Source organism: Fopius arisanus, unplaced genomic scaffold (genome assembly GCF_000806365.1).
Source record: "Fopius arisanus strain USDA-PBARC FA_bdor unplaced genomic scaffold, ASM80636v1 scaffold00001, whole genome shotgun sequence".
NCBI lineage: Eukaryota > Metazoa > Arthropoda > Insecta > Hymenoptera > Braconidae > Fopius > Fopius arisanus.
The window spans coordinates 554,088-676,181 of NW_011887740.1; the positions used below are offsets into that span (position 1 = coordinate 554,088).

A 122,094-nucleotide genomic window follows, 5' to 3' on the forward strand; every position below is an offset into this window, starting at 1 on the left:
TTATTAAAACATGTATGTGTGTGATTACGGCATGCGTGCGTGCGGCGCAATTATCCCATGCTCTCGACGATTGAGTCATTATTTCACTTGTCAAGTGGTGCAACGATTCAAGCGAAAATATTTCTTCAAAAATCCTGAGCTCTAGAGACTATTTATTCCCAACTATTTCCACAAGAAACATTTCCGAATTGAAAATTCCCACCGCGAAATTTTTCCGAACAAAATTTTTCCAGTTTTACCCCAAAATAATCTGTAGGATATGTTTTACAGAAAATATATGGAAATGAGTACCAGACGCATGCCTAGTATTGGCAATTGACAACTGATCGCTGGAAGAGACGCACTTCAGGAAAATATTTGCGCAGAAAATTTGTTCCGGAAAATTTTTTGGCTGGGAATTTTCGTTTATGATTTCCTTTTGGCCTGAATGAAGAGTACATTTGAAACAAATCGTTCTACCACTTAATAATGAATTTTTCTCCCTAAATACCATTAACTGGAAAATAACTGAGAGAAATATTTGATGAAACTCGAATAAGACTGATAGCATCGAGGGCCAATGGCCCTCGCCATTGGATTCAATTGCAGATTAATTTTTTTACCAATGAGAAGAGTAAATAAAACAATAATTGAATAACTAATTAGGTTTTCATCCCCCGGAAAGGACGAAGCACAAAAGAGTCTTTATTTTCTCATAATAATGTTCCAGAGGGATGAATAAATACTTAATGGCAAAATTTTTTATACGAAAAAATAACGAAGGGATGTAGACCGATCGATTTATCGTTGTCTTCTACCCATTTTATCATCTTGATCAATTCACTGTTTATTTATTTTCTAGTCAAGCTTTAGCTGTGGCACGCGCGCTGCTGAGAATTAGAAACAGAAACCCCATTGATAACTGTTGGATCTGCAAAAAAAAGACATTTTTTAACCGTTGGATATTTCCTGGTGCGACAATCACACCATTCCATTTGCTCGCGTACCGTTTTTTCTTTTCGAATTCAATTCCCACAAGTTCCTCACTCAAGCCACGATTAACATTTTTTTAATGAAAGTAGTGGTCAAATCACTCCATCAAGCGGGAAAATTACTCATGACTGAGAAGATTTACTCGATGCAGAGAGATCCCCACTTTTTAAAAAATCTAAAATCCAAAAATTTGAGAGATCATTTGATTTTTACGTTCAGAGGAAAAGATTCTCTGGTTTTATTTTTCTCTGAACAATTTTATTAGTGTTAATTTAAATTATAAATTGCAGGTATAAAGCGAATTGTATGAATTAAAGGGCATTATTTCCGGGCTTAAGGATTTATTGCCGATATCTTCTCATTTTTTATGATTTCTGTGAATTTCTACGAAGCCGAATCGATCAGATTGACGTAAAAAAATTAATCGTTTTCAGTTTTTATCATTATTCAATTCCCCATAAATTTTCATAGTCCTGCATCTATTTTCTTTTTTTATTTTCAATAAAGTTCTGGGAATTTTCGCAAAAATTTACTGAGAACAGAAAAGCTGAATAGTGATAAAACTTGGTGAGGCATCGAAGAATAATGAAATATAAAACTTAAAACGGTATATTTCTCGTCAATTTTATCAGGTTTTGCTAAAACATTTGTTTAAGGCCCGGATGGACTGTCTGGAAAAGATAATTTACTCCAAAATTGGGACTTCTAATTACTCCGTCAATTAATCGTTTTTTCCGATAATTATTAGCTAGTGGCCTAGTTGTTGACAACCGCCAGAACGCTAGCTAACAATTATTGAAAAAACCGATTAATTGCCAAAGTAATTAGGAATTCAAATTTCGGAGTAAATTATCTTTTCTAGATAATCCACCCGAGCCTTAAAAAAATTAGAAAATGGGAAGATATCGGCAATAAATCCTTAAGAACACCTGAAAATCCTCGCATTTCGACTTTTATCACTCCGTGTGAAACCGAAATTGTTTATTAGAAAGTTTTTTAAATTGATAGGCGACCATTTTCCTGCGTCAAGTAAATTGTCTCTGTCGAAAACAGTTTTTCCTCTCAATGTAAAGTGAGAAATCGAATAAATAAATTTTTTTAAATATAGACTTATTTCAAGAACTATCGATTCAAAACAGAAACTCAGAGAAGCTATCAAGTAGTTATTCTCGATATCTTCTCATTTCCAATGTTTTTTGTCAATTTCTCGGAAATCATCGGTCAGATCATAAAAAAATGTACCATTCTTTGGTTTTATCATCATTCAATGATTCGCAAATTTTCAAAGTCTTATTTCCCCAAATTTTTGAAGTTTTGTGAACTTCTACAAAAGTTTACTGGAAATTCAAAAAATTATTCCAGAGTAAAGAAACTTTATGAGACATTAAATTACAATAAAACTTAAAAACGGTAATATTTTCAGTTAAATTTTATCAATCATTTCTAAGAAATTGTTTTTTAACTTGAAAAATGAGAAGATATCCACAATAATTCGAAAGGGCTGATATTTCTTGTTGAAATCGGTAGTTTTTAGATCAATTGATATTTAACAAAACTGTACCATATACTCATCATCTCACTTTGCTAATTTGCTACTAAAATGCTTTTCCATTCCATTGTCGTTGCCTGGCATTCCTTATTCCCTCTTTCATTACATTTTTCATTAATGTAGATCTACGTAAAGAGCTGTCACTCGTCAAGTGAATAAAATTATGTCTAAGCCGTATTTATTGGCGATTGCAAGTGCTGATTAATTCGTTGATTCATTGTAAACGCGAACAATTGGAGTGTTCTAGGTTTATTTTATTATCACCCCTTTTTTTTCCGAAATAACACCCCCTCAATTCACGTAGTCGCTTAAATTTTAACGATTTGCTATAAAAAATTCAGTAGCGAAATTATAAACTAAAATATTTCGAATCAAATGTTTTTTTTAATTATCGATTTATATCTCGAAAACGATGGAATTAAGGGGGAAGCATCAAAGACTCTTATTTGTTTATTTAATTCCCAACAAAAAAAGATCTTTCGATATTTCCTCCTGATTATTAACCATTCAACAAAATTATAAAACTCAAAATGTTTCACCACCACTTCACTACTGACTTATGAGTGGAAATTTTCTTTATTTATTTATTCTCTGGGTGCTATGAACTACCCCAGATCTAACCAGTTATTTACATTGAAATTACTGAGATAGAATTAATTAAATAATTCAGTAAAAGTAAAGAGTTCAGTCTTTTGGATTTAACAGGAAAATGAATAAAGGGAAATTTTCCACTCTGTCTTCGATCTAATTGGTCACTTGTAAATGAAAAAAAAAAGATGAACGCTTCTCTCTGGTTCTAATTACCGTAGCGTAAGTGAAAGTATGATGAATGAAGGATACAATAAGGCTCTAAACGAATGTACAATAATCAGTATTTAAGCTTCATATAATTTGTTAACCTTCGCAACAGACAGGTGAAGAACACTGAAGGCCATTAATCGAGATTCAATCGTTTATTTTTCATTTTTAGCAGTATTAAGGATTAATTAAAAGAAAAAAAAACACTAACGAATCAGTAATTCGAATGTTCTTCATTTGTATGTACGTTTCCAGTGATCAAATAATTCCAGTTCCTGTCGACTTTTTTGTTCGACATTTTGTTTTCACAGCAGAAACATAGAAACATGGTAAATTAAAAAACAAAATAAAAATGAGATGGAGAACTCTACCTCAACGCGTAGCTATCAGTAAAATAAGACAGTCTTGGAGACTCTCAGGATTCTGTATTTCTTCGTCTTTGAAAGAAGATATATTTGAGGACTTTTGACGATCGCACAAAGTATAGTTTTGACGTACTTACCAAATGAAGAAATCCAGTAGTTGGCGAAATGTGCGGAGATGACTGATAAGCACCGTTGAATATTTTTGTCAGTTGTCTAGGTAAATGGGAAGACAGATGGATGCTACTGGGAGAGAAATTGATGAGTCCAGGATAACGGTTTTACTAGAGGTGTGCGAATTCTCTGTTGTTCAATTCAATTCGCTATTTCAGACGAATAATTCAGGTCCAGTGGTACAGCGAGATAAACATTTTTATTCGTAATTCATTTATAACAGGAACACTTTCTCTGACTAATTAAGGAGCTAGTGAGGATATTTTTTCGTTATTCGGCTTTTTTATTACAAATTTCTGGAAGACAGTTCATAATATTTATGTAAAAAAAAAACGTTTTGAAGGTTTATTATTGTTCAATGTCGCGGAAAGTTTCATCCGACTCCCGAAGACCTTTCCTTGTTTATCCGTAAACTTTTGAAGGAATTTACTAAATTTTAAAGGAATAAACATGGGTATTAAAATTTGTGAGTCATTGAATAATTATAAAACCTCAAAAAGATTTATCTCAAGTCAATAGATTAATGGGAAGCCATGTCCCAGGAACTGAGAAGAAATATTACAAATGAGAAGATATCGGCAATACCTCCTTACTTTTTTTTAACAAATACACTCTTGCAATTAGAATTCATTTTTTTCGGTTTTTGGTAAACATATGATGGGATTGAAATCATTATTTAATATTTTTTCTAAACTTTTATAAATAATCACAAAACTAGAAAAAAAACGCAAGACCGTTATATTATTTTTTTACGTCAATCGCATTGATAATTAGCAAAAAAAAAATTTAATGAATTCCGCAAAAAATGATATTGAAGAACTTTAATATTTCCGTCTATAATCAGGACTTCAGAATCTAGATCGTTCGATATTCAACGACTCGTAATATTTCTCGGGCTGATATTTTCGCCAAGTAATATATTTACATTATACTATTTTGATTTGTAATATTTTTTTGGGATAGTCTGAGGGGTGATGTTATTGAATAAAATTTCGAACGATCACGATCTGAACACACGCCTCTAGTTTGAACAATCCTCGATCGCCAGTTCCTTTCCCATTGGTGATGGACAAATCAACAACGATTACATTTATAATCCCCTGAAATCCTGAGTTCGATGTCTGTCGCGTGAACGAGTCTGAACCCTTCAAATATGAATGAAATAAATTAAAAAGCAAAAAAATTTTCAGAGATAACGAAGAAACAATTATAATTTCCCATTGTTGTGCATGAATGCTGGAGAGTTTTGTAAAGTAAACGTTTTTTTTTTTCTTTTCAAAATGAAATGAATATTAAACTACAAATAAATAAACGAAATAAATAAATTCGCAGAGATAAATGTTGAAGAGTCTCACTGAATTGTTTTATTTCAACTAGTTGTTGGGACGTATCTTGCATCGTTTTCTCGCGGATGCACCTTGTGGTCTAGTTTTAATTCCTATGATTGCTTCTGGGTAGTGTTTCTTAGGTCTTACTGGTGTTGTCTTGTTGTATGCCTCGATGGCATCGCTCACTGTTTTGGTGAGATCCAGCAATTCATCGTGAACAAAACGTGACTTGAAGTCAGGGAAGAGACGTGGCATAATCAGTACACCAAGCATGAATACCAGTGCCATACCCACGAAACCACTTATTGCCATGAAAAGCGGATTCATCACCATTTGCTTCTGGGACTCGTGGAATGGATTTGTTGATTCCATCTGGAGGTCCTGCAAACTTTTCTAGATTAAACTCCATTGGACAGGTGAAGCTAATCAACGGCTTAAGGGCCGGATGGAGTATCTCGGAAAGATAATTTACTCCAAAATTGGGATTACTAATTACTCCGCCAATTAATTGTTTTTTCTGATAATTGTTAGCTAGCGTTCTAGTCGTTGACAACCGCTAGAACGCTAGCTAACAATTATTGAAAAAAACGATTAATTCCCAGAGTAATTAGGAACCCCAATTTTGGAGTAAATTATCTTTTCCAGATAATCCAACCGGTCCTTAACATCGTCGTGTCAAATATTTACTCCACTGTTTTTGTTTATATTAATTAATTATTTTTACGTGTATACCCATTCGGTTTTTTGCATGTTTTGCCATTTCTGTTCGATGGCAGCAGAAAAAAATAATACAATAACTTTTGGCGATATCTTTTATGGGGATTATTTTTTCCTGCCAATTTATAATATTTTATTTATTTTTTGATTATTATTTTTCGATTATCTTCGTCTGATGGCGCACTTCTATCGGTTAAATGTTTAACGAAAAGAATATTTCCCCGAAGACGACTCGACCTCCGGAATTAATCAGTTATTCCCCAGATATTATTATATGTGAATATTTTCAAAAAATAGCGGTAAAATTATTATTTTCTTTTTGAGATCGTCACGGATTAGATTTTTTTTTTCAACGACTAGATAGTTTTTGAAATAAAAATGGTTTGGGGTAAAAGCCACATTATTGAATGCAGCTAGAAACAAATTAAATCGATTGCGCGGAATGTTTTAGAGTAATAATAATTGCAGAAAGTTCATAAATTTACATAATTAAGAATAAAATAAAGGAGTTATTATCGATAATTTCCCATTTTTCGGATTTTTTTTGGGAGCCCTAGATCTGACATGAAAGAATATGCAGTTTTTTTTAATCATTATCCAATGGCTGACGAATTTTCATAGTCCTATAATTAAACTTAAAGGCAATACATTTTTTTACTCAAATTTTAACACCCATTCCCCAGAAATTTATAAAGAACTTGAAAAATGAAAAGATGTCGACAATTTCGAAATCAATAATCAATTTTTTCAGGAGAAAACATTGAAACAAAAATATTTTAATGAGTGATTAAATTCCATCTCCTACTGCATTTTTAATACAAATATATAATTATTTAATATAATTTAAAAAATACATAATTTTTCATTTGAAGTTCACATTATTTGATGCTTTTAATATTATTTTTAAATCGATAATTATAGTTCGACTCTCTGCAAATCTGTATTGGCTAGTTCATGATAATGTTTAATCAATTAATGATAACGTTTAAACAATTAATGATACCGTTTGTGGCAATGATTACTAATCGCAGAAATTAAAATTTTCTTCAAAGCTACTTCTCATTGCCGCAAATTTCTCATTCCTCAATTCCCCCGCATTCCATTCCTAATTACTGAAATAACGGATTTATTCGTCTTGAATTGATATTATGAATCAATTGTTACTTAATTGGAGAAATTTACGGATCACTGGAAAAAAGTAGCCGCTAAAACCGTTTTCTCTTCGTACGTTTATTCTCTGTAGCAATTATGCAATTATCTCTCGAGCGAGTGGTTCAAGATTTTTTCAGAAATGGAAGAGTTTTCCAAGGGAAACTAATCTTCTGATTCGTTTTAAAGTTACAGTCGAGGTAATTGGATAATTAGCCAGGTGGGATGTGGTTTCGTTCCTCAATACTTGAATTAGGATTTTTAATTATGGGTTGTGACACTCCGGATAATTTTCCAGTTGACAAGTTTTACCGTAAAAATTTGCATATAACATTCAAATTGGGATATAATATGAGGGAAGTTGGAGATGAATGGTGTAGGCTGACTGTTAGTATCTCTTTTCTCATAAATTCAGATGAATTATGGGACAAACATTCTACCTCTACCCCAGTTACTTCGAAAAAACTTTTAAAAGAATCATTCTTCCCGGTTCATCCGAACTATCAAAATAAATTCACTGACCGAAATATTCCGTAAATTAAAAGAAAAATTGTTTTCAAATTAACAAATGAAATCAATAAATAATCGCAAACATGAATGTCATTGAAAGTGGTAAATATTGAATTGAATAAATTTGTTTAAATAACTAATTAAAATTTTGGAGGTCAATCGTAACTTTACTCGTTGGCAATAATTCAAATTTGAAATTAGTATTCATTAAAATAAAGAAAAACCTGAGAATCCATTCAATTTAGAAACATATTTAATAATCTCAAGTAATTATTTTCTTTTGTATATTAAGATGAAAATATTTTTTAACTTCTCAATAGTTACACAAAATTAATATAATTGAATTAAATAATTCATTCATCTGTTTCGACTACATCTTCTCGCGATTAAAAAATGATGTTCCATAAATAAATTGATGAAAATCCTTGCGCTAGGAATTCCGGATTCTGGATTTATGTGTCTGGATGTGAGAAAATAATTTAAAAAATGATTAAATCTTTGCAAAAGATTTTCTCCCAGTTCTCGTTTCTGAACAGATCTCTATCCCTACTTTATGTTTAATAAAGTGAGGATGGGGAAAATGGAACTAGGAAAAATTGATTAAACGAAAAACCCCGTTTCATTCTGCCCCGCTTTCCCCTGTACCTCGGATGAGACTAACTGTTGATGGATAAATTAAACTTTCGCTGATGATGATTTGCATCAGTCAAACGGTTTCTCCCTCGAAAAATAAATAAAAATGGATTTCTGGAATGGATTGTTCTAAAAAAAACAAACATCGAGACTATCGAAAAAACTGTTAATACAAGAGATCGAAATGTTTTTTCAATTCCGAGATACTGGTTAAAAAATTACCTAAAAAAATTAGCACTAATGCTAGTTTACTAATTGGCTACATCAGTAGTAAATTTCATTATTTGCTGTTTGTATAATTAGCGAAATTTTCCAGTGGATAAAAATCAAGAGAATCTTACCCCTGCACCATTGTGGTTCCTAACGTCATTCATGAAGGATTTCATCGGATAGAAGTAGTACGCATACGTCGGCTTAACATTTTCCTCTAGATTATTGGCATTTCTCAGCGGTAGCTGTCCACCAGCTAAAACATTCTTGAGGCTTTCCATGCTTATGGAGTTCCCTTGTGCTGCCTGCTTGTAAATTGAATGAAGTTGACCCTTGGTGAGCAGCGATGAGGCATCCTGTCCCCTCGACGGTACCTTAAACAATCCCAACGGAAAATTTCCACTTTGAACTTGGGTTGTCCTCGTGTAAGAGCGTGCGATAATTTTTCTGTGTATTTTCTAAAGTTTTCTGTATTTTTGAGTCAGAAATTTTGAGTTAGAAAAAAAATAGAAAAATTATTGCATTGTGACATTTTGGAGTCAATAAATAATTATAAAAGTGTATATTTGTTCGGCTTTTAGCTTTTTGGCTTTTGAAACTTTCATTTTTATCCCTCAAATTCACCTTGTCTTTCTGTCCATTCATAATTCTCTGAATATCGATGTTCCATTAATTATTTAAAAATTTGCATTCAGATGCAAGTGGTTGGAAAAGAAATAATTCAGTGACGACTGCCGATGATCGAAGGTTTCAGTAGCAAAGTGCTAAAAGAAGATAAGCTCACTGATCTCTCCGTTGAGTTCTTCAACAATATTTTTCAATATAACGAAGCGAACGGAATTTTGGTAATAAAATTTACTGTAGCACTCAACAGGTTCCACAAAATCGTTAAGGCCCGGATGGACTGTCTGGAAAAGATAATTTACTCCGAAATTCGGATTCCTAATTACTTTGGCAATTAATCGTTTTATTCAATAATTGTTAGCTAGCGTTCTAGCGGTTGTCAACAACTAGTCCGCTAGCTAACAATTATCGGAAAATACGATTAATTGACGGAGTAATTAGAAGTCCCAATTTTAGAGTGAATTATCTTTTCCAGACAGTCCATCCGGGCCTTAAAAATTCCTATCTTCTTTAGATTCTGAGATATTCATTGAGAACTCGTCACTATTAAAAATGATCTTCGTTTACCATTTGGCTACTGAATCCAATACAATTCAATTCAATTGTAATTCAATTAAAACCAAGAAAAAACGTAAAGAAAAATTACCTATCCGTTTGGTAACCGTTTTGTTTTAACCGTTCGAAGAAATTAACCATATCGCCATAAATTAGTGGATTCCCCAGTAAAAAATATGCAACCGTTTATTAATATATTGATTTATGAATCCCTCGATGGCGGTGATTAAGTACCTGATAATATTGCAGATTACCACCCCCAGGGTCTTGGATACTTTGTAATCCCTGGTGCTGCTGTATCCTCAAAGAATTAGAATTGGTATTGAGTAAACGTTTGCCTGCTAACAAATGAGCTCCATTACCCCCCAAATAAATGGGCACTTTGCCGATAGCATCTCTCATCAACTGGAGCTCTATCATCGCCTTCCTGAGGTACTCCTCACTGGACTCGGTGCTCACCGCACTGTGAGGATTCACTTGGCTCGCTATCAGGGCCACTTGCACCAAAACATTCCACAAGACGCACATTATCAATCTCCACTCTCCAATTAAATTCATTTTCAACTCCAAATTAATGCCACCTAAATATCAGTGGAATTATCAATATAATTTCATTAAAAATTATCATCTAATAGTTAAACACTTTAATTTCGGCAATAAATCACTAGTTTACATCTTCATTTGATTATTGTATTACTGAAAAACACGAGAACTGTTGTGAGTGATTTTTAACATTTATCTTTTTTACAGCTTATTGGTTGTAATTTAAACCGGATTCTGCGATCGTCTGGAAATGTTAGATTGTAAAAATTCCTCCATTTCTCGATTTCTTATCGTCGAAGTGAATTATTGCGGATGTACCGGCATCTCCCAGGACTGCGTATGTGTGAACGGTGGTGAAGTCCTCGATAAACTGGTTACTTCAAAGAGAGGCAATTGAACGTGTTCCCCACCACTGGAGACGCATTGCCGATCTCGTTTGCTGCATGTGCCTCACATAATTAAAATCTGCTTCGTCCTGCGGTAAATAAAAAATACCTTGCCAAGTTATTAAGTCGGATTAAGGATTGAAATAAGGATTGAAATAAGGATTGAAGGATCTTCTGCAACCTTTTAGTAATCAACATTACAGATTTTTTAGGATTCTGATAAATTGTTCAACGGACTAACGCAAAAAACTAAACGGTTGTCGCATTTTTTTTATTATACGGAAAGAATAATCTAGGAAAAAGTGATAAACCTATTTTTTTTAATAAAAATGGTTTTATGTATTAAATTAGATTTTTAGTAATAATAAATTGTTTTAGAAACTATTTAGTTCATTGAATATTTTGATAGATTCGCGTTAATTTATTATTCATTAACAAATATATAATGAAAATAAATAAGTATTCTATTAATTACACAGTTATAGAAAATCGAAGCAGAAAAGTGAATTGTTTAATTCTGTTAAATGAATTTTCTGTGGCTGTGGAGAACTTGGAAAATATTTTTCTAATGTTAATACACAAGACTATAATTAGTTGAGAGGTGAAATATGTTTCTAAATCGAATGCATCCTCAGGCATATTTTAATGAATATTCATTTCAATTTTTAATTATTGCTAACAAGTATAGTTACAATTGACTACCAAAGTTTCAATTAATTATTTTTATAATATATTAGAGTAGAAAAGTACAAATTACGAGCTGAAGGCTTTTCAGAATGCGATTTAGGTCCGATGTATGTATTATATATTTGGGATAATTTTATATAATTATATTTTCTAAACACTGTCTTGCGACAATCAATTCAATATTCCACCTTCAAGTAATATTTATTTAATGTTATATATTTATGAAATTTAAGATTTCACTGAATATTTAGTAAAATTGAAGAATCTTAAGGGACATGAAGATGAGAATTTTTTAAATTTATTTAATAAAATTTTAAATTTATTTTACAATTCAATATGAAAAAATTTTCCTAGCGAAACGACGAGACTTGAATTGAAATTAAAAAAATAATGGCACGCATATAGTTTACGGATTTTTTTTTGAGTGACAGATGGCGGTTTTTTTTAAAACGTCTTTTTAATTATTAAAAAATCAAAAAGATTTCTTTAAAAAAAAGCCATCCGGTGATTCTATTGGGGATTATTTCCAATGGGGGACCTTTTGAGGTATGAGTAATTAGACGCAGAGGGGAGTAACGGTGAAGGAGCACCCGAAAACGGGACTGGAATCCAGGACGATCGAGGACGATCGAGGACGATGTAAAGGGAATAAATCATTCTGTGATCCAGTGAACTCGTTTCGTAGGGAGGCCGTTGGGTTTGTGCTGGGATATCGTCGAACGATTTTTCAGTCAAGAATTGAAATTGTGAGTTTAGTATATTCTACAGTGTCTACACCCTTTCTGCTAGAATACAAGTTTTTATTTTCATTTTCTCTGCCAAACTTACGATGGGGTTGTATATATATAATATAATATATATATTTATACATAATATAATATATATATTCATACATAATATAATATATATTTTTCGCATTTTATCATTATTTGATAACTCGTAAAGTTTCACGAGCGTGCGATAATTTTTCTGTGTATTTTTTTAATTTTTATGGATTTTTGAGTTGGAAATTTTGAGTTAGAAAGAAAGTAGAAAAATTATTGCACGATCGTGACATTTTCGAGTCAATAAATAATTATAAGATGGTATATTTTTTTCGGCTTTCGGCCTTTTGGTTTTTCTAATTATCATTTGATAGGAAAAATGTGTAGTCATGATTTTAAAATCAGAATTTGATGATTTTACAACTAAACAGGGCGAGGCGTTATTCATTATCAAATATCATGACACAATTATTTCTGATTTCAAAAGATTTCGTGGAATACTTGATTTCAATTTACTGGAAATGATTTCAAAGGTTTTTCCCCATATTTCAAAAGTTCAAATGATTTCAAATAATTTCACATCTGATGTAATATGATTTCTCGGATTACTTGAGTTCAAATGACATCAGATAATTTCTAACGCTTCTCCCCCTGACTTCATGAGTTTAAATGACTTTAGGGCTTCCAAGTGATTACAGTCCAGAATGATACAGTGATTTTACCAATAAATAACCCCTCGGGGCTTCAACCGTCTCGGGAATTTAATTGGTCTCGATTTATCGAAGGATCAAGGAATAGAAGTGAAAGAGGCGAATCTTAATGGGGATTCTCAGAGTTTCAATGGGCACTCGAGCTTCTAGTTTCGGTTTGCGAAGCAAAAAGAGGAGATGGGTTGAATTTATGATTCCAGGAAGTTTGTACGCAGAAAAAAGTTGATTATAAAATTTATCCTGACTCTGCAGTAAAAATTCTAATTCCTTCGTCAGAATTCACAAGAGAATAAATTTTACAGTAGATTATTATATTGGTTATAAATCCACCAATTTGTGATTTGATAATTGATTTATTAATTAATTAAATTGAAGGCTGGTGCTGATGTGAAAGAAAGAAAACGTCTGTCACATTAAAGAAAAATAAATTGAACTGAATTGAATTCATTAATGAATCAGTTTCAAAATTCGAATAATTAATTAATTAATTAAATATTCATTTTTAGCGATGGATTAAGCGCCCTAATATCCATATTTAAGGGAAAAAATTATTCAACTCCATCGATTCCCTAGCAAACACTAAACTAGGATAAGTGTATTTTTTTCGAAACCAGTTTTTATCCTATACCTCGGAATTCAAGGACCATAGCGCATTTTTCATATAAACATCTTTTATAGAAAAAACTGAGACCTACGAAAAAGGTATCTATGAAAAAATCGTAATCTCCTTTCTATTTGGAGATATTCGCTAAAAATGCGCATCCAAAAAAAATGCACTTATCCTAATTCACAATTTGGTGATCCAGAATTGCGCTATAATAAGATTATCCATTAAAATATTTTTTTCTGCCTATTGTGTCCTGATTTCCCTGCAATTTTCCTGAACTTTTCCAAAATCCATAAAACTGTAGAGAAAATTCAGAAAAATTATTGCGCGCTAATGAAATTTCATGAGTCATGGATAATGATAAAATGTAAAAACGGTATATTTTTTCGGGTCAAGCCGATCAACAATTTGTTAGATAACTGAAAAAAAAAACAATAATTTCGGTTGAAAGGGGACAGTACATGGTTAATGGTGCGTTTGCGATTCCGCTCCTGAGGATTTGACATATCCTCTTCTCCTCATTTCCTCATCGGCAATTGTTAACGGTCTCGAAAGCCAATGAGGCCTCCAGTGCCACCGGAACTGTCCGCACGCGTTCCGTTGGTAAAATATAATTTACTTATTAATAATAACGAGCGTCGACAACGGGGAATTGCGGTGCGTCTACTAGTGCATATTCACAGTAAGTCAGTGTTATGACCCGTTACAACGCATGATAAGGAACAGTCAACGATTATTTACGCACTAATGACATTATGCACATTTTTTTCTATCCAATATCTAATTTTTACGAGTTCGTCATTTCCTTGTGCAGCACAAGATCAAGAACTACTCCGTCGTATATCTGAATGTTAAACACTGATGAATGTTGGATGCAGGAATTACGGGGATTCCCATTAATTTCCCCACTGATTGAAAATTTAATTTTAAATTCTAATGAAGAATTGTCCACAAAAATGTGAATAATCTCCGAGTAATTTTTTTTGTTGAATGTGTCTGGATAGGAATTGAATTTTGATTATTGATTATAGATTTACTTCTGTCAGATACTTTGAATTATTTCATTTCTTATCGGAAAATCCCATTGATTTATTTTTGCCCAGTCTAGAACCTCACGATTGGGAATTAAATCCACAAAAATCGTTAGAATAAAAAAATCGCTATCTTCTTTAGATTCTGAGATATTCATCGAAATTTTTAGGAATCACTTGTTAGTAGTCGAAATTTCCTTATTAGTGTTTACCACTTATTATATAAGATGGATGCGATATGTTAATAAAATGAAGACAATATAAAAGAACTTTTTTCTATCAAGTCCTTTTTTTAGTATACTATTCGAATATCATCGAATATCATCGAATAGATTTCTACTTGATCTATATTATTTTTTAATTACTTTGGGATTTAATTGATTGAATTATTTTTATTTATTATATTCATTCTATTACTTCCCATTAGAATTTAATGTTTTATTATCAATTTAATTTCAAAACACCAACGAAATCTTTACTTCTACAATTTATGAAAAATTCCTTAGCATTTAAACCCAAAAATTTGCATTTGCATTTGCTTTTCTGCGAAGCAGAATTTAAGCTCGGAAAAACCACCAAAAACCGGCACTATATACTAAAAGTATATATTATATACTTGGAACATATTTCATAAAATTTCCAGGTGTTACCAAATATCTCTTCCTTGAAGAATATTTATTATTCTCCTCTAGTTAATTACTGACTAACAATTCAATATTCAATTTTATTAGAATATTCGTACAAAAACCTCGATAACTGCTCTGTATTTTCCCTGAATTTCCCTGAATTTCCTCATTTCCGCATTACGGTAGATTGACAGATATTTCGTCACATTTCCCGGAATTGTCGAAGAACTATTCATTGAGGAAACAAGAGTATCTAATCAATTTATCTATAATCAATTACTACGTCATTTTAAATCAGAAGATACTAGATTATTTATTGTATTTTTTAATGTTCCTGTAGTTTTTATTTACGCTCATTCAGGTACGTATTTAATTTTAACATTATTGGTGATTCTCCTAACCACGAGGAGATGTGATTGTGTTGGGGAGACTCGAAAGTCATACACAAGCCGGAGGTCCTCTTTACCGGAGGCATTTTCATCGCATCCGGAGCCAATTGCTGACTCGTCCCGCATTCTGCTGCCAATAAATAAATAAACACTATGGTATGAACTTTAAACTATTCTGTAATCTATTCCACGTATTAATGTCTACTAATTTTTCATTATCACAGTTGACCATGTGAGAGAATACCTGATAAATGACATTCTAACCTCAATACCATCCAGATGGTTTTTTTAAATAATTTTTTCTGTCATTTAAATGTTGCATTAACCCTGAAAATGTAGTGGGGAATTCCCAGCATTTATCTGGAAAATTGAATAGAATTTAGAATAATTTTTTGAAAATTTAGGAGGGCCGGGGGTAAGATGGACGGATTTTTATTTAAATTGGTGTACTAGCAATTAACAGTACGGAATGAGTTTCTCGGATCACAGAATGACTATCTAAAAATATGAGCATCTTGCTGAGAATTGTTTATTCATTAATAGATTGAATGTCAAATTGATGGTTTAAGAGGAAATCATTTTTTTCATTTTTTCACGATTAGTACATGTAGTTTAAACAAAAATCGTTAAAGCACAACCATTTTTATTATTATAAGCATTATTCAATGATGTATTTTATTATTTGTTATTTTTTGGCATTATTCAAGTTTTTTTATATTTAGAGGCGCCAGTTGAGAGTTTATAAATCGACTAATTCTGTTCTAGTGGTAAACTAGGATAATTAGATTTTTTTCGAGACCAGCTTTTAGCGGATATCTCGGAAATGAAGGAAAATAACGATATTTTTATAGAAACATTTTTTCTAGCTCTCATCGTTTTCTATAAAAAATGTTTCTACAAAAAAATCGCTATGTACCTTCCGTTTCGAGATACCGGCGAAAAACTGGCGTCGAAAAAAATGTACTCATTCGAGTTTACCACTTCGCTCCAAGATAATTAAATAATAATAATTAATAATTGTTATTTACAGTTAAGTTAAATGAAAAATTGATGATTTGATTTAATGTTGGGATAGGGTTTTGAGAGGAAGGGCAGCTCCAAGGTGGAGTACCTCCTGAAGATCGAGCGTGAGATACAGCTGAACTGGGAAACTCAGAAGGTCTATGAAGAGGATGCACCCACTGCGCCTAGACACTCCAGGGATGACAAGTTCTTCGCAACTTTTCCCTTTCCTTACATGAATGGACGACTACATCTTGGCCACACTTTTTCTTTATCCAAGTGCGAGGTAGGTCAGCTTCTTTTTTAACAATAATATGAGCTAGAAGTTGAACTATTCTCCAGTCAGAATAGAATTGTTCTAAGAATTCCTTTTGTAAAGTGCAATGGGAGTAGCAAATGAAGAGGTAAACTAGGATAAGTGGATATTTTGAGAGCGAAGTACGACTCACAGTGTCAACGGTTTGGAATTCCGTTGATAAATCGAAATCAAAATAATCTAATAGCCTGACAGAGAATTGACTTATAACAAAGTGAACGTAAATATGAAGGTATCTCCTTGAATTTCGCGATATTGATTAAACGCTCTCCTCGAGAAAAATGTATTTATCCTAGTTTATCATTTCGCGTAAAGAATGGGTAATTGATAAAAATGTTTATCTTTCATTGATATTAATTGAAAGGACATTGTGACAGTTCGCAGTGCGTTATAATCGGCTGCTGGGTAAAAAAGTGCTGTTCCCGTTTGGTTTTCACTGCACGGGGATGCCGATCAAGGCGTGTGCAGACAAATTGACACGCGAGATAGAGCTGTACGGTAATCCCCCAAAGTTTCCCCACGACGCCTCTTCGGATGATCAAGAGATTCCGGATGATCCAATAATAAAAGATAAATCAAAAAGTAAAAAGAGTAAAGCAGTGGCGAAGTCGGGTGCAGCCAAATACCAATGGCAGATAATGGAGTCCCTGGGACTGGACGCATCGGAAATCTATAAATTTTGTTCCCCCGCTTACTGGCTCGAGTATTTCCCACCATTGGCGGTGAAAGATCTCAAGTCAATCGGTCTGCACATCGACTGGCGTCGAACATTCATCACGACTGATGCTAATCCATTCTTCGATTCCTTTGTCAAGTGGCAGTTTCGTCACTTAAAATCTCGAAATAAAGTTAAATACGGTAAACGCCACACGATATTCTCTCCCAAAGACAATCAACCATGTATGGATCATGACAGATCCTCGGGGGAGGGTGTCGGACCCCAGGAGTACATCTTAATAAAAATGCAAGTGCTGGAGCCTTTTCCCCCTTATCTTGCCGCCCTGAAATCTCGAAAGGTCTTCCTGGTGGCAGCGACACTTCGCCCGGAGACCATGTACGGACAAACCAACTGCTGGGTCCACCCAGACATCCCCTACATAGCCTACACTCTGACCAACGACGAGGTCTTCATCTCGACTCGTCGATCGGCTCGAAACCTCAGTTATCAGGGCTTCACCAAGACTGAAGGCCAGCTAGACGTGCTGGCGGAGTTCAAGGGCCAGGACATCATGGGTCTCGCCCTTAAAGCTCCACTCACCAAACACCAGGTCATCTACACTCTGCCAATGTTGACCATCAGCGAGGACAAGGGTACGGGAATCGTTACCTCAGTCCCCAGTGACTCTCCAGATGACTATGCTGCGCTCATGGATCTCAAGAAAAAGCAACCTCTCAGGGAGAAGTACGGGATCAAAGACGAAATGGTTCTGCCTTACGATCCCATTCCTGTCCTCAACATCCCCGAATTCGGTGACCTCTCCGCAGTCACTGTCTACAATCAGTTGAAAATTCAATCCCAAAACGACAAAATCAAGCTTCGAGAAGCCAAGGAGATGGTATACCTCAAGGGTTTCTACGACGGAATCCTCCTCGTCGGTGAGCACAAGGGGAAGAAAATCCAGGATGTGAAGAAGCTCATTCAGGGAAAGATTATCGAGGAGGGAGGAGGGATTATTTACTATGAACCTGAAAAGACAGTTATCTCCAGATCGAATGACGAGTGTGTGGTGGCTCTTTGCAATCAGTGGTATCTCAATTATGGGGAACATTCGTGGAGGAAGGAGGCGGAGAAGAGCCTCGCCAGTCTTGAGACCTTCCACGAGGAAGCGAGGAGAGGCTTTCAGGCGACTCTCGATTGGCTTCATGATCATGCGTGCTCCAGGACTTATGGACTGGGTACCAGACTCCCCTGGGACGACGCCTGGCTCATCGAGTCCCTCTCAGACTCTACTATTTATATGGCTTATTATACAATTGCTCATCTCCTTCAGGGAGGGACCTTCAAGGGAAATAAGGAGAATGCTCTGGGGGTGAGACCTGAGGATATGACCCCTGAAGTCTGGGACTACGTCTTCTTCGGGGTGCCCAAACCCAAAACGACCAAGATCAAGGCAGAAGCCCTGGAGAGGATGAGGAGAGAGTTTCTTTATTGGTACCCCGTGGATGTCAGGGTCTCTGGGAAAGACCTCATCCCCAATCATCTGACCTACTTCATTTATAATCACACTGCCATTTGGCCGGATCAACCAGAACTCTGGCCCAGAGCCATCAGGGCCAATGGACATCTTATGTTGAATTCTGCCAAGATGTCAAAGTCTGATGGCAACTTTCTGACACTTTCTGAAGCTGTTAGCAAGTTCTCAGCTGATGGCATGAGACTTTGTCTCGCTGATGCTGGGGATTCCCTCGAGGATGCCAATTTTGTGGAGACTATGGCTGACGCTGGGATTCTCAGGCTCTACACGTTCATTGAGTGGGTTAAGGAGGTGTCTGAGAGTACAAAGAACTTCAGGAGCGGCGAGGCTAATACTTTCAATGATAAAGTTTTCGTCAGTGAAATGAATCTCAAGATCAGGGAGACTGGAGAGAATTATAGGAGAATGGTGTTCAAGGAGGCTCTGAGGACTGGGTTTTTTGAGCTGCAGGCTGCCAGGGATAGGTATTTGCTGTTAGGGGCCATTGATGGAGTGCACGGGGGACTCCTTAAGAAGTATATCGAAGTGCAGACTGTTTTGCTTGCACCTATTTGCCCTCATGTTTGTGAGTTTGTCAGGGGTATCATCGGACTTGGCAGTGTCCTGGATGCCAGGTGGCCCGAGGAAGGCGTCGTTGATGAGGTGAGTTCAATTGTTCTTCTGTCATTTTCTTGTGAGTGCTACCATCGCCATTCTCTCTCTTCCTTTAGACATGTTCGATATTCCTTTAACCAAATTCATGTTTTTAAAATAGTTTCATTAAAAAAATATAATTCAAATGAATCGGCGGTTTATTAATAAATTCGATTTTGAGGAGCAGCTGCTATTTCTATTTCAGTGATCCTAGATCTAGTTCTATTCTGAAAGTAAAACTGGTGTCAAGCGTTTTTAGAAAAGTTTGTGCGGTGTGGAGACCCATCCACTTAATAAACAATTAAATAAAAAAAACAGGATTGTCACTTCCAAGCTCAACCAATAGAAACATAAAACATAATCTTCATGCAACACTTGTCAAGTGGATAGTAAAGTAATATTTTCCCATCAGGTGCTTATCAAGTCGTCTCAGTACTTAATGGATGCGGCACACTCATTCAGGATCTTCCTGAAGAACCATTGCACTGTGAAAAAGTCAGGAAAAGGGAAGCCCGAGGCAATTGAGAAACCGAATATTGGGACCATTTGGGTGGCGAAGTCGTTCCCCACATGGCAGAGTATCATATTAATGACAATGAAGGAGCTCTGGAAGGAGAATGGAAAGTCAATGCCAGATAACAAGGTGATTGCAGTCGAGCTCGGAAAAAAGAAGGAATTGAAAAAGTACATGAAGAGGACGATGCCCTTCGTCCAGGCGACACGAGAGAAGATGGAGACTCTGGGAATTGCTGCGCTCAATCTCACCCTGGACTTCGACGAGGTTGAGGTACTCCAGGGCAACTTGGAGTACCTTAAGAGCACCCTGGACCTTGACAATCTGGAAATCAAGTTCACGGATGAAGCCCCTGAGAAGACGAGGGAGGAGTGTTGTCCTGGAGCACCATACATCAGTTTTGACAGCACTTCAGGGATCGTTGTCACTGCTGTCAATCCCCAGAAGTGCAGTGGATTGTTCAGTATGCTTGTGAAAATTTCAGAAGGAACCACTGGAGCTGATATTGCTAGGAAAATCGTCAAGGATAACCGGCAACTCAAAGGTGAATTAATTAATTATAAATTAATTTTTAACGAAATTTGTAATAACAATTTCAAAGAAGTAATCAAGAGTTTTTTATTTGAATTTTCTCTTCAGAACCAGTGGCCGATTGATTAATGCCATAAATTTTTTAATTCCATTCTTCATGATCATGTAATGATATAACAAATGTTTTTTAAAAATTAAATCTACTTTTCTCAGAATCTAAAAAAAATATTACTTGTTAATTGATAACGTGATAAATCAGTTGAATTACTTCAGTCATTTATTAAGAATATCTGATGAATAAAAATTTTTCTTTCAGATTCATCCTCAATATTCCTTTACCGTTTCGAGGATCCAATTCTCGGACCGAGGACAATACCCTCAAGCCAAGACATCTTGAAAGGAACGGTTGAAATCCCCTCAAACGCAGTATTCTCCATAAATACTGACACCAACGTTGTCACCCTGAAAGTAGGAGATTCCTCCTGCGAGATTGGAAGTGAAATACTGTATTACGTTAAAGATGATATAAACTGATTGATATCGCCGTTCCATTTCTTTGTAATTAATATTTAACTCCACTAACCTACAGCAATAAAAATTATTATCTTGTCAACGAGCAGAGTAGAAAATAATACGGTAAAATAGGCACTAGTCTTTTTTATCAAAAGGCTATTATTTGGAGTCGGGTTAAGGCTCCGATGGAATATCTCGTAAAGATAATTTACTCCGAAATTCACTTTTCTAATTTCTCCGATAATTAATTGTTTTTTTTTTCAGGAAAATAGATAACCATTTCAGAAAAAAAATAATTGATTGGCGCAGTAATTAGATAACTAAAACTTTGTCTTTGAGATAATTCACCCAGGCCTCAATGATAATCTCAAATTCAGTAGCCAAGTCGTAAAGCAAGATAAGTGCACATTTTCTCGAGATGAGTTTTTTCTAAATATAGCAGGACTGAACAGAAATATCGATATTTGGATAATTAACTTTTTTATAGCGATCACCTTTCTCTACAAAAAATGCATTATCAAAAATATCGCTATCTCCCTTCACGTCCGAGTTATTCGGTAAAAACTAGCCTCGAAAAAAATGCACTTATCCTAGTTTACCACTCCTCAACATAATTATTCTGATCTTTTCGAAATACTTCCTTAATATCGATTCTGAGCGAAAAAGTGCTTTTGCTAAATAAATTTATCAGGCACACGCCAAAAGATACAAATATTTGTTTTTGAAATTTGGGGATAATCTAGCCAGTACATTAATTTGAAAAAAAACATTTTTTCAGTGCGCACCGAGGCCTGAAAAATGTAGGAAAAAAAACCCCAAATATTCCCTCAAATAACCAAAATCAAAGTGAAGTTTCCCTCTCCTGCGAGCGCCAGCTTTCGACCTGGGCCCTGATCTTGGCAATCTCAAGGGCACTGACCCTACAGCACCCCCCAATGTACTGCACACCCCGATCAAGCCACTGATGAATATATTTCTCAATCTCAAGCCTGGCTTCGCCCTTCCAGCCTTCCTCAGGCACGTAAACCTCTCCGCTGTTGGGGTAAACAATCAAAGGCACGAGCTTGCCCTCGGGAGTTGCCCTGAGGGCCTCAAGGTATTCATTAACACAATGAGGAGCGACACAATTGATCCCCACGGCGACAAGCTGCCCGGGTCTGGACCTTCTCCAGCAGTTGAGGGCCACTTCCTTGAAATCGGAGCCATCGACAAGGGTCTTCCCATCGTTCGAGGAGGAGAACGATAGCCAGGCCTTTGTATCTGGAAACTCTTTGAGGAGTTCGACAAGTACCTCTGCCTCCTCGGCGCAGGGGATTGTCTCGATGGCCAGGAGATCGACCCCTGCTCTGATCAGAGTCTGGATTCTCGGCCTGTGCCACTCCTTCAGCAACTCCTTGGACACGCATTTCCCGTAGGAACCCGTGTATTCACTCGCGTCGTGGAGACTCGCCCCGTATGGTCCACACGATCCCGCAATTAATGGATATCTGATAATTACAGTAAATAATTATACACACGTCCTTAATATTAATTCATTAACATTATTTTTTAGGGAAACACATTAATCTTCAGAAAATATGCATTCGAATTCAATGAAATACGTTGGTGTACTATTGATTATCTGCACCTTCGAAATTTGATTGGAATTCATTAATAATATAAATAGTTAACAATTATGTCTGACGATGAATTGATTACACAACTGATGAATTCAAATAATCTTAAACTGGATTATTGACTTTATCAGTAATTAAAATCAGACAAATTGTGATTAGGCAATTAATTGATATTCGAGTACCTAATGAGTCATAAATTTTCATTAGTGAGCAATCATTTTCCTGTCTTTTCTCCAAAGTTTTATGAGTTTTTGAAGAATTCAGAAAAAACGCAGAACAAATTATTAGAGTCATGATAATCTGGGAATCATTAGATAATGATAAAATGCGGAAACCGGATATTATTTTAGGTCAATGCGATCAATAATTTGTTTGAAAAAGCCTGATAATTTTCTTGACAAACTCACGATGGGAGTGAAAAGAGAAGAGTGAAAAAATATAAACTTTCTGCCCTTTGTCACTATTTAATGACTTACAAAGCTCTTCCTTTAAGACCTCCAAATTTCCAAAAAGAATCACAAACTGTACAAAAAACTCATAAAAATTATGGCAGCACCATGAAATTTTATGAGCCATTAACAATGACAAAACGCAAAAATTACTATTTTTTCACGTCAACAAACGTTTTTCCATCAACAATTTGCAAGAAAAATTAAAAAAACGATTTTTGGCTAGAAGAGTCTCAACCATTTCCAAGTCAACAGATCCGTTTGATCCACTTGTCGACCGAGTTGAAGGAAGAGAAAAATGAAAACACCTGTTAACAGCTTCCTCGTTGCTCCCGATTTCTTCTTTGTACATGTTGACGGCCTGAGTGGCGAGGTCGACAGCCTTCCGGATGAGCTCCAGACTGTCAGTCTCACTCATCCCGAGGTACTTGCTGAAGCCCTCCACCGAGGCTTGATAGGTATTAGTCTCTATAATATCGCTACCAGCTCGTAAAAAATCGAGGTGAGCTGATACAACAGCGTCTGGGTAGGTTGCCAGGAAACGCGCCGTCCACAGAGGATCCCCGTCTGCACTCTTTCCAACATGTTGAGACACTTGTGTTGAAAAACTGCCGTCTAACACCGTGACCTTTGTCATCGTTGCTTTTTTATTCTGATTGTAGGGTAATTGGTCTAGATGATGCAATTTCTCGTTATTAATGTGGAGACTGTTAAAACGGTTAAGACGTACATCGATGGTGAACAAACGAAAACAGATAACACATGCTGATTGGTCAGGATGAATGCGCCCTCTCCTGGAGGATTATATCAACGGCTTCAATGGTGATTGGTAAGGAAACATTATCCGGACTCGAAGCGGATGTCAGACTTTTTTTTACATTTCAGTAATTAGTGAAGTGAGATATGTCGAATCTAATTTTTTATTAATTAAGGACTTATTTTAGGAACTATCCCCCTTTTTGTATTAAGAAGTTTTTTTATATTATTTCACTAAATTTATGGCTCTTTTGTTCGCGAGCCGCAGCTTTTTTTAAATTGTTTTTCAAGTAAATTCTAAATTAGCAAATGCAAAAGACTATTGCATAGATAAATTGAGTAGAATCTCGTTTTTCTACACTATTTTATCTATAAAATATTATTACCTTTTTTAGTCAATTCATCATTCACAAAAGAACTAGATATTGGAAATTAGAATTCCAAATTTTGGAAGGTAGTGGTGAAGTGGTAAAGCGAATAGTCGGATTTTAATATTATTAAACGTTGATTATTAAATCGATGTCAGTAGGAGATATAATAAGCTATCGAAAAAGTCGTCTGTTTATTGTCTAAATCGAAAGTCTGGAGGGAAACCTGATGATGAATGGAATAATAAATCCATTTTATCACGCCTTGCCATTTTGTTATTTACAACGACCAGATAATCGTTTTTGGAGGTATTTTTTCTATTAATATTCTAAGATAGTTATAAAAAATGTCGAAAATCTACGGCTAGGGAAATATTACAATTTCTCTTACGTTATCTCATTTCGCTGTACACAAAAGATGTCTACAAAAATTCTGATATCTCAAAATCAAAAAATATCTCAAAAGATATTAAAATCTTTGTAAATATCTTTTTTATAGAGCGCAATAAGACTAATAAGACTTACAAACAAGGTCATGAGCAAAAATGCGATATCTCTCTTGATTCCGAGATAATGTCAATAGACGAAGTCATGTGACAATTTTTTTAAATGTAAAACTTGAAAATTCTTGTCATTTATGGCTTCATACGTTGGAGTTTATTATTTTTAAAGCATAAATTACATTATTTATGTAATTTCGTAATTTTTTAATTTCGTAATTTTGTAATTTTTTAATTTCGTAATTTCGTAATTTCGTAATTCCGGAATCCCGTAAATTACCTCTTCAAAATCGTAATTTATGATCTCAATCTAGAAACTTACCACATTGAGATCATCTATTACGAGATTAGCAAATCGTAAAATGCAGGAAAAAACTCGTAATTTAGGTAATATTCCCATAATTTCCAATCTCAATCACAATATCCGTTATTTCTGTTGTAAATCACGCAATTGATCTCGTAGTTAAACATTTTTTAATATTGTAAATATTGAGAAAATGCACTTATCCTAGTTTACCACTTCGCTGCTGAATAAAAAATCGTCTTTCAAAAATCCCCAGATTTTGCATATTTGGCATATCGCCGATATGAGATATCAATGAGAATATTTATAAAAATTTCTGTATCTCATGTTATTTCAAGGATGTTTACAGATAATTCAAGTTAAGCCAGCACTTATCCTATTTACCCGATTCACATAAAATTAAATCTAGAAAACAACTAAAAATGGAGTGCAATCTTTTTATGATCATCAACAACACTGAGGATCCCTCTTCTTCTTCTCGAGCCACTCCTCGACTTCGGCTTTTATCTTGGTGACATCTTTGGCGTATGTTCTGCAGCATCCGCCGACGTATCTGACGCCGAGATCGAGCCACTCCTGAATGAAGTTCTCGAGCTGGGGCTCATTGCCGTATTTTCTCCAGCCTTCGGCGACAGTGTAGGTCTCACCGCTGTTAGGATAAAGAACAAGTGGTACAGACTGTTCGCCCTGATTGATGCCTTGGAAGAAAGAAGCGGCGAGCCTTGGGGCGATGCAGTTGATGCCGACAGCGACGAGTTGGCCGGGAATTGCGCTCCTGTAGGAAGCGATGGCGGTCCTCCGGAAGTCACTCCCGTCAACAATCCTTTTTCCATCAGTGCGACAGGAGAAGCTCATCCAGGCTTTGGTGCTGGGATACTCTTTGAGGAGTTCGACAAGGGCCTCGGCCTCAATAGCGCAGGGAATCGTCTCCAGGGCGAGTAGATCAACTCCACTGTTGATGAGGGCCTCGATCCTGGGTCTGTGCCACTCCCTCAGGAAACTCTTCGTCACCGTCGACGCATATGATCCCGTGTACTCTGAACCGTCGTGCAGTGATGCACCGTAAGGACCACAGGAACCTGCTATCAAGGGTCGCCAATCCTTTGATCCCGTGGAATCCATCGTACCTCTTTCTTCCATGTAAATCCTTACTGCCTCATCCGCAAGCTCCACTGCCTTGTGGATCAAATGCAGACTCTCTGATTCTGTCATTCCAAGATGCTCCGCGTACCCCTCCACCGAGGCCTGATAAGTATTCGTCAAGATAATATCTGAACCCGCCCTGAGGAAATCGAGGTGTGTTGCCAGCACAGCCTCAGGGTGGGTCGCCAGAAAACGCGCTGTCCACAGGGGATCTCCGTCTATCTTATCACCCACGTGCCTCGATAATTGCGTCGAAAATCCACCGTCGACTATCGAAATTATTGCACTCATCCTTACTTCTCCTGGTGTTGATGCAACGGTATCTAGAGGACTACTGCTCTGACCTCTGAAGAAGATCGCGGAGAGACTGCGTTTTAACTGTGCCAAAGTCCACAATGTTGCGCGCGGTACTCGTTACTTTTTCGAAAGATAGAGATTATAAATGTGTTTAAGTCGTAGGCTGCGTGTGTACTTGTTACAATGTAGTGAAAATTGATTACAGAACCCGAGACAAGTGACGAAGAGTTTTTTTTTACCTCTGCCAGCTATTTGTCGAGCAATATTGGCCCAATGTCGGCGGACTTGTGAATCGATCTTACGTGTCTTCTGGGGGAATAACGACGATTTTCTGTCGAATGATTCAGATTTCGCAGGTTTTCTACAGATGTCAATTTTCTTTCGGTAGCGAATTTAAATAAAATTTTGCCAATTTTTACTAAAAATAGAACAAGTGACAAGAATTTGACATTGACTTTAGTTTTTCGATAACTTCAAGTTATTCGTTTTTTTTTCATTGCCATTCCTTTTTTTATAAATAATTATTAAAAACTTCAATATCCTGAATTTTAATTTGAGATCAAATTATTTGGGTGACTGTTTTTTTGGAATTGAAATTCATGTTTTTGATTTGAATTTTCAAATTTATCATGAGACCTGAACAATTTTATATTTTATTTTATTATTTATGCATTTGAACGGTAAGTTATTTCCAAAAAATCCGTTAACTTTCCTAATTGCTAATATTTATGAAAAATTCTAGGAAACATCACCGGAAATTGTGGGAATCTCGGGATTAAAGTTCTTTAAAAAAACATCATATCGTTTGGTATTTCTCTATTTAATTATAGAAAGTGAAAAAGAAAATATAATTTCATCGTAACATCTTATTGCCTTGGAATATTAATATTGCTATAACATAGAGCCACGCAAAAAGATGCAAGTTTATTTACAATAGTTAAAAATTACCATGATTAAAGTGGTAACAACGTGTATAAATATTTATCACAATTTCACTTCGTTCGGGACAGTACATCAACGAAAAATACTCGAATAGGGAGGAAATAACCTGACACCGTATACAAAAATCGCATTCATCTTGAATACCGTACATATCGAATTGGATCTAAAAACTTTCAAGTGCGTGAAAATCTCATAAAAAATAGAAACTAAATCAATGATTAGAGCAAACTACATTCGTGTAAATATCGTTAAAATCTTTCGCTTGTAGAGCTAGAGTTAGGTCCTTACTTTGGTTCACAATTTCTAGATTCATTATCGATCATCTTAGAGTCACAAAGAAAAAAAAACAATCACTGGACCCAAGTGATTACATAAAAATTCATTAATTAAAATCCATCAAAATTTCTCCAAGACTTCTAGTTTGTGAAAGCATCTTCAATTTGTGCGTTTAGACGCCAATTAATCTACACTGAGAAAAAAAAATACTTTTCACGGAAAGGATTCAAATATTTCGGATAATTAATCAATTAATCGGTTAACTAATTGAGTAATTAATCTTCCGATTAATTGCTTAATTAGGTAATTCGTTAAGAAATAATCTCAGTGAAAAAAACGTGGAACGTGTGCGGAGGGAAATGTCCAGGAATAAAGGGTAATTTTACTCGAAAATTTTTCATTCTGTCTTGACCAATCATTTCGTTCTCTCATGGACAATACAATGTTTAGTTGATAATTTCAAGGATGTTCTACACTCTTTCCCCCAAAGTTCTCTTTCTTGCTTCCAAACGGAAGCTTTGTAATCCGATCTTCGAGTTTCCTAATTTTTCTTGGAAATTATGTAAAATTATTAGAAACGTAAAAATACAAAATTTGAAACACCATGTGTGTGTGCGCATGGTCAACTTCGCCCACTCTTTTACCCAATTGAAGAAATAAATAGCTAGTATTTTTTCGATGAACCTGAAATTTCGGCAAATTCTAGGCATTACTGAGGACTTAGCCTGTGCCAAAATTCTGCTTGATCGGTCCAGCCATTTTTCATAAATTGCCATTTGATTCTGAACCGTTCGTTGCAATATCTCGAAAACTATCCAACCGATTTCAATTTTTCGTCTCCCCAAATATTTGTCTGGATGTACTCCATTTCAGTGTCGAACATCCTTAAATATTAACAGGGGGAAATTTTCTTGTTTCAATAAATCTTTTTTGGAAAAAGTAATTTTTTTCTCAGTGTATTCATCTGAGGCTCCCTAGGGGAAACCACTCGATGGTTTCTCTAGTTAAATCGAGGTGTGACAAGGGGAGGTGAATTCCCCCGAGGAATTCATTCTCCTGGAGTGTGTCGTGGTTCCAAATTGTCGCTTCCAGGGCCCGATCCTGGATCACCTCCAGAGGCATTCTGTACTCCAACTGAAAACGAGGAAAATAATGAGGAAAATCATTCATGGAGGAAAACAATTCGCGCAGGAGGAAGAAGTCTCACCATTTCCATGAACGATGGATGGCAGTTCTTCTTGACGACTTTGGTTTTCCTTTTGGTTGCCTTCGTAGGGTCAGGTTTGAGGTAAACTTTGACGTAGGTGTTGGGCTCTTGAGCGTTGGCAACCTTTGGCAAACCTCGGGCATGGTGGATCATCACTGATAAAGTCCCACGAGTATAGTGAAGAGATATTTTTATTTGACCACACTGCACGTTCTCTAGGATTTTTCTCTCTGCCCACCAGTTTCCCACTGAAAAATGAAAAAAAATCCATAAACATTCAGTTCTATGAATTTTTTATGAGCTTAGAAAAAACTTTTTGATGAGCTTAGAAAAAACTCAGGAAAATGATTGCACCATCATAACATTTTGGGAGTCAGTTTTTTCGGGGCAATCCGATTACCAAATTGTCAAAAGACTCAAAAAAAACTTGAGATTGTATTTAATAGATTAACCGTAAGTACAAGGCACTATATGGATACAAATCGTAAAAACCTGATACTGTATGCAAAAAGAGAATAATTTTTTTATGAACATTGGACATGGACATGGGAAATTCATGCATAATTAGAAGAGGTAAAGGGTGAAAAGTTGATTTAGCTAATTTTCGAATTCTCGACACATTTAAAAACCTAAGAGAGATAGAAAATTCGAGTGAGAACCCCGTCTCAGCTCTCATTCCCCTTCACAAAGGAAATCTTGACAATAAACATGACTATCCCTCTCAGATTTATAAATATTTCCAGATAATCCGACAAAGCCACAAGTGTACGTGTCACTAAGTGCACGAAGAATTAGAAATTGAAATAAGTGAATACCTTTAACTTTTCGTAGATGAATGTCAGCATTTTGTTGATCCCGCAGAAGTGGATGGAAGAAAGTGTATACAAGGTCGCTCTGAGATATCTCAGGTGCCATTTTGAAAAGACTGAGCAGAAATTTTTCGATATCAGCTCGCCTCTTGTCAGCAACTTGTTTGATATTCGATCGGCCCACACTCATGCCACTCGGTAAACTGAAAATTCCAAACAAACATCAAGAACATTGACCAAAACTCGAGATCGTGATTTAGGATTAGGTTGAATGAGTAATCGACGTGGAAAAATTGTGCCTAGAGACCAACGTCTCATCGTAATCTCGAGCTGATCTAAACCTGCGAGATAGCCAACTCTATAAAATTTACGATAGCACAAGTGCGTATGAGTGAGTCATCCTGGAGATGTCAGTGTATCAATTCATTGTGTCAAGGAGTTTTATGATAAAGAATTAGATAAATGGAATTATTCCCTGCTTTCATATCGCACCACATCGAATCGTACTCCTGTCAGGTATAGATCAACCGATTCTCTCTTTTTATATTAAAAATAGTGTCAGTATCATCCCTTAATATTAAATATAATTTCGTTCTACAATCTAACAGACGAGAGAGTGATGATAATAATAATTGGATTCTTTTTTGAATGAGCACTGAATAAAATTAACGAAGCGAGGGGTTATTCATTGACGAAATCACTGGGTTACTCAATTAAAATTATATGAAATCAGTCCTGAAATGATGTGAAATCATTTGTAATCACATGAAATCAGCAATAATGGTCTCATGATATTTGACAGCGAATTCCACTCGTAAAAAAGATTTTTCGTTCTTTCTTTTCAGTAAAAAAATGGGACTGAAATGGTTTCGTGCTCGAATCGCCCTGGACAAGCCGACGACTCACAATTCCCCGGGTGTTCCAGGTTTCTATCGGTCAGTATCGAATTTCGATGGCGCCATTTGGCCACCTCCTCCGACGCTTGTACAAAAACCCAGACCAGTTGCTGTGCCTGTGGCACCGCCTCAAGTCCCCGTACAATCCCAAAATCCCACAGCATTGCAATCATCGGAATATAGACGAAGTAGTGCATCCAGCGAGGAAGGTGTGGGTGGTTTCAAATTGCCGAGAGCATCGGTGGAAATCTTGAGGGAAAAGCAGATAGAGGACACGACGAAGAAAGCTGTCAGAAAGAAGAAAGCAGCACCAAAACCTGGTGATGCTCCGAGGAAGAATGGCAGTTCTGGGGCCAGGGAATTTGTTATTTAATACTATTCTACTGGATTTTTGCCATATTGTTAATAAATTCTGTGAAGAAGTGGTAAAGGGAAATAAGTTAACTTATCTCTCAGTTGAGTTTTTGAGCAATACCTGTGAATCTAAGGACGATAGCGGAATTTTTGTCATAACATTTGTTGTAGCACTCAATTAGTTCCATAAAAAAGGTTATAATAAAAATTTTAATACCTTTTCTAGATTCTGAGATATTCATCGAAAACTTGTCAGTAGTCATAATTAACTACTGAGGACTCCGGTTTTTCACCTTGAAATGTCAACCAAGTGCCAGTTTCAGTGAAAATTCTGTTTTTTTTTATCGGTGGAAAGGGTAAATTACAATTGAACTATTCTATGAAATTTCATAGAAATTGTGGGAAATCAGGATTTTTCTTGAATTTACAAGAAATCTTGAAGGCGCGTACATTTTTTCTTGCTGGAAGTCTGATTTTGCAGACGATTCAGTAATTTTTTGAATAGTGTGAAGTGAAACATTTAGGATTCCAAGAATTGTTGATTCTGGGAGGAAATACAAAAATTTATTTCTCAGTGTGTAGTCTCCTCTCTACACATGCAAAAACCGAGTTTACTAAATTAAAATAAATCGAACGACTCGAATGAGTGGAAAAGTCGGTGTAATCTCCTTATAACAATAAAACTAATTACCTTGCTACTTTGGCGAGGGGAAAATGAATGCAGAGCTTCTGATAGAATTCGCAGAACTCCTTGTACGACCTGAAGAGGTACGTGGGGTCAGCCTGTCCTTTTCTCTGAATACGCAGTATATACATGTAATATTTCTCTGGATCATATCTCTTTTGATATCCATGGACTTGGACACTGGTCAACTGTCCTTCCTGTTGCATTCTGTTGACGAAAGATGAAACACAGAGTGAAATTCAACTCGTAAACAATCAAAGCTCAACCAAAATAATTTCAAGTTGAATGAGTTCAATTCAACTGCTTCCACACTCTCTTTTATTATATTATATCTCGAATCTATTGAAGCTGGTGAATATTCTCAATTATATTTTTTGTAGAAGAGAATAAGATCTACAGAAAAACGCGAATCTAGGTGTAATTTTTTTTTTCTGTCCTAATGAATTATAATAATATATTGCACTGGCGAAACATTAAGGAGTTATCGCCGATATCTTCTCATTTTTTATTCTTTATACATTTCTGGAAACCCTCGATTAAATTAATGTTAAAAAATACACCGTTTTAATTTTAAACTATACCGTTTTCGTCATTATTCAATGACTCATAAATTTTTCTAATCTTGCGTTTACCTTTCGAAATTTTTCCAAAGTTTTGTGAATTTTTGCAAAAAGTTTACTGAGAAGATAGAAAATGTCTTCCACAGTGATAAAACTTTGTGGGACATTAATGAATAATGAAATTTTAAAATTGTATTTTTTCCTCATCAATTTCATCAACCATTTCTCAGAAATGTGTATTTAAAAAATTGGAAATGAGAAAATATCGGTAAATGTTTCATCAAGAAACCGTTGAAAATATTATTAACAGACTTACGTGTACGTTCTCGGGACAAATGAGAGGAGTTCACCGTCGCTCTGATCTCCAGTGAACCTCAGCTGCGCGAGATTATGAAGGAAGAAATTGAACTGAGTGAACCAACTTTTGAGGGAGCTCTCGATCATCCTGGCGAAGGTGGCTGCAGCTTCAGGATTCGTTTGTCCAGGTAGCAAAGCCTTCTGCACGTAGCTGACCGCATCCATGGTGACACCAGAAATTCCCGAAGAGGTCATCTGTGGAGTATTTGTGTACTCATTCATCCTGAGTCTATTCACCGTCTCCTTCATCTCAATATCGCTCAATTTTCTCGCAACACGGATATCATTCCCATGGGAATTTTCATTCATCTTTTCCCTCAACAAATTCTCCATTGCGTTCACTTTATCTGGAGTATTCACTCGAATTATGTCGACACAACGTTATATTTGGAATTACGAGAAGGCTATTTCTTTCATCAGTCGCTTCTAGTTGTAACAAATTTCATTACATATCACCGCAGTGCCAGAGCTCAAGATAGTGAAACTAATTAACTAGAAACTCCCATCGCACTGGGCCCCTGAGAGGACGATGATAGCGGTCTACTTTCTGATAACACGACAGGATGTTTCTTCCGTTGTGGTCTCGTAGCTCATAATATCTCAGAGTGATAAATAAGGAAAACATTTTTCACTCGATGAGGATAACGTAATAAATCTCATTATAGATTCATTAAATTACTGATCAAATGAGACAGAAGATGAAATATACTGGGAATTCTACAATTAAATTGTCAATGAGGATAAGGAAAGAATTCCATTGGAGTTTGATTGATCTTCATGAATTGTTGGAAAGCCACGGGTAACTGACGATTGATTTTTTCCTGGGAAGCGATATTGAGAGGAAGAAGAGAATATTTTATGCTGTCGTGGGAATGCTTGCGATTTGTTCGAATTAAAGTATGACATTTTTCGCATTAGGTTGACTAAATATGACAAAAATTATTTTATTTACCAAGCCGAACAGGTGGAGGATCAGGTTGCCATGCTTTCGAACGATGTTGAAGGCCTGGCAGCAGAGGTCAACGAAATTGTGGAATTTTGCTGATGGTTTGTCCCCGCTATTTATCACGTACGCCATGTCTGAGGTAAGCACAAACGGGGTACGATCCCTGAAATGCCAGTAAATAATCAATAAGTAAAATTCGCCTGTAAATCTTCTTCAAATAATTGATTAATAAATCATCGAAATTTTTACAATAAAAATAAATAGAAACTGACCTTTTAAAATTGCCAAACATCTGGGCATCACCCAAAAATTTTCCAAAGTCAATATGAAAGAGATGTCCAGATGTCTTGAGCATGATATTATCATTATGCCTGTCACAAATGCCAAGAATATAAGTGGCCACACTGTAGCCAGCGCAAGAGGCTGTAAAATTTTCCACAGCCCTCTCGTACTCCAACTCAGATGGATTGTGCTTAGCGAGCCACTCAGCAATGGGTCTATCCTTGAAGGAGCCAGTGAGGCCAAACTCCACCTGAATCTTCCTAAGCGTTTCTGCATTTGTGACCATCTCAATAATGCCCCTCTTGCTGCCAGTGGGTACACAAGCAAAAGTCACCATTTTTAGATCGAGTCCTTCCTTAAGCCATAGTTTATCCATAATCCTGACCATCTGCAGAGTCAGCATGTCCTGCTGGAGGTCGTCGCCGACCTTGAAAATAGCAGGACTGGGAACGCCATCGCAGCCCACAAAATTGATCTTAAGTGGGAGTGTGAACGAGGGAAAATACGAGCAGGTTTGAACGTTGATTCCGAAGGCAAGTCTGCTGGGCGATAGTGGAAGACAGACGCCCTCGTCTTCAGTCAGCTGACAGTCGATATTCTGAAGGTCCACCTTGAGAGCATCCATCCTCAGGGACTCCTTGGTAACCTTTATGTTCTCAGCAACTTCATTCAAGTTCTTAACAAGACACTGCTGACTGAGAAAGCTATTCCTGAGGCCCTCACCGATAACAGCTAGTAGTGCCCTCAGCATCAGCTGTAGTCGTCTCTGGTACCTCATGGATCCAACGGTCTTGTCATCCTCAGGAGAGCTCTCCGAGTTCTGGGGGCTCTGTCCTGGCAGAGCCTGATTGAGCAACCAGTAAATATGATGAGCGACCCTGGGAGAGAGCAAGGCCCTTTCCAGAAGGAACCTGGCGAGTGGAGAAGCCTCATACGTCTCGTGCTTGAGGGCCTGTAGTAGCTGGGGCAGATAGTCAACGAGTTCGTCGTTGCTGAGCTCCTTTATCCACCCCACAGCCATTTCTCTGACATTAATATCAGGAAAACAAGGGAGAAGAAGCTGGAGGGCTTGAACAGGGGGTAGAGGACTCCAGGTCCTCAAAGATGCGTGGAGATCAGGGAGACAAGCCCAGTCCCAGCTGTGGGCAGCAAGAAGGACTTTGGGGAGAGCCTCTGGTATGTCGTGGAGATAGTGACGTTTTTCCCACAGGATCTCCCTCTCGTCTATCGGTGGCCTGGAGAAGGTGTCCTGTTGGGTGATATCGATGAGAAGCTCCTTGGTATTCTGATCCAACGAGTTGATGTCCAAGGATTCAACATCGTGGTCACGAAGTTCAGTAGGAAAGAGGACCTTGCCTCCATAATCAGGCAATTCCAGGCCAATTATGGGGTTGGTTTCACCGTAGGGATGGATACCAGGAGCTGGTGCGGGCCCGAGACGTTTGTCAGCGACAGCAGGCCACAGCGATAAGAAATAACTTCCTTGACTCATCACTCCATCGTAATCGAAAAACTGGATGGCACCCCAGCCGAGCTCCTCCTTCTGCATCGAGCTGCCATTGGAGTTTGACTCATGCTCAGTTGGTTGGACAGTCCTCCCATAGATCACAAGCACCAGCCTAGCCTCCCTCGGTACCTGGCACACACTGATTCCCCTGAACTCCAACCAGGTGTTGAATAAAATTCTAGAGTAAAAGTTATTAGTGACTATCATAGGCTCTGACAAGACAGGATTGCCCACAGGTCTCGTTCCATGGAACAGCTGAGCTGCCACAATGTAATCGTCATGCTTCCACGTACTAGGGAGCCTGTGCAGAGCTCCAACTCGAACAAGAACCGTGTCGAGAACTTCTGAGGAGACAACAGTATTGGTTGGAAATTCTCCTCGAGTGCTCAACTGAAAGTCCACCCTGAAGGCATGACAGTATGTTTCCACTAGGTCCTGGACAGCGTCTCTGATTTTGTGGCAGTGAGAAGCGAGAACTTCCGGGAATTTCGTCCTCAAGGTGACGACTGAGTAGTCCCCATCTTCGTGGAGGACTTCTGGTTTTTTGCACTCGATGTGAGCAGTGTGAACTTGTGGAAGAAATTGACAACAAGCGTTTGTAAAGTTATCGACTGCCTCAGTTATCTCACAAGTCTCAATATTTCCCATGAGGGTACAGACTGCCTTGACTGCCTGAATTACACCTCTGGGTTGAAGCTGGGGGAGGAGACTCGAGCTGTGGTTGGAAGTGGCTAGCTGCAGGGCAGCAGTCTCTACCCTCTCCATCTCCTTCTCCACTGTCTCCAAGAGAATCACCAGACTGTCATAAGATATTGGCTCGTTTGGCTCGTTTGGTAGAATCTCCTCCAACTCGATACACTGCTCTCTATTATCATCCTGAAGGGTTCGCGCTATCGACTTTTTCATCTGTCCCCTCGTCATAATGGCGAGCTCGATGTCCTTCTCCAGTTTGATGCACTGGTGAATGTACTCGTAATTAGCCAATGTGGTATTAGGGGCCAAGTACTCAGCCAGACCCCACACCCTCAGGCAATACTTCTCGGCGATCACTGTATCCTCGTCCTCCAGGGAGCACGCCACATTGAAGATTACGTGCTCGACGCTACAGGTCACGTCACAAGTGAAAGAAATCGAGGGCAGGGAGTCAGTACTGTCCGGTAGTTGAGGGTGAACGACTAGTTTTATGGAGGTCCCTTCAGGATACAGGTTCTCCATCATTGGACTCGTCACGTACCCCATGTTCGTGCTCGGGTCATTGAACAGGAATTCACTCCTCACTGACTTGATCATCTGGTGGAATGCTTTCAGGTCGCAGTCATGGAGGGACGCCCTCGTTTTCACCACCTAAACACCAAATACCAAAACAAAATGATCATTTAATCAACATGAATACTGTAAAATTCATTATTAATTGCAGAGAACTTGCAAATGAAATACAATAAATGAGAAATGAGAGAATATTGCAAAAAAATCGTTCAATCCTGACCTGGACATTCTCGTACAGACGTGTTTGACGTTTTTGGCGACGATCTAGAGACGTTCGACGACGCTCAATAGTATTCCAGGCCGAGGAATTCCTCGGGGGCAGTGGAGGAGCTGCAGGAGATGCCCCCGGGGACTTGGCCGTCCTCTCGACGGCGACATACACTGGATCCGAGCTGACACTCTCATTTGTGCTGTACATGTAGTCGAAGGGATCAAAGGGATCGTAGACAGAACCCTCTATCTGACTGCTCGCTTCTTCTTTTGGTTGTGGGGGATGATTGCTCAAGGAGTCTTCAGTCTTTACGAGTAGAGGGTCGAACGCCTCCAGAACACTCACTCGGACGTTTGAACGCTCCTCAACTGTTTCGAAGGCCGTCAAGTCGATCAGATTGTTGTTCGGCTTCTTCTCAATAACCTTGAGGACACTTAGTTGACCCTCGTCTATTGCGAACTTCGGGGGCGGAGGCGTTGGACGGTAGTTCATTGGCAGGGGGGGAATCTGAAAAATAGTATTTTTATATTTACTCGAAGAAATTTCTTATCAATTTATTCATTTATTTATTACTAGCAAGAGGATCCATCCAATCAGTTGGCGGGTAATTGCTAAAAATTCCGCGATTCACTAAAATCTTTTTCCATGTATAAATCGATTGCAGGACCCATTCGCTAATCATTTATTATTGATTTTTTTTATCTCTCGTTGTGGTATCTTATCTAATCTTTAGTTGTGGAAACTTTTTGTGAAAAAGAAATAATCAAAAAATACATTGCCTTATGGGACCAAATTGTATTAAATTCACATTCCTCCTAGAAAGATATTAAATTGGTCTCCGGGTCTTGATGATTTTTTACATATATTGTGTTGGTATTTCGATTTTGTGATCGTTTTAATATCTTCAATATTCAACCATCAATGAAATAAAATAGTCAGCAAAAACGAGAGTCTCTCAAATAATTCCCTGGTACCTCAAGTTTCACAATTTCAGTTTGAACAAACAAAGTGCAAAGTATAAACCCCAAAGTCCCAACAGTAAAATACCTGAGTGAGAAAACAGTTGGAAAGATTAAAAAAATTCCAAGCAGGCTGGAATAGAACAAACATTCTTAACACAAACTAAGAAATATTAGATAAGCCTGAAACGATGGGTGAGGAAGGGGAAAACAATACCTGAGGAATGACATCAGGTACGTGGGGATTGACGCATGCTCTGGACATGACAGGACTGATACCCGGTGTACCGGGTGTGCATGGTGCTGTTGATGGATGTGGTCCAGGTGATGGTGAGTGATAACGTAAGTCACGTGTCTGATATGAAGCTGCTGAACTATTACTCCTCGTTACCCTCGAGGTTCTCCTCATGAGAGCTGGATGATTGTCCCATCGTGGTTCGATTGGTGCCTTTGGAGGTGGTGCTGGTGGTGGAATGCTGCAGTATTCCTCCACGCTTGGATCATGTTTTATTGGACTCGTGAAGTTTATTAAATCTGTTGTTGCACTACATGCTGCCACTGCTGTTGTTGAATTCCGGCGACAGGGGACTGGCGGTGGTGGAGCTATTATTGCAGCATTTTTTGGCTGACTGCCCCCTGGTCTCGGACGACTTCTCAGTGAAAATCTGCATCGAAAAAATCAAATAAATGTGTAAATTTCAATGAAAACCATTGTATCAATTCGAGTGAATTTCAATTGATAATCAGTAAACACTCGTTGTAGGAAGGATTCACTTTGTGAAATTAATTATTGATGGAATTATCGAGAACTGTGGTCTTTTTCCGTTGTATATTGAATTAATACGATCTACCATTTACCTTTAAACTTGAATGAAATGATTATGGAACGAGGAATATGAAAAATAGCGAGTGATTTTTAAGAATGATGCAACCTCTCTAACGACGTATGAATAATTCATCATGAATAATTAAGTAAAGTGGTAGAATTCTTTATGTAGTTGTGGAACTGTCTAAGAATTGACTGTTTAATCATTTTGATTAAATTGAATTTAGAAGAAACCTGAACATTTTTTTTCAAGTCGTCATCTTAATTATTCCAAGTCATGAAAATTGGTTCAGCAATTCAATTTAGAAAATTCCGTAAGAAGATTTGAACTGTAAATTGTGAGTATGGGAATATAGATGTAACACTATATATGGAAGACTATAAAATATTCTTTATTAGGACGAGAAAGGGGCGTCTTAACTGGAGGACCGTTCAGAGACTAAAAGCTATGACAAAAGGAAAACTCTCTCAGGGAAATGAAAAGCAGAAAAACAATTGTATGCGTCAAAAAGGGACACAGTTCTTTGTTAAAATTTTAACATGTGTTTAGGATTAAACCCCTGGCAATGCGGAGTACAACCGATCGTAAATTATTCCCTTAGCAAAGCTATTTCCCAGAATATCATAAGTTGGGATCAAGTGACTGTTGTAGAACAATGAAAGATCTGTACTCGAATATTCCAACAGTGATAATTTTATCCACCGATTTTTCAATCAAATTTCTTTTTTAAAGTAAAAAAATCAAAAGGAAAATGAGTCCATCGCCTTGAGTTTCCGAGGCATTCGTCGAAACCTCATCTAGAGATTAAATTCACTCGCCCTTTACGTCTTAACCACTATACCTCACAAATTCTGTTGTCAATCAGTGAAAAATTGTGAACAAAATGGAGCATTGAGACAATTGAGTTGTCATTATTATTCAAGAGCTTTTCCACGATGTAGAAATGACTGAAAAAGTGCAACGCAGCTCCGACGATAACAAAACAATCAACCAATGAAATTTACCTGTCAGCAGTCTGCGATGCAAGGTCTCCATCCCCATGACTCCTGGAACTGTAATCACTGGCTGCCAAAGCTCTCCTTACAAAACTGTTGCATTCTAACTGTTGTTTCTGCATTTTAAATTTCTCCAGTGCCAGGCTCTCGAGGCTGAGGGCCTGTGCACGTTCCAAATCCTCCTGGAACTGGCGATCATAGTCGATCGCAGTCTGATTTCCCTCCTTTCTGTCACAGTTCGACATCTGAATAAGGAGTATAAGCACTCAATGAGGTTTGAACTTGTAATTGACCCCCAACCCTGTCCCCAATATTCCAATAACCTTTGCAACTTCTCTGCGTTGGTCTCAACGCTCTTGAGTCAATACCCCTGAGGTTTACGACCAAAAATAAAAACGAAAATAAGCAGAATGCCCTGCTTTCGAGACAATCCTTCGATTGTATTCATCAACTCACCCTGGCATTATTGCTTGTTGATTATAACGTCACCGAGTCCCTCATGATGCACAAATATGGATGATAAACAGCGGATTAATTCTCCGTTAACTTCCGTCAATGTATCCGTGACATCACGGTGACATCCTTGATTTAATAAACTCCACTGTGTGCTTGTCTTCCACTACTTCACTACTTCTACTGCTCACCTACAAATCTGTGGTCTCATAATGTGGGTGATTTCTCTCTCTTTTTTTTCTTTTTTTTTCTTTTTTCGCGATAAAAGTGTAGGTGTCAGAGTAGGTGTGAGCAAGCGCTAGCAAAAGCCGAAGTTTACTGAAGTCAGCTGTATTGGTGGTAATTGTGGTAATAGTGGTTTGGTACTCGTGGTACTTATTGCTGGAGGCGGAGCCAAAGAGGATTGACTAAAGTAGCTCAGTTCTGGGGATTTGAGTGCATCATAGTACTGCACCCCAAGAGAGGGAGGGCGCCACACATAATGCTGAGGTGTCCATCAAATCGACGGGGTGAATTTTATTTTCTGCGGTATGAATGCTTTTTGTTTTTTATTTGTTTAATTGAAATTTAGCCGACTGTAGAACGAGCGGAAGGAGGAAGCCACATCTTGTGGCTCAAAATTATTGTATGTTCACGAAACTTGTTGAGTTATGCAATAATCTGATCAATTCGTCAAAAAACTTAAAAAACCGGTTATTTTGGCTAAAAGTTGTTGATGAAATCGATTCATTACTTTTTTTTAATAATAAAAATTTCTCGTTTTTGTAATATTAACAAAAACAAATGGTTAAAGTACATAAATATCCCTAAATATAAAAAAAAATCACTAATATTACGAATGATCTTCATTTATTGGATTATCAATAAACAATTTATTATCATAAATTACAATAAACATTGGTAATTGGTTATATTACCGACGATGTACATATTCATGAATCCCTGTTATATTTAATTTCTGTAATTCATTTTCTGCAATCATGAAATTACATCGGATTTTCTTAATGTTGACTTGTACAAATTGTCGAGCATTGTCAATAATCAATGGAATCGACGATAAATCTCCATGCAAATTAAAAAAAAAAAAACAAATAGAGGAAAATACCATCTCTATGTTAGAATAACTTGACTCACAAAATTCCTCTCGCAATTATCTCCTTCTCATCCATAAATTATAAAATTCCGTTGAAAAATAGAGAATTAAGGATTGTTTAATTACCATGAAACTCATTAGGTTGTATTAAATCCTTGAATTGACGGTGACACCGTGGCAGTATTGTTGACGTCATGATACGTCTCAGACATTTATCAACCCCAATAACCGTCCACCCTCAGCATAAACTTTTGATTCTAAATAAAAACAACTTCTCCGGTTTACAAAAATCTCAATACTACGATGTCAACTTGCTATCGAGGAGAAAAATATTGTATTCAATATGCAAACTATGAAGATCGACAGTATCGGAAAAAAATGTATAAATTTTTAGAAAGAAAGAGCAATATTTACTAATTTCAGTCCTGGTTTTCACGAGTATAATCTCCACTTGTTTACTGCAGTACTTACGATTCAGCCCGTTTCTGTGTGATAATTATTCCAAAAAATGTCTCCCGACACGTCATTCAATCGTCTTTAGACTTATCCCTTCTGGATTTCGCAATAAATTCGTGGACTAAATTCTTCATTCACTCCATCATAATTTTGCAGGCTCATTCTACGTGATTAAATAAAATATATTGTAAACTAGTAGTGAATACATATGTCAAACTTTTCGTTTACGTAATTTTGCCTTGGCTTCCTTAAGCAATAGATCGAATGTATTGTCTCCATCGTTGCTCATGCTTCTGCTTCCGGTGGCAAATGAATTACTTGCCATTCCATCTGCAATTATTATCATCATATTATTGACTTTTTCATTTATATATTACATATTCAATGAATTAATGGTACAATGGTATTAATGGTACATGAGGAAAGAGAATCCTATGTTTGTAGATTTTTTCCACCACACACAATTGAATTTTTATATGATCAAGTAAAAAGTCAGAATTGCACAATTTTCACATTTTAATCGTCAACAAATTCCAAATAAATTAGCTGTCAATGACCATTTTGTTTTCTCCTTATAATTTGAAACCGAAAACAATCCATACAAAATAGAAATGATAAATATATCATTTTTGGTTTTATCTTTATTCGGTGACTTATAAATTTTTATCGTCATACGTTAATTTTTTAATTTTTCACTGAAGTGCTTTCAATTTCTGCACATTTTCCTGAGAAATCTGGGGAGATCCTCAATAAAAAATATCACTCCACAATTGATTATAATCGTTATCAGTCCCCACAAAAAAAAATCCAGAGAACAATAAAGAAAATAATTTACCTAAATCAGCATATTTGACTTTACAAAATGCTCGTCGTCCTCCGAAGCATAAATCATATCGTGGCTGAGTTATGTCATCGTTTCCATGCTCTACGGCTTCGTATGCGTCGTTTTTATAGGCAAAAGTTACAAATCCGTAATTATCACTAAAACGTCATAACAAATTGAATTTAAAGATTAAACAAAGAATGAGAGACCGTGACTCCTTTCCGGAAATTTACCCGTGCTCACGAAAATGCAAGCTGATATCGCAGACTGGTCCAAAGATCTCGAAACGTCTCCTGAGCTCGAGTTTGGTGACACCATCCTCGAGACGTCCGACGTAGATGACCCGGCGTTCCTCAACTTGTCGCTCTTTCTCGTGGCTGTACCAATTGTCGTAGGCTCGCCTGTACGGAGACCTGAGGAGTACAAATCAATACATCAGATCAATAAAGAATCATTACTTGTCTAATGACTCCCGCACGAACACGAAATTAAATAATAATTTAAAGAATAATTTAATAAATTCACCAAAATCCACGTTAAACGTTTTGTCCATGACAAAATACAGTCTGGGGAGTATCTGGACTTCAGTGCAGAAAACAGTCAATTTGTTAGTTACGAAACAGTAAGAAACTCTTCAATCAAGATGAAACCAAAATGTCTAAGAAAGTGGTCTTCACACACGAGATCGATATGGGAATAAACACTCTAATACAGAATCTGTAATTTTCTGGGTAGATTTTACCTCCTGTGAAAGCGAGACCTGTACCGGCTCGAGGGTCTTTTTCCCCTATTATAATGGCTGCCCCGACTTGACGATCGTCGTCGACGATTCGACCATTTCCGGGCCAAATTGGACCTGGAGGACCTACAATCACGTCCTATTTACTCAACAATAACTATCTATTTTTTTTCGATTCTCAACCTGAATTGCTAAGTCAATAAAAGAATGTTCAGTCACGTGCAATCAGATTCTCAGTCCTCCAACAAGTAAATTGAACGAATTATTCTTGTTTACTTGCCAAATGATCTCATTACACCGAAAAAAAAATATATTTCTGTCAAATATTATAACTCTCGCCATAATGAAAATGAAACGCAAATTCTTCTCTCTAGAAAAATTCGAAATTGTGTAATAAATAAATATTCTTCACAGTGCAAAAATATGCAAGTCTTTTCAATTTCTACTTAACCCCCTACAGAGAGTGTAAAAGAACATGGAGCTCACCTAGAGCATCCAGAGTATCGTGAAGACCTGGAAGAAGATGACCTGCTCCTGGACCTGGAGGACCTGGAGCGTGACCTGTATGAGCTTCTAGATCTTGATGACCAGCTGCTGGTGGAGCTGACAGAGCTTCGCCTGTAACTGATCCTCCTTCTCCTGTTATTGCGTCTGCGTGATCTCGATCCACTTCTGGATCTGCTTCTACTCCTGCAGCTGCTATCGCTGCTGCTCGACCTGGACCGATTACTACTCCTCCTCCTGCCTCTACTCCTGCTTCTACTCCTGCTCCTCGACGGGCTCCTGCTCTCGGAACTGCTGGAGGACGTCCGCCTGTGTCGATAGTTCCTTATCCTCCTGTCATTGACTTTGGCCACCTCCCTGATCTCCTCTTCCTTTTCATCCTCCCACGTCTGCACACTTTTCTCACACATCGAAGGCTTTTCCTTCACCTTATCCTCCTCCACTTCAGTCTTGGGCTTGAGCACTGATACAATCTCCCTCTCCGACCACACAGGATTCTCAGGATCATCCTGAAGGGGCTCAGTCGTGGTCGAAGCATGATGAATGTATACCAGAGTCATGGGCTGTACTGGAGAACAAGTTCTGCTATTGTCACTCCTAGTCTGCTCTCTTCTACTCCTGTACTCGGCTAAATTAAGTTTCCTCCTGGGAGGTTTCTTCTCCTCTTCAAGCATTGGGGCGTTCTGAATCTGAACGACTTTTTCCTCTCTCAAGTTCTCAGTACTAGCCACTTCACTACACTTCACGACAGGCATCGGGGGCTTCTTCAGTACCGACACCATTTGCTTGGTCTTCTGTACTCCAGTGACTGACTTGGTCTTCGTCAGCACCCCCTGCCTCAGCTGGAGAATGCTAGTCGCCAGGGCTGATCGAATCTTCATCTCATACACTGGAGCAGATTTTGATATTGACTCGGAAATTGATGCACTTGAGGAGTTGGAGCTGACAGTTTCATCTTGAGGTTTGGGTTTTGGCTCTCCATCCTGATTAAACGTCTGACCAATCACTTCCCTGGGCTTGCTCTCCCTCTGCACAACTCCCTGCTCTTCAGAAGCATCACTCACATCACCAGACTCGAGACCACTGTCTTTCCTCGAGCTGTTGTCCCCCCAGCTCTTTGACTTGACGAGATTCCTACGGATTCCTAGACGATTGTTCTGTCCCTTTCGGATTGTTTTGGTGGAGTTGTCAGGGGCCGGTGAAGGGATGCTGCTGCAGTAATCGTGATCCAGCTGAACCGAGGCTTCAACCTTTGAGCTATTGGCCACTAGTTTCAGGAGTTTGTTCCGGGAGAGAGTAGCAGCTGCGTCCTGCATTCTCGTGGCGTTTTTCAAAGTTCTTGGTTGGGACAATGCTGGTATCACTGAAATGGGTTTGCTGCGCCCGGAGGCTTTTATCCTGTCGACAACCTCTTTGGGGAGAGAATCGCGGATGTTCTTATGGAATTTTGAGGCTGGAGAGTCCAGTGATTTTTTCAGGAGAGTCTGTTTCGATGAATCCACTGGGTGACGATTGGGTTTTGATAGCTCAAGTGATTTATCTTGAGGGCTCGCATCATGCCCAGAGTACACCTGGGGATGGAGGGAGGACGCCTCGGAGGCCTCGAATTGTTCCAGGAGGCTCTTGACGTCGCCTGCCTCGAGAACAGGCACCTCCTCAGGGACTGTCTCGATGTCAATGCAATCGTCGCTCTCGGAGGGATCGTCTTCACGTGATTTTTGGGTTTTTCTTTGAATGGGAGTCACTGCCGACTGCTTCAAGGGTGATGACACTTCGAAAATCTTTCCTGGAGATGTGCCCAGCTGCGAGGGGTTGACGAGACCTCTCAGAACGCTGGGGAAGGATTTGTACATTGTTTGCTCTTGTTTATCAGGGGTTGAAGGCGCACCTAGAGACTTCCTCGGACTTTTCAAGGCCGGCATTCGTGGACTCTCGAAAATGTCAGCTGGAAGGTCTGTTGGCTTGTCTGGAAGTGAGAGACTCATGTCTATGTCTTCCTCCATGTCGGAGGCCTGGAGATAACCGATGTGCTCGTGCCAGTCTATCAGGACTTTGGCAAAGTCTTCCTTCATATTCTCGATCTTGGGGATGACTGAGGCCACTCCGGAGTCTGGGAGCACTGCCATGTCACCGTTTAACTCCTGTTCTGTTCCCCAGAGACCTCCCGTTGTATCCATCTGATGGGTCTCCACGTAGTCAAAGTCTGACTCTACGATTGCCATGAGTGAATTCGACGACTCCTCCAAGGAATCGTGGGGGTCCAGCGATAGAGAGAAGTCGGAAAAGTGTTCCTCATCATGGAAATTCAAATAACCTGTTTCCATGTCACAGGGCGGGGGAATTTCTGAATTAGTCCTCTGGGGAATTCAAGTCTGAAACAACAGTTTTTTCTCATTAGTTTGATGATCAATTTTGTGATTTTGTGATTTTTCTGTCTATTTAGTGGACTTTTTAATTTCGAAATATCGGATAGTCTTGTCTAGTCTCTTGATAACTATTCTTTGAAGCATTGAGTTCAAAGTGAATTGGTGGATAAATAGCTGTATGAAATTTGGAATAAAAAATTCGATGGATACCGTTCACTGAGAAATAAATGAGAAAATAAATTTAAAGAGAAACCAAGTAGATAGCACTTGAATTGAAAAAAAACATCGTACAGACACTTTTTCAGATTAAATTTCAATTTTGTGCAAAAAGTCGTATAAACACATTCCAAGGAAATACGATATCTCCACGTTTCAGACGATTTCGAGTCACTTGAAATTAACTATTGGAAATAATTTGTTTTTGATTTTTTTTAGGCCATTTTGAATAATTTGAAAATTTATACAAACAGATTGTAAAAATATCTTGTCAGAAGATGATTAAACTTCGTGTTTCGGGTGATTCTGAATCGTCTGAGCACAACATTGAGTGATTTTTTTTCAATTTTATTTGTTATTGAAAAAAGTCGTTGGAAGACACATTTCGATGATCCAATACCATCTGAAAAATAAATCTTTGTTATTCCCTAATAAACTGTTTTTACCACTTCCCACAATTTTCCAAATTTACCGAAAATTCCCTGAAAAAAAGGAGTTAACAATAATTCGACTCGTCATTCCCTAGAAAATTCTCCTCACAACCTTTTTGCATAATTTGTCAATTTAAAAAAATCACCTCTAAAAAAATTTAAAAAATTATCACCAGGAGTTGGTCTTAGATAACTGAAACTCGCCTGAAAGGTGGAGATATCATATTCCCCCGGAAGCAGTTTATACAACTTTTTTCTATAAAATTAAAGTTGACTCCGAAGAAGTGTCTACTCCACCTTTTTGCTCAAGTCACACAATCTGCAATTACAACTCTCTAAAAATGGATCTAAATATCACCTATTCCTGTGCAGAACATATTCAACGAATTCGAAAAATGCGGGTGTCCAGTGAAAAACAAAAGGTGAGAAACCTAACTGAGGCGAACCCGGAGCCCTCGCCAGAGAAACTTGAAAAATCGATGGACCCTGTCGACTCCACCGGAAAGCATGAGACCCACGCGTTTTATTTGAGGTTACCCGGCCCCACGTCCCCATCCCCAAAACCCCTAACAATATAATTTCTCACCCTCACCTCCAACACCTCGCTAAAATCCTCCACAACCCCTGCAACGATCACCCACTCGTCCTGATAAAAAAAAAGATTCCGAGTTAAAAAGTTCAAACACCACTCACATCACAATCATCAATTCCAAGAAAAATATCAATCATCAAATCATAAAAATACACTAGCCACAACTAACTCCCCAAATTAATTCACCTCCCCACATTCTTGCATTTTCCACTGAAATAACAAAAAACGATCGCAACTGTTGATCTAATGAGTTCACAGGAAATAATATCTGAGTGATTGGAGTCTCGTCACGCCGACATGAATAGACATGGCAGTACACGTGTACCCGAAGAATATCGGACAATGGGGCACGCGGCGGGATTTCTTGCGGATTCTCCATCTCCAGCGCCACACCTCATGGCGTTGACGATATCCCCCTAGGAGTCTTCAACATCCCAGATAAATGATAAACCTGCAAAATCTCCAGGTGATAAATCTCCCCGGCGATATACCCCCTCCAGAGATCTGAACTCAAAAAAAAAAAAATCCTAGCAGCCTGAATCAATGAATCAATAAATTTGCTCAATCAACTTCATAATTTCTTGAATTCCCCTGTTATTTTCGCCTACAGGATAATCCTGAATTCTCCACGTGTTCTCACCGTATGTTATTCTCGAGATTGATCAACTCCGGGACAACGTGGTGACCGCGTGTCCCCCAGGTACCAGTCACACTCCAAACCGCCTACTCCATTTAGCACGCTAATTTTCCTTCTGTTCTTAACTTAAAAATAACCCCGTTCACGTAACAATGACACTGTCTGAAATGGTTTATCAATGGGGGATAATAGTATTCACCAATTGGCAGGATCATGATATCGTTACTTACTCGACTGCTCGCACTTTTTCTCCCTTTTTATCCTTTTCAAACGGCTATTAATCCAGTAACACGTGATTCCCTAGTGCAAGTGATACACAACACAGGTCAGGCCAAACGAGACAGATTGTCACATGGGATTCGCACATTCACTCGAATCAAAAGCGGCGACGAGCGATCACTGATCTCAGGCCTTTCCCGGCCGCCTATACCGCCTATACCTCTCCTGTATATATAGTTATAGTATCAACTTTATGTATATAGAGCATATAGAGTATATATGCTATGAATATAATTGCTAGTACCTCGGAGATTATATGGAATATAGATTTGCAAGGCTTATTGTCGGTCTTTAACTGTAGACCACGTAGCGGTGGCGCATGAACTACCTGGAGACCACGTACTTGTCGTACTTGTTGTTAAAGCTGCGAATTATTCTTTTTTTTTTAATTTTATTTTATTTTATTATATTGTATGATTTTTGGAGGAGATATAGAAGAGTTTTTTATTGCAGTTAAATCAACGACGGAAGAATCCTCTAATTTTTTTTGGTGGATTAAGATGAGAAAATAGTATATTTTGTAACTAGTGCGGAAAACTCATTTTTAAGCCGGTGGTATAATCCCACGTGAAAAAAGTCACTTTCTGCACGAGTTGCGAAATAGACTATTTCTTCACAATGTGCGGGAAAGTCACTTTTCGGTACATGGCGATGAAAATATTTTTCAACCTCTCATTAGTCACAAAAAATTAATATAATAGAATTGGATAATTCATTTTTCTGTTTTGATTTCGTATGAATATGAAAGAATATTTTCCCCCCTTTTTGCTGGTTTTTTGAGTTTTCTGATAAATTGGTGATCGGATTGATACGAAAAAATATTACTATTATCAAAATATTGTGAATAAAAACTTGGTGAGCCATGAAATAATGATGAAATAATAATTTTATCTTACTTCATGGCTCCCCGTGTTTTAAGGTATTACGATAACATTTCCCTGTATTTTTAGTAACTTTTGAAAAGAATCGTGGAAGAAGGAGAAGTACTTGAACCTGGAAAACAGAAAAGTCAGGCGATAATCACGGATCTTGTATTAACGGATTTTATTTCTCAAAAATACAATATCATATAATAAAAGACTCATTCATAAATTGCAAAAAGAAAATTAGGCGAAGAAAAAAACAGTAAAAGTCAGCATATTAATTGCTCAAAATTATAATAATTATATTAATAGAAAAAAAATAATGACATACGCTTGTTATTCATTTTGTAATTGGTATTTGAAGCAAACGTTCCTGCGTGCTATTCTTTTTCATATCTTCCATATACTCTTTATATTTTTTTTCATAATAATAACTTGGAGTTCGCCGAAACATAAACTTTAATATGTTCTAACATGAGTGGTAAATCTTTTTTTTTGGCTTATTTTAATAACTAAATTTTAAAAGAATATCTCTTCTAGAACTTATAGATATCGCCAGACTAATTTGAAACGAAGGTGAGATGTTCACAATCTTATTTGAAATTAAGGCCCAAAAAATGAAAGCTATTGGAAAAAAAATTTGAAGAATTAATTTCGGTCATTAAAGAGTTTCAATAGTAAAATCATGAATCTAAAAACACAAAAATCGTACCATATTTCTCTAATTTTTAATTTCTCTGAATCCTTAATTCATTAATGAAAAAAACATTAGTCAAAATTTGAAAAAAAAACAAAACGTGTACCTCAAAATATATAAATAATCGAAGTAATTTGAATTGAATTAACTCGAATAAACATAAATGTTTATTGGTCCTCATTTCAAACCATTTTTTCGGATCAAATATATCAAAATTTCACACCAATGAAATCATTTTTGGATTTTATATGATTTTACTGGTGAAGCTCCTGAATTACAATGCAAAATGAATAACAATTATTGAAAGAATAATAAAAAATGAAAATATCTTTGAGGCCTCTGCAAAAATTCCAAATCACACCTGCTGATTCTGCTCTGGCTAATCCTCTCTGCCCAGGCTTTCCTAAAAGTTAATGTGCACCTCCATGACCTTGGATTTTGAAGCCTTGGTTTTCTTCGATGGCTGTGCCGGATCAGCCTCAGCTTTGCGTTTCACCACTTTCGTTGACTTGATTTTGGTTGTCTTAATGACCTTGGTGACGTTCTTCACACCCTGAGATGCCCTGACGCCCTGCATCTGGCACATGACTGAGGTATCGATCATATCCTGCCCTCCAGTGTACAAATTGCTGGTTGGCAATTGCCTCATGCACTGGAGCTCTTCCACCTGCTGCATACTCTGCATCTGCTGCATGTCCTGGACCACATTAGTTACCATCTTTTTTCCTCCAGCGTTTGCTTTTTTGATCGTGTGAACCTGCTGCATCGTCTGCATACCTGCCGCTTTCATAATCGTCTTTCCCCCAGAAGATGAGTGGATAATTTGCGATTGGTGCATCTCCAGCTCGGCTGAAGTCTTCAGGATCTTTTTACCTCCCCTGGGTGGCTTGGCAATCTGCATTTGCTGCATTTGCTGCATCTGCTGCATGTGCTGCATTTGCTGCATTTGCTTCATCTCACGATAGTCCTGCTCTATTGCCATCATCCTCAAGAGCTGAGGGGTAGCAGAGACAGCTGGACGTGACTGATAGTGGCTTGATGTCGGCAGATCATGACCAATGTTAGCCACCTCACAGCCGCCGTCATAGCTGGACAGCTGATATGAGTTGCTTGTCATCAATAAACCAGTGCAATTGTCAGCCTTGGACTTGGCCTTTGGTTTTGACAGCGGAATCGGAACAGAAGCCAGACGAAACGATCCTGAAGCTCCTTTTCCCGTAATTTGAATGAGCGTTCCTGCCGACACTGAACTCACCACGTAATCCTTTATGAATGGCCCAAATTTCTCCATATCAGCACCGTAATTTGCAATTATGAATTTTTTAATTGCCTGCAGCGACGATCCAGTTGGATCTGCCAAGGTCATAATCGCTGTTCTCACCATGTCCGCAACACTTGTTGAAGTATTCTTTGAATTGAACATGATTCCTCGCGTTTTCTTTCACTTTGTTTTATCTCCGTAAAAAGTTTGTGTTGATAAATTAATATTTGGCAGTTTTTTTTTGCGAATTCAATATTTGGTTTTGAATCGATTATTTTGGGAGATTATTCGATGATGATTGGTTTGATGGAATATTTAGTGACGAGTCAATAGATTGCCGGTTCAAACACGTCTGGCAAACGGACAGAATTTGAAACGTTATAGAGAATAAACAAGTCCTTCTTTGTTTTCCTTCTTTCTTTTCAAATGTAAACAGTTGACGATTGGCTGGGGAGATTTGGGCCTGTGATTGGTTGGTCCCATTGTTCGGTTGGTCCCATGTTTGAGATATTTTTCACTGTCTCTATTTCAGATGAATCTCCAGTCAAATCAAATAGCATTTTCATGCTATCCTCTTCGTTTTTTATATTTTTAATTTTATGGTTTTTTATTGTTTTATTGTTATATTGTCATGAATTCTCAGAAAATTGCAAAACTAAACTTCAATTGGGATTGAATGAAAAAATAGAGAATAATTAATGTAAGAAAATATTGCGGACTGGGAGAATTCGTTTTTCAAAGTAAATTCGAGAATTTTTTTAACAAAAGATTAATAAAACATGTTTATGAGAAAAAACAATTTAAAAAACAGTTTAAAACAATTTATGAGAAAAACATTAATTTAGTCTCAAACACGCAAAATTGGTGGTAATTTTTTTCGTTGAATAATGAGACTTTTTTCTATAGTTAATAATTAGTATATAGTATATTAATTAGCCAAAGAAGTTTTTTGAGATTTGTAACAAACTGTTGATCAAATTAATCCGACAAAATAAACCGTTTTTGGATCTTGTAATTATTTAACGACTCGCTAAGTTTCAATTTATTCCACTCACATTTTTATTTACTTCTCCTCATTACATCCAACCAAAATCCGCCCTCAGCTCCCAAATTAAGATTCGACTTATCAAACTCCAGAGGCATGATCATTTTATCACTGATTCGTAATGAGCATTTCAGCATCAGATAAAATATCACAACTTTGATTTCCAGAGTAGCAAATCTGTTTCCAATGCACATTCTGGGACCTGAGCCAAACGGAATGAAGGCTGGAGAATGAAGTGTCTCTCTAGGATGATCAATGAATCTCTCCGGAATGAATTTGTTGGGATCGTTGAAGTACTTGGGATCTCTGTGGATGGCGTAGATCGGGAACCAAAGACCTTCACCAGGCTTGACGAGAACTAGTTGCATTCCAGGTAATGCTGGAGGTAATTCAAATTCTTTAGTGCAAATTCTGTCAGTACCTAAAGTGATCGAGTACATTCTCAGACACTCATTAACAACAGCATCCAAGTACTCCATCCTATTAATCGCTTCATAGGTAAGGTCTCCATGACATGCCTCCCAGACTTCATCAATCTCCTCCTGGAGTTTTCTCTGAACTTGATGATCATCAGCGATGTGATGAGCCAAAAAGCACATGATAGTCGACGACGTCTCAAAACCACCGAAGAAAAAGACAAACGCCTGCGCTGTCATGTCAATGATATCGAGTTTAAGTCCTTTCTCATTGTTCCTAGAGTCCATCAGCAGTTGAATCATATCCGGACGGACGATACCTTCCCGATCTCTGGTTTGAATGGTGTTCCTCACAAGGTCAGTGAAGAACTTCTCAATTTTCCTATCCAGCAGATGAATTCCGAGAATCTTCATGACGATTGGTACAACCATTTGCAAGAGCATCTTGAACTTAACGAAGCCCTTCAAAACCCCCGCCTTTTTACCAAGGACATAGAATTCATTATCCGGGTGCTTCATCGAGTCAACCTCAACGCCGAAAGCACAAGTTGCTATGACGTCTGTCGTGTAACGAGTAAATGCGTCTTTAGTATTATATATTACAGGTTTTTCTGAGGTCTCTTTGGCAATGTAATCGGAAAAATTTTTTGCACATGCCGACATAAGCTTGAACATTGCTTTCATTTTGCTAGATGTGAACGTTGGACTCAGTAGAGTTCTCATGTCCCGCCACTTATCCCCATTGAGAGCAGACAGATTAGCACCAAAGAATGGATCCCGGTCTGGATCAAAATACCTCTTATGATAACTGAAATGATCGAAGTGCTTGATACTGATGATCTTAATCAACTCTGGATCACGAATCACTAGTAATGGTCCGTTGAAGTAACTACCAATGTATTTAGCGTCACTCTTGGTGTCGTATATTCTAGTCATCATGTCAGCAATCGAAATACGACGGAAGAACAGAGCGCCCAGTGTTTTACTGATTGATAATGACTTGTCGTAAATTATTCCTCTTTTATCGAAGTCATTCGGTTTCCGTAGATAGTAAGTTATCACTGACACTATTAATAGTGTTAATATTATAATCCACATTTTTGTGATCTGTTTTTATGAAATTTCGATTTATAATCGATAGTAGTAACGCACTAATAATAGAACACGTTAGGGCTGTGCGAGATATACAGTTCAGCTGCTGCTACGTCGACTGTGACAATTCGTGACATTCGATCTTGTTTATTATCTCCTTCCATTTACTTTACCTGGTTATCTTAAAAAATCAAATGTAATTTAGCTGTTGTATATGATTGGCGGGTCAGGAGTAGATATGATTGAAATCTTCAATCTTATCTATCAGTGAAATGAAGGTGTGAATGCAATTTAATAATTTGGCTTTAATAAAAACAAAAATGATTATTTTTATTGGTAATGGAGCAATGGATAATGTTAATTTATAATTTTTATAGTCGCCCTCATATCTCTAATTTATACGCGTTGTAAGGTCCATATGAGAGAATTGATTAACAGAATCTTCGGTCCACGCATGTTACATTATTAAGAACTAATGATTGAAATAAAATAGCCAGTTTCCATCTGACTACCGAAATAATAAACTATTGTTAAACAATTGTTAGTGAATATCTCGAAATTAAAGGAACATAGTGAATTTTTTGTAGAAAGTTTTCTGGTGGTGGGATAATTTCCATGCACTTTCTCTACAGTTTTGTAATTCTTTTTAAAAGTTTATAAAAAACTCAGAAAAATGTTGGTCACCTTGAAACTTCGCGACTCATTAAATAATGACAAAATACAAAAACGTAATATTTTTTTACATCAATCCTATAATCAGTTTGCAAGAAAAATGTAAAAACGTTAATTTTAGCTATATATGGGTGTAGAAGACTTAAAACAATTCCAGTCGAAGCAAAAAACCCGCTCCGAACACAAGACGAATGAGCGCTCCTAACGTTCACTGTGAACACTATCTCCTGCCATTGGTTCCATGTGTTCCATTGGTTCCATTCGTTCCATCCCAAAGCTATTGGTATTATTACTGGCCCATCCCCACCACCATCACAGTTACTGCTATGGAGTATCCAGAGCTGCTCAATTCCAATCTGAGTTGAAGTCGTTGAAGTGGATTTGTCGACCATTGCCATTAAACATAATCTCGATATAACGAATGCGTCGAGAAGAGCATATTTTTCTCATAACCGTCGTCAAGTGGTGCCCAATGAACAAGTGAATTAATGGCTCGATCTCTACAAGTGCTGGGGGGAGTACCACAAGGGCGTTAGCGCAATTCAAAAGTCATATCTTCTATCAACCGTATATACGTTTTGGGTGAACAAAAAAAGGAGGAAAAAAAATATCGATTTTGAGACCATGCACCAAACACGGTGATTGCGCGCTGCAATACACATCTGTAGCTGTACGCAGTAATTGAAATTCGAGACAATTGTTACAATAGGATAAGTGGAATTGATTGGTTTGTGGCCTGGGTTTTAAAGTTCGATTGTCAATGCGCTGGAACTGACTTGAAGGCGAAAACAACTGTGGAGATTTCAGGATTTTTATTATTCAACATAATTGTACGATGGGTATGGGCTTGAAACCCCTCGAATTTACTGATTGTCTCACCGACAGTCCGTATTTTCGTGAGAATTTGCACTATCACGAGAGCGAATTGGAAAAAACTAGTCTGCAAATAAAACGACTTATCAAAGAGGTCAAGGACTTGCTAAATGCTGCTAAAAGTAAGTATCATTTCCTCCTAAATTACTCAATTCCTTCAGCTACCACATACGATAAATAAATTACCTCATGCACTCTTTAAGATTATATATATTTTTTTCTTGAGTCACACACACGTAATCAGAGGCTAATTATGTTTAATAATCTCGTGGAGGCACTGAGTGACGCGGTTCATAATTCAAGGAGAGAAAAGTAATAGTCGAGATGGAGAGAGTCTCTTGTAGGATATGTCTAATGTATTTTTTTTTTTCGCTTTTCTGTTGAGATTGGATTGGCAATAACTGTAAATATGCATGAGTTCTTTATTTGTGTTAATATTTTTAGCACCTGTGATATTTTATCTCTTAAGCGGTGAGGTACATTGGAGATTCTGCACGGAATTTATTATCCTTATAGTGTGAGAGATAGGTTTGAAAATTTGTGGATTAATTCAGTATTTCTGGGTCAGGATTAATGCGAATTGAGTAAGAGAATTTTGGAGTATATGAGGGACATTTCGTGCCAACTCAGCCATTCTTATTTCATTTTGATTTTTAAACGTCAATTTTTTATTTCAGCTCAGCACTCAATTTTTTTGCATATTCTTATAACATCAAAATTATCTTTATTTCAATAATTATTATCGTCAGCATTATTGGAATGGTTACTAGTTATTGTTTTTCATTTTTGTTGACATTACTTGTCAATGTTTGGCAAGGAGTTAAATTGTATATTAATAACAAATTATAATTCAGTAGCGGAGAGGTGAATGAGATAAGTTGACTTATTTCCCAGGTGCGTTTTTCAGAAATATTTAGAAATCTGAGGAAGTTAGCGGAATTTTGTAAGAACATTTGTTGTAGCACTCGATTGGTTCCACAAAAAACGTTATAATCAAAACTTTATTATCTTCTTTAGATTCTGAGATATTCACTAAAAACTGAATAGTCAAAAGTGACTGCTCTCTGGTTACTGATTCGCTGCATAATTAATTTGGATGACTTATAAAGTTAATTGGCGAGAATTTTTTTATCTCCGTATGTCTTTTTTTCTTTGAGCTCTTCAGAAGGATTCGAAGTACCATTTTTTGTTCATTCATCAGAGAAATTTCTAGAGTATATCATCATTATTAGCGTTCCTGAAATCACATGTATATTTCCTTTTCAATTCTTCTCGTGAAAAATCGGAGAGATTATTGACATGCAATATAAAAATTTAGTAGCGAAATGGTAAAGGGAGGCAAGTTGAATATAACAGTTTTGTAAATATCGATTGACCTCAAAATCTATTGATATTGATTTTACAAGAAAATGTTCATGTATCTTTTATCTCGGAAGTTTAATCGACTGCAAAGAAGTTCTCTGATATCGATAATTTTTGGAATAAATCGAGAGTTGATCAAAATTTTTAATTGAGCATTTCCGATTTAATGCTGAATGTTATCTGCTCGTGATATCAATCACCAATCTCCGAGGATAATGCGCCATTTTATTCGACGAAAACAATCACTGATCACTGATTATTATGAAGTCCTGAAGATATACATTTTGGGGGAACAGCGAATTATGCAATTATGAATCAGAATGAATGAATTTCTCAATGCAAACGATTCGGCGGGGAGATGGTAAAACTAGATGAACTCATTTTAACGTTAACAAATTATTTCTGATTACTGAGACATTATTTTTACGTTCAGTTTTAAATTTTCTACTTAACGAGTTATTACCGGTATCTTCTCATTTTTTATGTTTTTTAATTAAATTACTGGGCAACCGTAGATCAGATTAACATGATAAAATATACGGTTGTTTTGTTTTATCAGTATTGAATGACTCAGGATTTTTTATAGTCGTACGTTTATTTATATAAATTTTTGGTAAAAGTTTATGAATTTTTGCAAAAGTTTGCGTTTGAAAATGTTCTACGATGAAGAAATTAAAATGGTATATTTTTTTCGTGAATTTTATCAGTAGTTTATTAGAAATTAAAAAAAGCTTGTATATTGAGAAAATATAAGAAATAATTCTTTAAGGCTTTCAAAAGATTTGGAAAGTCTCAAATTGAAAGTTATTAAAACCATAGCTTAACTAGTCCCTAAGTAACTCATTATTTTTTTCAATATAATCAACAAAATTTATTGATAAAGAGATATTAATTATTAATAGTCTAATTAATTTGAGACTGAATCGTTATTTCATCATTAAAAAAAATGGAAAGTGTCAATTTGGGTTTGTGAATTTGAAATAGGATCATCTCGTTCCATCAATCCTCCCCCGAATCAATTTTCGAAGTGTAAATGAAGAGTTTTATTTTTGTATGAATTTTTCGAAAGATCTGTCCCGAGCCCAGAGAGCATTCTCCAAAACACTGCAAAACTTTAGTTTCGAATGTATTGGCGAAACCCAGACTGAGGATGAATTACATATATCACAGAGCCTAAAGGAGTTTGGTAAACTAATAGCATCGATCGAAGATGAGAGAGATCGCATGGTAAGCAAACCGACAAAGTATCCATAAATTGGAAAGCATAAGCCCAATCATTAATTAGAACCATTGAGCATCGGAAAATCCTTAACTCGACAAAAATGACTAATGCATAATCCAAAAATGCCAAATTTTACATTGGGTTTGAGAGAAATTTTTGGTAATGAGAATAAAGATTTTAAAAATGACACATGGATACAATTATTTTCACTGGCAAACCTTTAAGCACTGAGGCCTGATTAAATCATTAATTTCATCGGTGTAAGCATGTCCTCATTGCAAATCCCCTCCCCAATAGATCATTATTTTCATTGATTCACGGTAATTAATAATAACATGCAGTTAAAACCAAGAGTTAATTAGATAATTTTGTAAATATCTTAATTTAATGTTCCTTTTTTGTAGTTGGCAAACTAGGGATACGCAAGTATTGTATTAAGTGCAAGTGTTCTCGTTGAGAATTTCGTTATTCTAGTACTTGTGAGTTTGATTGAAAAGTTATTTTTGTTGTTGAAGTGCCACAGTCTTTACAGTTCACAATGTGCTGCACACTTTTAACGGCTTTTTTTCTCTCTTCTCGTAGAACGTGTCGCACATTAACTCATGCTCACTAATCACACTAATTACTGTCCTCGAGGGGACGTTTATTTAATTTTTGAAATCATTTTGTTCTGTGCTCGGGTATTTACGGTTGTCTGGTTTGCAGCTTGCAAGGGCTTATGATCAGATTATTCTTCCTCTTGAGAACTTCAGGAAGGAACACATCGGGGGAGTGAAGGTAATATTGAAAATTTCAATTGAATTTCAAATAATCAATTGAAAAATCACTGGTAAATTCTTATTGGGGCTCTTGCAGGAAGGAAAAAAGAAATTTGTCAAGCAGACCATCAAATTCTGTCAGAGTCAAGAGCGATATTTGAATTTGTCGACAAAAAAGCAGGACAATGTTCTTCAGGAGGCCGATGCAACATTGGATATGGCAGAACGTCACTTTTGTCAAGCCAGTTTAGAGTATGTGTTTTTACTGCAGGAAGTTCAAGAGCGAAAGAAATTTGAATTCGTGGAAACGGTAAAATTAATTAATCATCAATAAACCCAAAAACAGCCCCTTTTTTTTAAAGTTTTAGGTTTCAATTTCAGAACTTTCAAAGTCTCAAGTTGAAATTCACGCGAATCTTAAGGAGTTATTGAAGATATCTCTCATTTTCCAAGTTTCTTACACATTTTTCAGAAACTTTTGATAAGATTGACGTGAAAAAATATACTGTTATAACTTTTCTTATTATTTAAAGTGTCTCGGAGTTGTATCGCTGGAAAAAAATTCCTACTAATTTTTCTCACACGTAGAACTTTACCAAAACATAGCAAAATAGACAGCTATGAAAATTAGTGAGTCATTAAAACGCTATCTTTTTTCACGTCAATGATGCAGGATTTCCCAGAAATTTGCAAAAAAATGAAAAATGAGAAGATATTGGCAATAATTCAATAACCCAGTGACAATCATTCAAAGACGACCATCTATTAACGTTTTAACTTTCCTCAGCTTCTGGGATTTATGTTTGGTTGGTTGACGTTCTACCACCAGGGTCACGAAGTTGCTAAAGATTTCAGGCCTTATATGACCGAACTGCAATTGAAAATACAGAAGGTACATAATTCGCCCAACCCTCTTATTTAAACTCTTAACAATAAAAAAAAATCTCAAATATAACTCAATATAATAATATCGTCTAACAGCATGAGTATACAGCTAATGACTATTACCATTACTCGTGTGTGTATTTGTTTTTGTTGTTTGTTTTACAAGACTAGAGAGAATTTCCTTGCCACCCGGGATAAAACCGAATCGCTTATGAATAAAATGAAGGACATGAAAAAGGTAATGTTAAATAGTGTAGTTATGCTTTTTAATTCATTAATTCAAATATTAAAAACTTAACTCAAATTGCTACAGTTATCTGGATAGTTTCATTATTAAATTACTAATATCTGAACATTTTCAGTCAGCTGTTGAGACCGGATTGAGCAAGTTGAATTCACGAGAGGGATATCTTTTTTTGATGGAGAAGAGTAAGATATTTTTGTGTTTACTGCACATTGAAGATGTGCAAATATCTTTTACAGTTTGGTATCGATTATCTTAAATATTCAGAAATTTTCTATCATACAATTAGTGACTCAACTTCTCGAATGAAATGTCTCAAATTCCGTAAGACAAATAAAAAAAAAATCCTGAATATTAGACGTGCAGTTCTGGGTTCAAAGAAAATATTTGGCTATCTTTAAAATTCCTTCTGGTACAATATTTGCAGTGCTACAATCTAACATAATTTTCAGAGGCTTTTGGTACAACATGGACGAAGCAGTACTGCACATATCAAAAAGACAAGAAGGAGTTCACAATGATCCCGTACAATCAATTAACCGGAAAATTCGTGAGTCATAACGACATAACGCCCGCCATAAACACGAAGGCCGAGTTATTTAAATTATTAATTTCCTCTTTAGAGTAACAAGGAGACACTAACACTGGCGAGTTGCGTTCGTCGTATGTCCGAGACAATTGAAAAGAGATTCTGCTTCGACATCACAGCAGTTGACAAGTGAGCATTAGAATTTGCATAATTACTTACGTAATCGGTGGCAGAGCAAACTCTTGGCCAGTATTCGTCATTCTTATTTGAAAATGTTTTTTCATGCGCATTTGTAGGCCCGGCGTAACGTACACGTTCCAGGCATTATCTGAGGAGGATAGGAAGCTATGGATGGATGCCATGGATGGAAAGGAACCAGTGAGTCTCATTTTATTATTCAACTGAAAAATAGTTAATAATTTCGATGTACCTCACAATCTACATTAGTCTCATTTTTTATTTTTTTTAATTCTTCATATGCGTTATTTATGTAAAAATAGTCTTGTAATGTTAAATCGAAATTTTTAATGTTGAAGACGAATTTTTTATACTGCGGGAAATTTATAATTTGTTTAATGAAGACTCGATGCGGTAAGATAAAGAAATTCTTTTGCAATATCAAGAAATTTTTTATCTGGATCAGATCAAATCGTATTACAAATTCTTCATATACATAAAATATCATACTTTTATTCTCATTCTTGAACCCTTCTTTTGTTTTTCAGTAAAATTTATTTGAAACTTTTACTGAAGTAGATAGGGCAGCTGTTACTATATTACTTAATTGAATTGACAAATTAATTAATAATAACCGATGTTTCTACGCTTTTGCAGACTTATGCGCTCCAGGGCCCATCAGTAAAGACTGAGGAGACGATCTTGGATGAAAATGGTTTTACATTTGTTTCAAAATGCATTACAGTGCTTGAAGACAGAGGTAATTGCTCTCCGAATGTAATTTATGTGTTCTTCTGACATTGCCCTGAGATTCAGTCAAATAATCGAGTGATATTGCCAAAGGTCTGGAAGAGCAGGGGCTTTACCGAGTGGTCGGAGTTGCCTCGAAAGTCAACAAATTGTTGGCGATGGGACTGGACCGAAGGAAATTGGAAAAGCTCAATCTCGATGACAGATTCGAGTGGGAGAGTAAAACAATAACGAGTGCACTTAAAACCTATCTGAGGACCCTATCCGAGCCTGTTATGACGTTTCGATATTACAACAGTTTCATAATTGCTGCAAGTACGTGTTATCCATAATTAAACTATCAATACTTCGGGTAAGTGGTAAATTACGATAATTCTTTTTTTTCGAGACTAGTTTTTATCCGATTTCCCGAAATTGAAAGGAGATAATGATATTTTTATTTTATAATTTATTATTTTTATGTCTATATTTTTTTTGTGTGCTGTATAAATTTGTGAAGTGCCAATGCGTATTAATAAAAAAAATAGATTGGATAAAAATTGACCTCGAAAAAAAGCATTTATACTAGTTTACCACTTGGTTGCTGAATATAAGCTTCGGATAATAAAAAAGTTTTTGAGAATAAAGGCCACATGAATGACCCATTAATTACCAAATATTCCAGAACAAGAGTCTCGAGAATCAAGGATCAACGATGTACATATCCTCGTGTATCGACTGCCGAAGTACAACTTCAATATGCTAATGCTATTGATCAAGCATCTCCGAAATGTAGCAAACAAGTGCGACAAGAATTTAATGACAGTTGGCAATCTGGCTGTTTGTTTTGGGCCAACACTACTGCGCCCCGAGGAGGAAACAGTTGCCTCGATAATGGACATTAAGTTCTACAACATCGTTGTGGAGATATTGATCGAAAATTGCGAGAGGATTGTAGCTGGGCCCCCAGAATTCACTAGACCCTCACAGACTCAGCAGAATCCCATGACAACTGGAACGAGACACGAAACTGATGATAGCCCCAGTGCAACCGCCGGAAATGGAAATGCCATTAATAGATATACCGTGCACACTGCCGTTCCTGCCACTCATTCGCATGTAAGTTAGCTTCTCTCAATGTTCCTCGGAGTTTTTTCATAACAAATTGTACAAGTGGAGCACATTAACACAAAAGGACCACTTTTGTCAAGTGAAATGACAGTTATACAAAAGCTCTTTGCGAGAATGGCGTTATCTGTTTTAGTTGTTTACTGAATCGATTTGCTATATTTACGTTTCTGCCACTTTGTTGTTACATTTATTATGATTTTCTTTCCACTCTCGATACAGTTGGTTACGAGATCGTATTATGATGGTCCGATTCCAATTGTAACGAAGCCATCGACCCTGGATGATCGGAAAAACGGAGATTTCGAGGACATTGAACACGGCGCGCAACGACTGCCAATGTTCTCCGATGCCCGAGTCAGTCGTTCCAAGTTGACTAATGCCAATTTCATGTATCATTCCGCGGACAAAGGTAAATTACTAATTTATGAGGAGTTATCGTCATTTTTGCGGCTCAGTGGAAACCGTGTAGTCGATCATTTTTTTTATTTTCTAACTTTGCCTCAAAATAATGTAGGATGTTATGACTCGTGAGGATGCGAAGTTTCGATGAATGGATGGACGGATTTCTGAATTTAAAAAAATAGGAATTCATAAAAAGGAGTAAAAATGAATCTAAAAATCTGAAATTGTGAGAAATAATGAGGATTATTTGGGAGCACATCTGGGCAAAATTTCATTGAAGGAAAATATTCTAGACATTTCGAAAAGCGTTCTTAATTGAGATTGTGAAGAAGCTAAAGTGAAAAGAATCGTGCAATTCTCTGAATTCTTCATAATAAATTATTACTACAGAGTTAATTAATCATTAGTTATAATGAGAATTAATTATCATTACAGTTCAGATAGTTTTCTCCAGTCATGAATGGTCTCAGTCTGGGATAATACCAAAAAGTGCATTCTGCAAAAACTAAAAGTTCTTTAATTTTATTGACAATTGAAGAAATTTGTTCACAGAGATATAAAATAATAATAAGGAAATGAAAAAATGAGGCTATCGTTGGAAAGATGGTAGAGTGAATTAATACACTAAATCCTTGGCAGGAATTCATGCGATTTATGAATTAAATGATTGCAGTTCTAGGTAGTGGAAACACAAGTAGTTCAAGCGAGTCAGTGGCTTCAGACTCACATTTATTCAGTCAGGAGCTACCGACAAAGCACAAACGTGGTTCCATGATGGGTATGCATTATCCGTCTGGCTACACGCAACGCAGTAATCCAGCGATATCAGTGTACGTTTCAATATCATCGCAGTGTTTCAATTGAATGAAACTTCAAACTGCTGGATCATTGATTGATTCTTTTAAATTCCAGAGTTAATACCTCGCCGAGCAGTGGCAGGTCAAGCCCAGGGCAAGGAATCTGGCGAGTGCGGACTCTTTACGCCTGCATGGCTGAAAATGATGGTGAACTGTCATTTGAACCCAATCAAATCATAACAAATGGTACATTTTTATTTATCCTTTAGCATTCCGTTATAAAGCGCTGGAATTAAAAACAGTTCAACGGACATTGAATTACGCTGTTCTTATATTCTTATTCGTTCCTTCTAATGAATCTCTTTTCTGCGTCTTTCATTTCATTTGGATAATAATTATTTTAAATTATTTAAATGATTTTAACTGGCAATCAATTGTCCGATAAGTTAATTAATTAAAATTTTGTATTCATCCAATTGCTTTAGGTGAATGATTAAATGATACTGATTATTTAATTTGCAGTGAAACCCTCTCTTGAGCCAGGTTGGCTGGAGGGAACATTGAATGGGAAAACAGGACTGGTACCGAAGAATTATGTAGAACAGTTACCCTAAAGAATGATCACGTGAACCAAAGAATTCACAGACGCACTGTTCACTTTCGTGACACAGCATTCACATTCCTACATGTTTTAATTTTGTTTGTTTTGAATTAATTATTTTTGTTGCACATTGTTGGTCTCTTTGCAATATTTATTAATTCAATAGCAATTGGCGTTGATAAGTCCACTTGCATTTTTAATCTATTTTATTTATGAACAAGTGCCCGATTTGCTCAAGTACATCGGCATGCATTATTTACCTGTAAATAAATAGTCTGTAAAGGGCCCAAGGAAATGATTAAGGTAATTTATTTAAGTAAAATTTGTATACAAAAGTGTGTATATTTTGTTGGCGTAACCAGCTAATTTTTATCTTCAAAGTATGTAAATAATTGAAGAAAATTTATATTTATGATAGAATAGTTTTCGATGAATTTTAATCGCCGCACACTTCTGCCATTTTCAAACAAAAATCAACTCCACGTAAATTAATCGAAGGAACAAAAAGATTTTTGGTACATTTTTCAAAATCACTATGATTTTCTTTACCGTAGCTTAACTATTATACTGGTATGTGAATAAACACTCCACTAAAAACACTCCAGCAATTCACATTCACACGTGCATCCACTCCTAATGCATTATAAATCTCCATTTCTTTTCAATGGATAAAGCGTTGGGAATCTGAACCCTTTTTGGCCTCAAGTGTTGCCATTTTGACGATTTTATCAAAACTTTGATGATGAAAAAATGTGAAAGACTTGGATTTCCTATAATGGGCGAATACCATTGTTACAAATATTTTAAAATGCATCTACCTTTACTTCGCACACAATGATTTATCTAATTATCAACATTAAAGTGCTTTTATGCATGCCATTTTTCCTAGCACCTATTCAATGTATTCTAAATAAATTCGAAGGAAATACAAAAATGGAATTTTTCCCAAGAAAGTTATTTAATTTTCTCGAAAATCATAAAACTTCTCTCTTTACATACTCTTATAACATCTGAAAATATATCTCCGAAGTTGTAGACTTTTATTGTCAAATAATAGTGAAAGAAATAATCAATCTGTTTTTAGGAAAAATCTCGTTACTCTCCCGAAGCGGGCATTGAGATTAAATTTTGCAGAATGATTTCAATGAATTTATTTAGAGTATAGTTACGAGTCGGTATGAAAAATAACGAGCATAAAAACCTCTCTAATAGACATATCACGAATTTCCAAAGCATGCGTTCAGTGCACGGGCACTCACTGTGATTGACTCATATCGACTGCTTGAAAAATATATTTCCATTAACCTACTGAATTGATAAATTTGTCGCTTTATTGTCTAAGTGAGCTGATCATTTTTCCCCAATACTTGAATGGCAATACCGTCCGGAATAAAGCGATAAAATCAACATGGAACTCTCCAAAAATAAATTATTCCCCAAGGAAGAACTAAAGAGAATAATAAACTTTCTTACAATTTTGTAAACTGGACAATTTTTGTATAAGAAAAAATAATTTGTAAGAGCACACGAAAATATAATACTAAATAACGTAAACATAATTGTCAATCATTGGTGGGAAAGTGGAGGGTATAAATGCAACAGGTGGAGGGGATGAGTTTTCCCTGGACTAGGCTGACATTTTCTCCAAATTGGTATTTCTGTTCAACTGCAAGAGACGCGTTTCCATGGCAATATAACCGGCTTTGAGGGCATTCTGCTCGACACAATTCCAAATTGAGCTCATGAACAAGGCGTAACAGAGAATAGCGGTTGCCAAGAGTCGGCCAACATTCACACCAATGCTCACGCCGATTGATTCATAGGAGAGACCGAAACCCATTGACCATATGAGGGGCACTGCTAACAGTAGACTAGCCAGTAGATACCATATCCGTTGCTTACGAATTTCTTTGAGCGATGTGTCACAGATGCTGAGTGCCTCCTTCAAGGGACCTCGGATATCTTTCTCCACTGGATCGTATTTCCCTGCGAAAACCGAAGACATCTATCAATACATATTTGACATCATGCCTATGGAAACAAAAGATCATAATTCCATTTAATTTAAGTTTCGTTTAAGGATGATCAGCCCTTTTTAAACCAAATTCTCAGTATATTTTTGCAAGATTCATTTTATTTATTTACAAGTAAAAAATGCAATCCAAATTTTGTCTTACACAATCATACGATTACCAAATTACCTTTTATTAATTTAAATTCAGCTGCAACGGCCTCGTGATCGGAGTAGCTGACACTCTCATTGGGAATTCGTCTCGGAAAAGGCTGATGGCACTTCGAAACTTCAAGCTGAAAAATGATGAACCTATAGAAGATGATAAAGAAATAAAGAAAAACGTGACGAGAAGCAAACCTTGAAGTGTTTGGAGCCCAAGTATAGAATGTGATCGATTCTTTTTCCCTGTGGCAATAGCTTAGCGATTTTCTTCGGGGTGTAACTATTATTGGCACATTCACTGGTCCCAACATCGCTGTGAATATTTGAGCATGCATCTACCAGGCTGGCAATGCCACTGATTATTTGATAAGCCAGGTCATCGGGGCCTGTATTGAGATCTCCACCGAGAATCACCGCATCTGCACCCTGTCTTGTCATTCTGATGAACTGAGCCATGTCGAATGCCTGCAGAACTCTGTGGGCCGAGTATTCATCGTTCTCGGTGTCATACTCGGCGTGCAACTAATTACAACGATTACAGCATTTCAATTTTTCCTTAATCAGGCTTCCAAGAGAGCCATTAATGAATCAGGGGCATCAGAAGTGAAACGAGATTATTCAGGCATCTCCGGGGATTATCTCAAGCTTTAACAACCATCCTCAGGCCTTTTTTTCAATTAAAAATTCATTAAAAAATGTTGTAATATCAAAAAAAATCTATTTTCAATTCTTTTAGAAATTTATGAGACTTGATCATTTTTGGAAATTTTTCAATTGCTTGATTATATCCAGAATGCACGAAGTTTCAGTAATAATTTTTAATTCAACTTCAAGTATGCGATTTAGTTTCAGTTTAATTTAATCTGGCTTTCATTCTTAACCGCGGATATTAATCATTCTATTTTTCCATTAAGTCCCATTTAAATTGTTGACTTCACATTTATCACAACGGCTTATTTTATCGAATTTCTGAAGCCTTATAAATAATCTGGAAATTATTTCTACAAGTATCTTCCGTTTTCTTTCCTTTTTCATTCTATTTAGAATATTTAGCATATTTTTTTCAATTCAATCCGATTAGCAATTGATTAAGAAAACTCCAAAAATTGAATCCTGGCTAAAAAGGAACATAACATCCTCAAAACTTTCTCGTTTCACCCCGTCCCACGGAAACGATTAAATAATAATGATAGGACTCACATGTGCTACATAAACATTAATATTAGCATCGTGTACTTTTAGTCGACACAAACCAACCCCTTTTCCCCCGAACCAATCCCCATGGTGGATTTTGTGGACATACCCATTGAGAGCCCATTTGTGGAACATTACATCCTCAATCGGATATCGTGAGAGAAGGCAAATACCCGAGCCAAGGACTCCACTAAACACACAAGAACACCAATAACTCATCTGTCGACAATTGTTTTAATCCTAGGAGCGTTCATCCTCGTTTTTTATTGACATAAAATCGTGAATTTCCACCATCAACAGTCCTAAATTTAGAATTTCAGGGCAAGCGGGCCCTGGAGTTTTATTCAGTAATTAATAAACGAAGATAAACGAAAATATAAAACTGAGGGAAAAAGATGGTAAATATCTGCAAGTGCTGATATATGATATCTGATATTTTATTTAATAGCTGATATCTTTGTAGATTGTTACTTTATCAATGGAATTTTCCATTCGAAAATAAACGAAGCAATTTCCATCAATTAAAAACTACGATTTCATGTGGGAAAAATTGCTCTCTTGATGATACCGACCTGTAAAAATAATGAGTATGTGGCAGTTTGTCCTGCGTTTTGTACTTAATCATGTTGAAGTCCTTAAGAGACCAGATCTCCTGGAGACAAACGATGTCATAATCTCCAGAGGATAGCTGCTCGGCTATGGCCTTCATCCGCCTATCCCTGTGCCTCGAGACATAGGGAATGCCCCTGAATAAATCAAACACCAAAAAAATCAATCCCCGCTATAAATATAAATTAATAGATCCAACCAATCGTCTAAATCAGTCCCAAGAACGTCTCTACACTGATCTACATCCGACCTCCACAAAAATATAAAACTAATTCGTCGATTATCAACCTTGGCAACCCGATAAAGAAACATAGAGAACAAAAGTTTAGATTTTCTGAATATCCGGTTATGATTGGATATGAATTCTCAATGTTGTGGGTTTTAATTAAATTTGTGATGAAATCGTTCATCAAAGTTGTCAAGCGTATTGAACAATTCAATCAACAAAATAGGGTCTTTTATTCCACAGATAAAATTTACTTCGAGCATTTACTTGAGAAAAGTATTCATATGTTAGAAATTGCAGTTCGTAATTTACAGACGATTATGATTAGATTTTAATTATGACGTTCAATCTAGGGTAAGATAGACCTTCCAATGTGGTATTCTTCAAATATTCATATTATTCATAATTATTGTTTATTTCAATTTAATATTTTTAGATATTTTTTACAGAAAAATTTCAAGTAATTGATCGATTGAACCTCAAAATTAACAAGATTGTCTCTTAGATGAATATGATTGTTATAGTTGAAATAAAATGGGGATTCCTTAGTCGAATAAAAACTTTTAATTGCAAGAGTAAATACTTCTCTCAAGTAAACAAATACAAATTAGCAAAAGTGTATTTTTTATGAATGCAGACAGAAAACTCACCAGCAATTGAGAGTTAAAACTCTAAGTACCACTTCCTCACTCATTATCACTCCAACGTCCTCAGATGACACTACGAAATAAACAAACTAAATGAATGAACAATGATATTAGCGTAATCCTAAAAGAGAACAGGTGTCAGGCGAGCATTGTTGCACAAAAAATGAGACTCACAGCTGTTTTCACCGATTGAAAATTCCCCCAGTGCTTTCAAAAAACCGACAGAGGAACTATAGACACTTTCTGATATCTGCAAACAGTTTTATATGATAATCACAGAGAAGGCTATTTTCTAAGGAGTTGTTTGCACTCAATCAGTGATTAGTGAACCTGAAGAGATCTTCAGCACTCGAAAGCTTCGGCGAAATTCCCTCGAGATCCTGTTCGGATCAGCTGAGCTATGACTGCTCCACTCCGTCCCCGCCAAATCGTTCAAACATGTGTTTCCCGTCGCCGCCATTGTAAATGCATCTACACTCAGAGAGGCGCGCGCATCGCGTTTGAACTAAATCAGAAGTTGCCAAGAAGTGAAATAATGAGACGTTAATGACATTCCCGTTTTCAAAAGCATTTGTGAATGTTTTATAATTGCTGTTTTATTATTTATGTTTCGATAGTTACTCATTGATCACCTCCTCGTATAAATCGTCTGCCATATCTTCATCTGGAGGTACTATGTATACACTCATCTGCAATTTCCGTGAATACCTCCTCAATTTTTTTTGCAAATATAGATTTTTCAAATTTCAGCGAATACCTCTTCGATTTTATGTTCCGCTGACACTTTTCGAAAATTTCGAATTTTCAAATTTCGGTGAATACTCCCTCAATTTTCATGTTCCCCTGAATAATTAATTATTATTAATTATTACAATCGTGAATAACCGAACTTATTAAATTTTGGCGAAATGGATTAACATGGATGTTCAACAGCCTAAAAAATGTATATTCTCCAGAAATTAAAAGAAAAACGGATTTGCAGAGAAGCCCGACCCCTCGGAAAGGTAATACAAATAAATAAATAAATAACTCTTTATCTCCATTTCCACCATATATCATTACAATTTTTACAGTCACCCACAGTCTTTCTAATTTATATTCGTTGCATATGAATATGCAAATGATCTATCTGAGAAGGATAATTTGTAGTGCACGTGTATTGTCTGCAGTCAAGCCTTGAAAATAATTGAAAAAAGCCGGGAATTTCATACAAAATGGTGGCACCAATAAAATATACAGAATATACAGGTTTAGCGTGTGCGCCAATGCGGTGAAATGCCAAATGACGAGCCCAACAATGATGGACGTTAGCGGAAGGTTCCAAAGCCACTCGTCGTCGTCATACCGAAACGAAGCGATGGCGATCCGAGACTGTGATGAAATTACGGGAAAGTGAGCCAAAAACGTGTCGCCTTTCTCCTGACGGTAACCCAATTTCCCCTTGTGTTGCCAGAGCCTATTTTCTCCCGCCAAGTGTCTCGCCAAATGGCCAACAGTTGAAACATCATCAATCCAAAAGTTAATAGTGAGCCACTGAGCTTTCACCCCACGCTCACATTGTTTACCATGTGAAATAAACAAATAATAGATAGTACATAAAACTCACCCCCTAGTGAATGAATATCATCGAACGATGGAGGAAGTCATTCCGGAGCTGATTGTACCACCGAGTGTAGTTAAAGAGGAGCCAATAGAGGCAAATGGTGATCCCCAACATTCGCAGATGCAAGTTACGACGAATAACGACGAGACAGAGGGTGGTAGCTGTACCCCAGAGAGTCGAGAGAGTGAAGTACGTTTTTTTCTTTCAAAGTGTGTATTTTGTAATAAAACATTTACGTACGAGGATCAAGTTAAATTGCTCGAGTGTTTGCATGCAGCATGTGGTGCGTGCATAAGTGCCAAATTAAGTGATCACAGTGTCTACGTGGATTCTGAAGTTGTACTGGAAGGGAATGTTGTTGTCTGTCCAATTTGCAGCGTGGCTAGCCAGCCAGATAATCTCATAGAGAACCGATTTCACACTAAATTTATTGAGGACGATGTGAATCAAACGTCCGACGAGGACGCCAACAAGGACGAGGAGGAGGATAAAAAGTGCACAAGCTGCCATGACAATGCAACAGCAACAAGTTGGTGTGTCGATTGTGAGGAATTTATCTGTCAGAATTGTGTTATGGCTCACCAGAGGTTGAAGATAACCAAGGATCACACGATAAAGCCGAAGGATGATGTCTCCAGGGACAGTGATGGCGCCAAGAAGAGTGAGAAGAAGACACCGAGTTATTTATTATGCTCGGTTCATCCCCACGAACAGTTGTCCCTCTTCTGCCAGAGCTGCGATCGCCTCACCTGTCGTGACTGTCAGCTGACTGAACACAGAGATCACCGGTACAAATTCATTCACGAGATTGCTGCCGAGACGAAGACATCTGTGCAAACACTTCTTAAAGAAGTTACGTACAAACGAGTGCTTCTGAGGAGTGCAATGAAAGTTATTGAAGATCGTCAGGTTCTCATCGTCGAGAAGAAGAAGAATCTCGTTCAGGACATAACCCAGATGGTCGTTCAGATGACAAATGCAATAAATACCCGAGGGAAGCAGCTGGTGATGCGCCTGAATGAGGTATGCGATCAAAAACAAAATACACTCAACGAAAAACGAATAGCACTTGATCAGCTGTCCAAATTGACTGATCACTGCATTCAATTCGTCACCTATGCCCTGGATAAAGGCTCGGACATGGATTTTCTTTACTCGAAGAAATCGGTAACAGGTCACCTTCAGCGAATAAAGAATAGACGGGCAGATATACCAAATCCAGAAATACCAGTGAGAATTCATTTATCCCTGGAGAAGGTACCGGACTTGATTAAGGTGGTCTCGTCGATAGGCTCGATATATGTTGATGGGAGAGTTTATCCGTCGCAATCGTCATCGGGAACCAGCACACCGACGACAATAGCTAGTGATGTGACGATCGATCGAAGACAAACGCCTCCAGTTAATGTTCCTGCTGAGAGCCCAACAGTTCCACTGTTGAATCAGCCTATGTTGAATCAACCAGCCACAACTCAGGCTGTTCCATTCACCTCAGTGCCTATGACATTCACTCCCCAGCCCATGGTCAATCAACAAATGAATCAACAAATGAATCAACAATTGAATCAGCCACCACCACTGCCTCCATCCCAACCGCATTATCCACCTCAGTATTCAGTGCACACACTACCTCCTCGATCGTCACCCCAGGGGCAGCCCCCAAGGCTACCGTACAATGTGTCGTACAACGGGGCTATTCGCCACCAGCTCATGATGCCACAGAGGCCTTTAGGTAATTGTCATCAGGTCACGTCGTCCACGCATCCCCAGCAGGTGCAGTTCGATCAGATGGGCCAAAATGCTAATCTCAGAGGACTGCTGGCACCCTTTCAGAGAGCCATGTCCAATGTCGCCTATAGGCTACCCCCTGGTTATCGATATCCATCTACAAATGGCCAGAGATCTGTCGCAGCAGTTACTCACACGTATCAGCCAACAAATCCAGCGCTTGTCTCTGGGGGACGGGTTCAACAGCTCACACCAGCCCCCTCTGGCCAGATGAATGCTTATCCGAATTACCAGGCAGCTCGCTGGCACATACCTCAGTCCGCCAATCCAACTAATCCCATGAATTATTTTCCCCAGAGGCCCATGACTCCACTACATGCCCCATCTCTTTCACCATCGGTAGTTGTACCAAATGATGCTTACAAAATCACCCTCAAGGCACAGCAGAATAACAACATTATTAGTAATAATAATAATATGAGTAGTCCCAGTGGGATTAATAATACCACTGGAGGCAATCAGAAGGGCACGAGTGGAGTTGTGGGCACAGAGACGCCTCAGGTGTCAACGCCAGGGCAGACTGTGACGTCATCGGTGCCAAAAACACCGAGTCCAGTACCTGGCAAGGCGGATGAGACTGAAAAGAGTCTCGATAAATTCTGTCAAAAGTCACTCAATGATCTCATGCTGACGATTGCCAAGTTGGATTCTAATGGGATTGTCGTGATTCCTGAGGCACAGAAGAATCACTTGGACTCGGCGCAGGTCGACAGCTCGACGGACGAGGGGGGCAATATTGGAGAGAGCCCTGAGGAGGGGGGAAAGAGTGTGGCAGCTTCAATGGCTAAGGACGATCCTAATGAGGACTGGTGCGCTGTCTGTATGGATGGTGGTGATGCTGTCCTCTGCTGCGACAAGTGTCCCAAGGTCTTTCATCTTTATTGTCATATTCCAGCTCTCAAAACTTTTCCTGATGAGAGCGAAACCTGGCAGTGCATGCTCTGCACTAATGTCTTGGATACATCAGAGGATCCACCTGCTGAGAAACGAACGAGGGATATGAGCCTCAAGGAGTTGAGGATCGCGCAAAGAATTGTGCTGGAACTCTACTGCCAGTATGAACAGAGTCTTCCGTTTCGTGAAATTGTTTCTCCAGAGGTTTGTCTTTCTTACAATCATGCTTTCCTTTCTATACTTGAATCTGCTATTTTTTATTTATTATTTTTAGTTGACACGGGTTTGAACAATTTCACTATTTTTCGTAGGTTCAGAGATATTTACTTAGAAATATGTTTACTATTGAAATACCGGATGACCAGTGGAGATAATGACATGTATTTCTCTTCTAGATTGCAGAGTACCATCGAATCATCAAAAGCCCAATGGCTCTGGATGTCATCCGGGAGAAACTGAAACCTGATAATCCGAATCATTACACTGATTTGAAACAAGTTTTTTCTGATATCAGACTGATGTTTAAAAACGCATTCACGTATAATCCTGTAAGTAGTGATTTTAAAAAGACGAATGTTGCGGCAAATACACATAAATACTTGCGAAATGACTTTCATCTCCTGATTCAGAGAGAGAGAGAGAGAGAAAGAGAGAGAGATCTTTCCCGTTTGCAATCACTAATCCATTTAGAAATTTATACATCACATCTTCATTCATATAATCGATCTGCAATTAATGGGAATAAAAATTGAAGGGTATATTGAAATTATTTTGACAGGTGGATTGTCAAGTTTACCAAGAAGCCCGCAACCTCGAGGAATTCTTTGAGAAATTATTGTCGAAGTGGGTGCCAGATTATGCCTACGACGATCCCTTCCTCACCCCAGACGCCGAGGAGGACGAAGAGGTCTTCCCTCCGAATAGAAAATATCGAAGAATAATAAACGATTGACATCTGTTTCACTTTTTTTAACACTCAATAATTTTTTCTGCTTAGTTGTAGCTGAATAAGCAATATACCGAAAGGTAGACTTGTTTAACCAGTCAACATCGATTGATTTATCATGAATATCATTGTTAATTCTCCGTTGTTAACCGTTAAACGTTGTCGAAATATTTTATATTCACAAATCAAAATGAGGAAAAAATACCGGTAATGGTAGTAAATTTTTCTTTCCGCAATCATGACGAGAGTAATTTCGTTTGATAATTATGCATCTATGTATACGAAAAAAAAAAATCAAGCACATCAAGTCCTATCCATATCTATTTTTTGTCACGAGAACAATTGAGTTAATGAATAGTGAAGTTTCTCGAGCCCGAGTAGATACCACATACAAGCATTATACAAACGACATATTTATGTACTTTGCAGAATGTTTTCACATAGTTTAGACTGATAATTTATTTCTCTCGCCGACATAATAGAATTTGTAAGCATTTTTATTGAAATCATTGTTTTACCCAACAGTTGCTAAGTGGAATATGTAAATTCTGTTGAGAAGAAATCAGCAATTTAGTTGACTATGAATTGTTACTATAGGAAGAATAAAATTTTGAATTTTCGGTATTACTCGTCATTTTACTTCAAGTAATATTTACGTATGAAGCCTTGAATTATTGGATACCATGTATTTTTATATATATTGAAAGCTATTGAATATATACACAATTACAAATAATTGAATGATTTCAATTAGTATGATAGTGCACCTTTCCATTTTAATAATATTTATTTCCCATTTAGGTACTAATTTCCACTTTTTCTCAAGGTCGATTTCTCGCTGAAATATCGCTTTTTCATAGATATAGTATGAAAAAAATAGTTCTATAACATTTTCAGTTTAAATCGATAATTAAGAAAAAGTGGTGATTCGGTTTATCTTAATTTATCACTTAGTTGTTGAAATAGGTAATTTCATATTGTTTATACGCAAAAAAATCGAGAGCTAGAATACATTTTCGAGAGCACAATTTACGATCCTTTCGAACGGGTAAATTACCCCTTGAGATCGTAAATTACCTGGATTTTGTTGGTCTTATACGGTATTGAAATCGTAAATCACCTCTCCTTGAGAATCATTTACGATCGCGGAGGGATAAAAAAACCTGTTTTAACTCTAAGTCTGAGCGCTGAGTATAAAGATGCTTTTCTCTGAGAAAGATTTTTCCAATTAATCGGCTCCGATTTCCGAATTAAAAATTTAGTAAAAAAAATCTATCCCTGTACGACAGGCTCAGGCGATTTAGAATCATCAGAGACCAAGTTTTACTAATCTCGAAGGAAATGCTTTTTTTTACATATATGTATAGTACTTTACGATCTCAAGCGAGCTTGTCCCGTTCGAGACCGTAAATTACGCTCAGGGAGACGTGAATTACGATTTAAATGCCATAAAAACCGAGAAAAATTCCGGTAATTTACATCGACGTAAAAAATATCGTAAATTCTATTTTGGAAAATGTACTTTATTTTTATAATCTTTCAGTGTATACAACACATGTTAATTGCTGGGGAACTCCAGATGAGATTGACGTGTGGTTTTTATTTTTTTTCACATGTTTTTATGGTTTATCCTGGCGTGCAGTTGCGTAATTATCACGGATAATTAGCGCTTTAGCGCTTAAAATCAATCATAATAAAATTGAATTGAAGTGTCACCGCATGTTTTCAAGCGTTTTGAATCTTAGAAGGTTGGCCGACAGAAAAAAACTAGAAAAGAAACGGATTACTTCTCAAATCTTCTGTGATTCTATCATAAAACTAATTTGATTCGAAATTTTGTCTAATTTTTAACAGAAGAGTTGAAGAGGTATGTCGTGTAATTAAACGAGATAACATTGAAAAAAATTCTAACGCGATATCATGACAATTGAAGAGAGATCTTGTGTAATTAAACGAGATAACATTACAAATTGAATAAGATCAATAAGAACCGCGCTAATCGTCCCATTCTGCCCCTTTCAATTATTTATATTAACAAATAAAACGTAATCACTGTGGTGTCGTAAGAAAAGTCACAACGATTAAAGTTCAATCGCCAGTTATTATCCCAATAGGTAATATCCCTAATAAGAGATACTCTTCAACCATGAAGATTCTCTCAGGATTTAGTAATTACACCCGGATAAACGCATCACATAATGACGAGTAGTAAATAATTACACGTCTTTCAAATTGTGATTTATTATTCATAAAAAAATCAACAATCAAACGAAGAATGTTTCTACAGAGAAAAAAAAATCGTTTTACATTATGAAATTTGAATTATCATTTTCCTGCTGAGAGACACCAATGAAAATAAGACACAAGTGCATTAACTACTTGAAAACAAAAGTCGGGGCAAGCACAATTGTACAATTCGTATCGATAAAAACTATAAATTCTTCGATTAATGTATCAATCGTGTGAGTATGTATAAACAATACCTGATAAGTGCCGAACACGAAGAGATAAACAAATTACGATTATTGATAACAATTGAATCAATACGAGTATAAATAAGTGATTGAATGAAAAAAAAAACAAGTCATTACGCTCATTTAAGGAGAATGAGAGGGAGGATAGTTGCATGGCATGCACACGAGTAATGGGACGTTTGAACATGTTTTATAGTTACGTAAATGCAATAACAAATGTTTTTTTTTCTGTCTTCCAGTGGGCATACGGTGGAATGTGACTTATGTTACAGATTATGCAATTTTTTTTCCCTAGTTGTTCTTTCACTCTTCATTCTTTATTTGGCTTTCTCCGGCGGGGCCCATCGCCGCTTGCTCCTTGCTCGTCCTGTAAAATTATACTCTTCATTAATGCTGTCACTTCCACTAGATTCCGCAGAATCGAAAGGACTCGGTTTGATTATTTATTTGAATTCAACGATTAATTTTGTTCTGCACTTTTACAAGAAAGTGTACAGAATTTTTTAAACTGAGGATAATTAGATTACCTTTTCACTCGCAATGATTTCATCAGTCTCTTCGTCATTTTCATTATTATCATTAGAAGGTTCATCAAGGCGAGATAAATGAGGCACTTGGTCCTCAGGGCTGGCGCTACCCTCGGGACTCGGGCATTTGGGCTCCTCGTTGGGAGCAAGGGGGTCCTTCTCGTCGTCAGATGAATCCTATTCAACGAAAATTATTTTTTAAATGTTCTTGGAGTTTGGGAGAATCAAGGAGTCATTGCCTTGATCATCTCATTTTTCATGCTTTTTTTTTTATTTCTGGAGAATCTTGGATCACATTGACATGGAAAATATACCGTTTTTAGGTTTTATCTTAATTTAATTCATAAATTTTTATAGTCCTGCGTTCATTTTGATAAATTTTTCGTAGTTTTGTGAGTATTTGGTAGAATTTCCTGGGGACGTTGCACAATTTTTCTATGATGATAGAATTTCGTGAGACATTGAATAATAAAACTTAATAACGGTATATTTTATCACGCCAATCTTATCAACCGCTCCTCAGAAATTGTAAAAATAAAATTGAAAAATTAGAAGATATCGGCAATAACTCCTTAAGGATGTCCTACCCTTTTTTTTATCCAAAATTACTGTTTTCTGATAAATTGTTGATCAGATTGACTCGGAAAAATATACCGTTTCCATATTTCATCATTCTCTAATGACTCCCAAAATATCGTGATCATACAATAATTTCCCTGTTTTTTCTAAAGTTTTATGAATTTTTCAAAAATTTAGAAAGAAACCAGGAAAATGATCACACGATTATGCCATTTCGGGGAGTCATGAAATAATAATAAAGTGCAAAACGGGATATTTTTTTGAGTCAATCCGATTAACAATTTGTCAGAAAAATAAATAAGTCAGTAATTTTGACAAAAAGTGGCAGAACATCCTTAAGGCGTTTCATTCGAAAAGCCAACAAATAGATTCTTTAAAATTCATAAACAATATTGATAATTATAGCATAATTGTTTATGAATGTTCTTCAATTCCTTCCAGATCTCCTTTCCAAATTACTAGAAATTATTAATCTCTTCTTGGATTCTTCTTGGGCCTATTACGAAAATTGTTCAATTTAACACAAAACTATATTATCTGAATTAAAAAATGTTGACAAGAGCCCACATAGAAGGGGAAGTCGATTAATAATTTGAGAACAACATCTTCCAAAGATTGAAGAAAATTCAAAAGTAATTCTACTATGATTATTAATATCCTGAATTTTGAAGAAACTTCATCTTTTATGTTTTTCGAATGAAAAACCTTAGGCAAGCATGCTACGTGTCCTGTAATACCTTCGAGGAGAAGCAGCAACAATAGATGATGAGCAATAGGGGCAGGCCAGTACCTACTATGTACACTGCCCAAATCCATGGATTTTCGCTGGTGAAATCAACAACCCGACGCCACACACTTGACTAATAAGGGAGAAAGGAACTAGATAATTCAATACATTACGTCTACAGGTACTACAAACAAGGGGGCAATAATCTTCGTTATTTACTGGGGGTGGTATTTTTTTAAATTTCCTTCATTTCCTTGTAAAATCGTTACCATCGAGGTGATTCGAGGAGGAAATGAAGATAAATACGGGCTAATAGAGGCTTTGATGTTTGAGGAAGACGAGCGACAGTAAAATGAATTGTAGATTTTTTTTTAATGTTTAAAATTAAAAGTTTTTGCGAAGAAATGGAATTATTTGTTCTGTTAAGGAGCTATCGCTGACATCTTCTCATTGTTCATGTTTTTTTTGTAAATTTCTGGGAAACCGTAGAACAGATTGAAGTGAAAAAATATATATTTTTAGATTTTATTCAAATTCAATGATTCACGAATTTTCATAGCCGTGCGTATTTTTATCTACATTCTCTAGATTTTCTAGAATTTTTGCACAGTGATGAAACTTCGTGAGATGCTGATTAATAATAAAACTTAATAACATTATATTTTCACACATCAATTCTATAAACCATTTCTCAGGAATTTGTAAAAAATTTGTTGAATGAATTAGAAGATCGGCATACTGAGAGATAAATAAAATCATTAGGTCAAAAATATTTTTGATTGTTTTAAATATAATTGAATAAAAACAACCATATTTCGTCTCAAACAAATAGATTCAGACGATTTTACTAAATTTTTCTCTCAGCGCAATAACTCTTTGAAGAGTGGAAAATCGAATTTGTTTCTGCGTTGTGAATATTCAAAAAGATATCTGAAGCATCCATTTTACCCTACTGTAAATTTTATGAGACTCCAACGAAATAATAAATAGCCAAAATACTCGGATGTGATGAAATTTGTAGGATTAAAATTGCATGAGGCAATAGCTCTACTGCCACAAAGCACAAATAGTTCTGAATAATTTTTTTGACACTGTCCTGTACCTCGCGTGATCTTCTGAAGAGGTATGAAATGTAAATAACAATTGGTACAGCGCAGTAGATGAAATAAACTGCCCACCAACCGGGCCTATGGTTCATGGATTTCATCATTCGACCCCACAATGTCGCCTGAGCACGTTTGCATTACAAAGGTTTCGGAATTTTTTATCCTGTTTATTTCGAACTCCGCGGTGAAGTGGTGAAACCGGATGACTCAATTTGCCACAGAATTTTCACATACATTTTCCAATTTTACCACTTCACTTTATTGTATTTGTAAGTACTTACACCTTCCTGCGCGATTTTCTGTCGTCTGATCTCGAAGGTTTCGTCAGCCCACTGCTTAGCCACGTCTTCGTCGTCAGTAATTATGACATTGTCGAACAGAATGTCAGGAGACATTGACCAGAGTTCAAATCCAATAGCACCCTAGACAAATATTTTCAATAATAATAAAATATTAATTTCATTCAAGACACCAAATATGCAGAAAATTATAAATTTATCGAGATCAAAATATTAAAATATACAAAATTAAACGTAAATTTAATGCCCACATGTACGAGCTATCGAAAATAATCGTTTAAATTGTATCTTTCAGTATAAAATATATATAAATTTAGGTTTTAAATTGTATTGCGGAAATTACTTCAATAATTATAAAAAAATACAAGGTGATAAATTCTATGGCGTACTGAACATTGAAATATAGATTTAATAATTAATTTCTTTCCACTTGGCTATATATTAATTTCTCAAAAATACTCACAATGGGCATCATTCTGAACGGATGTTGATCATTAAAGAACTCGGGATTGTGAATGAGCCTGGGCTTCCACTTGCCTTTGTAATTAGGATTGTTAATAAGAGCAGGGAGCCACTTCCCTTTATACCTAGGGTTCTTCTTCAATTTCTGTTTATAGGGGCCACATCCAGAAATGCCCTCGCACTTGGGATTGGGAATCTGAGGGGGTTCCCACTCCCCATCCATCTCTACATCCCAGTCATCTGGTTTAACCGAGTCCGGATTGGGAATAGTTGTTGGTTCATTCTCCAGCCAGTCCTCCGGCATGAGGTCGTCCTCATCAACAATCTGGGCAGGTGCATCCTCATCCCAATCCTCTGGCTTGACAGCAGTGGGATCAGGAATTTTCTCCCTGTCGTCCCAATCCTCAGGCTGGATATCATTGGGATCCTCGATCTCCAGTGGTGGATTGACTGGTGGTGTAAAATCATCGAGGAGTGATCCCTCATTAACAATTTTTCCGTCCACCTTCACTTGAAATGAATTGTCTGGACGAACAATCAGCGTGTAAAGATGGGGAACTTTGTCCTTGAAATAATCCTCGAGTCGTTCCTTGGGTTTTTTGCTGTGTTTTTCCTCGATGCTGCCGTTGATGGGATTTTTGTGACGAAAGATGAAATGGAGTTTGTGATCTACGCCACACTTGTCAGGCCCAAACATAATGGTGTAGGGGGTCTTGTCGTGGAATTTCGTGAGGTCCAGTGAGGCTTCTTCCTGGGTTAGGAGCTTCAGATAAGCCCCTCCACACTCCTGACCATCCTGGAAATTTACCTCGTACTGGACGACTAGAGGTTTCTCTTCAAATTTGAAGGGTTTGTTGAGAAGGGCAGCAATTGCTGCGTGTCGAGCTTTACTCTTCAACACTAGGCCCAAATCGTCGTCTTGAACACTTCTGGTTGGCTCCTCCACTGCCCAAACACCTGTTGTCAAATATTTATTTAAAAAAAAATATCAAGTGAAAGTATTTCCTTCCTTAAAATTCTCCTTTTAAAACTTTTTATCAACAATTACGACTGCAGGAAAGTGAAGAGCTCAAAACTGGAATACAATTTCTGAGTAATGGAAATGGAATTCGCCTCGAGGCTCAGGCGACGACCTCTGATTCCAAGTGAGATAGCGATTTCGTGATATCGAACTTTTAAATAGCTCTCGATTAGTGATTTAAAAAAAGTGGCAAAGGAAAAATTAGCCATCTCTCAAAGATCGAAGCCTCCCCTGGAAAATCCCCTTCCAGATCAATACCTAAATGGGATTATCCCCTGACTAACGTGATAACATATTACCATCGTATTTGGCGATATCCTCATCGATCTCCTCCTTCTTGGTCTGAGACTGCACCCAGACAGTCCTGAATCTCTCCCGATCGTCGAAATGCTCGGCCAAATATGCAAAACCCGAGACAGTGGGACTCTTATAAACAGGCTTCTGAATATCGTCGTCACTGGCATCCTGATCGTGAACGTGCTCCTCCCCCAGGACAGCAATAACCAAAAAAACCGAAAGCACTATAGCCAGAGTGCAAAGACGTTGTCTACCCATCGTAAAACCTGAAAATTCAGTAAAATCACATGAATAAAAAAAACTAGAGCACAAGGGCTCGACACGTAAACTACTAATTCAATTAATAATTCACTCCAATGCCACTGCTGGAGTGAAGTGAACACGAGACAGTTACCGGTTAAATATACCTCTTTAATGAAGAGACTACCAGAGATTTCACAAAATGCACATGAGTTTAACTTCCAGAAAACCAGCACCAATGAAAATTCACAAGTGAACAATTTATCACTATTTACACTTTCAATTATTTCCCAGTAATTGGTGGGTGCTGTCTCAAATAAAAGCTACGACTGGGGGACGAACTTCCGAATAGTATAGAAAAATAAATTAGGGTGAGGTTGGTGGTTGATGGTGGGGGTAGGTGACAAATCCATGAAATTTTGTGAGAAGGAATAAATGATTGGAAAATAGAAAATTGTGGGGAAAATTCAAGACTTGTAGTGGCATCTTGCGATTTATTTTGAAGCTTTGATATTTGTGACCAGAGAGGATTGACTAAAGTAGAGGCTCAGTTCTGGAGTTTTGAGTGACCCCAGGGGCATTGTAGTACCTCACCCCAAGGGGGAGAGGGTGCCACACGTAATTCTGAGGTGTCTACCCGTCAGCCGACTCATTAACCCTTAACGGGTACATCCAATTAACCCTTAACGGGTACATTTAAACCTTAACCAAATCCAATTAACCCTTAACGGGTGCATTTAAACCATTTAACCCTTAACGGGTACATAAAATTAACCCTTAACAGGTACATTTAAACCTTAACCAAATCCAATTAACCCTTAACGGGTGCATTTAAACGAATTAACCCTTAACGGGTACATACAATTAACCCTTAACAGATAATGGGTTAATTGGATTTGGTTAAGGGTTAAGGGTTAAGGGTTAATTCGTTTAAATGCACCCGTTAAGGGTTAATTCGTTTAAATGCACCCGTTAAGGGTTAATTGGAATTGGTTAAGGTTTAAATGTACCCGTTAAGGGTTAATTGGATTTGGTTAAGGGTTTAAATGTACCCGTTAAGGGTTAATTGGATGTACCGGTTAAGGGTTAATTGTATGTACCGAGTCGGCTGACGGGGAGACACCTCAGAATTGCGCGTTGCGCCCTCCCTCTCTTGGGATGCAGTACTACGATGCCGCTGGGGTCACGCAAATCCCCAGAACTGAGCCTCTACTTCAGTCAATCCTCTTTGTATGTGACTGTCGGCAGACTACTGGTCGAGTGTCTAATGAAATTATTACTCGTGGTGTACACACGTTGTCGTAGATATAGATATAGAGTCCCCGTTGTGACGCAATATCGTGTGATCCTCGTGTGGGCCCAGCGATTGGTTGATGTCGAGGTCGTATGATCGTTTGTAATTTTTTTTCCTCACCAAGTTAGTTTTGTGTCGTGCAACACCCTGTGGCCGATAGACACGTCAAATTTCTACAAGATTGGCCGGATTTTAAACTGTCACTGGATTGTAACTCAACAGTGTCAACAATTGGGCGTTATTGGTTGTTTTGGGGGCTTTTTGGAAACGGGGTTGTCCATACAACCGGGGAAATATTGAATTCCAGGCACGATGGCGGACTCAGGGGCCTGGGCTCCGGTCCATGATAATGAATTTCCCACTTTTCAAGCTAGTGATAACTTCAATCTTAACGAAATGACGGGATTCGATGGTACGTTTTTCCTATTTTTCACTGATTTCAGGGAATTTCAGGGAATTATTACGTATTTGTCAGGACGATCAGGTGATGTCTGCATATGCCTAGATGTTTTCGTTCAGATATAAGTAACAATAAATATAGAAACAGACTTGTTTACCTCACACTTCAATGAGATTATTACAATTATTGCTGACTTGACAGTTCAATGTTAGGTTTCTATCAGTGAGATTGTTTTTTAATTAACATTGTTTTGATTTATTAATGTGGGCAGTGAAGACAATCAGCAAAACATTGATGTTGTTATGGCTGATGTCTTCTCATTTTTTGTTTTATTTTATTTTTTTGTAAATTTCTGGAGACTGGATCAGACTGAGCAGAACAAATATATGACTGTTGGGTTTTATCATTCAACGACTCACAAATTTTCATAATTCTGCATCTATTTTTCTAAATGTATTGTGAAATTTTGTAAATTTCTGCAAAAGTCTACGGAGAACGTAGGAAAAATCAAATGAAAAAACTTCCCTGCAATCATGAGAGTAACATCATAATTATATAAATCTTTTATAAAATAATGAAAACGTATCTGTAAATGAAAAGAAAAGTTCATAGAATTGTCATTAAACAGTAACACCCGTATTTTACAGATTTGTTGAAAAACTGTGAAAGTGAGTTGATGAAGAACGAGAACCTCTTCAACGACGACAGCTTCCTCTCCGACCTGGGGGAGCCAATTCCCATGGAGAGTGAGTTCGACTTCCTGACGATGACTCCAGAGAATCCCCCGAACTTCAAAGACGAAGATATGCTTGAAAAATTCGTAGAGCCCAACATGATAATGATTCCTCCAGAGGACACACGTAATCGCAAGAGCTCCACGCAGATGGTGCGTCCAGGGCAGCCCCAGCCCCCAGAATCAGCAGCAGCAGCTCGTCCCCAACGAGCACCCCGAATATCAGTGGTACAGCAGGCAGCACATCCCCTATTCACCCCCCAGCAGTACACAATCCCATCAAACGTTAACTTCAACGTGCAATCCCCAGTGGTGACTCTGGCACCAGTGACAGGTCATCAGCGTCAACTGTTGCTGCCAGCGAAGCTGATAAAATCAGAGTCTGTGGTATACCCCAGAGGCTCACAGGCTGTAACATCTACTCCAGTTCCTCATCAAATCCACACCCTCGTTAACACAGCGAATGGTACAGTTCTCGCAACAGGAATTCCAGTGGTCCTGGACACTGACAAGGTCCAGATAAACAGAATAAGTACCAACGGTACTCCCCTAGGTGTCCCAAAGGTTCGAGAAGTAAAGAGAAGCGCTCACAATGCGATAGAACGTCGATACAGGACCTCGATAAATGATAAGATAATTGAACTCAAGAACATGATCGTTGGAGTCGATGCTAAACTCAATAAATCAGCAATCCTCAGGAAGACAATTGACTATATAAGATTCCTCCAGAACTCAAACGCGAAACTAAAAGCTGAGAACATGACTCTGAAGATGGCAGCTCAGAGGCAGAATCTCAGGGAGCTCTTATCCATCGGTGAATTGACACCACCGAGATCTGACACCAGTGAGCCCTCGCTATCTCCAGTTCCGACAATGCCTCCTTTATCGCCAGCCTCTCCAGCGTCAATTAAAGAGGAGCCGGAGGGACCTCAGCATACGTTAATGACCGAGAGAGCCTCCTCTGTTTCCCCAAAGACCATTTCTGGGCTAAGAGACAATACTCGTCTCACTCTATGTGCATTCCTTCTCATTTGCCTGGCCTTCAATCCCCTCGGGATTGTCATAAACAATTTTGGAAAACTATCAGAGGACGATTATGCAGCGACGAGGGTTGATGGAAGGACAATCCTAAGGCATGAGGACAGCAGAGAGAGTGATGAATACTTTTTACCGAGGACGATGTGGGGCCTGGAGAATATGATTGTCTGGTTTATTAATATCTTGTTGCTGGCTGGAGGCCTCTGTCGACTAATTGTGTATGGAGACCCAGTGATTCCCACCGAGAGCAAGACCTTCCTGGAGCTTCGTCGCTGGCGACGTCAAGCAGAGTTCAATATGTCCCTGAATGAGCACGAAAAAGCCCAGTCAGATCTCAGCCAGTGTCTCAGGTGCTTCGGACGTTCGCTGCCATCCTCGAGGATCGAGATCTACGCAGCAACACTTTGGCAGATCGTCAGACAGATACTGCACAAGCTGTGGATTGGCAGGTGGGTCCTTAACGTGGGTAAATGGCTCTCGGAGAAAAAAGAGAGAAGTCAAGCTGAAACATCAGCTGCAGAGCTAGCGATTGCATACGAGAGGATCCTAAGTCTTCGATTATCTCAGGGCCCTCAGTTAACTGCGGGCACTTTGTTCCTGGCGCTGTCATCTGTCAATTACGCAGAAGCTGCCGGTGAAAATATCAATAAGATCTGTCTCACTGAGATTTACATAAATGCAGCTCTTGCGTTCAAACAATCCATGCTTCCTCTTGTACACAAATATTACATTGCCAAGGGAAAGAATTTATTGGCTAGTGCTCCAGTGGTTCCTGCCAAGTTCAAGTGGCTGATGACTGAGGAGGGATTTAGATTCCTAACATCTAATACGTGGCAGTATGCGAGGCCAATTATCACATGTGCAGGTCCAGTTGATGGTAAAACAACTGGAAGTGGTGGCTCGATCTCTGCTATTACCTCAGGGAATGCCAGTGGGAATAAATCCTATGACGAGTTCACCTCTCAGGGAAGCAGAACGGACGCCCTAGCTTACGCTGCGAGGGCCTACAGGGAACACCTGATCAGCCAGTGTCTTAAATTGGTTGCTGGAACAGCTACCAATGGAGATGCACATGCTTCGACGATGCTCCAACTGTCGAAAGCTGTTGTGGAGTCTGCTGATGTCGAGTGCTATCTATCTGCGGATGAGGGCACCGGGGGTACGTGTGAGGATGCTGTAGGTCTGTGGTGGGGTGCTGTTCTGTGGGCAGCTGCTTGCTGGAGGCTCGGTGAAGAGGACTTCACACCCTGGACCATGGCTGAAGCCAAATTCCCGAGGGAGAAGAATTTCAGTGAGAACTCTGGAGGCAGTCCTCTACCTGATGCTGTCCTCTGCGTTGTTCAAGCTGCTAAACGACCTCGCAGTAGGAGCTCCATCAGGCTCATCGATCAGGCTGGGAAACACCTTGAACACTCGTTAGTTTATTATAACTGCAAGCAGCAACCATCGCAGAATGTTCAGGTATTAAAATGTTTAATGGCACGATTCATTCATTCATTATTGAATGGGGTTCTCGTAGCTTCAGCCTGTTACGAGTGTGCATTGTAGTTGCATTGCATGATAAGTGCCTGTGCAATACTTCTACAGTGCAACTCCTGTGGCAGGATTTATCGACGTTATCATTGAGTTTTTTTTAAGGTTTAAAGATCTTGTTAGGAATGGAGAAAACGTTATTCTAATAAGAATATCCAAGACTATTGGAATATTTTAATTATACGTTGAGGACTTGGATGTTATTGAGAATCTCGTTCACCCCACTCCGACATAATTATTTATTTGAATGAAATAGAAGGTAATTTTCCTTCTGGCTTTTGTTGTGTAATAAATTTTAACCGCGTGACTCGTGTAATTGAATTTTTTTGGTGCACAGCTGGTGCATTTGTGGCTCTGTGACTGGCTGCTGGAGCTGAGGACCATCCTCTGGCAGGAATTGTGGGATAGTCAGTCCAGTTCTAGCCCCACCCCAACGACCACCAGTACTTTTCTCGCTGGATTCCAATGCGATCTGGCACGTCTACGAAAACTCAGTCGAGATATTCCGGTAATTATTGCGCATTCAATTCTGTCATTTAACAATGACAATGCCATTATTGACGTAATGAATATCAATATTTACGATGTTGCTCTCGTTCTTTTCAGTCTGTTCTGCCCAGAATTTTCTTATACGAAGCCACTGCAAGGATAATGGCTGGGGCAGCTCCAGTGAAAACCCAAATTTTGCTAGACCGCAGTCTGCACCACAGGAATTCACGATCTTCCATAATTTGCGGTAAAGATCGATCTCAGGAGAATGCCACTGGGGAGAGAGAGCATGCAGCCGCCTTGTGCTTAGCCTGTCGACATCTACCAGCCCTTCTGCTTGCATCACCAGGAGAACGAGCTGGAATGCTCGCTGAAGCAGCCAAAACACTCGAGAGGATAGGAGATCGTAAAAGATTGCAGGAATGCTACGAACTTATGCGTCAACTGGGCCCAGCCATCACTGCTAATTAAACTCCATCAATGGTTTCAAATTAGCAACGAAAAAATTTTCTTTCCCCGGTTAATCAATTTATAAGGAAAAGTTCATTGAAATTATGTCAATTGATAATTTTGTTGTAAATATACGGAATATATATAAAATATATATAAAGCATAAAATATAAAATATATATAAGTCATATATAAGTTATATATTTTATATATATTTGTTTATATAAATTGGGCTAATTTAATATATTTTGATATGTATTTTAAAAAATACATTTTTTTTTCATGTAGGATCCTCATCTATCTGAACAATTCTCATAATCTATTTATTGTATATGAAGAAGGCTATTATTAGAATTAAGAACTAGTCCCTAAGTAATGATCGTTGACTTAATTAACATTTTCTAAAATCATCGATTATCGGTTGCATTGGTTGATTCAATGTTGCTTCATCATTGTTTTATTAGAAAGCCTTGTACAAATTAGTGTTTTGTATTTCTTAGATTTTTTTCCACTTATAAACAGAATTTTCGATGACGAAGAGGAATCTACTCCTCGTTCTGTGTATCCGCTGTGAAAGCACGTTACGAATATATATTTCTTATGTAATATGCGTTAAGGTAATTGTTTTTGTTGTGTCATTGCTGCAGGGAAATGTGCACCTTCGGATTCTTTAATGAAAAATAAGGCTAGGATTTATGGGGCATCTCTCTTCGGGATTCTGCCTTTTGTAATTGGACTTTTCGATTTTTCGAGACTGAGGGGAGTGGGATGACTTACCTTCCATCCTCACAAGCGGATTTTATCGGAATTCATGTTTTTTAGGATTTTTCAAGGATATCCAAGTATTTTTTAAAATAATTTAGTAAATATTTGGTTCTTAAATTACCAGACTTTCCGATTAAAGTTTTAAAAATTTTTGACAATTAAAATTTCCAATTTTTTCGGGCGTCTAAAACGTGTCCTAGCAGTGTAGACTGTAGGTCAATATTTAAAATCTCAGAATTAAAAATAATACTGTCATTGTATAATATCCTTCAAAGAGACATTTTTATACTGATTTTGGAATGCAGAGAACAATTTCACCGAACAAAACCAACCAACGGTCTTAGATATCCTTAAACTACTTGCTGACAGAAAATAGCTGCTTAGAAATAATATTAACAATCCACTAATGAAGTGAGTTTCGCAAACAAGGGGACAACGATGAATGCGAAAAATAAAAGAATTCATGCGTTTAAAAACAGATTTTTCTTCATTTTTTTATACAATTCATTATAATTCACGCATTGCGTTATTCACCACGATCTCACTTCAATTCAAAATTTTTCAATTCTCGTTGACGAAAAGAAGATAGAGAAAAAAAAAACAAATCTCTTACGACATATGAAATGTAAATGGACAGGCGAACACCACACACGGTAGAGCCCATTGATCGTGATCAAATAATATGATATCGTACATTACTCGTATATGTTCACTTTCATTTATTATAAAAATAAAAATGTGTGCTGATGTAGGCCCTACATAAAAATAAATCGATACCCATGAGATAAATAAATGTTCCACATTTGTTCATAAAAAAGAGGCTTTGACAATTTTATTGCTACCACTTGGAGATAATAAATCAACGAGGAAATAGTAGATCAATGCCCGGTGTGGTGTACATGAAGTGTGATCATGACAAAGAAAAAGAGAAAAAAAATAAAATTGTAAAAACTAGAGGATGAGACGCTTGATGAGGATTAAATTAATTTGCTATCGTGGCTTCTCTCGGACACACAGCGTCCACGGCCCACTGTATCTTTTACTGAGTTTTCACTTTAATAATAATTATTCATTTTCCCATCTTTCATTCTACGGATGCACGGAGGAAACTGTCAGATCATTATTGAGACGCCGGGCATCATAACTCCGGACACTCGTGCACACCAAAAGTACACAAAAGTACACATTTTAAAAAACTAAAACGTTGTGCCCTTTCTAACGAATTTTCTTTTGATTTTCAATATGAATTTTAACGTATGCACTATCTGTCTGGATAAATCCTAGCTTAATGTCTTTTATGCACGTGTGCAGCGTGTGCGCGAGTATGCATTAGCGTTAATCAGCTTTCTTTCTCGATTAATCGGGGCTTTTCCTCTCGTGTCGGCCAGGGACACTAATCCATCCGCAAACAAATTGCCGGGAATACTCAATGTGTTTGACCGGCGTACCTTTTAATTTTTTTTTATTTTTCGTTTTTTTTCTTTCTTTTGAAATTTCCAACTCCATACCACACATTCACGTCAGGATATAGCGTTGAATAATCTGGGGAAAGAAAGAATATCAGTAGGTGAGGGTTTTCCATGAATATTTGGAAAATTTGGCAAAATAGAAATTCAGATGAATTTCAGTTAAGGCCCGGGTGGACTGCCTGGAAAAGATAATTTACTCCAAAATTGGGACTTCTCATTACTCTGGCAATTAATCGTTTTTTTTCCATAATTGTTAGTTAGCGTTCTAGCGGTTGTTAACAACTAGACCGCTAGCTAACAATTATCGGAAAAAACGATTAATTGGCGGAGTAATTAGAAGTCCCAATTTTGGAGTAAATTATCTTTTCCAGACAGTCCACCCGGACCTTAAGGATGTTCTGAACACTTAGCCGTAATTACTGTTTTTTTTATTTTATAATTATTGCATGGCTCACGAAATTTCATGCGCGTGCAATAATTTTCCTTCGGTATTTTATAAAATACTATGAACTTTTGAAAAGTTTGGCAAAATCGCAGGGAAATTATCGCACGATCATGACGTTTTGGGAGTCATTAAATAATTATAAAATGGAAAACCGGTATATTTTTTCGCCCTTGGCAATCCCTTCGGCAATTTATCGAAAAATTTTCTAAACCAGTAATTTTGGGTAAAAGGGGCAAGACATCCTACATAACTTCCAACGCCAAACTCCTAAATTATCTTTTTGAGAGCTACGGCACCTTAGGGCTGGTGCTAGGATTCAGAAATTTAATTTATCAATTTTTACTCGTCTGATCACTTGAAGAGTTCGTATATTGTAATTGAAAATTTTCTTCTCCAAAAATCATAAATCAGGCTCCAGTAAAAATTAAAAATTAAATTTGTTTCATTATACAAGTAACGAATTCAATAAATATTCAAGATAAGAGTGTGAAAAAAAAATCTACATGATGTTAAAAGCATAATGCAACTGAATTTGTAGGTAAAATAAAATTGGTTAAAATTCTATTGTATCAAGAGATATTCCACATTGATTTTTGTCTCAGAATTACCTGTACGCAAATGTGCTAGAGTTTGTCCTGAAACAGGAATAAGTTGTTCGTCGCTGCGACGGCGACAACATTTTCCGAGGGATGCCATGCAGTATGGAGTATCTTTTTGTTAAAGTCCAGGCAGTCGACACTTATTTCGTCTTTCTTGCGTTTGCCACCTGTACATACCTGCGCATAACAATGACTCGATATTGCAGTGTCTGATTCAATGGATTATTGTTGGAATTCTAGTTATTGTTGGATGAAAGAGTCTATGCAACAGCACCAACAGCAAGTGATGTCATTCAAAAGCAAAGTAATCAACCAAGAAGTCGATAAGTCGAATTTACAATTTTTTTAAACTATCAACTTAGATCGAAAAATGTCGATTCAATCATGAAAAATTAAAAGATTTTTTTGTATCCAATTAAATAATCGTTCAATTACTTGGATAACTAATTAATTAATCAAGATGTAAAAATGTAAAAATAGTATCAATGAATAAAATTGATCTATTCAGTTAATTCGTTGAATACTCAATGGGTGAAAGAAGAAATGGCTTCTCAAATAACGATTCTTTTTTTTTGGCGAATATTGGAGGAAATTTATATGGAAATGATTCACTAATTAAAAGGATAACAAGCGGTTTGTACCTCAGTCAAGTTTTCGCGGAAAATCTCAGAATCTAGGAGTGATAGTGAATTATGATTCCTCTTAGATCCCGAGAAAATTAATGAAAAATTTAGCTACCAGTTATGGAAAGGAAACCCTTTCCCTTTTGTCTACCAAATTTTACTCACTTTACGTGGCTTCAGAAGTGTTTTTGGCTTGGCAATATCGCGTGCTGCTTCAAGTGTCAAATCACGCTTCGTCGCACGATCAAATACACGGAAGAAGTTGTTGTATGAGCCAGTCATTATTGCGGAGTCATTGCCACTCCAGCAGCACTCGAATTTATCGAAAATACAGTCGTTCTCGTACAACGAGCACAATTTTGATCTCAAATATTCGTGAACCTTTAAATAAACGAAAAACATATCAAATAAAAATGACGTAAGTGAATAATGAAAATGGGTAAAGCATTTCCAGAGTGAGAGAATTTTTTAGAAAATTTCTCCCCTTGGATATGTTGGATTCTGAACAACCTTTACTTACAGGATAACACTCGATTGGTTTAGTCTCCATGTGTAAGTCCCACACTTTGACACTGAGGTAGTCTCTGCTGATCATATAACGGCCGGAATTGCTTAACTTGACGTCACTTATACTAGAAATAATTTCCGAAAAAAAGCTCCTATTTGTCGGATCCTCGGGCTCCTCAAATAGTTTACTATGACGATCGCAGAGTGCAGCTGATCTCATGTCGCACAATCTTATCGTACCTTTACTGCTGCTGTACACGAGTAGATTACATTCGACTGGATGAAATTCTGCTGCCGTTATTACCTCCGTGAGTTCTTCCATATTAGTTGGTTTAATGTCTACAATATCTGCAATTGAGAGATTCATTCATCAGAACATTTCTTATTAAATTGTACATATGTTTTTTTTTAATTGAACTCAGTTTAGATAGCCTGAATAACTTCATTTCAAAAAAAGGAAAAAACTGTAAGACTGATTAAAACTCACTAAAACTCTGATCAGTGATCTCGAGATGCCACAGATTAATTCTAAGATCATCGGCACTGAGGTATGTTTCCTGGTCGCTGTTGACACTTATACTGTTAATATGGTATGTGTGTGCATTGGCAAATATTCTCCTCGGTGACGCTTCGACTGTCAACTCCGTTGGCTTAATCGTGGGAACCTGATTACACGTAGAAAACAATTTACTCTCAAATGCTACGCCATTACTCCCCAGGATTCACAAATAGATTTCAATCAAAATGTCATCTTACCCTCAAGGCAGTGATACAAGCTGGATCACGCATCACCCCACTCTCTTCCTTAGTGTTGTAACCCTCCACCTTCTTATCTCGTTCACTGACCTTCCACAGTTTAATCGTTTTGTCATTTGTCGACAGTAAAAAGTGAGCTGGATTTTTCCTCTTCAACCATCTTATTTTATTTATTTTCTCTTCAATCTCGAGGGACTTCAGGTAATCAAATTCAGGCTCGTGGCTCTGAAATGTACTGTACACATTGTATTCACCTCTTCGGGGTATACTATTTTTACTCTGAAAACAAATAATTCAATTAAGTATTTCATTCGTAAAGAAGGGGATAAGATCTATTGTATTAGATTTTAAATCCCATCAAGCTGCGACAAAATCAGTATTTTCTATTATCAAATTAAAAAACCGAGTCTCTAATTTTCCACGAGAGATTTAATTCCAACCGGAAGATACACAAAAATAGTCTGACAATGTAAAGCATTTCACTCTACAATTTTGATAATTTTTATTAATTATAATGACCGTTACGAAACGACTGGTCTTCTACAAATATTTTTTCATTTTTAAAAATTCTTCCGCTGACAATCAAATTACTCCCGTTACTCTACATAATTAAAATGTAGGATTTCGTCGGTGCAAATATGCACAAACTTACAATCGGATCACGTTGAAAAATAACGACCCTGCCGCCTTTGTCCCCAGTAGCAAGTAGATCGCCATCGTGGTTGAATTCCACACAAGAGATTATATCAGCTGCAACAGATCAATAAAATTATACTGCATGACCCACCTCCCAATTATCTCAACCCAGCGTAAAAAAAAAATCCTAAATAAATCATCTCCAAGTGGATATGCCACAGTCGCCCAAAAAATATCTCCCCATACTCACAAAAATGTCAACAAGCAAAATCTCCACAAGCACTGGCATCATTTACTTGCCAACGATAAGATATCGCAGCATCATTAATGACACAGAAACCACCTCTTGAAACACGAAAGCCTGAGCCACCCACTCCCACCAGCCTCAAAAAAACAGATTGAAAGACAAGTCTTACCATCGGTGACGTCGTCCTCGAGGGTTCCCTTCACCTGCGAGAAACACCACTGTATGTCACCATTGCCTGCAACAAGTAAAAAAAACACAAAAATTAGCCCATAAAACTGCTAAAACCATCCATCACCCACAAAAATGATCTCCAGAGGAGACGATAATTGGACGCGTGGTGCTAAATTAGGGGTTATCCACATCGTAGTGCAGCCAAACTCCAATCCAACGAGTCCACCCCATCGTCACCCCAAAAATCACAAAAAAACACCTGCCAAAAGACCCCCCCAAAATTCCAAAATGCCCCTCTCACACTGGAAACCGTAAAGTTTTGATAATTCCATGGCATCTCATTCTTATCCTATTTAACACCTCCAACAAAGATTTACAAAAACAAAATTAAACTAGAAATATTGGTTATGATTACTTGATGTCTCGCCGCAATCCATCTCGTGGATCATTGGAATATTGGTAATTGACACTCCAATTTGTCAGTGTGTACGAGTAATTGTTTTATTTTTATTTTTTTTAGGCCGCCACCGTCACTTGGTCCTCGTCGACGGACACATCTGCACAGCCCGTGGTACGCGTGATGGCGGAGGGATGGAGGGACTATTGTCGGCTGTCGCTGGAGTTGTGCGAGAAGGGGCAGCACGCGAAAAGGCAAATGGATACGAGTCAATTTGAGATATTAACAGACTCGATTACCCAGTGAACATCCAGTATTCGAGAGAGTATTCCCGTGGCACTGGACCCTGCATTAATTAATCGGACAAGTAATCAGAAAGAATTTCCAAGGGGAAGAGAGAAGAAGAAGTTATCGGATAAATGGGATAAAGAAAGGAGCACCTGGTTGGGTTTAACCTTGGTTGTACCGGTACCAGACAAGGTGCTTTGTTTGACAGAGGTGTTTCGTTAAATTCCATTAAAATAATAAAAATTCAAATGATTCAAGTAAATAAAAATCCAATGGCAATTGCTGCTACTCACCGGCCATATTTCGGCTATAATATGCAGAGTGATTAAATCTTGATGTAATTCTTGGTGGAATGAACAGAACAGGTGGATGGAAATGATATCTTGTGATTTTGTTTGTTGTTTAATGGAGAATAATGGAATGTGGGAGGGGAATGGAGAAGTTGACACACAGTGGTGTTATAATCCGCAGCGCGTGTCACATATTCGTTGGTATTAAATAAGATTTCGATATTTTCACTGTCACGCGTTTCACAAGTTGTATTACACTCGGATTCACTCCGATCAGTCCCACTCGATTTTAATTATTCCGTTTTGTTTAGGGATAATTGACGATTAAGTTCAAGGATGATTGGAGTCATTCAAGTCTATTCAAGTGGAATTTCAAGGCGTCTACACCGGGATAAATTGAGTTTTTCGTCTTTGAAATTGTCGTGTGACGTCAGAATCGAATTTGTATTCAAGAGCGCAGGGTATTGAATAGAACGCGAGACAACCGCCTATGTTGGGGAAATTTTTTTTTTCTTCGCCAAGCGATGGATTTTTTTTTCTTCTCTCTTCTCTATGGGGATTAATTCAAGGAAATATCAGTGGGCCGCCATTTTTGTTGCCTGTAGATCGCGCCGGTTTTTCAGTTTCTCCGGTGGGCACATTTGTTCGTTTCTCTTTCACTCTTCTGGCTTTTTCGATAGACCCTTTTTCGCACCCCCCTTGTGGGATAGGTTTACTTGATTTACTTGCTTACTTGGGTTTATTGGCGGATGCCAGCGCCACTGCCGCAATTGCCTTGCCGAAATCTCACGATTAGCCACGACTGTATCCGGAATTTTGCGCGTTTTTTTCGAATTTTTTGCAGATTTATACTGAGTTTTTCAAAGATAGTGTGCCGTGTTCTAGCCAAAATTTCCGGTTTTTTGAGTTTTCTGATAAATTCTTGATTGGGTTTCCCCTCAAAATGTCATGATCGTGCAATAATTTTGCTGCGTTATTCTAAAACTCTTCAAAAATAGAAAAACTAGAGAACACATAGGAAAATTATTGCACGCTCAAAACGGTATACTTTCTCGGGTCACTTCGATCCACAATTTGTCAGAATAGTTAAAAAAAAAATTGATAACTGATTTTTCAGGGGTGGAACATCCTCAAGAATGCTCCACACTCCGCCGAGGTTCACGAAGTCTCAAGGTGGTGCGAACAATTTTTTACGTGTTTTCTAAACTTTTAAAAAGAGTCACAAAATTGTGGAAAAACGCATGAAAATCATGGCACCACCATAAAACTTCGTAGCAATGATAACGCCAACGATACGCCATGATCCGCAGTGATAACGTAAAAGCATTATATTTTTTGACATTTAATTATATATTATATGCTTCCTCGAATAAAAAAATTATCAAAATCAGGACTCATTTAAAACTTCACACGTCGGTCAGTAAAAAGTTCTCCACTAATTTAAAAAGATTTCGTTTACCGGTACTAAACCAAAAACCCCCAATTTTTCATAATGCAAAAGCAATTTTTTCAAAAAGAAAAATGTCTACAAAATCTCAAATTCAGCTCTCAATTCTCGACAAAACCATCAATTCCCCAACAATATCATTGAATGATTTCACTCACATTATTACCACCATAATTAATATTCCAGAGGCTCAACAAAAGGGGTGATTTCGCACCGAAAATGTGTGCCATGCGTGAGACTTGCCGATTGCACCCGACAATCCGCGAAATGACGCACGAGACATCGCGGGATTTTCGAAGTGGATGGGTGGCGAATTTCATCGTGACGTCAACGCACGTCACCACTTAATCCATCGACGTTAATTCTGTGATTGATTAGTCAGTGAATTTTTCAGGCAATTACACCAATCGATGCAGAAGAATTGTTATTCAACCGAATGCCGAGAGAGGATATCATAGCCTACCCTTCGCTCCATCTCCCAGTTTGCGCATTTTACCTAAAAGTTCATTAAGCTTGTCCCGTAGTTCCTCAAGGGATGAGAAGAGTGGCCCGTGATCTCGAAGTTGTCGTGGAGTTAATCGAGATGTAAGGCTCCTTGATGGTGGTGAAGGTGAACTGTCCCTGCTCATTTCCCGAGAGGTGCGATAAAATTTTCAATCTTTTCTTGATAATTTTTTGTTAGTTCAGACCAAATGGATTTGGTGGATGGCACGTTATTCACTCGACAATAGACTGAAACGAGGCCTTAGGCGGATGATACATAACCCCCGGGGCATTGTAAAAATGGGTGTCGAGGGGCGAGGAGGTGAGCATCGTCCAAGGAACGAAGGAGATGGCGCGAGAGGGAGATGAAACATCGGAGGCTGTGTATATTCGTCTCGGGTGCATTAGGAGATGCTCGCTAATCGACCCGCCTTTCGTCGCATTAACGATCATGCTGTGTCGCAATTTAATTCCAATTTATATTGCGTCGGTATTTCTTTTTGCATTCGTCACCAGCATGACTACCACGCGGAGAAAAATTCTTTTTCATTCTGAATAGAAGATACGTAACCGTCATTTTTTTCGACTTGCCAATTCACTGGAATTTCGTTGGAAATGTACAGAAATTTCGTGAAACGTGAAGATATTAATAGCGGAATGGTAGACTAGGATGAGTGCAGTTTTTTTACTGACGCGGCCAGTTTTTAGCCGATATCTCGGGATTGGAGGGGTATATCAATTTTTTTGTGTAAATATTTTTTATAGAAAAAGATGAGAGCTACAAAAAAGGTATCTATGGGAATACCGGTATTTTCCTTCAATCTCGAGATATCGAGTGGATATACAGAGACTGGGGTAATACGGACAATCATTAACCCCGCCTCCTTTACAGGTATTTTTCGAAATTATTCACGAGTGGATCGGTACTTTTGGTTTGTCTCGTGTGTGTTTGTGATATTATTTAATAAATTGAAACTTCAAAGGCCAAAGAATTTTGTATTCAAAGGGCATATGGAAATTTCTCGTTAATCATTAGAAATTTTACCGGAACGACTCGATTTTTTTGGAAGAATTTCTCTCTAATGGGCGCCATGAAACGCGGGGTCGAAGCTGGATTGTTTACCTGGGGTACTAGAAGTACGTTATGACTCCTAGAGAGAGTGGGGTAAATTGGGGCTGGTTCAATTCTCACGATTATCACGATGGCTTGAGATTGACGAAGTGGATTTAGGCCATTTAGCATCATTTTGGGAGTTTTTTTTATCGAGCTAAGATGAATTCAAATTCACTCAAATCACACCATTAAAGCGCAAGAAACAAAAAAAACTACTAAGACAAAAAGGCGAACACTACTAGAGAAAGAAAAATTTCAGTGCCAAGACTGGAAGTTCAATGGGAAAATCATAAAGCGTCTTGAATTGAATTTTACACTTCTGGTCAATATCTCGAAAAATTGATTTTAAGCGGAAATATCTAGAGATTAAGTTTTCACAGAAGTTTCCGGTAATTTTCATTTAATAGCACTAGATTTCTGCTGAATAAATTTGTATCAATGGATTAACCTTTGCACTCACTTCATGTCTATCGTCGTAACCAACAAAAATCCACATTTCCGATAAATTTTGATTAATCTCCGAAATTCGGAGAAATATTGGACGTTCTTACGGAGATCTCACACAATTTCACACAATTTTGCCACGAAATTTTACTCGGATAGAAACTTTTATACTCGACAGAACCAGCCCAAGAAATTTCTAAATTTCCTTGATGAAATCGCGGTTAATGGAAAAATTATCCGTAATTTGCACGTAAAACCCCATTAATAGCACCACCAGGAATTTTCACTCTACAAGCACTAAACTATTTCCACTTTTACTCTGCATCTCCAAATTCTCCCCACAACGGATTTCCATTATCCCTGCTGGGATAATAATTACTTCTTATACCACGGGAGCTTCGAAATTATCGAATTATTCCCAATAAGTCCGTTGCAAACAAATGAACGTGTCAGATTTTCCAGGTTAAAAAAATTTTCTAAAAAACTTGATCAGCTCGTTCATTCGTAGGAAATTTACAGGAAAATATCCGATTAATTCCCAAGCTCGAGTCGTATTCGTGGGATTATTTTTTTCGTTGAAATTTCGGCCGATAGAATTGCACCATAAGACGAAGTCTATATTAAAAAAATGAGAAAAGACAATTGAAAACCCCAAAATAATGAAATCTGTCAATTTCAATCAGTAGTTCATTCGTTTCAACAATTTTTTAAAATTTCATCTATATAGGTAAGAGACAAAATAATCGAAGAATTACGAGTACAATACACCTCGTCTGTTGGTGCAATTCTACTGGGTGAAATTTGGAGGAAAAAAGTAATCCGGATGAAATAATAATCTCGATACTCACAGTACCAATTAGCCTCCTCCTCATAGTCATAAGCTTGGACAATTTCTTGCTGGTGAAATCTCGTGACTTTGCCACCGGTACCAATGTTTCTGTTGAGATTTGACATTGGCCTTCTCTGTCGAACACGACTCCGTGATGTACTCATTGTTCAACATCCGCGAGGGGACAACGAAAAAGAAAAAAAATATCCCAGCCTATGACCCCTGCTTAGACTATTTACCGAGATTCGTTGCTTCGGGGAGAATAACGGTCGGAACAAGCCGGCTATTTAATTATTTACGTTTTGATTTATCTAGTGACTTGTGCGAACTGATGACTGGGTCACTCCGGTGATTATTCCATTCGATCATTCCGTACTGTACGAAATAGTGAAAATTCCCTTTCCAATGCTCTCGACTTGTCTTCCCCGCCCCGGGGGGATTAATCGAGTGTTTACCACGTGTTTACGGGGAATTCCCTGAAGATGGCTGATTGCTGTTTACCTGACGACTTCATACTGGATCTCTTTGAATTTCTGCGTTGAGAATTGGAGCATCAATGAATAGCATTTTTATGGCAGATGGGGTTTGCCGGGTTTCATTCAAAAAAGGGGGGGATTACAGTTTTGCGAAATTCTGACAGGATGTTCGTAATTATAACTGAAGTGTTTATGAATTTTATTCGATTTTTTACTGATTTGCTTTTCGAGGCATTAATAATCGAAGTCTCATATTATGAGACTTCGATCAGCTCTTATAGGCGTTTTTAGGGTAGCACGAAACTGCGTTACCATCTTAGATGATAATATAGTTTTATGCTAAATTGAAGAAGCTCCATAAGGGATTTTGATCGTTAAGGATGTTCCACATCCAGATATATAAATATATATAATACATAATATATCTAGATATATAATAATCAAAATTCAAGTTTTTCAATTTCTTTTTGCGCATTCTTGATGGGATTACAGTGAAACAATATACCGTTTTTCTGTTTTGTCATTATTTAATGGTTCACGAACTTTCGTAGTGGGGATATCATTTGCATGAATTTTCTCTACAGTTTTGTGATTCTTCTTGAAAGTTTAGGAAAAACGCATAAAAATGTTTGCAGCACTTTGAAACTTGGTAAATCATTAAATAATGACAAACACAAGAAGTTTTATTTTTTCACGTCAATCCCATAATAAGTTTGACAAAAAAAAATTTTGAAAAAGTTTGAAAAATGAAAAAAAAAAACTCAATTTTGGTTGTATAGGTGTGTAGGACATTCTCCAGAACTTGAAGAGGATGGGTGAAAAGAATGAAGAAAATTCATAGACAATTCTGTTAATTATCAACATGTTGTATGAATTTCCAAGAAAGTTCTGTTATCTTTTTCAATAATCATGAAACAGTGACAGCTTTTTCACCAAAATTCATGTTCTGTTTACTTTTCTAGTGGATTATCGATGGAGTGGACTTCAAATAATACAACGATACGCTTTCTCAAGTTTATCGTTCCTGAAGTTTTGCAGTGGTGCGATCATTTCCATGTGTTTCTTTTCTACAGTTTTGTAAATCTTTTTAAAAGTTAGGAAAACAAGAAAAAACGCAAGAAAATTGTCGCGCCACCTTCAAACTTCATTCATTTCAAAGTCATTAAATAATGACAAAACGCAAAAGCGATGGTTTTTTTTGTCCATTTTTTTTTAGTTTTCTGACAGATTGTCGATTGAATTGGCCTGAAAAAATATACTGTTCATGCATTTTATAATTATTTCATGACTCTCGAAGTTCCATGAGCTTACAATAATTTTCCTTTGTTTTTCTTAATTCATGAATATTTAAAAAGTTTTGAAAAAACGCAAGAAAGTTAGAGCCTCATCATGACAAGTTTGGGAGTCAAATCAAATCAAATAACGATAAAATGAAAAAATAGTCTATTTTTTTGCCTCAACCCGATCACCAATTTGTTAGAAAAACTGAAGAAGCGTTTAATTCTGGCTAAAAGAGTGCATTCTCAAAAATGGTCCGACACTTTTGCCTCGTTTTGTTTTCTTTCAGAATTTCGAAAGACCGAATGGACGTGGAGTGATGGACGTTGTACTTCTCTCGATGGATTTTAATGATTCAAATACATCTGTATGCACTCCAGTAGTTTGCAGACGTCAAAAGCTAACACTAATTGTCTTGGTCAACTGGATGACATATTTCAGAACAGGAAGGAAAATTCTATTGTTTTGTCTTCGGCTTTTCTGGTGTTATGACACGTGGGCTTCAATGAAAATTCGCTCACACGTTTTTTGATATTTCACGGAATAGTGGAGTTATTTATAATATTTATATTTCAGTGGGAAATATAATATCCTATTATTATTAGAGGATATGGAAATGGAAGAAATATAAAAATCTATGTGAACTTTTTTCAACCTAAATTGCACGTTGCGTCATTTCCTTGAGTAAAAAAAACTGCAGAGAGAACATTGCTTTCGAGATATTGCAGATGTAAATAGACAATGATCCTCTCGTAATTGTAAGATTTTTTTAACGAGAGTTGATAACAACTGAACTCGGGTATAGTTTCGACTCGGCAGTGCAGAGTGTTTCTGTAATTTGAGGTGGATTTTAAAGTAGTGCATACGAAACTCCGATTTTTTGTAAGATAAAGTTAATAACAATAGGAAAATACTGGTTCGCACAATGATCAATCTAGTTTCATTGATAATAATTAATTAGTAAATACTGCTATGACCTATTTGAAATGATGGTAAAGATTAAAATTTAGAATAAAATCATAAAAAATAAATGAAAAATCCATATGCAATCCGATTATGCAAAATGGAATTGTTGTTTCTTTGTAACAAATTGTTAAAATTTCCGATTGCCCCGAAACGAGAGTGAGACAGAGGGAGACAAGATTTTTAATTTATTATTAATACTTTCAATATATTTTTTTTTTTGTTTAAAAAAATAATTCGATAAATATTCCAATGGATTAATAATTCACGCCCATTAATGTTAAATTATTATTCATATAGTATTAATGGATAATGGGCATATAGTTATCAATCATGAATAAACATTTGTCTGTGCATTTTGAATTTAGTTTCCGCTGCTACATGCAATGACTCATGCGAAATTCGTATGCACTACTTTAATCTGTAGAAGACAATTGTGCGGCAGAAGGACTCAGTAATGTGGAATATGCTAGACAGTTTGAACCACATACCGACCATGGCAAATGGTAATACCGAGCAACGTTAATCCTTGGCGCTTATGAATTCCATTCCAACTACCTAATATCCATCTCTCTATCGTTGTCGGGGAATTAACCGTGCAAGGTCGTCGTAAAATTTTCGTTTGTAATTGACGGAAGGGGTAATCAGCCAACTGATTATCCGGTTGGATTCAGAGGCATTGCAATAAGATCGGTTTCATTTCCCTTCCAATTAGGGTAGAAGGGTACGTGATCCGCGCTCTTTTTTATTAATTCCGCGCAATTGTGGGGACTATTCAGGAGTTAGAATTAATCGGCCTGAAGATGGACGTTTGTTTTTAAGAGGTGATTCCCAATATTCTTGAATTTTTCAGTTTTTTGGCAATTTCTGGGAGACCTTGGATCTGATTGACGTCATGAAATATACGGTTTTTCCCAAATGTTCACCGAAAATGCAATAATTTTCTCAGAATTTTTCAAAAAATCATGAATTTTAGAAAAAAAAGCAAGAAACTTTGAGTCATGAAATACTGATAAAATGAAAAACTGTATATTTTTTCGGGTTAATCCGATCAACAATCTGTCAGAAATTCAAAAAATAAAAGTGAATTTTGTTTGTTTTGTTAATGAGAACTGTAATTACAGTAAAAAACATAACAATAAATATTGAAAAATGAGGGGGACAATTGATAGACTAATGATAATTATTCGTGGAATCCCGGATATAGATCTTACAGTTTCCCGAAGAATGACGTAACTTTTTCGTAAGTTTTCAGTGACATACCCGAGAATCAACCGAGCATTTCAGATTTTCCTTTAATCCTCCTATATAAATTCCCCAAAACCACTCTCTCTCGCGAATTACGTGAAATGTTCGGTAATTTATCTTGAATATTTCTGTCCACGTGGTGTTGGCATTCGCGCGGAAGACGAGAAAAAAAACTGCACAACTCCGAAAAAATACTATTTACAAAAATGACTGTCCGGTAATCCTGCTATTGGAAATCTACTCTGAAATATCACTTCGGTGTCTGTTGGAATATAGCCTCAGTTTTCTATGAATTCATTTTTATGAGCCTATAGTTTCCAAAATGAATCAACATAGAGAGAGAGATATTAGGACTAAACATAAACATAAACAATGAGGTCATGTGGCAAAAGGACTGGGGATCCTTTGCCTCATGATGACGATTTTCCTCTTGGTCTCGTTGACCACTTTTTAGTCTGCTGAGGCCAGACATTTCTTCCTCGTCCCATTTTTAATAAACTCAAATTAACGTCTTTAATCCACTCTGTTTTAATTATTTCTCCCCCCTCCCCTCTCCACCATATTCCAATAGTGTGAGAATAAGTCGATTGATGGGGAAATGAAAAACATCACTTACCAGCCCTCTTGTTGACAGCAGTGTTAATCATGGAGCCAAGCTTTGTGAGGCTGGATTGCCTCATGATACCAGAGGGGCTCTTCATTTGTTTGATGCCAAGTATCGTTGGGGTTGATGAGGTGGATGAGTTGGTCCCAGTCCAACAATTTGTACCTTGATTCGTATTGCAACAGGGGGTCGTCCGCTGATGCGGCGGCGCCCCCCATAGACCCACCACTCCTGCGTGACGCGTCTTGATTCCTTATCCTTTCCAATTTATTATCCTATTCTTATTGGTATTCCTGCTCTCATCTAGGTGCTGAAGCCCTTGGTGCTGCGGAACAGATAGAAAAGCTCATCAATCCAGTGAGGGATTTCCTCCGGAAAAGGCAGACATGATGTTGATGATCATACCGGAATTGTCTGTGGATTCTCTTCAATATTTTTCACATCTTTTCAAGTTATTAATGATCGAATTATCCTCTTATTCATGAAACTGCGGTGCCATTTAATTGCCATGATAATGCAGTTTTGGTTGAATCGACAAATCTTGATAAGAGCTCATGTAGAAGAGAAGACTTTGATCGTTGATAACTTGGAAAGGAGATCGGTAAAAATTGGAGAGAATTTATAGACAATTCTGCTGTGAGAGAGTTAATTTTTTATAGAATGCAGAAAATTAAATATTAACTTCTTAACTATTTACTGAATGATTACATTAATGAACAATTGATTAAGAATATAGCAAAATATATGGAATAGAGTTGTCTGAGTTTTTATATACACATAAATTGGGTGTAATCATTATTTAATTTTTCTTGTTCCCTTTGCTGAATGAATCGACTGAATAAACTAAAAAAAGCGAGAGATTCATAATTTCTCGAGTGTTTGGGGTCATGTCCTGGAAAGCGAAACTTTTACATGAATATTGTGTGCACGCCCTTTTGGGAGAGTGATGACGTTCTAATTCGAGAATTTTCCATTCGTAATTTGAGAGCTCGATGAAAAACCAGAATATGCGACTAACAATTACGATAAAAGGTAATTAAACGAGAAAAAGTGGGGAACGTCTCGTCAGTGACACTATTAATTCTCTCTTTTCCATGAAAAAAAAAAATAAAAACCACTTCACACGACATGCGAGCTTTGAATGTGCCGCATGCAACCGCAGGAAATGAATCCATACATATGCCGATCGAAATTGATTAATTATGGCTTCAATAGCAAATGAAGGGATCGAGTTGCAGGGGAATTATTGACCAGCTAATCAACGTCAATTATCGAGGAGCGTATTAACGACCTGCTGAATCAGATAAATCATACGGGTGCATTTCTCATTGCCATTATCTTTTTTTTAAACATTCAGTCATGGGATTTAATACCCAGAGAGAAAAATTCAGTAAAAATTACCTCACCGTTTGGTAATTGTGCTGTGCAATTTTAGCTGCCGAAAATTACTGTACCAATTAGGGAAATTCGTCAACTGCTCAGTAACTGTTAACTAGTCTTCAAGAAATAATTACTGGACACTCAGGTAATTTTTCGGAAATGAGAAATTTCGGAAAGATAAGTTTCACCAAGCAGTCGACAAATTTTTATTATCGAATTAGTAATTATTATTTAGTCGGTTAGGAAAAATTTGCTGAAGGTTAGGTAGATTTTCAGAAACGGTTAGATAACTTTTACCAATAAGCAGTTGAGAAATTTTACTGAGTGGTACGGTAATTTTCTCCGAGAGACTAAAGCACCGGTTATCAGACAGATTGGCAATTTATAGTGAATTTTTCTCTCTGCGTAGAAGAAGACTTGCAAGTTGGTTAATGCGTAATAAGATTAATACTCGCGTACACCTGCGGACGTCAACAACAATCGTAAATCCCCGCGGAATAATTCAAATCTGGCCAGTGGAAAAGTTTCACAGCTGGTTCGCGTGTTATTGAACTTTTTTGTGGCAACATGGGGTGTTTTTTTTTACGAAAACTAGATTTTGCGAGTTTCAAAATTGCAGATTCGGTTTGATGTAACCATGAACCTGACTTTTCCATTTCCACGAATTCTCTCATCAGATTCACCATTTCCAGAGGGGAAATTTCTCTTTTTTAAAGAGCCCCTGTAAATTCTCACTCGAAACATAACCATTCCATTTTGTTACACTGTTATTCTACTGGGCTGTTAAAAAATTGATTCTACTTTATGGTAAAAGATATTTGTTAGAGTTAAAGATGAAAAGTCGAATTTTTTGTTTCTGTGAAAAAACGAATATAATATATTCTAATAAAAATAAAATAATATATATAACTGTCAGAATTTCTTCAATTTGGGAAGAATTATTTAAAAATATCTAGAGTAAATATCAACAGCGCATGCTTGAAGGCGTAATGTTCCTATTTAATCTTCTGGAATCGATGATTTGCGTGGTGATATTCAAGTATAGAATTCTTTTTTTCAATTTCCATTCGAAACTCGTCTTTCACTCCAACCAAATCCAACAAACCCTTTCTTGTTTTCCTCACTCTACTATTTTTTCCAAGGCAATGCATCGATCCATCAAAAACCAGTTGAAATCAGATTCAATAGAGGCCATTAACAACAATAACCGCACAATTCGCGACTCAATCCTTTTGTTTTCGTCTTTATCCGGTGGTTTTCTCAGTTTACCACCCGCACTGTTGGAAATTTCTCACTTTAATATTCTGATTGCCAACGTTAAAATACTTTTTTTCTCATTTTTAACAGAATTTTGTTGTAAACTGGTGAACTAGGATAAGTGCATTTTTTTCGAGGCCAGTTTTCAGCCGATTTCTTGGAATCAAAGGCAGATAATGATATTTCGATAGAGACCTTTTTTGTAGCTCTCAGATTTTTATAGAAAAAAGGATTCTACGAAAAATTTGCTATGTTCCTTCGATTTCGGGATATTGACTAAAAACTGGCCTCGGAAAAAATGAACTTATCTTCGTTCACCACTTCGCTATTAAATTAATTATAAGAAAAATACAAAACATGTAATTTCTTGCAGAAAGCTATCGCCCGAGGGTCCTCAGCCATGACAATTCTTATTTTCCACGTGAAATTCACGGAATCTATGAATTTGAAATTAATTACATTAAAATACGGGGATTTGAGAATTAATTTTTATGTTTCAGTTTTTTCACAGAATTTCGATTATTGAATTAAATTGCATTTTTTTATTAACTTTTGAAAAGAATTACAAAACTGCGGAAGAAACGCAAAACAAAATGAACGCAGAATGAAAATGAGTCGTTAAATATAAAACGAAATGGAAAAATCCGTAGCCAAAAAGGTTTTTGCGTTATGATATTACTTTATGGCTCATTTTCATTTTGTGTTTTCCTACAGTTTTCTTATTCTTTATCAAAGCTAAGAAAAAAAATGTAGTAAAAGAAATTAAATAACAACAAAACGTAAAAACCGTAGATACACGCTCTCACCCAATCCCATCGATAATTTGACAGTAAAATTAAAAAATTTTAAAAATTTTTTATTTTTTGGCTAATAAGGTTTTAAAAATCCTTAAAACCTTTCCTTTTCGCAGAAAATTTGCAGAACCTATGAATTTCAAATAATTATATTGAAATGTAAATATTTTTCTATTTTAGTTCGAATTTCCCTTCAGCCACAAGATTATAGGGGACTTTCCCCAGATTTTGGACCATTGAATTGAATTGAATTGCATTGAGTCTCCGGAAACTTGAGGAATGATTATTTAACCCTGTTAGCCTGAGGTACTGATGAAAATTAAACCATCTGTCCTTGCGTATTTTTTTCTGCACGGCTTCCTCGAGCAAAGGCTCCAACGAGTCTTCACATTTTGTACGCGTGTGTAGGTTTCGCAATGGAGGGTCTCTAACCAGCACAACACTCTCCCATGTTTTGTATTGTGAGTACATGTGGTAATTAGGTCACACCCAGCAGACCTGGTGAAGATTAAGAGCATCGTGCCCTCACCTATCGACTCTTCCTCTCACCCCCAACTAACGATAATCACACTGAGCCCCAATTTTTTATATAAATTCTCCAGTTTTATGTAAACTTTTATGTAAGACTTTTGAACGCATGAAAGGATTCCCTCGGCTTACGATTCCTCTTGTTTCAAGAATATTTTTCACCTTTTTACCGTCTGTCTTTGACGTAAGCAATTCGAGAGAAAAATTGTGGAGTAAGCGATTGAACGCGTGTCGTAATGCAAAATCACAAAGTAGTTGGTAATTTTTCATTGGATACTTTTTACGGATAAATTTGGATTAGTGGTACTCGGCCTCGATGCAACCTCTGTTTTTTTTTTATTACCCGAACATGGATAGAAATGTTAAAATTTTCGTTTCGCAATGACAACTTGATTATCGCACACAGAAAAAGAAAAATCCTTTAAGCTTTTCGTCGTGTAAAATATCTACACGACAGTCCTTGTTTAATTTTCTTTGTTTATGGTAAATAGTTTTAAAAAATCTCTGATAAATGACCACTTTGTGTTTGAAATTGTCCGTTTTGAACTTGAGATAGAATTTTTTTAATTTGCGGTCCGTTTCATGTGTTTAAACCGAGCGTCACAGATTAGAATTTTTAAAAAATCAACGGCTCAATAATTTTTCAAATAGAAATTATTTGGAATAGAAGCCGCATCATTAAATGCAGCCAAAAAACATGAAATTGATTGTGCGTTTTGTTTTCGAGAAATAATTACAAAAAGTGCATAAATTTCCATAATCAAGAATACTTAGATTGAAAAATATATAGTTATATATAAGCAGTCCATACATAATGCAATCAATCAATTGAAATTATATACTGTCAAAAGATTGCGCTTTAATCTGGGCTCTTTTACAGAAACGGTCGCGAGATGATAATCATAACAAATTCCACGTACCCCCCCCCCCCCCCTTAAAAAATGGATTTGACGAAATGTAATGATCAATCAACGATAATTAGCCCTTGAATTATCTTGAAAAAAATATAATCATTGTAAACCTTCATAAAACTAATTAACTGCCCAGGACAAAATTATTTATCGGATATAATTCTTCAATTTTTTCAATTGGCAACGGACTATTTTTTCTACCAAGTAAATCCTCTTCATTTAATATTAATTAATACTCTTTAATATTAATATTATTATTATTTATTAATATTCTTTGTCGAGTTTTTATCTGAGTGTAAGGTTTATTTTTAGTGCACCGTCAAATCCTTCGGAAAAATAAAACGAGTGGAATAGGAATTCATGGGGTTTCGCTTGTTCATTTTGATCACGTAGTTTACCTCTCCGGGGATTGATTGCAGAATGGAATCAAAGGGGCCTATGAGCACCTTGAATTCGTGAATTATCGTTTGGGAAAAAGTACTTGACTTTTAATTTTCGGTTTCTCTTCGATCAGCCGAGGATATAAATTGGGACAGAGAATTGACAGATCGAATAGAATTCCAGAGGAGAAAATCTACATCCTCCTCAAATGAATTCTTACCGATATTCTACACATTTCTGCCACAATTTACGGTTTTTTATGTTTCTGGTAAACTTACCATGGGATTTACGTGAAAAATAACTTTTTCTCGTTTTGTGGTTTATTTAATGACACAACGCAAGAACGTCATATTTTTTCATGTCAATCCCATCGATGATTAGCCAGGAAAATTTTTTAAATCATGCATTTTGTCTAGAGGGGCTAGAACATGTGATATTCACTTATAATACCATGAGAGCTACGAACTTATCGAATTCTTCCTGATAGTTTCGTTCCAAATAAATGACCGTGTCAAGTTTTCCAGAAAAATCACTCGCGTTTCGCACTCGTAACTTTTCAACCTGGAAAATTTAACAAGCTCGTTTGTTTGTATGAGAGCTAATAAGGACATATCCGACTAATTTCGAAGCTCCAGTCGTATTCGGTGGATTATTTTCCCATATAAATTTCAGCCAATAAAATTGTACCATTCTACTGTTTTTTATATAGTCAACATGAAATGCAGCTGATAATCTTTTTGAAAATTTCAGTGGTAATTTTTCATATGGTATGGTATATTTTTCATAACAAAATGGATTGGCCACGTGACCCCCATTGAATTTGACAGATAGAATGCTATTGTATCAATTGAAAAGTTTTGATCTTTAATTTTGTTTCATGGTGCGATTCTATTGGCCGAAGATTCAATGGAAAAATAATCTCCCGAATGCCGGGCGAGCTCTAAAATTAATCGGGTAATTCCCTCTAGGTTCCATGCAAACAAAAGAGCTCGTCAATTTTTTTCAGAAAAATAATTTTTCACCTGATAAACTCGACTCCTCCATTTGTTAATAGAGAATCTATTGAAAAATACTCGATAGTTTTGAAGCTCTTGTGGTATTACCTGTGAAAAAATAATTTATATTAATTATTATCGATATAAAACAGCGGAATTGAACTTATTCCACTCCATCATCTCTTCAAACCCCAGAATTTTCCAAATATTATTTTTTTGTGGTTGCATATTTTTGTAAATAAAAAACTTATACCCTTGAGATAAATACCTCAACAACGTTTGCATTAAAATTTCCTGTCGTTGCATTTAGTGAAGAGAAATTCTGTGGATGGGTCTTCCGACTCTAAAAGCTACCCTTTGACCTTTACCACTCGGCAAAAATCCCCGAAAACCGTGCCATCCTCTTTAACACGAACGTCAGACTCGACTTGACCCCAGAAATACTCGCAAGGGGTCGGAGTACAACCCTCCGACTTTTTACCTCTCACCAAAGGGCATTTACGTTCAAACCTCAAACGTAATTACGGTGTCCCTCGTCGCCAAGTTCAACAGTTACGATCAGGACACTCCCTGGCTACTCGTGTTGTCTGCTGTCGACCGACAGCAAATTGGGGGATGATGAATCATTAGTCAGAGAGTCACGTTCGTCATTTCATCCTGACACCCCAATAAAAATCCCAGCAGTCCGACAAATTTCGATAAAATCAGTTATAAACTGAGACAAGTTTGATTTATCTGCAAATATTGTTGAGTTTTTTTCTCACATATCAGCAAACAAAAAATGTATCCAACCACAAAAAAAAAACATGGATTGCCCTGGAATTTGCATAAATACCAAAAAGATGGAATAGGAATATCACAATAACCCATACTGTAAATAATTATAAAACTCGAGAGTCTCTATAGGTCATAGTCTGGATATTGTATAAAATACTGATCACAGGATCAGGATTGTTGTTTATAGTGAGTTTTATCGTTTGTAAATATTCCAAATGTTGGTTATCTGTAGTAAAAACTTGATTAAATAAAACAAAAAACAAGTGGAGTTTACGATTTCTCCCAAATATTCATTTATTTTTAGAACTATCGATTTTTGGGAGAAACGTCAAAGGACTTTTTTTTAAGTGATTAAATTTTCCAACAAAAAGTATTCTAATGGTTCTTTGTAAAATCAATCGTTTTCAGGATGAGCGGAAATTTAATAAAACTGATAAATCCCCGTTATATGACTTTACCAATTCGCTATTGAAATATCGACTCACCCTGCCTAGATTTTCCTCTCCTTTAGAATCCACTGGATAAAAAAACGAAAAAGCTACCGATTAAGAAATTATCTCCAAATAAAAACGTATTTACGAAATAACGGGAAACGCCATCGGCAAATGCCGCAATTCTCATTGAATTTCACCTCTCGAGTGCTTGCAGTCACACACACGAGACATTTATCAACGTCGCGTGCACGAGACATTGAAAAACAAGAAAAAATGGGGATGAGCACCGAGGGGAGCTCTGGAAAAACGCACTCTCGTCTCCAGTTCCTCGAAATCAGCTGATGCGATGCAACAAACAAGGGGAATGCAAGGCTAAATAAAGTGAAGTGAGATCCGTTGGTAAAAAAAAAGCAGAATTTTCATTTTAAAAAGGAAAATTCAGAAAATGTCAAATCTTTATGACAGTTCGAAGACAGATTTGATTTTTCAAAGGAAAAAATTATCAAATTTCTCAATTTCTACGAATGTTCATAATTTTCGTAATTTTCAAAATTTTTTACAGCAAAATCCAACTGACATTAAAATTTTCATGAATTTCCCCTCAAAAACTGAAATTCCAGAGAAACTGTCCCTCATTTAATATTTCAAGGTCAAGCCCTGGAAAATCCCAAAACTTTTTCAGCACTTAATAATCCATTCATCTCGAAAACAACTGATTTTTCATGAACACCCAAATAGATTTTTTGTGGCTGATTAAATTTTCGATAAAAAGTATCTCTTGACATTTCCTCCCAAAATCAATAGTATTCGAGACAAATCGACGATTATTTCCAACCGAAAGCTCCTAACCAGAACTGAAACCTGTGGAATTATTTATCTATATATTTATTTATCATTGGAATATAGTTTGGAAACGTGAGACAGAGGGATGACGGGTTTGTACTCACCAACCGATGTCCAGGAAGCGAGTTGTTTGATGGAGCCAGGAATAGAAGATCGAGGGAATGTTGTTTGATGTCTCGGTTTACGATTTGTCAGTCACTTTGCCACTGCAAATCACTCTCATAACGGTATTCACTTGTGCACATAAAAATTCAGACAGATATGTGTAAATAAGGGGATAAAAACTGGGGAGTAAACTAGCCGGGGTCGTTCAGCTCGAGGGACAAGACAAAAAGTACTTGGAGGTGGTTTGGAGGTTTTGAACGGTGTACTTGAGGGCTTTCTATGGGGCTAGTGGTGATGCCATTTTTTTAAAGGGCCTCCAGGTCTCCTCGGGGCTGCTGGGGTTGCTCCACTGAATTTTCAACCCCCTGTTGAAAGAGGGGATATTGTTAATCGGACAACGTAGATGGTGTCTCGGACACAGACTGGAGTGAAATGTGTCAGCCAGTGAGACACACAAGCGCAAGCCTCCGCGACTTCATCGTCGGCGAGGCAGGGGCGAACACCGAATTCATCCGAAACCTCACGAACCAACACCCCCCATAATGCCGGCGACCTTTGCCTTCTAGCGCAACAGTTGAGAGTTGTTCAATTTTTTGACAGGTGTTTTCAATCTCAGGCTTTTTTCTCTCGTCTTGTTCCTTTTCTTTTCACCTTTTTATTAATCGTTTTTTTCAGTCGCCCACTGTTATTCGGTCAGGGAGGTGTAGGCACATCTAGAATTAACGGTTCAAGAAATTTAGGGATATCTTTTTTGTGGGAAGTTTGAATCTGAGGGTGAGTCAATTTTTTACATATTTTTTTTACTGCAAAAAGATTCGTAAAACAATGGAAGACAGACCTGTCAAATAAGATTGTGCTCTTGGTAGTTGAGTTGTGGGCAATTGAAGGCCCTTTTGAGAAAACAGAGAGATGATCTCACGAAAAGTCACTAAAATGTGAGAAAAAAAAGACCAAAAATACATAATACTTTTAAATTTATGTATCGAAGGATTAATAGTGAAATTGGAAGTAATTGTCAGCGAAGTTTTATTTATAAAAATATATTTTCAACAGTAGAAACTACATTGACCATGAGAAGACGAATTCAAAAAAAGTGTAAAATTGTCCCTAGGCTCTCTTTGTAAAAATCACTTCACTCGTTCCTCACCCCCGCGCCCCTCTTGTAGACATTATTCCACTTACTCCTGGTAGTGCCAACCATCGTACTAAAACGATGCCTGGACACATAAAAGAACTTGCAAGCCCTTTCACGATCATAATCCTGAACGAGGCAGTCGGCGTAGTACTCCTCCATTGTTAAGAGTTCCCGATACAAGCTAGAGCTCTCTAGCTCAATCATGGCTGCACACTCGTTGAGGAGCCAGCGAAAATTAACAGGAAAGTCCCTCTCAAGCCTGTGCCACTCCACAAGGGACCCATTGATATTAGTGCTTCGCTCTTTTCTGCGGAGCCAGTAGTCCCTGTAAGGACGAAACACCACTGCTTTTTTCCTGGCTCTCTTCGTCTCTTTGACGATTGAAATCTCTTCATCAGACTGCGATCTAGGAGTTGGCACTTCCCCAATAATTGTTAATTCATCGCTATCATTGATTTCAGATTCTTTCTCGTAATTTTCATGATTGGCGTGAGGTTCCCTCGGCCCAGGGTCTGAGTCGTGCTCAGGGCAAGTGTTTATGGCGCACATGACGCAGTCGCAGTTTCTTGAGGACGTGGGGGACTGCAGTTTGGTTTTTTTCTTGATCTTGGCATTTAGATAACTTTCTTCCTCCTGTTGCTGACGCTTCGTCACCCTCACCATGTGCCAATGACTTTTACCCCCTCCCTTTAGACTCTCTCTCTCGAATTTCGACAGCAACAGGTTTTCATCCCCCAGCAGTTGTGGATCCTCATCCTCTGAGTCGGAGTATTCGAACTCCTCGATGTTCAGTTTTCCATCGCTGAAGACTTGGTCGAACGCGAAATCATCGTAATCGTCGACGGTTTGGTTTTTTGCTTGGCGTAAATTCTTGAGGTTCTTCTCGTAGAGTTTTTTCTTTTTCTCGTCGATGTTTATCTTCCCGGCGTTCTTTCGGTGCAAGTACTCCAGGGGATCATCCAGTCGGTTGGTTCCTCTTGTGTGAATTACCACTGGAACCAGTTTCGAGAGATCTTCAGTTTTGGGGTAGTTCATGGCCTCGTCAAAAATTGGCACAATTCTCTCCAAGAAGTTGGCTGAACTCTCGACTATTTCGAGGTCTATTCCACATTCATCGGCTAGCTCCTTGACACTGCAAACAATTAACGGAAATTTCAAGTCAATTTGGCAGACATTTTCATTCGATACAATTATATAAACAATAATTTGCGAATAATCTATTCATTTAAAAATCCATTCAAATTCTTCTTTTTAGAATTTCGTTACTAAATTTATGTCAAATAAAACTCACGTGTTGGTATTAGTCATGTAGCCAACCTTAGTACAAGTGAAATCCTGCCTGAGAACACTCGGAAGGTCTACCTCGTCGTCCACCAGGAGTTCCTGAAGGTAGGAGTGCATCGGTGTCAGCGACGGCTCGAAACTCCTCACGGGTTTGGTTTCTGGTAGATTCTGGGCCAAATTGTCCATATTCATATTAATACTCTCTGTCCATCCATGGAGCCTTTTCCCAAGGCTCGCTGGGCCAACGAATTTCGTCAGGTAATCCAGATATTCGTTGACGTCTCTGGATGGCACCTCTGGATCGAGTTTGAATCTCGTAGCAGAGTGATAATTTATTAAGACAGTGCGACGACACTCAATGTACCTCTGCCATTCAGTGAAACTGAATAGCTTGCAATCAAGCCGATCTTTTTCCTCGGCAACTCTGAAAAAAACAAATGGATAATCATATTTGTTGTAGATAAGTATATATACTAAATAACATATAAAGTAGAAGGTAATTACATAATAGGAAAATATATAATTCTCATAAATTGTTATGTTGCCTAAAAACGAAAAAATTGTAAAATTAAAAGGTTCGTGAGAAAATAAAATTGTTTTTACATTGAAATCTGAAGAGATTGATCATAAAGTAATTTGATGAATATAGCACTTGTTTATTGAATCGTTAGAACGGTTTTTCCCTATTTTCATGTAAAATTCGATGCATTTGCACCTAGAAGTTTTGCATTTCAATGTTACATCTGCAAATATTTTTCCCGTCGACATTAGAGTACTTGCGATAATGCCTCTGACACATATCCCAACCATACACAATGCACTCGTCTTTGACGACGGCATAAGGCATGCAGGGAGCCGTGAAATAGATCCCTGTGCAGCCACTCGAGTGCAAAATAATACCCCCAGCAGCTTCACCAACTGCTTTCAACAAGTTTACGTGTTTTTTCAAGACGGTCTCAGGACAGGCGTTGAGTTCCTCTGTCTCGTCGACAACTTCACTGGCTAAATTGAGTTGAACTAGGGAGTCGGTAGGTCCAGTAATTACGCAGGCGAGGGTCTCTGAGGCGAAAAGCCCACAGCCAATTATTCCAGCGTCCGATACTGCCCCACTGGGTTTTCCCCGGGGTCCACCTCCTGTCGAGCCCACCACAAGGTTCAGACCATCCCAGGATATGCATCCACAGCTGTGATCTATTTCATTATTATCCATCATCCATTTAATTCATTTCACTGAATTATTTTTTCAAATCTATTTTCATCGTGATTTTTATTCCTTCATGTATTTGGAAACTAATAAATAATTTTATTTACTTTTTACTTCATTATCTCGTTCGCTGACAGGATCCATATTCCCTGGAGGCATCCAAAACCTCGGGATGTTCTTCATGCGTTTCATCAACTCATTGGAGAATATTTTATTGCTATAATTCTCCATGACGTATCGAGCAACGGAAATGGGGTGCTCCACGTCTTTTAAACAGAGGATTGTGCCCGACTGGGATGTAGTGCCATTCATCATGCTGGCGTCCATCTCCACCAGGTCCTGATCATTCGGAGAGCAGCCATACCCACAGTTCAAGAACTCGTCGTTCTCCAGCCACCACAGGGCGTCTTCAACAGCGTCCACAGCGTTTTGGTTGGATATCAGAGAACTGTAGCCACGAGATGCTGATTTTACAACTGCTGAGATTTTTTCCATTATCCAGGGATCGTTAGCGTGCGTGATGCCCCCGTGAACGATTATGCAGGGGGATTTTGAGTTCATTTTATTGAAATTTATCTTCATTCAATTGAATGACTTCATGAATTGGATCCGGTGATTTGGTGAGTCAAGTCGATTTCTTGTTAATTGCTCTCCAGCCTGATTTTTAAATTTTTTTTACTTGTTTAGTTGGAATTTAACTGTCTGGGAGGTTGTGAACAAAAGAAGGGAACTTGTCAGGGGTGTGAATAGTGTTCGAATAAGATTCAATTTATGAACATTTTTTAGAAATTCAAAATATTTACACCTTTAGAACTTACTGATTAATTATGTCAATCACGTGTGATATCTCGCATTCTGTGACTCCGTCTAATCCGAATAAAATTTTCATCACCATTATAATAGCTGCCATGGCTTTTGCCTCATAACGTGGCATGTAACGATTCCAGGACTCGAAGGTAAGCTTCGGGGGTGACAGGGCAATCATCCTCTCAGCATATAGAGCTATTCCCGCTGTAAGTTAAATAGTCTAGGTGAAGGATTTACCTTTCCTATGAAAAAACATAATGGATTTTGTTCAATGAGAAAGTATTTTAGAATGTACTTGGTAACTGCAGGTCTGTGCAGTATCGTCGGATCAGCTCGACGATATTAGGCTCCGGGATCTCTGAAACTTCCAGTAGATGAGCCAGCTCACTGGTCGCCACCCAGAGACTCTCGTATTTCGAGGGAGAATTCCCGCAATTCGATAAATCTTTGGGTATTGGCTCGTCTTCTGGGAAAAAATGATCCAATTTTTTCGTTGATATGTGTCCTTCTGTCTGGAATCTGCGAGGCGAATATATTTGACATCAACGGTTAATTGATTAAAATATCCTATTTCGGAGAATCCTCAATCATTAATACACAATTATCGATTCTAAACAAATTGACATTCATCAAAATGATGAATAAAAAATAAAGGATTTCGAAAACTCGTGAATTTCTAGTAAATTGTATCTATTGAAAATAAGTTAGCTGTATTAATCGTTCGTTTAATTCTTTAGTAATGACTGAGAAACCTGAGTACAAATTCCGTTATTAGTTGCAATTTTCCGAAGAATAATCACCTTAAAATGTCACTGAGAAAAATCTTCTCATCATTGACTCTCAAGGCAAGATTGATGACCGCCATGACATGTTGCATCGTGAGATGCTCAGCAGTCTTCCTGTGTCTGTCAAGTCTCGCCTGCCGAAGGATGGCATGTCTCTTCCTCGGAATCTTCCTAGTGTCCTTCGTGACTTTCTTCTTATGTGCTCTTGCGAAAGAATTAAAGTAAAGAGGCACCTTCTTCCTCTTGGCCTTTAGAACATCGGATTTGATGCTGTGGAGGCTCTGATTGACTGAACTGGCACCACCAGTTTCCGATTCACTGGTGTCCAGGTACTTCTGGTACTCTAGATCAACCAACTTTTTCCTCCTCTGGGACAGCAGTCGACCGAAGCTCATCTCACTGGCCTGGGTGGATTCTGCGTCTGAGGTCGCATTGGATGGGGTTCTCTTCCTCTTTTTTACCTTCGAGGGAACAACACCAAACACAATTTCACTATCTTTCTGCCGGTAGGAGAGGGGCAACCTGGGCAGACAACGCTCCTTGAATGACCGGAATGCCACTTGTAATTTGCCTAGGTACGTCGCCCATAACTGAAGGACTGTTATTTTAAATTCTGGAGAGGCTCCCAAAATCAGTAATTCATTCGTCCAACCGTTGAGGATGAAGTTGAAAGACTCCCAGGACGTCCAGCCGAGGGAGGTTTCTGAGAAATTATTCGTTGGGTTAATTAAATATTGCTGATATCTTCTGATTTATCAAGTCTTTTTTTTATGAATTTCTAAGAAATGTTATTCAGTGCGTCACACGAAGTTTCATCCTGAAAGAGTTTCCCCAGGTTCCCAGTAAACTTTTGAAAAATTCACAAAGCTTTACCAAAATTTTAAAAAGTAAACGGACGACTGTAGAAATTTGTGAGTCATTAAACAATTAGAAGACCTAAAAACGGTATCTTTTCACGTCAAGATGATCATTGGTTTCCAAAAAATTACAAAAAACCTGAAATATGAGAAGTTATCAGCAATTCCTTAAATCTCAACACATCTCATGATTCAATTCAATTTTTCAGCTATAAATTGTTGATCATCGAATTTATCTTGAAGAATTTTTCAAAAACGAAAAAAATCTAAACAATTGATTATCGAAGTACACCTGTTTTATTAACTTTCGTTCGTCTATCGATTCTTTTCTTCGTCACATGAGTCGAGGCATCAGCTGCATATTCGACAACTTCTTCTCGTCTACCCTAATGAAATGAATAATCATTCAATTAGAAATAAATAAATAAAAAATTCCCCTAGAGGAAAAGACAAAATTTAGTGATTACTAAGATTCTACTTGGAACCATAAAAATTATTCATATTATTATAATTTATAAATTATTAACTGGCAGATAATAATTATTTCCTGAGTACATTGAAACTAGAATTGGAATTCCATTTTTGTTTACCTCCTGTTGAGTTTCACATTGTTGACAAAAATAAAATCCGGATTCTGTGTAGAACTCGAAACCTCCACAAACAACACATGGATCCATCACCCAATTACACTGCAAACTAGACTGAGCTAATTGCTGGAGTAATCAATGTTGTTCGATATTCGAGTGATGAATATTGACATTGTCTTTACGTTTCTAACCACATGTCATCATTCTGGGATGGTTGTTGTCCTACCAATGTTTAATTTTTATAAATAAACGTATCAGATCAATTACTAATCCTTTGACGAAGATTGACGTGCATTCCCTAATATTTGATAGTTAATCATTGAATTATAAACAAATTATAAAGTTTCATCCATTTAGTTAACCGATAATTATTGAAAATTTTTTCTATTCAGTTTTTTGTCACATCGAAAGGAAATCGTTTGAAAATTTATAATCAATTATTAACGATGATTGATAGTGCATTGTTAGATGTTTATTAACAATTTACATTTGTTTGGGGTATGATCGGAGTGGAGGTAATACTGCGCACGCGCAGTTTCGTTTGTATAAAGCGCGGGGTGGGGAAATCTTTCAAACAATTACGATTGGTATTAATTTCTCAGGCTTAAATGGAATTTCCTACCTCCACGATTTAGATCTAGCTGTCGCAGTTGAATCACTAGATCCTGATGAGGCGTTATCGAATAACTGAATGAATTGATCGGTTATCAATCGAAATTCCGTTAAATTATACTGCAATTGACGAGTTAGCCTGGACAGTTATGTCAATACGAATAGCACTTATTGAATAATTGTGACTATTATTCAGTGTATATGTTATTTTTTCTGTTTTAAAAATAACTGTGCTCACCCCACAGTATTTCTTCGAGTCTATTATTCTCTCTTCTATAATAAACTAGTACTAATACTTTGGCAGTAAGGCCGACGAGTCCAAAGACGTCTTTAAACTTTTCATAACTTGCAAGACAAAAAGCCCGGTCTTCAGTCAAATTATTTAATAATTGTAATAATTCAATAATTATAAGTGTGTTTGTAAGGATATATAAATAATCAATAATATCACTCTTATCAGTGCACAAACCCATTTTCATTTTTTCTCTCATACACATCCACCGCAAGATTTGAAAAATCATGAAAATTAAACAGACTGCGAGTGTAATTTATTTTATTGACAACTAGTTAACGAATGCAATGTCATTGATTCAAACTTACCGGATCATGAGATGTACGGCTGACGCATGCGCATGACGTAAATTTCCACTTCTGACACCAAAGAGGATTGACTGAAGTAGAGGTTCAGTTCTGGGGGTTGGAGTGATCCCAGCGGCATCGTAGTACTGCACCCCAAGAGACGAGGGCGCCACACGCAATGGGGGTGTCTGCCCCTCAACCGACTCGGTAATTCCCGATGTCAGAGGGGCCAGTCGACAGGGTGAGTATTATTTTCTGCGTTACGAAATTGGTATTCACTGAAATTGAAGATTTTATGGAGTCACTTAACGTAACGCAGGAAATAATATTCACCCTGTCGACTGGTCCCTCTGACAGCGAGACTGCTACTGCACCCCACCATTGGGTGCGGCCCCCTCCTATTCACGGGGTGAGGTACTACAATGCCGGTGGGGTCACTCAAACCCCCACTGAGGGGCTCAGTTCTGGGGGTATACCCCACCCCAAGAGAAAGAGGGGGCCGCCCCCAATGGTGGGGTGTCTGCCCGTCAGCCGACTCGGTAACTGCCTCAGTAGTAGTCCCGCTGTCAGAGGGCCCAGTCGACTGGTTGAATTTTATTTTCTGAAAATTTAAAATTTTTCAATTTCAGTGAATACCTCCTCGATTTTCATACTCCCCTGATACTTTTTTGAAAATTTCGAATTTTTCAATTTCAGTGAATGCTTCCCTGATACTTTTTTGAAAATTTCGAATTTTTCAAATTTCAGTAAAAACCTCCTTGATTTTCATGCTCTCCTGATACTTTTTCAAAAATTTCGAATTTTCAAATTTCAGTAAATACCTCCTCGATTTTCATGCTCCCCTGATACTTTTTTGAAAATTTCGAATTTTTCAATTTCAGTGAATGCTTCCCTGATACTTTTTTGAAAATTTCGAATTTTTCAAATTTCAGTAAAAACCTCCTTGATTTTCATGCTCTCCTGATACTTTTTCAAAAATTTCGAATTTTCAAATTTCAGTAAATACCTCCTCGATTTTCATGCTCCCCTGATACTTTTCGAAAAATTTCGAAATTTCAAATTTAAGTGAATACCTCCTCCATTTTTATGCTCCTCTGATACTTTTTTGAAAATTTTTCATTTTTCAATTGCAGTGAATACCAATTTCGTAAGACATAAAATAAAATTCACCCAGTTGACTGGTCCCTCCAAAGAGGATTGACTAAAGTAGAGGCTCAGTTCTGGGGGTTGGAGTGACCCCAGCGGCATCGTAGTAGCCGACTCCATAAGAGGGGATACTTTTTTTGTTCTCTTAATTTATTTATATGCACATGGTGAGCCATCCTAGAATAAAACAAATACCTCCAAAAGGGGTGATTTTCCTGAAGCGTTTGTCACCTGCGAATGCGTAATAGTAACAACTCCCACAGAACATCAGAGATCCTGACATCCACAGGGCAGCAGTCTGGAAGAGGTATTTTTACTCAATATAAATATAAATAATAATTTTTTCATGGAATCATGTGTCTTAATACTGACCAGAATTGGTGCCCTGCACGTAACCAGCCCCACCATAGCCAGGGAATGATAAAAATGATATCTATTCGCTGTCTCAAACACTTGCTTCAATTGATCGTCCTTATATTTGCCTAAAAAAAAATATAAATAATTCTTAATCAAGAAAATCCACACGCTAAATTCTCTTCAATCAATTATTTTTCACTGACTATTGGATTTTACGTGATTGCACTGTTTTTTTTTAAGAGAGAATTATTATCTTATCTCGTCAAATTGAGACTGCCCGCGGTCTTCTGTGCGCATGCAGGATGTTCTGTGCGCATGCGCGGAGTATCGCCTGGCGACCCCCACTCGAGCGCTGTCTCCAACGCTGCGCCATTTTGAGTGGGGAGTCAGTCGTTCGGCGGCAGCGCGTGGAACGGTCGGTCGGGTGTCGCGTAGTGAAAATGTGTTAACATCGGGGTTCTAGTGAGTGTAAAAAACCGGTGCTGCCTGTGAACATTGAAAATACAAAGTGCAGGACTGAGTGCAAGTGATTTTGGGATGTGAAATAATTTTTTAAACAGTTTATCAGAGCATTTTGAGTGATTGAGATTTTTCCTTTGTTACACTGAACTTCGGTATTG

The 122,094-nt window shown here is 37.3% G+C and overlaps 17 protein-coding genes and 1 long non-coding RNA gene across 39 annotated transcripts in view; 7 read left to right on the top strand and 11 right to left on the bottom strand.

Annotated features, from left to right (window-relative positions):
* Ptp69D (Protein tyrosine phosphatase 69D) overlaps window positions 1-10,413 on the top strand; it is a 19,695-nt gene extending 9,282 nt beyond the window's left edge. For 3 of the 4 annotated variants that reach the window (XM_011298595.1, XM_011298851.1, XM_011298764.1), the window contains exon 7: window positions 1-1,139. This exon is cut by the window's left edge and continues 1,558 nt beyond it. The gene's annotated coding sequence lies outside the window, so the exon portion shown is untranslated. Of the gene's footprint in view, window positions 1,140-10,331 lie in introns of those variants that run through there. The other variant, XM_011298675.1, reaches the window with a different exon arrangement.
* On the bottom strand, window positions 4,593-10,333 carry LOC105262707 (uncharacterized). The gene is made up of 3 exons (XM_011298466.1): window positions 9,816-10,333; window positions 8,534-8,776; window positions 4,593-5,564 (listed from the first exon to the last, which is right to left on the bottom strand). The coding sequence occupies exons 1-3, from the start codon at window positions 10,137-10,139 to the stop codon at window positions 5,229-5,231; spliced, it is 903 nt and encodes a 300-aa protein (XP_011296768.1). The 5' UTR covers window positions 10,140-10,333; the 3' UTR covers window positions 4,593-5,228.
* Window positions 10,414-15,392: 4,979 nt separating the features above from the next.
* LeuRS (Leucyl-tRNA synthetase) lies at window positions 15,393-21,297 on the top strand. Its single transcript, XM_011298354.1, has 5 exons — window positions 15,393-15,480; window positions 16,400-16,612; window positions 17,020-19,479; window positions 19,883-20,528; window positions 20,832-21,297. Exons 1-5 carry the CDS (start codon window positions 15,478-15,480, stop codon window positions 21,047-21,049), a joined length of 3,540 nt encoding a protein of 1,179 aa, XP_011296656.1. The 5' UTR covers window positions 15,393-15,477; the 3' UTR covers window positions 21,050-21,297.
* LOC105274190 (homocysteine S-methyltransferase 2) lies at window positions 21,280-24,016 on the bottom strand. Its single transcript, XM_011317140.1, has 2 exons — window positions 23,402-24,016; window positions 21,280-22,515 (listed from the first exon to the last, which is right to left on the bottom strand). Exons 1-2 carry the CDS (start codon window positions 23,728-23,730, stop codon window positions 21,870-21,872), a joined length of 975 nt encoding a protein of 324 aa, XP_011315442.1. The 5' UTR covers window positions 23,731-24,016; the 3' UTR covers window positions 21,280-21,869.
* A 371-nt stretch (window positions 24,017-24,387) lies between these two features.
* LOC105263245 (homocysteine S-methyltransferase 2) lies at window positions 24,388-26,552 on the bottom strand. The gene has a single exon (XM_011299368.1). The coding sequence runs from the start codon at window positions 26,453-26,455 to the stop codon at window positions 25,469-25,471; it is 987 nt and encodes a 328-aa protein (XP_011297670.1). The 5' UTR covers window positions 26,456-26,552; the 3' UTR covers window positions 24,388-25,468.
* LOC105262990 (uncharacterized) lies at window positions 26,496-31,620 on the top strand. 2 transcript variants are annotated; one of them, XM_011298968.1, is made up of 3 exons: window positions 26,496-26,571; window positions 26,667-26,845; window positions 30,541-31,620. In XM_011298968.1, the coding sequence occupies exons 1-3, from the start codon at window positions 26,560-26,562 to the stop codon at window positions 30,962-30,964; spliced, it is 615 nt and encodes a 204-aa protein (XP_011297270.1). In that variant the 5' UTR covers window positions 26,496-26,559; the 3' UTR covers window positions 30,965-31,620. The 2 variants fall into 2 exon arrangements, with proteins under 2 accessions (XP_011297270.1, XP_011297352.1); XM_011299050.1 differs by lacking the exons at window positions 26,496-26,571; window positions 26,667-26,845 and adding an exon at window positions 29,816-30,211 and having other exon boundaries at window positions 30,541-31,616.
* Pi3K68D (phosphatidylinositol-4-phosphate 3-kinase catalytic subunit Pi3K68D) lies at window positions 27,261-40,344 on the bottom strand. 2 transcript variants are annotated; one of them, XM_011299242.1, is made up of 11 exons: window positions 39,997-40,344; window positions 39,550-39,785; window positions 38,110-38,383; window positions 36,769-37,266; window positions 33,766-36,626; window positions 33,500-33,656; window positions 32,507-32,742; window positions 31,637-31,837; window positions 29,702-29,898; window positions 28,887-29,134; window positions 27,261-28,813 (listed from the first exon to the last, which is right to left on the bottom strand). In XM_011299242.1, exons 2-11 carry the CDS (start codon window positions 39,783-39,785, stop codon window positions 28,640-28,642), a joined length of 5,082 nt encoding a protein of 1,693 aa, XP_011297544.1. In that variant the 5' UTR covers window positions 39,997-40,344; the 3' UTR covers window positions 27,261-28,639. The 2 variants fall into 2 exon arrangements, with proteins under 2 accessions (XP_011297544.1, XP_011297475.1); XM_011299173.1 differs by having other exon boundaries at window positions 37,936-38,383.
* Window positions 40,345-41,537: 1,193 nt separating this feature from the next.
* On the bottom strand, window positions 41,538-48,261 carry LOC105263319 (serine/arginine repetitive matrix protein 2). Of its 5 annotated transcripts, none has more exons than XM_011299741.1 (7): window positions 48,081-48,261; window positions 43,591-45,980; window positions 43,108-43,230; window positions 42,599-42,778; window positions 42,378-42,523; window positions 41,771-41,872; window positions 41,538-41,705 (listed from the first exon to the last, which is right to left on the bottom strand). In XM_011299741.1, the coding sequence occupies exons 2-7, from the start codon at window positions 45,930-45,932 to the stop codon at window positions 41,701-41,703; spliced, it is 2,898 nt and encodes a 965-aa protein (XP_011298043.1). In that variant the 5' UTR covers window positions 45,933-45,980; window positions 48,081-48,261; the 3' UTR covers window positions 41,538-41,700. The 5 variants fall into 5 exon arrangements, with proteins under 5 accessions (XP_011298043.1, XP_011297881.1, XP_011297798.1 ...); XM_011299579.1 differs by adding an exon at window positions 47,208-47,267 and having other exon boundaries at window positions 41,538-41,872; XM_011299496.1 differs by having other exon boundaries at window positions 41,538-41,872.
* Window positions 48,262-51,775: 3,514 nt separating this feature from the next.
* On the bottom strand, window positions 51,776-53,777 carry LOC105263603 (cytochrome P450 9e2). Its single transcript, XM_011299947.1, has one exon. It carries the CDS (start codon window positions 53,507-53,509, stop codon window positions 52,010-52,012), a length of 1,500 nt encoding a protein of 499 aa, XP_011298249.1. The 5' UTR covers window positions 53,510-53,777; the 3' UTR covers window positions 51,776-52,009.
* A 699-nt stretch (window positions 53,778-54,476) lies between these two features.
* Graf (GTPase regulator associated with FAK) lies at window positions 54,477-65,061 on the top strand. 3 transcript variants are annotated; one of them, XM_011300358.1, is made up of 17 exons: window positions 54,477-55,170; window positions 57,480-57,637; window positions 58,338-58,409; window positions 58,488-58,700; window positions 59,178-59,282; window positions 59,442-59,513; window positions 59,638-59,704; window positions 59,972-60,069; window positions 60,143-60,237; window positions 60,345-60,426; window positions 60,883-60,985; window positions 61,069-61,290; window positions 61,640-62,073; window positions 62,305-62,494; window positions 63,161-63,317; window positions 63,400-63,530; window positions 63,807-65,061. In XM_011300358.1, exons 1-17 carry the CDS (start codon window positions 55,011-55,013, stop codon window positions 63,896-63,898), a joined length of 2,451 nt encoding a protein of 816 aa, XP_011298660.1. In that variant the 5' UTR covers window positions 54,477-55,010; the 3' UTR covers window positions 63,899-65,061. The 3 variants fall into 3 exon arrangements, with proteins under 3 accessions (XP_011298660.1, XP_011298746.1, XP_011298823.1); XM_011300444.1 differs by lacking the exon at window positions 59,442-59,513; XM_011300521.1 differs by lacking the exon at window positions 57,480-57,637 and having other exon boundaries at window positions 55,063-55,170.
* On the bottom strand, window positions 64,177-69,137 carry nSMase (neutral sphingomyelinase). 3 transcript variants are annotated; one of them, XM_011300156.1, is made up of 7 exons: window positions 68,912-69,137; window positions 68,741-68,810; window positions 67,828-68,001; window positions 67,262-67,445; window positions 66,257-66,583; window positions 66,087-66,192; window positions 64,177-65,871 (listed from the first exon to the last, which is right to left on the bottom strand). In XM_011300156.1, the coding sequence occupies exons 2-7, from the start codon at window positions 68,782-68,784 to the stop codon at window positions 65,513-65,515; spliced, it is 1,194 nt and encodes a 397-aa protein (XP_011298458.1). In that variant the 5' UTR covers window positions 68,785-68,810; window positions 68,912-69,137; the 3' UTR covers window positions 64,177-65,512. The 3 variants fall into 3 exon arrangements, with proteins under 3 accessions (XP_011298458.1, XP_011298541.1, XP_011298376.1); XM_011300239.1 differs by having other exon boundaries at window positions 68,741-68,826; XM_011300074.1 differs by lacking the exon at window positions 68,912-69,137 and having other exon boundaries at window positions 68,741-68,895.
* A 698-nt stretch (window positions 69,138-69,835) lies between these two features.
* LOC105264031 (E3 ubiquitin-protein ligase TRIM33) lies at window positions 69,836-76,524 on the top strand. Its single transcript, XM_011300640.1, has 3 exons — window positions 69,836-73,226; window positions 73,418-73,570; window positions 73,801-76,524. Exons 1-3 carry the CDS (start codon window positions 70,371-70,373, stop codon window positions 73,972-73,974), a joined length of 3,183 nt encoding a protein of 1,060 aa, XP_011298942.1. The 5' UTR covers window positions 69,836-70,370; the 3' UTR covers window positions 73,975-76,524.
* A 208-nt stretch (window positions 76,525-76,732) lies between these two features.
* Cnx99A (Calnexin 99A) lies at window positions 76,733-82,082 on the bottom strand. Of its 3 annotated transcripts, none has more exons than XM_011301585.1 (7): window positions 81,855-82,082; window positions 81,463-81,726; window positions 80,144-81,099; window positions 79,663-79,803; window positions 79,378-79,503; window positions 76,970-77,146; window positions 76,733-76,809 (listed from the first exon to the last, which is right to left on the bottom strand). In XM_011301585.1, the coding sequence occupies exons 2-7, from the start codon at window positions 81,716-81,718 to the stop codon at window positions 76,753-76,755; spliced, it is 1,713 nt and encodes a 570-aa protein (XP_011299887.1). In that variant the 5' UTR covers window positions 81,719-81,726; window positions 81,855-82,082; the 3' UTR covers window positions 76,733-76,752. The 3 variants fall into 3 exon arrangements, with proteins under 3 accessions (XP_011299887.1, XP_011299804.1, XP_011299968.1); XM_011301502.1 differs by having other exon boundaries at window positions 81,868-82,081; XM_011301666.1 differs by lacking the exon at window positions 79,378-79,503 and adding an exon at window positions 78,286-78,408 and having other exon boundaries at window positions 81,868-82,078.
* A 988-nt stretch (window positions 82,083-83,070) lies between these two features.
* SREBP (Sterol regulatory element binding protein) lies at window positions 83,071-87,754 on the top strand. Its single transcript, XM_011301385.1, has 4 exons — window positions 83,071-83,406; window positions 84,042-86,626; window positions 87,036-87,206; window positions 87,305-87,754. The coding sequence occupies exons 1-4, from the start codon at window positions 83,307-83,309 to the stop codon at window positions 87,656-87,658; spliced, it is 3,210 nt and encodes a 1,069-aa protein (XP_011299687.1). The 5' UTR covers window positions 83,071-83,306; the 3' UTR covers window positions 87,659-87,754.
* A 900-nt stretch (window positions 87,755-88,654) lies between these two features.
* On the bottom strand, window positions 88,655-112,554 carry tws (protein phosphatase 2 regulatory subunit tws). 6 transcript variants are annotated; one of them, XM_011301101.1, is made up of 10 exons: window positions 112,121-112,554; window positions 103,729-104,041; window positions 93,854-93,919; window positions 93,454-93,551; window positions 92,802-93,080; window positions 92,533-92,710; window positions 92,059-92,393; window positions 91,704-91,919; window positions 90,925-91,092; window positions 88,655-89,944 (listed from the first exon to the last, which is right to left on the bottom strand). In XM_011301101.1, the coding sequence occupies exons 2-9, from the start codon at window positions 103,811-103,813 to the stop codon at window positions 90,940-90,942; spliced, it is 1,410 nt and encodes a 469-aa protein (XP_011299403.1). In that variant the 5' UTR covers window positions 103,814-104,041; window positions 112,121-112,554; the 3' UTR covers window positions 88,655-89,944; window positions 90,925-90,939. The 6 variants fall into 6 exon arrangements, with proteins under 6 accessions (XP_011299403.1, XP_011299242.1, XP_011299322.1 ...); XM_011300940.1 differs by lacking the exons at window positions 103,729-104,041; window positions 112,121-112,554 and adding an exon at window positions 99,167-99,749; XM_011301020.1 differs by lacking the exons at window positions 103,729-104,041; window positions 112,121-112,554 and adding an exon at window positions 96,774-96,933.
* On the top strand, window positions 96,828-101,545 carry LOC105264090 (uncharacterized). Its single transcript, XR_891964.1, has 2 exons — window positions 96,828-96,916; window positions 101,191-101,545. It is a non-coding gene; the product is annotated as an uncharacterized lncRNA (long non-coding RNA).
* A 417-nt stretch (window positions 112,555-112,971) lies between the features above and the next one.
* TAF1B (TATA box-binding protein-associated factor RNA polymerase I subunit B) lies at window positions 112,972-120,225 on the bottom strand. Of its 2 annotated transcripts, XM_011305102.1 has the most exons (8): window positions 119,993-120,225; window positions 118,784-119,002; window positions 118,486-118,579; window positions 117,352-118,039; window positions 116,847-117,070; window positions 116,563-116,755; window positions 114,548-114,964; window positions 112,972-114,388 (listed from the first exon to the last, which is right to left on the bottom strand). In XM_011305102.1, exons 2-8 carry the CDS (start codon window positions 118,868-118,870, stop codon window positions 113,254-113,256), a joined length of 2,838 nt encoding a protein of 945 aa, XP_011303404.1. In that variant the 5' UTR covers window positions 118,871-119,002; window positions 119,993-120,225; the 3' UTR covers window positions 112,972-113,253. The 2 variants fall into 2 exon arrangements, with proteins under 2 accessions (XP_011303404.1, XP_011303328.1); XM_011305026.1 differs by lacking the exon at window positions 119,993-120,225 and having other exon boundaries at window positions 118,784-119,267.
* Window positions 115,149-116,383, bottom strand: LOC105266576 (probable isoaspartyl peptidase/L-asparaginase GA20639). The gene is made up of 2 exons (XM_011304904.1): window positions 115,852-116,383; window positions 115,149-115,731 (listed from the first exon to the last, which is right to left on the bottom strand). Exons 1-2 carry the CDS (start codon window positions 116,324-116,326, stop codon window positions 115,256-115,258), a joined length of 951 nt encoding a protein of 316 aa, XP_011303206.1. The 5' UTR covers window positions 116,327-116,383; the 3' UTR covers window positions 115,149-115,255.
* Window positions 120,226-122,094: the final 1,869 nt, after the last annotated feature.

Bases quoted from the DNA above. Each gene is read 5' to 3' on its own strand.
- LOC105262990 (XM_011298968.1), top strand. The intron at 26,846-30,540 runs GTAGCGAATTTA...CTTTCTTTTCAG, and splicing joins CAGATGTCAATTTTCTTTCG to TAAAAAAATGGGACTGAAAT.
- LOC105274190 (XM_011317140.1), bottom strand. From the start codon at position 23,730: ATGACAAAGGTCACGGTGTTAGACGGCAGTTTTTCAACACAAGTGTCT. The intron at 22,516-23,401 runs GTGTTTTCATTT...TGTAATTATCAG, and splicing joins AACGAGGAAGCTGTTAACAG to ATATCCATTAATTGCGGGAT.
- Cnx99A (XM_011301585.1), bottom strand. From the start codon at position 81,718: ATGGGTAGACAACGTCTTTGCACTCTGGCTATAGTGCTTTCGGTTTTT. The intron at 81,100-81,462 runs GTAATATGTTAT...ATTTGACAACAG, and splicing joins GGATATCGCCAAATACGATG to GTGTTTGGGCAGTGGAGGAG. The intron at 79,804-80,143 runs GTGAGTATTTTT...ATATTTGTCTAG, and splicing joins CGTTCAGAATGATGCCCATT to GGTGCTATTGGATTTGAACT.
- LOC105263603 (XM_011299947.1), bottom strand. From the start codon at position 53,509: ATGTGGATTATAATATTAACACTATTAATAGTGTCAGTGATAACTTAC.
- nSMase (XM_011300156.1), bottom strand. From the start codon at position 68,784: ATGAGTGAGGAAGTGGTACTTAGAGTTTTAACTCTCAATTGCTG. The intron at 67,446-67,827 runs GTCGGTATCATC...TTGTGTGTTTAG, and splicing joins CATACTCATTATTTTTACAG to TGGAGTCCTTGGCTCGGGTA. The intron at 65,872-66,086 runs GTAATTTGGTAA...CGGTTTTCGCAG, and splicing joins TGAATTTAAATTAATAAAAG to GGAAATACGATCCAGTGGAG.
- LeuRS (XM_011298354.1), top strand. The intron at 16,613-17,019 runs GTAGGTCAGCTT...ACATTGTGACAG, and splicing joins TTTCTTTATCCAAGTGCGAG to TTCGCAGTGCGTTATAATCG. The intron at 20,529-20,831 runs GTGAATTAATTA...TTTTTCTTTCAG, and splicing joins GGATAACCGGCAACTCAAAG to ATTCATCCTCAATATTCCTT.
- tws (XM_011300850.1), bottom strand. From the start codon at position 96,906: ATGAGCAGGGACAGTTCACCTTCACCACCATCAAGGAGCCTTACATCT. The intron at 93,081-93,453 runs GTAAGTTTGTGC...ATTTGTTTTCAG, and splicing joins TTTTTCAACGTGATCCGATT to AGTAAAAATAGTATACCCCG. The intron at 92,394-92,532 runs GTGAGTTTTAAT...TCTCAATTGCAG, and splicing joins GATCACTGATCAGAGTTTTA to ATATTGTAGACATTAAACCA.
- TAF1B (XM_011305102.1), bottom strand. From the start codon at position 118,870: ATGGATCCATGTGTTGTTTGTGGAGGTTTCGAGTTCTACACAGAATCC. The intron at 117,071-117,351 runs GTGATTATTCTT...TTCGCCTCGCAG, and splicing joins TTTCTCAGTGACATTTTAAG to ATTCCAGACAGAAGGACACA. The intron at 114,389-114,547 runs GTGAGTTTTATT...AATTGTTTGCAG, and splicing joins TACATGACTAATACCAACAC to TGTCAAGGAGCTAGCCGATG.
- SREBP (XM_011301385.1), top strand. From the start codon at position 83,307: ATGGCGGACTCAGGGGCCTGGGCTCCGGTCCATGATAATGAATTTCCC. The intron at 86,627-87,035 runs GTATTAAAATGT...TTTGGTGCACAG, and splicing joins AACCATCGCAGAATGTTCAG to CTGGTGCATTTGTGGCTCTG. The intron at 87,207-87,304 runs GTAATTATTGCG...CGTTCTTTTCAG, and splicing joins AACTCAGTCGAGATATTCCG to TCTGTTCTGCCCAGAATTTT.
- LOC105266576 (XM_011304904.1), bottom strand. From the start codon at position 116,326: ATGAAGATAAATTTCAATAAAATGAACTCAAAATCCCCCTGCATAATC. The intron at 115,732-115,851 runs GTAAATAAAATT...ATAATGAAATAG, and splicing joins ACGAGATAATGAAGTAAAAA to ATCACAGCTGTGGATGCATA.
- LOC105262707 (XM_011298466.1), bottom strand. From the start codon at position 10,139: ATGAATTTAATTGGAGAGTGGAGATTGATAATGTGCGTCTTGTGGAAT. The intron at 8,777-9,815 runs GTACTTAATCAC...GGATTGTTTAAG, and splicing joins GTAATCTGCAATATTATCAG to GTACCGTCGAGGGGACAGGA. The intron at 5,565-8,533 runs GTAAGATTCTCT...AAAAGTTTGCAG, and splicing joins GGAACCACAATGGTGCAGGG to GACCTCCAGATGGAATCAAC.
- LOC105264031 (XM_011300640.1), top strand. From the start codon at position 70,371: ATGGAGGAAGTCATTCCGGAGCTGATTGTACCACCGAGTGTAGTTAAA. The intron at 73,227-73,417 runs GTTTGTCTTTCT...TTTCTCTTCTAG, and splicing joins GTGAAATTGTTTCTCCAGAG to ATTGCAGAGTACCATCGAAT. The intron at 73,571-73,800 runs GTAAGTAGTGAT...TTATTTTGACAG, and splicing joins ACGCATTCACGTATAATCCT to GTGGATTGTCAAGTTTACCA.
- LOC105263319 (XM_011299496.1), bottom strand. From the start codon at position 45,932: ATGGAAACAGGTTATTTGAATTTCCATGATGAGGAACACTTTTCCGAC. The intron at 42,779-43,107 runs GTAAAATCTACC...TGTACTCCTCAG, and splicing joins AGGTCTCGCTTTCACAGGAG to GTCTCCGTACAGGCGAGCCT. The intron at 41,873-42,377 runs GTAAATTATTTT...TAATAATTGCAG, and splicing joins AGTCAAATATGCTGATTTAG to ATGGAATGGCAAGTAATTCA.
- Graf (XM_011300358.1), top strand. From the start codon at position 55,011: ATGGGTATGGGCTTGAAACCCCTCGAATTTACTGATTGTCTCACCGAC. The intron at 58,701-59,177 runs GTAAAATTAATT...AACTTTCCTCAG, and splicing joins AATTTGAATTCGTGGAAACG to CTTCTGGGATTTATGTTTGG. The intron at 61,291-61,639 runs GTACGTGTTATC...CAAATATTCCAG, and splicing joins CAGTTTCATAATTGCTGCAA to AACAAGAGTCTCGAGAATCA.
- LOC105263245 (XM_011299368.1), bottom strand. From the start codon at position 26,455: ATGAGTGCAATAATTTCGATAGTCGACGGTGGATTTTCGACGCAATTA.
- Pi3K68D (XM_011299173.1), bottom strand. From the start codon at position 39,785: ATGTCGAACTGTGACAGAAAGGAGGGAAATCAGACTGCGATCGACTAT. The intron at 36,627-36,768 runs GTCAGGATTGAA...TTTGGTGTTTAG, and splicing joins GTCTGTACGAGAATGTCCAG to GTGGTGAAAACGAGGGCGTC. The intron at 33,657-33,765 runs GTCAGTTTCTAT...CTGGCATTTCAG, and splicing joins ATGTTTGGCAATTTTAAAAG to GGATCGTACCCCGTTTGTGC.